The following is a 102821-nucleotide window of genomic DNA, read 5'->3' as shown; positions in this document are numbered from 1 at the left end:
GGGGGGGGGAATCACTTACCAGTTACAATCCAGGCAAAATAGACTTAAATTTGGAAAAAATAATTTAATTTGCTGACAAAATAGATTTGGAGAAAGAAAAAAGACAATTTAAACAACACCTTTCCACCAGTGCTTATCTCCCAGGCCCACATCACTTCTTCATTCCCAGCTCCACTACCTGCCCAACTCACACCCGCTTCATCTCTACCCTGTTCTTCTACTCACATTTTCCACCTGCTCCAGTGTGGGCCCTTCTCCACGGGCTGGAATCCTTCTGGAAAATTTTGCTGAGTGTGAGCTGGCTATAGGCTGCAGATCCTGTGAGGAGAACTGCTCCAGCACAGACTGTCCACAGACTCCTCCTGACAGAGGAGAACATATCCTAGTACGAGTCCTCTAGGAAACACAGCTCCTATCAGTAAAAATCTGCTCAAGCATGGCCAAAACTTCTATGAGGAAAAATGCAATACAGCACAGGCTCTCCAAAGCTACAGGGTCTGTGACAGGAAAACATGGCGCAGTGCAAATCTTCTCCACCACCACAGTTCCTGTCAGGAGAACTTGCTCCAAGACGGCTCTCCAGCACTGCACTTTCTGCCAGTAAAACTCTGCTCTAGTGTGCATTCTCCAAAACCTCAGTTCCTGTCAGGAAAACTGCTCCAGCACAGGCTTTCCACAGTTGCACTTTCTGTCAGAAAAACCACTCCAGTGCCGGCTCTTCCTAGCTGCAGCTCCAGCATAGAGTTCTCCATGCAGAAGTCTAATGCGACATTTTCTTCTCCACAAGCTACATGAAAACTCCTCTCCTTCTCCTCCTCCTCCTATAGCCTCTGCAAAACCTGTGAGAGCACCTTCCCCCCAGCCTCCTTCTCTGGGCACGTTATTCAGAACTCTGCCCCTCACTCACTTTTTAATCTGCTTTCCCTCCCACCCATGCAGCACTCTGCCCTTTGTTCTCACTGAGGTGCCAGCTGCTTTCACTGATTGCCCGCCCAGCTGGGATCCATTGGAACCACCTGGAACCATCTAGAACCATCTGGAACTGCGTGTGCAGCACTGCCTACAGCTGAAACCGAGCCATGGGAGCCCAAAGCAACCATTCAGCAAGCAGTCATTACAGGCATGCAGAGAATTGATTCTCTCCCAGAGCTTCTGGTACAAGAGCTCAGGTAGAGAAAATACCTCCGAGGCAGGCCAGCTTCAAAACAAGAATTAGGGGCTGGTTCTTTGTACAGAAACAGGCAAATCTGGAGCAGAGAGAATTTTGGGGCTCTGAGATCAGGAAAGTATGATCAGAGGAAATATCACAACCTTTTTCTGCTTGTGCTGCAGCAAAGCACCTGCCCAGCAGCCCCTGTGACAGCAGAGCTGGTCTGGACACACTGCTGACCTCAGCCAAACCAGCATTCTCAACCATTTCAATCACTAACAGATAGCACATGGCAGTGCTCCCAGGTGTACCAAAAGTCAGTGGAGCTGGTATTCTCCCAAAATCTGCACAACCTAGATCATGTTTTAGTGTTCTAACTGATTTTCTTTGTTTAACAGAAGACAGGGTAATTAAGACATTGAGTTTTCATGCATGCAGAGCTGATTTGAAAGGAGTAGCTACAACATTTTATTGCAAACTTCTGGATTGTAAAAACCTCTGGAATATTTTTTACAGATTAAGAACTAATACAGTTCAGTTCATAAATTAGCCAATCTCTTGGTATTTTCTGTGAAATTCTCTAACCAATACAAACTTGGTCAGTGAATCTCTAATAGGAATATTCAAGTATGAGTTGACTTTTATGTTCACTAAAATTCAAGGCTGTGCTGTAGCTGAATGTGTGCTTCCATGATCTTCCAGGACACAGGTGGTTTTCTGAATCCTTTGTGATATGGGAGCTATTAAAGAACAATTATTACTGTCCATACTGTTCCTATATAAATATTTACGCATTTGGCATAACTGATACATGTGCTTTTATAGTCCTCTCTCTCTCACACACACACACAAAAAAGAAAAAAAAAAAAAATATTATCATGTTTAGTTGGAGGCAAACCACAAATATGTGGAAGGGGGCACATTGCCTTCCCTTAACTTTTGGAAGTACAGTCTCAGAAAAAGGAAGAAAATCTTCGTAGATATTATTCCTTCCTTAGGAAATCAGGAAGCTGTAGAAGATCATCACTGTTTTAATAAGAAGGCTCTTTTGCAGATTTCCTTTTTTAAAGAATCTCTCTTTGTGCTGTTGTAGCTCACTACAGTTTTGTGAACTATGTACCTTAGCAACTTAGAGTTGAACACCAATATTCTTTGATAACAGGAGGAGCAACGCAGTCAGAACAAGTTATACTGTGAGGCACTTGCTGCTCTTGTATGATAAGCACTTGATGAAAATTTTCACACCCTACCTTCATCTATACAGGCTGCAAACATTTTTTAAAATAAATTGAAATAAGTTAATGAAAGAATATAAGAGTATAAGAGAACAAATGAGCCACATCCACTTTGTAACAAAAGACACGAATATAAGATCAAAATATGCGTATAAATAGATCATAGATGTACTTTGGGTGTTGATTCTGCAGTGTCCAAGTGGCCAAAAGCTTAATTACATTTCAAATACATCAATTTATGATTACAACAATCCAGAGGAAAAAAAAAAAGAGAGAATTAGGACATGTCAAAATCAAAGCCTAAAAAAAGAAAATGCTAAATCTGTTGCACACAATACCCTAAAACAACTCACTGAAACATCTCTAAGTAGGACAGCAACAGATCATTTCATTTCACTGCAGATTTTATAGCAAAAATTTGCAACTAATTGCTTATGATGCCTATTGCGTGTATCACCACACAGAAGAAGGCAGGTGAATAGATGTAACCTATTTCAGCAAAATCCAGAAAAAAGGACAGATACATTTACCTTTAAATAAGGTACATACTTCTCTACATACATAACCTCTACATACTCTGTGTTCTTCCTAGTCTGAATATTCCTTCATCTTCCTTGTTTATGTAGCCGTAACTTTAAAAAACTCCTTGCAAACAATATTATGGTAATATTCAGATGGTCATGTTACTATAAGCTCTACATGTACCAAAACCAAAAGAAATTCTTTAAAATACAAATGTCTTAACTTATATCAGACCTGATTGCTATGAAATCATCAATACACAGGTAGCAAGTAACTAATTATGAAGATTATGTCAGTATCAATGGCATTTTGAGTCAACATTTTAACAATGAGAGATCTGAGAATTTGCCAAAAAGCTTTATTCTCCCAATTTTTTAAAAAGGCTAATAAATCCATGAAGATCTATTATAAGGAACGGATGTATTTTGTATTGATTCTGAGAGCATACATGGAAGGAGAAAATATTAACAGTTACATGTAAAGTTACATCAACCTTGTTATTTCCTCTCCTCTGAAACAATCCACAGTCTCAGATTACAGGTGGCTCCACAAAATCATGGCATTTTCACTGTTTTGTACCATAAATTTTTCTCTCCTTAATTCTGACCTGGATTTAGTTGTAGTTTGTCTTTGATACTCTGTTGATATCTCAGAGCTGCTTCTGGTTACAGACATCATCTTCTACCCTCACATAAATTCAGAGTTTATGAAATAATCATTTTTGTGCATATCTAGTATTCCATTCTAGCTTCAAAGTAATGATCCAATTTCTCATGATTGGATGAGAAATATCCCTAATTTACTCACTGAGGAAACAGAATCAGACATAGCAATCACCATGCTTCATAATGCTAGGCTGCACTCCATATTCAGATGTATGATCTCATTGCGATGTTGTCTGATGAAGCACAGTATCATATCCTGGAAGATGTATGTTAGGGTATTCCAAAGGCAAGTCTGAAACCAGAGTGGCATTTCCTCCAGATGTTTCTCTTCAACAGTCCTCTTACAGCAACTGATTTATTTTGTTTCAGAAAGAAGGTGGCCTTGAGTTTGTTCCTATTTGAAACACAGCCGTTGTCACTGCTTGAAAGAACACCCTACAGTTGGTGAAAGATGTGCAACCAAACCTCCGTAATTTGGGAGCTGTATCCATAGTGCTCATATTTCCTGTGGAGCCAAAGGCTTTCAGGCTCAGCAGACCCGCAGACTCTATAGAACTAACTGTCCAGCTGTTGCTAATCATTTATCATGCCTATTTTTGTCACAAATACGAGTGAGAGAAAGAGGGGGGGAAAAACACCATAGGACACCTACACTCTCTTCAAGATATTCAGCTATTTGAATATTCTTGAATGGACATCTTTGGAAAGTTAAACTATTAAGGCAGTACTTGTAACAGGACAGTCTCACTGTATTGACATGTATTCAAAGGCTGATACAAATGGAATCTAAGCTTTAACCAAGTGATTTTGAGCTAATGATGATAAATACTGTATTAATTCTCTTCTGAGTATCTGTAATATAGAATTGATGCTTCCTGACAGCAAAACTAATATCTCCTTTAGTTAAATCACCAAAAATTATGCATTTAGGTTTTATTTTTTGCTCAGCAGAAGAAACAGATCATCATCTTAAAGCTTCTTTGCAGCTATCAAAATTCTTTTGAATTCTCTCCTTTTCCCACTGCACCCAGCCTTGTCAGTGAAGTCCCAGAACCTGCACTAGAAAGAAACATGTAGAAACTGGGAACTTGCAGTATCAAAAGGTGGTCGAGAATTATTGTTTCAGGGAGAGATCATTAGGCTGAAATAGGAATTAAGTGTAGTAAAGGGCTGAATAAAAAATGTTCATTTTGAATATAAGAATGAAAAAAACACCTTTATGTTGAAAATCTTCGAACAAACATATTTACTTCTCATGACAAAATAACTGTATCAAACCTAAAATGCTTCCTTAAAAGGTGGAAATAATGAAAATGCCACAACTGTGACGATCCACTCTTTTGCAATGGACGACACAGAGATGCCTCTTTATTTATAGTTGGCCCAGATCTGGGAACTCAACAATCTTAGACAGAATTTCTGAAGAAAAAAAAAAGAGGATATGCAATGAATTTGTCACACATACACATCTGTTTCTGATTATGATGATCCATTATTTGCTTCTGGTAGTCAGGATGCCATAGCCTCTACACATATCACACCATTAAATACTGAAAAGTTATTCTGGATAACTTGTATTTTACTTCACCAACTGCTCATGGGTAGAAAAAAAAAGGTCTCAAAAACATTCCCTGAAAAGTATGATCATGAGAACACTATTTATCAATTAAATGAAAAGCCGCTTCCTCTTTAACTGATTCTAAATGAAGCTGTATTAAGAGAACAAGAGCAAAATGATAAAAATTAAGACCTTTGCTAAATGAGTTGCTATTTGGTGCCTCAGACATCTGTGCTTAATTATACTTGTCAGTGGACAATGTATCCTTTTCATTCAAGCACACATATCTTACTGCAGGGGAAAAATGAAGTTTCTTGAAAAGAATCTTAGGGACAAGTGTAACAGTATATTCACCTTCTGTAACTTCTCAAGTGACTGCAAACGAACATTAGATTTTTTTGGTCCACTGCCATTGTAGAAAAAAAAAAAGGAAAAACAGAAAATATTTCTGGTCTGACCAAAACTCTAAATTGTCCTTGTTACAGGCTTAGAAATTTACAATTTGAAATAGCAATATTTAAGTACTTTGATAATTTCAAAATGACACTTCCAAATTTTTCTAGCTTGGAACAGCAGAACATCTTTGTTTCTAATTGAAAGTAGATCTGGTGACTCCTCCAAAAGCAGAAGCAGACATATACAAAATAAAGGACAACAAGGGCAGACACAACTGGAAGCAGGCATATTCGTGAAGACGTTTAAGAATGTGTGCTTTTCCCCGTACTTGCAACACAGTAAAAATGCTCATGTGATCAGTTACTCAAGTTCAGTCCATACAAGAAACTTAATTTAAGCCAAATGGCTCCCCCATTAGAGAATAAAAAGGGAGTAGTACAGGTTACACAGACGAAAGCTAATAACAGACATAGGTAGGCTCTTCCAACAGTGTTTCTCTTTCGCTTCTCACCAGCAGTGGGACGCGTTACACAAAAGCAATCTTGACAGAGTGATTAAAGATGCAATACATTTATCTTCTCCAATTGAACAGCTTAGGGGAAGGCAAAGTTGTGGGCTTTTTTTTCAGTGACTTCCTTTCATACTCCTTCCAAACGCAATAAAGTAACATAAAAATTTCCACAGTAGTTACTACCTCAATATTCTGCTCTTGTAGTCTGAAAGGCTTCTCAGTGCTTGAGTCCTCTTTGAACTCAGGAAATGAGCCATCTGAAAAAATGAAAACATCACATTTTCTAACGAAAGTTACTCACATGTTTGCAGAAATCTCCTACCGGAGGTTTCTTAGCTCTCAGAACACAGCCAAAAAACGTGTGGGATCCCTGGCTGATCAAGTGATGGCTGTGTGAAGTCTTATCTGCTGAATTCCTATGGCTCAGGCTTCAAAATGTTCCACAATAGCCACTCCGTGGAACAGCTTTCAATTATCAAAAAAGTACTCCAAATAAATCATCCTAGGGTTATAAAAGCCTGATGGAGGAAAGAGAAGAAATACCAGTGACTAATGCTGCACTAAACAGTATCTTCTGGAGAGACACAAGTGGCTGAGAAAGGTCGGTAACTAGTTAACATCCCAGCACCTTGTCACAAGCACTGCCTCTAGCATATGATTTCTGATAAGCTCTTATTTGTGCATATTCTTATTTTAAAATTACTTTCTTTTTACAGACTTCAGCATTAGCGCCTTAAAGCACTTCACTCAACTGTGTCTTTAAAAATCTGCATCATTATTTTGAGTTTAATAGATTATTATAGTCATAGCATAGCCCTGATTATCACAGAGCTTTGTGAAGACAAGGTTTACAAAGCTGAGAAAGTACACTTTGTAGACAAACTATTACAGCTAGAAAAAGAAGACTGGCTTTCAGGGATCAAGGTCTTCAGAACTGAAAACAAATTTCAAAATTAAATTCAAGATGAGGAAATCTGCAGACTTTAATAAGTATCAGATCATCTCAGAGAAAGATGGCTGGTACCTGCGGATTAGAAGGGATCTTGCTGAAGAGGAGAGATAAAATGGGTGATCTGTTAGAAGTTTAATTGTTGCAGCCTGTGGAACCTGGGAACCCAGAGAAAGAAGAGTTTCTAAGATCACATAATAGACATATTTTCCATTGAAATCTGTATTTTTACACCATCCAGTTGTGTTACAAACAGAATTCTCAAGCGTGCCTCCAAAAGGATGCCAGAGATCTCCCTCAGCATCCAGGGTGAAAAGCCCAGAAGCAGAGTGCCAGAAGTGTTGTCAAACGGTAGCCTCATTTCTGCTGCACAGTGTCTGAGCACATTCACTCTGTTGGGCAGTGGTTGCTTACCTTCACCCAGGCAGTTTTACAGTGGTATTTGCTGTTATCTTACCTCTGCCAAGTACGTGTGCAGTGACTCCAGATATTGACACTTCTGCTTACGAGTATTTGTTCTGCTTTACATCTGCAAATCATGCATACTTCTGTGTACTTACATTTGTCTAAATCTAACTGCTGATGCACATGGCAGGGGTGATATGGACTGTTCTGGTTATGCTTGCATTCTTCCCATTCTGCCTCAATAAACCTCTCCAGAAAAATCCAGTGTTCGTAACTACATTTGGAATACTGAAGCTTGAAGGAGCACATATGATTGAAATACAAACTTAGGTTACCTTGCTCACATGATACTGTATGCTGACATTTATGGCATCAGTAAATCAGGCTTACTCCCATATAACTTTTTAAGCTGGGCACCTCAGAGCACAGACAGAAGAACATTTGGGCTAAGATATCTGAACTCCAGCTCACTCAGTGCTGGGGAAATGGATTTCTGTTTCCATTTTAAGGAATTAGATGGGTAGACTTTAGTGTTTAGCTTTTCAAATTCTTGTCACTTACTGATACAGCCCCAAGAGCTGGGGAACTGGCCTAAACCACACTCCTGACACACCCAATACAACTGGCCAGTCACACAATATATGCACTGATCTAGATCTGGGGGTGTAGCTGGGTTATTTTTAACCCAGATCACTTTTCTCATCTGGTTCACTGCTCAGATGCATAACTGTAACAGAGACAGCAGCATGATTCAAGAATGAGCAGCAAAAGATGAAGAGAATCAGATGAAGTACACACATCTGCTATAAAACATTTGCCAAACTGTGGCCTAATTTACTTTCTCACGTAAGAAGCCATCCCAAGAGCTTCATTGAAATTGCCTTAGATGGTGAAGCAGCAACAAGCAGAAGAGCAAATCACCATGATATTTTGCTCTAGTGTTTAATCACAGAATACTGCAGGAGATATGCTGCTGAGATTGCATACTAGCGAGGTTATTTTGGGAAATGATTTATTTTCATTGTTTCAGGATAATTTCAGTATCCATATTTGTGAAGAAAATATAAATATGTATTTTCTCTCTAAATACAGGTACTTAGCTTCCAGTGTTGGTTCTATCTTTTCTGCAAAGTTGTTTGAATCCTTAAAACTCAAGTTTTCTCTCTATTACACCATTTTGTCAGTTTGGCTTTGAGATTTTGTGCTCTCCTTGCCATTCACCTGATTGGTGCTGAAAACTTCAGGTATTTCTCAGAATATTGGTTTCTGATACTCCAGCAGATTTACGTAATTCCATGGTCTTTATTGATGGATAATGACTGCATCCATTCTAATACAATCTAAAAAACAACAGATACATTTCTTCCTGACAAGGAAGGTGTAACACAGTTCTCATATGCTTCAAGTAAGCAGCTATTTATGTGCTAACAGCTGAAGCCCACAGCTTTAGGATCTACCTCTTGTCAGCTGGCATCTATGATGCCAGCTCCATACCTTCTATAGCAATCCAGGGACCACTAGACTGGAGGTTCTACAAAATCACTATAAATTTCAGCTGCATTTCTTTTTCCCCAGGCTCTCAAACATACAAGTCTCAAAAGATTAACTCATCTCTGAATTCTGCAAACAACTTGTGTACATTTATCCCTTGTCTGTGGAGGAGGTTGCAGTCTCCTTCTCTGGTGATATTCAAATGACAACCCACCTGGATGCTTTCCTGTGCAATCTACTGTAGGGTACCTGCTTTAGCAGGGGTTTGAACCAGATGATCTTCAGTGGTCCCTTCCAACCCCTGCAATTCTGCAACTCCTCCAAATGGTTAGAAACACAGCTGCAAGGAAACTGCCCATTTGCACTTACTTGATTCCAGCATCAACCATTTGCAAAATGATAGACACAAAATTGATCTTGACAGAGAGCAAAAGCACAGATATGCCTAGGCCATACAATTGCCAGTGAAAAGGAGGATGAGAAATTGCTCTTCCCTTTTCTGGCATTCAAGGGATAGAGCTTTTTGGTGATTTTTGTGACTAAGAAATTAACTCGAGAATTGTAATGATCTCTCAGAGAAAAGCCTGGAAGTCCCTGAAAACTGGCTAGGGGGTCAAGTAGTGGTGAAATGATGTTATGGTTTCCCACCAATTAATTTAGCATTTCGGATTTGAATCATGCTTGTTTTGTTGCTTTCAAAATGACAGTGAAAACTTGCCTGGTAGAAATGCAGATTCACAGCTGCTGTTGATTGTCGTAGCTCCTTTGATGTCAGCAGTTGGAAGGAAGATGAATAGCAGCTGAGGGCTGTTTAACTTCTTTACACGGAACAGTCACTGCCCCGCATCGGTATTTCCCAGGGAAGCCCTGTGATTGTTCTAGAGATCAGTAGTTTAAAAAAAGATAGAGAGCTGACTGACTGCCACACCTTGCAGTGCACTGATCACGTTCCAGGAGCTATGCACCTCAATGTGCTTAGGAAGATGAGATGTATTGATCCTGCACTGCCTCAGTGTCCCACTCTAGTAATTGCTCAGTACTGAGCAGAAGGATTACATTTTCTGCACCTCTATCAACTGAATGGGAATGAGAGGGTTTCTTTTTTTATTTCAAACAGCTTTATAATGCCACGTTCTGAATTTCCATTAGAGGATGGTACATCATCATTTCACACTTACTTCTAATGTGTAGAATATTCACCAGTTGAAATGAGAATGGATTTGTCTCCCAGCTCCAAGTAGTAATCTTTGCAACTTTGAATTTGGAAGAGTTAAGATCTTGTTCCTTTAACTCAAAATTGCATTGGGCTCTGCTCTGTTACCAGGCTGCTGCAGCAACAGGAAGCCCTGGTATTCAAAGGACTCTGAGGCAAGGTTTGCCGGCAGAAATAACAGCCTTGATTTCAACAATTCAACATGAGCTAAATTGAAACACACGCAGCCAAGCTTCTTGCTAAGATCAAGGAAGACTCGCTATCTTGCTATCTGATAAGCATCCTACTTCTTGTGCAATGCTTGGGTTTGTTAGTGTTGTTTTTTGTTTGTTTTTTTTTGCTCCTGTCCAGTCCAGCAGACTGGCTGATATCTTTGCAAGTAACTCACAGAAAGAACTGAACAGGAATGCAAAAAAAGTCATTTTAAAATGTGAATAAAGTGATGAGGATTGTCCTGATTTCATTCCCTTTAGGGACAAGTCATCAGCTGGGAGCGGTCTCATACAACACAGGCAGGAAGGGGCCCAGGACTGTCCCCTGCTTTGCAGACACCGGTTTGAGGGCTCAGACATCCCCTGCCATGAAAGGGTGGCCAGGAATGCCCCTTTGGAACGTCAGCTGAGGTGCAGCGAGTCTAACTGAACAGGTTCTAAGATTAATCTACTTTTAGAAGGAAAATGCAAATCTGACCACGCAGTTCCCCTGCAGCTTGGCTGGGATTTCCCTGCTGGGACTCCGTGGAGACGCGCTCAGGGGAGCCAGCCAATAGAATCCAGCCCGCCTCGGGCACGTCGAGGGCAGCGGGCAGGAATGCCGGCGGGCGTTTCGGGCAAGGCCCGGCTCTGCCGGACCCGCTGCCGCCACACCGCACCCAGACGGCTCACCCACGCCGCCCGCCGGGCAGGTGCGAGGGCTGACGGCCCTGCGGCGCGAGGTCCGACAGGCCGAACCCCCCCGGGGGAGCCCCGCAGACCGCGCCGCTCCGGCACCGCCGGGCGCGGACGGGGCGGGGAGAAACCCGACCTCGCGCCCGAGACGGCAGCGGGGCTGCTGCGGCGCGGCAGGAGGTGGAGCGGCAGAGCCGTCCCCTCCCGAGGGCACCCGGCGCCGCGCGCACCGCAGCTCCCCGCTCGTCCCGCCGGCAGCGGTCGCTGTGAGGGGCGCGGGCCGCCCCGTCCCGGGGCAGGGCACGGGACAGGGCAGGGCGGGGCCGTCTCTCTCCCCGAGCGGAGCGGGAAGGCGGGCGCCCGTCTGCCCGGTGCCGGCCGGAGCCATGCGGAGCTGCGGGCGGACCGCGCGCTGGGCCGCCCCACTACTGTTGTTGTGGCAGTGTCTGCCGACGGCGCGGACCTACAACGTGGACACCCAGCACCCGCTGCTCTTCCGCGGGGACAACGGCACGTTCTTCGGCTACTCGGTCCTCCTGATGGGCCATGGCGAGGAGCGCTGGTGAGTCTCGGACGGGTCGCCGCGCCGTCTCAGTGCCCCGTCGCGGCCGCCTCACGCCTCCCATCTGCCCGCAGGCTCGTGGCGGGCGCCCCGCAGGCCAGCTGGACCGCCAACAGCTCCGTGCTCAGCCCTGGGGCCGTCTTCCGCTGCCGGATCGAGAGCAATCCCCGCGGGAGGTGCGAGCAGCTCCAGCTCGGTGAGTCGGCGGCGGGATGACTGTTGAGCGTTGCGGGACGGGAGTGCTGCCGTCGGGCGCTGCGGGGCCGTTTTGCACAGCTGAGAAGGGGAGGCTTTTCTTCGTCTGGGAGCAACAGACCGCAGCAGAACTTGGCCGAGAGGTTCCCTCTCGCTCCGTCGTCTCGCATCTCTTAATGCTCTATTCGGCCGCTCCGGGGGGAGGTTCGGTGCTTTCTCGTGCTTCCCGCAGCAGGCTGGTGAGGCAGAGCGGTTGCACCGGCACGGGGCTCGGAACGCGGGCTGGGCCTTTTATAGAGCTGTTCCCGCAGCAGCCGCCCCGACACACGGTGCGGCACGGCCACCTGGCGCGGTGCTCATCCCTCTTCATGAACTGAGCTTCAAGGGACCAAAGCTACGCGTGACCGACTCCATTTTTCCATCTCCTGCGTTTAACCAAACTTCTGCCATCCTCGGGAGGTGTGACTGCACACCCAACTTCTAAGTGTGGGATGCTTGCTCAAAACGAGAGCGCTTCTCAACAGGTTGCCGTGTGCACATCTCAATTCCTTTTGCGCTCTGTTCGTGTGCGCACGGCATGTTTTGCTCTGTCTCTGTGCTGTGCCTATAAAGTCTCCTGGACGTTCTGGAGCCGTTAGAGCTGCCAACTTGCTGCCCAGTCAGGATAAGAAGCGCGGGAAAGTTTTCAAAACGTTTGAAAGCAGTGCAGGCGATAGCGTGCTGTGCCCTGCTGCGCGCTCAGCGTGGGGGCAGGATTCTGAGACAAAAATGTTAGAACAACGATTTCCCTGTGCTCAGAATGGACAGGTTTGACCTCGTTTGTTTGTTTGTTTGTTTTGCAACTGGCAGTGAAAGTTACCTTTTGTAACTAAGTTACAAATAGATATTATACAAGTATACAAGTGGCTGCTTGTAGAAAGAACAGCACATGAAGTTATACCGGCCCAAGTAGTTCGTTGGTGTTGGTTTGTTTTGATGTTGTTGTTGTTTTTATTTATTGGAGTAACTTTCTTCCAGCGTTAAATTTATACAATGTTTAAGAAATAGCTTTCTTCTCCAATTGCTTGTTTAAGAGGCTTGGGAAAGTCGAAGAAGTCAACCAGTGGGTGAAATAGCATATGCAGAAATGGTGTTGGGCCTCTATTCCTGGATTGGAAGCTAAAATAGCCTCTCACTGTGTAGGTGAGGAGGAGGGTCCTAAGGTTTCAGCTTCTTTGAAAGCTGCAATACCTCTGCAGCACTTCTCCATTCACTTGTCTAGCCAGTGTGGGGACAAGAGCTCTGTCTAACAAAGGAAATTCATGATCTTTTCCTCAGTAGCTTAGAAGATCCGAAACAAAGTGATGCAACAGGTGACCAGAAGTGTTTACATGGTACTAAAAGCTTAGGTTAACACTGCTTCTGTCCCTGGATTTAGAGACTGCGGGTTACACAGCAGTGTTTACTGTCTTGTCCTGAGCTTTTAAAAACAGTGATACCGCAAGAGTTTTGCAAAATGTTTATTTCCCTTAGTGCTAGATAGCATCTTTGTAGTACCAATGTTTGTCTACAGTATTTCTGAAGATAAATGCATCTTAAAAGGAAGAGTTCTGCAGTAAAACAAGAAGTGAGGTCAATAGAGCAGCCAAACCATGATGTGGTACATGGGATGTAAATGAAGTAGGGTAGGATCTGAACCTCATTAAGTCTCTGCCTTCCTGCTGAGCGGTCACAGAAATACACAAGGGAATTTGCAGTTGCAAAGCTAAACTTAATTATCTCTTGTCTAGCTCATTGAGGCTGTCGGCATCTTGGGGTCATAATGGTCTTTATCAGCACTGTATCTTTCAGTCAGTCAGTGACCTAGTTCTTCTGCTTCTTACCAGCAACAAGTTTGGGTTCTGAGTTTATAGAATAGGGTAGTTTTGTCTGAAAAAAAGTGCAAGGATATATTACATTCCTGGGACGGGCAGATGGCAAAACAGCCATTTCTTTTAATTATTTGAATTTGCATGTCTTTCCAACGAAGAGTCTTTGAGATGATATGAAATGTAGAGTTGATAACAGAAGTGGGGTTTTTGAACGTCAGAACCTTGTAATAAACAAAAGGATTTGGATATAAAAACTTTAAAACATATTGTTGCTATTTTTCACTAAAGTAGCCTTGAAACTGACTTAAGAAATTAACGAAGGATTTGTGGGCAATTTACGAAGCCCCTGATCACATAGAACTGCTGTTGTGTTTTTTGTGTCACATGTCCCTGTCTGATTGCTCAATAGAGAAAGAGTTGTGGGGAACAGTCTTTTGCTGCAGTCATCGCAGCATCCAAAAACAACACATCCAGAGAATTGTTGTATTGCTTATAGTGTTGCAAGGATATGGGCTGGTGCAAAAACCAAGAGGAACAATGAAATCTACTAGTAAATTTTTGCCTTCACAGCCCCTTGGTGGTACTTCTAAAACACTCTGCTGAAAAGAGGAGTAAAGTTGTGAGTCTTGTTTCTAGCTCTAGTACTTCTGTTACTGGTGTCAGACAGTCTAGACCACTGATTTATCCATATTTGGAGTATTTCTAGGTGATGGTTTATGTTAGATGTAGACACAGCTGGGAGCTGTAGGCACTAATACAAAATAGAATGCTCAAATATATTATCCAGAGCGCTGTCAGCCTGCTAGCGTGTTTCTGAATTTCAAGAACTTATTCGTGTCAGTCTGGGGCAACAGTAGACAACTGTAGAGGGACTCACTCTTCAGATCTTTAGATCTCTTATATTTTGGACTTGTAGAATGTTCTCAGTGAAACTGCTCTCAGATTTGAAACTGAGAGCTTTTTATTGAGTGAAAAAAAACAGGAGACTTTATACACATTGCCACCCAGTCTAAAAATAAAACGAAAGTTTCAACTACAATGCATACTGTAAAGTCAGTGCATGTTTTTTTGTTGTTTTTGTTTTTTAGAATCAGATCAGAAAGCACTACCCACAATGTCTTTCACCCTTCCTTTAAGTCCCAGCTGCAAATTAAGAAGAAATTGCCCTCTAGCTCCCCCAGCCGAACCATTATGTTGGAAAAGTAAGCAGCTAATAGCTTTCCCCAAATGGCAGACCTATGTTCAACCCTGATCTTAATGATGGTCCTTTTGATTGCTTGGCTTTTTGATCTCACTTGCACTGATCATCCCCTGCCAGTGGTCTACTTGGAAATGTATTCCAAGGAAGGCAGGACTGTCTGAGCGTAGGTCTGTTATGGGATCACAGAAACAGCTCTCAACTAACATCTGCTTCCAGGTGCAAGTGGTTTGAGGAGCGTTAGAGGGATAAGAGCTATCCAATCCTTGAAAAGAGAGAAGATTGCCTTGGGCAAATGAAAGGAAGCTGAGGCCCTGACATCTAGGAGAAGGGCATCAGGAGTCTTGGCCTTGCAGTAAATTGTTGTTATAATCAGATGGCATTAGAGGAGTTCTGGAAGGATAAAAAGGATTGTGGGAGCCTGTTGGGCACAGAGAGCACTGAAGCAAGTTACATAAAACTGGTTTCTCAAACGACATTGCAAACATCTGTATTAGAGTCCTTGAGGCCAGGACTAGAAATGGCTTTTTGAGTTCTGACCTTGTTTATGTGCAATTATGCTGTTTCTGTGGATATGTGCAGCAGGGATTATAGCAGAAGTGTATCTTCCAGCTGTGTAATGTACACAGACGGGGCAATTACTTATCTCTCAGTGACTTTATGACAACGCACACTCCTTTTCCCTGAGGCAGTCAAGCTGCCATGTCCTCCTGAGCTTATGTAGTGCAGCTCTGCTGCTTGCGCAGAATGCAGCTTTATCACCGGAGATGGCCTTTATAAGGTCCTACACTGAGCAGGGGCTCATCATTGTGTCTAGGATGTCAAATTCACCCTTCTCTTGCTCACAAAGGCCGATCGTTTTCAAGACGTTTGAATGTTTAACAATCAGAGAAAGAGAGGAGACATAAGGCAGCAGTAAGCAGAGGGCCAAAGGAAATCTGAATCAGTGCATGGTGGAGCCCAGGAAAAAGGAAACATAACCCAATGAGCAGCAGTGAATGGTGGTGCATTTTCTTGTTATGGACCTCTGACATACGTACAACAGTGAAGTACTGAGATGAGCAAAGCTTTTTCCTATCTCAGATGTTACTGTTATCTGGTCTTTCTTGACTTACTAATAAAAAGGTTCAGGAAACCTCGTGAGGTTAGAGTTACGGTACCAGCCCTCTCTTCTTGGTCCATTTCCTACAAACTCACATGCACAGTGAAAGAAATCCTAAGTAATTCTTTGCCAGAGGAGGACAGAAAGCATTGCTGGAAGGGAGTTGCCAGAAGTTTTTTTTCTGATTTAAAGGAGTATTAATTTCTACACATGGGAATGTGGTGGCTTTTATTCCTGCAGATGTTTCTCCTTATGTTTTACCATGTGACAAAGAATTACCTTGATACTATAAATCTGGTATTTTCTGTCCAAAACTCTGCTACACAAAACTTCCTAAGTACACAATCATTTAAAACAGTGGTATATAGCAAAACCCACAGTCATTCATGTATCTCCATGGATGGAGATGGACTAGATACACCCCTTTCTGTTTCCATACTTAATATGGGTGGTTGTGTTCTCCAAGAGCAGTTCAACAAATCCACTGAATTAGGGCTGCATGTTCACTCTAATGCAGTGGACAGTGATAGATCTCAGCCCTGGTGCCCACACAGGGGTGAGGGGTGGGATGTCCCCAGAACTGGTTCCTGCTCCTGAGAAGTGCCTGGGTTTCAGGAATCACAGCTCATCGCTACAATAGTGCGTCTGGGAGGGTCTTCAGAACTGTACAGAACAACTTGCTTAACTGGCATTATGTATTTCCTTATTTTATAAGCAGTTATCTTCATAAGCTGTGTCATTGTGATACATAGAAAAAATGCTGGTTCAGTGTATATTAATGTCAATTCTCCCAGGTGTGCAGTAGGTACCCTTATGAACGTAAAGCATGATTTATATAACTTAAAATACCTTTAAACGTGCAGCTTTTGCTTACAAGAGAACTGCTGCTTCCTAGGAGGAAGAGAGTATTTGCTGGCTTGGTAGTGCTGTAAGTTTTTGAATTATAGAATCCTTAGAGTTGGAAGGGACCTCTGAAGGCCATCTAGTCCAACTGCCCTGCAATAAACAGGGACACCACAGCTAGATGAGGTTGCCAAGGGCCTGATCCAGCCTCATCTTGAAAGTCTCCAGGGGCAGGGCATTAACCACAACAATAAGCAACCTGTGCTCACCACCCTCACTGTAGAAGACTCCAGGTGAGGCCTCACCAGTGCAGAGCAGAGGGGCAGGATCACTTTGCTTGCCCTGCTAGTCACACATCTTTTGATGCAGCTCAGGATACATTTGGATTTCTGAGCTGTGAGGGCACATTGCTGGCTCATGTCCAGCTTTCCATCCACTGGTACCCTCAGGTCTTTTTCAGCAGAGCTGTGCTCAGTCCTTTCATCCCTTCATCCTTTTTGGGAGAGTTTGAAGAAATTTCACTCTGTTCCTTAAGGTTTTTAAAAATCAACTCTCCTTAACAAAACCCTTACTGCTGAATAAATGCAACAAGGCGAGAAGTATGCAGTACGTGTAGACTCAGGGATTTCACATTCCCCATAGAGACTGCAGTTGTATACCCTCTACCTGACAGCCATTTAAAGTAGAGATAATTTTAAGATCTGCTACTGACTGATACATAGATAAGAAGGATGCTGAAGAAATCCTTGCAAAGAATGTTTCTAAAACTGACCCTAATATAGTCTCAGACTCCGGAAGACTGAATTCCAGAACAGCAAATCCTCATTTACTCTATAAGCTCACTCTTAGATGTTTAAAAACAAAACCAAAATGTGGAGAGGGAGCAAAAGGAACACTTCTGTGCTGGATTTCCTTGATTTCTCATGCTGGCTTCACTTTCAGTTGTTGAGTATCAGTTGAAAATCTTTGGGCTCAGTTAGGTTAGTAACATGAACTTACTACTTAAGGTTTATTTCATAGTGATATGATGTAAGCCATGAAAGAGATGCTACCTTAAAAAAATGAAATCTTCATCAGACTGAGTGTAACATCGCTTTCTGTTACAGTTTCTGTAGTTATGGAGAAGCCATTTGTCACCTCCACACTCATCATGTTCAGAAACAGCATGCTCCCCTTGGTTGCATAGGTTCCTGCCTTTGTTCACAAACATGAAACTTGTATGTGGCCTTTACAAAATGGAGACAGGTGTCAGCTACCAAAGTTTCCCCATAAGGTTCTGTTGGGCACCACGTAGCCCTTCAGCTTGTCCTCATGCTCAGCACTGGTTTTTGTGTCCTAGGCAATCCTAGCGGGGAGCGCTGTGGGAAGACTTGTTTGGAAGAACGAGATCATCAGTGGCTGGGAGTCAGCTTATCAAGGCAGCCCAGAGAAAATGGATCTTTTGTTGTATGTATTCACTGCTGCAGCTGCAAGTCTGCTTGTCAGAGTGCCTTCATAATTCCTGTGCTTCTGTGTCAAACATCACATGTTTTTTATCCATAGGCTTGTGGACATAGGTGGAAAAATATCTTTTACATAAAAAATGAACACAAACTCCCATATGGTATCTGTTTTGCTGTCTCTTCTGATTTTCGAACTGAGCTGAGCAGAAGAATATGCCCATGTTATATAGGTAAGCATAATGCTTGAGTCCTTTCTAGGGAAGGATGAGATGCAAAATTCAGTGGTACAAAGCTGTGAAAAGCCTCTGCTGCTCTGGGCAGGATATCTGCAGCCAAAGGCTTGAAGGCAGAGCGCTGATGTTATGAATGATGTAACTTTGCTAGCAGGATGTTTGCCACCTCTAAGAAAAACTGCATTCAAAAGGCGAAACACATATTTGCTGGTTGGGCTGGATAGCTGGCCAAAAATAGGCCAGTGGAGGACCTCCTCAGTTCAATTGCTCTGTCAATTGTTTGCTGTGCTCAGCAGTACCACCTTGCAGGGAATCAACAGTAGCACCTGATTGATATAGCCTCTGGTTTCCCAGCATGGCCACATGTCCAGCTGTTGTGCATCCCTGTTCCTAAACCGCCTCCTGCCAAGGCCACTGCTCAAGATGTTGGGCAGTCCTTTTTCAGAGGACTGCAGTGACAGAATACGAATTGAGACCTGAAACTTTGAAACAAGACCATCCTGCTTTCCTTTCCATCCAGAAGGGCAGTCTGTGACCCTGTCCCTTGCCAATGCGAGGGAGAGCTGACAGTCTAGCCACAGAAGGAAGTCAAGCTTTTTTCTTCTGGGGCTTTTAGGTGAACAAACCTAGGGATGAAACAAAGGGATCCTGATAGGAGGCAGTTAGCAAGGAGGAGGAGGAAAACAGGGCTGTGAGATTTGGACGTAAAACAACTGCTAAATAGGTACCAGTATTTCTAAGGTATCTGTAATAAGTCCTTCAAAGCCTTAATGGAGTAACGTCTGTCAAGACACATAAGCCTGTCAGTCAGATTGCCTGGATTACAGGCAGAGTGGAAAAGAGTTGTATCCATTGGTGTTGCTCAATTCATACTATTTCATGGAATACTCTCATGGAATAACATAAAGAGAAAATTGGAGTCTTTAAAGTCACAAGATCTCAATGACAGTTGTGACCAAGAGATACTTAGTGCTTTGGGTTTGTTGCATCGGCCTATTGACACTGAAGGTCATGCCAGGGAATCCACTATTTTTAGTTTTATTATGGAACTGAAGGCTGATGATTCACTGTTTTGTTTTAAGCTTCTCTCAGGTGCTCGGACCTGGTAATAAGTTCTGAAACTGCGTGCTCTCATCCTCTTTTGTGTTTCTTTTCTGTATGCAGACCATGTGCGAAAGTTTGGAGAGAATCATGGGTCATGCCAGGCTGGAATGTCTAGCTTTTACATGGGGGTTTGTATTGAAGACACCAAATGTCCCGTGTGTGTGTGTGTGTGTGTATACACACAAGTGTATAAATATAAAATATATAGATATTATATAATATATAATTAAAATATAATAATAGTGTAATTAAGGTCAGTAACACTTGCATGACAATTCCCAAACTAACCAAGAATACTTTTAATTTAAAATCACTTTTAATCTGCAATTAAAAATTACTATTCATGGAAAAAGAACATGAATGTAACAAAGTATGGAGTCTTATGGTTCTCTTGCTATTAGTTTGTTTCATGTAACATTAACACTCATAAGCCTTATCTTCTTGCTTTGCAGAGTAATTTTCTGTATTATACAATCAACATTTTAAGACTCTGATTTATTTTTTTTTAAAGTAAAAGTGAAACTATGCAGTTTGATGTTCATACTAAAATGTTCTCAGATCAATGTTTGTAATAACCATATTTTGAAAAGGGATGAAAAATGTTGTCTATAATCTGGTGGTAATTTCTTGGTGCTGAGACATACGCATCTCCAGTGGCACTTCTCTGGATCGACAGAAGATCTAAAGGAAAGTGCTTGATTTGTTTTGCTAATTTTGTGAATGTTTAAACCTGAATAATATAGCTATGTTTTATTTTTCTTTTAGGACTTAATTATAATGGGAGCCCCTGGATCATATTATTGGACTGGTTCTGTTTTTGTATACAATACAACTGCAAATACAATCCATACTTACACAGATTCAAATAACCAAGTGAAATTTGGCAGTTATCTAGGTACTTCAAATCTTTAATACTTTATAAATATATTAATCAAATGCTTAGCTAAATAGTTGTTGTCTTGAAGTCAGTGCACAGTGTTTCTCAGCATTTGCTTTGTCAATCCCAGGAGTGACAGTTCTAAAGATGTGTTCTAATTTTGTTAAATATTATTTAATTGTAAGGTATTCTTTCTTGTATTTTTTTATTGAAGTTTTTTAGATGTTGAAGTCAATATAATATCTATCATTAAAAATGGAGAAAATGAATCAGTTTTGTGGTTTTTTTTCTTCCCACACACACTAATGTAATGTAATGCCACAGTAGGAATCTGGGCACTCTGACTATTACAGTTTCTTCTGATGTTTTTTTTGTTCTAAAGTTCATTACAATTATCAATGTTAGACTTCAGTAATACCATTTTATATATATATATATATATATATATATATATATTAAAATGGTTAGAGGATGCAAATTAAGATTCATCTAATTAAGTTTAATTTTTTGGTTCAATAAGCATGAACTAGGTGTTGACCTTTAAATGAGAAATTGTATTTTTCATATCTCTTACCTTAAAGTATGAAAATAAATGCTGGCTTTAAGAACATGAATTCCCAGCAGCTGTCTTCAAAGATTTAAAGCCCATTCTTATCTGATCCAAGATGATTTTTCCATTTTCTCTGAAAGCTGTGAAAATCAACAAAAATTCAGTAAATGCAAGAGTAGCAAAATATGTTAACTGTCTTCCCTGTTTCAAATTAGCCATAATGCATTCTGGAAGGAATAACAGTGACTGGTGTAGCTACAGCTTGTGGCATCACAATTCTGTGGCTGGATGTCTGCACCAAAATGTGGTCTTATTTGTCAAGAGCTGTCTCCACACAGACAAATACATTGTTATGTAGATTCAATTACAAAAGCTGATGCAATGTTTTCTTATTATGTAATCAAGCATTTGGTCTGATTTATTGCTATGTGGACATACACAGTAACCTGTGTGTTTGTGTGTGTGCATATAAAAACACGCACACACAAACATAAAGATGTGCACAGGCATAAGTACCCCCACATTTAATTTCTCTGCAGTCCAGTTACAACAATAGTTAGAGTGACAATTGAATAAAGTGCTTCCATGTTGCACTGTGTGCACATGTGATAGTTTGCATTGCGTTATGGACTCACTGAGCAGAATACGCAGTAACAGAAGATGTTTGCCATTTATTTTACAGACTTTTAAAGTTTGGCAGATAATTGAATCGCTGGGAAGAAATGTGTTTCTGACACTCATTTCTACTTGCTGGAGCTTACTGTTTGCATGGACGTTTTGCTTATACTTTTTCTTTCTGTTTTCAGTGCTAACTTGCATGAGGTCTGAATGTCAGACTTGTAATAATTTGTAGTGTTGACAGCTTTCATACGTCACGCTCCCATTTTTTAGTTTGTATAGCATTGACAGTATTGAACAGTGCATTTCTGTTTTGCAGGGTACTCTGTTGGAGCTGGACATTTTCTGGCATCATCTAGCACAGAAGTAATTGGAGGGGCTCCCCAACAGGAGCAGACTGGTAAAGTAAGAGATTGCTTATATTGTTGGTTTGATCAATACTCCACCACTCGCCACCCATTTATTTCCCAGATTAGATTAACAGAATAAAGGCAAGTGTCAGGTAATACGATTTCTCCTAGGGAGAAAAGTTAAAGAAGGAAGGAGGTAAGACAGTCTACATAATACCGCTGTGAACTGCAATGTTAAAGGTACAGATAGGAGACAGCAAGTAGCAAGCCTTGTGATACTGCATGTTGCCTAGATGATTCTCTAGCACATGCTGTAAAGAAAACAGAAGATAGTATTTCAGATTACTGTTTGCTGAGCTTCACTTTTGTTTTCTTCTCATTTTAGGCATACATTTTTAGCATCGACAAGCAACTGAATATTCTGTTTGAACTAAGAGGTAAAAAGGTATGTCTTTTATGCTGCTTTTCTGCACCTTAGAATTTCTACCATTAAAAAACTGAAGTGACAGGATTTCTTGTTTGCACACAGCTTGGTTCTTACTTTGGGGCTGCAGTTTGTGCTGTAGACCTGAATTCAGATGGTCTCTCAGACTTGCTAGTTGGTGCTCCCATGGAAAGTACCATCAGAGAAGAAGGAAGAGTTTATGTCTACATCAATTCAGGTTCTGTAAGTATTTTCTCTTCAAAATACATTGTACCTCAGTTGTTCTCATATAATAAGCTGAAAGATTTCTTTTCCCATATCATACAGGATATAGGAAGAACAACTTTAGAAGCATGGTGACGATCTCAACAGGACTCTGAACCCACAGAGGCTAGCTATGTAGACTTTAATGCACACAGTTTTCTCAGAGTAGTAAGCTCTTGCACTCTGATGCAAACCTTCTGCTGTTTACAGGTGTTTGCTATAGGAACTTGCTGTTCTCACTTTTAAAGAACAGCTGTATTATTTCTTCTCATTCTTATGCTAAATATTGTCAGATATCTTTGATAATGATGGCTTCTGCAGCAAGGAGCTGAGTAAGATTTTACACTGCTCCAAGCAGTTTTATTATTCTGAGGAGTTTCCCCTGGAAGAGCCTCTGTTAATGTGCCTTTGGTAATATTTTCCTTCAGGAGGCAGAGATGATAGAACTCGACATAGTGCTCAGTGGGAGTGACTCATATGCAGCCAGATTTGGGGAGTCCATAGTCAATCTAGGAGACATTGATAATGATGGTTTTGAAGGTAAGTATGAAAATCAATTAAAAACAAACAAACAAACAAAAAATACTTTGGTTTGAATTCTCACTGAGCAGTGGCCTGTCACCATAAATGGGAGCATTATGAAAGGTTGAGAAGATTTTGTCCTTTGTCCTCTGTTCTTGGTCCTCTCCTGTAACCTACAAGACTTGAAATGGTAATTTACCTCTTACCTGGCCTAAAGCAGTCCTTTTCCTACTTTAGCTACTGTTCCTATAACTCTTGCTAAATTCCAGTTCTTCTGTTTTGCGTTATATTCACAAATTTACACAGAAGTTTCAAGTTTTGCCACGGAATATTTGCAAACTGCAAAGCAAAACAATAGTCAAGCATAGGGCCGGGGAACAGAGAAGTAAAAATCAATGTAATAGCAGTATAACAAAGCAGATATATGACACTGAATGTAATGTAAAATGGGCATCATAAAACTGCAGGGGGACTTGAAGCAAGTAGATTAGCTTTTGAAGGAAGCTAAACATTGGAAAGAGTAAGTGGAGATGATATTGAGAGTGACAATAGGAAAATAAATTTTCTTGTAAGAAAAACAGCTGGAAGCAAAATATAAAGAGGAATTGGGTGCTAGAAACCATTTATCTATAGTAAGTAACGGAAAAGCACAGCAGACCCAAGATCTTCAGTGATGTAAGCTTTTTGTATCAGCCCCGTGAAGATAATGGCATGCACGTTGGTGTAGAATCTGACCCCCCCCTGCAAGAACATATGTTTAGCTTTAATTAGACAGCACAACTTGGCTGTCCTATTTTCATCTCACAAGTGGAGAGATGTATTTTGTGTGTTTTAGTCAGCCAAGTATGGATTCAGTCAATGTGGATTCAATCAGAGAGCTGTTCAGCTAAACCCAGGCATCAGATTTTTGCTTTTCTTGTGATGTTGGTTTGGTGATCCATATGTTATTTGTGATTTACAGATAGTTCTATTTCTTTGTGAATGAAATTTCATCATTATTGATTTGCATGGGTGAGTTTTAAGGTGCTGTAATTAATTCCCCCCTGTTTTTTTGGTGAATGTCCTCTGGCTATTTGAACCCTGGAGCTTTTTGTTGATGTTTTGGTAGGGACTATTAAGGGTTGGTTTGTTTGCTTGTTGACAAACCATTTAGGGATTAAATCAAGTATGTTTAAAATATACTCCTTTGTACAGACAAGGACTGCCTTCATTTCCTTGTTAAATGCCCGTTCATTCCTCTTATCAGCTGTTAAAGACATATCACAGTAAAATACATTGTTTATTTTAGTTAATACGACTACTACTTGTGCTTCAGTCGTTTAGTCCACTTGGGAATAGCAGAGTGCAGGAAAATCGTAATAGTTTCAAGAACACAGGCAGTTGTTTTTTCAAGGCCACATTTTAGCTACTCTCCACAATAACCTCTTAAGGGTCAAATTCAGAATTGATAAGAACAGACTTTGCGTTGCACAAAATTAATGGCTGATTAGCTCTTATTTTCCAGAAAGGCAGTACTTCAGGCAGTCATGTTACTGAGCTTGTCTGTATTGTTTCCAATTCCCTTTATCTTTAGTGCTTGCTTTTGAATTCAGTCAAATAAATGTGCTGTGATACAGTGTGCATTGTGGTTTGGATTTCATTAACTGCATTTTGTACACACTTCTTAATCAACTGTTTATTGTTATAATTGTTTTTTTCTACAGATGTAGCAATTGGGGCTCCACAAGAAGATGATCTAAAAGGAGCTATTTATATATACAACGGCAGGGAAGATGGAATAACTCCATCATTTTCACAGGTATGATTTTTCAATGAAAAATCAATCAATCCATGAAAAAAACCTTAAGTTTAGATTCAAGAGGTTTTTCTCGTAATTTAACATTCAGTACTTTAAAAGACTCCAGAAATTTTTACACAGACTGTGATTTATAGTCATGATATAACCTTTTCAAAAAAATAAAAATGTTTTAGAGGCCTCAGGTTTGTGGATATATCATTTACAGCACTGGAAGAATATCACTTTTAGAGGTAAAATTCCACAGGTAGATGGATGACTGCTTTCAGCAGCAGGGTGGTTGTGCTATCTACTTGCATTGGATATTGTAACACTAAAGTTACTTTCCAGAAATAATTTTCTCTTCTTTTTCCCCCTTAGAGAATACAAGGACAGCAAGTCAGTGCTTCTTTAAGCATGTTTGGACAGTCAATAGCAAGCGGTATTGATGCAGATAACAATGGTTATCAAGGTGATTTAAACAGTTGTGACTGTTTTTCATTTTAAAAGAGTACAAATTCATAGGCAACAACTTCACTGCTACTTGTTACTCTTAACAGAAGAAAATCTGTTATTAAGATGACATGATCTAGCATTTTGGGAAGAAAAGAAGTAAAGCTGAAGACTCATTTTTTATGGTCATCTAACGGTTATTGAAGATGTAAAAGAAAAATATAATAGCAAGATCATAGCACCCAAGAGAAAGAAAAATATAGTTTTTACTTTTTACTGTAATCATTTCATTAGCTAATGTCACAGTGAGATAGTTTGGGTACTGGAAGCACATCTGTTGGCCAGTCTAGTGTGCTACCCTAAAAATCAATCTGGTCTTCACGTAGTCTGGATCTTGCTAGTAGTCAGTGAGCTCAGCAACACTAAGTCTGTGTGCATGGCATATATTAACCTGACTCAGGATTCATGGCTTTGGATTAGGACTGTTATGGACACAGAAGTGCTAATTTTGTGTAAAAACTCTTTGCTTTATGTATAGTGTTATAATGTTCTGCCCCTATACAGGTAGACATTAAGTCAGGTCTTTATTATGTTAAAACATAAAGTTCCCATGAAGTGTATGTTGTAGGCTCTGCTTATGTAAGCAGCTGTATGTTTTTCCTTATTACATTAGTAGTTTTCTGTTAAATTGAAATAAATTATATTTGTTCTAGCTCTACCAAATTCTATGTATAATTTTAGACATGGTTCATACGTAGTAATATAATTGAATTGTTTTGTATATGTGTATGCATACCATAGCAAAATCACAGTTTTGGGTTTAAAAGAAGGCACATGACTCCTGTTCAGCTGAATTGTATTTCTGTGTCAGCTGCTTAAACTTGGAATAGAAATCAGATCATCCCATTACAAATATCTGCAAGTCCAGCAAATGGCCAGGGGACAAGTATTTGAGCAATCATCTTCTGTACAGAGAAGCATGCCATATGCATGCCTTCTAACAAATAAAGGACAAGTCATTTTTAAATGTTGCCAAAAGATGAGTATGCTACATAATATTTGTACCTGAGAAGTAATTCCTGTTGACAATTCAAGCTTGTTGATCAATTTTTTTCATACAGATATAGCAGTTGGTGCATTTCTGTCTGACTCTGCTGTGGTGCTGAGGTGAGGTTACTACATTTTAGTGCTTTTAAAGACCGTGCAGTGTAACTGTACTTTGTAAAATGCAATTAAAAAAAAATTACTAGCAGATTGTAACCTCACAGTGTTTTTCTTGGTGTCCTCAACTTCAGTCATTTGGCTCCAGAATGCTATACACCTGAATCACTTAAATAAACTCTTTGATGAGAAAGAAAAAACTCTTCTGAAATTTCTTAAGGCAACAAAGACTTTTGCATACAGTTACTTAGATACTTTAAAATGCAGATAACTTAAAAATGATAATACTAAAACAGAAAAATAACTGCTAGAGATTCCGTGAGATTCTGCAGAGATATTGTAAGTTATTCCTGAAGCATTTTGTGAATACTGACTCTTCTGTATTCTTAGAACAAAACCAGTGATAATTGTTGAAGCTTCCTTAAAACACCTGAAGTCAATAAATCGTACTAATTTGAACTGCATGGAAAATGACCAGCCTGCCATCTGTATGAATCTAGAGATATGCTTTACCTACACAGGACGAGAGGTACCTGGTTATATTGGTAAGCTATTTCCTATTTATGTATTCATTTGAAATGGACACTTTTGCAAAATAATGCTATTGGTATTTAATGAGTAATGGTGTTCACTGATCTGAGTTCAGGATGAAATGAAAAACTATTTAAAAAAAAATGGATACCTCTTTTAGCTCCTGCAATGTCCAACCATTACTTTTGTAAAAAAATTCTGAGTAATGGCACATCCTTACTAGGACAATTTGAGCTGTGTGCCTTGTAACAGGTAGTGATGTCAAAAAGGTGAGGAGGCATCATGGTGATGATGAAGGTGGAATTGCAAATTGCTTACTGCATCTACAGTGTAACCTAAGAACGTAGTGATAACTGGTAACTAATTGTTAGCTACCTCACTGGTTTGTGGCAACACTGAACCTTTCCTCTGGGGTTGCGTATAACCATTTCACAATATTTTCAGAGATTTTGCATTAGCACTGAAAATGGTACCATGGACATGCTATTTCTAGTAGCTAAATTAGCTTATATAATAGTGGTGTGATTAAAATTCCAGCTTGTAGCTTTGAACTGCATTGTAGTGATTTTGTTTCAGACAGTCATTTTAATACATCATTTTAATATGTTTGTGAGTGAGATAGTAGGCCACAATGATTTACAAAAAATAGAGTTCTGTGAACACCTTACTTATATTGTTACATATGCTCTAAGATACAGTCACAGAATCATAGAGTCATAGAATGGCTTGGGGTGGAAGGAACCTTATGATCACCTAGTTCTTACCCTCTGTCATGGCAGGGCTACCCCCAACCAGTTCAGCAGGGCCCCATCCAATCTGCCCTTGAATGCCTCCAAGGATGGGGCACCACAGCTTTTCTGGGCAGCTGTGCCAGCACCTCACTACCCTCTGAGTAAAGAATTTTGTCCTAACACCTAACCTACATCTTCCCTCTTTCAGTTTAGAGCCTTATCCTACTCCTGTCAGACCGTGTAAGAAGTTGGTCTCCCTCATGGTATATGAAGTCAAATTACTTAAAACTTCTGTATAAAAATATATATTAAACTTTAGAAAAACATTCCAGAAAACGCATGCAATGGTAAACTTTAAGTTCCAAGTTCCTATCTTTTAAAATTCATATTTATTATATGTGATGGGCAGTCAGACTGGACTACTGTTGCTACATTTGAATGTAAGACTTACCAACTTAGAATGTTTAAGTGGAGCATTTTATGAGTGTATTTAAGGGAGTGAGTAAAAAATGTGATTTTATCATAAATTCGTGGAAATAATGAATTCATTACATTGAAGTTTTTATAACTTTTGTGTTCCTTATTTTTTATTTTGCAGAAATGTTTTATAATCTGAGTGTTGATGTGAAGAGAAAAGTGGATACACAAGCAAGATTTTATTTTTCTGCCAATGGAACATCTGACACAACCTCTGGAAGTATAAAAATTTATAGAAAAAAAAATGTCTGCAAACGTCATCCAGCATTTATGAGGGTAATGTAATTTTCAATATGTATTGCTCTGTAAATTCATTGTTTTCTTTTGAAAGCACACCTGCTGAAAAATAATTTGTTTTGTTTGCAGTGGCATCACATAATTTCTGAAGTAAAATATTTGTGTTCATAACTTCCACAATTGATACCTTTTAGTTCTGTTGGTTATTCAGCTTTCTATACACAGGCCAGGGGGCCTGCTATCTCATCTGTCAGAGAAAATGTGCATAATAATCATCATCACATTAACAAAGTAGGAAATGAGCATTTTTCAACTTTTTTTTTCACCCTTTTATGGATGATGGACTTAGGCCAGTTTGTAGCAACTAAGTGGGTATGGTGTGACATATGTTTTCCATGGGAATAGGAAGAGCACTCGTGGGAATTCCATGAATAACTTCAGAGCTAAATGATGTGAAAAACATGCACTGTGCCTACAGACTGATCTGTATCTCCCTACTCCTCTGCTCACAAAAGTGAATCCTGTACAAATCTATGCTGTGCTGGGAATCTCAATGTCTATCTTGGACTGGATTAGTGTCATGAATGTGGTTTCCATTCTGTCTATAAAGTTGTAGGGACAACTTTGCTGTGGAAGGAAACTACTGGTAGAATTGCTTGAGAGGAGTAGCCACAAAGACAGCAGTGCTGGCACAGTAGTGGGCAGTTGGCAGGAGGTTCTGACTTAGAAATGAGTTAGTACAAATGTAGTCAGTAAGACTCTAACACCAATAGTAGCCTCTAAGTCCCTTAGAGAAATGTAGTACTCATGCTTGGTATATCCCTCTGAATGATGAATGAAGGACCATCCTAAAAGTAAGAGCTGCAGTCCAGACAAAGACAATGTTTTTAAGGCCATTCTGCGAATAAGAAAAAAAATACAGTGATTCAATCTATCAAACATCTTAGAAGCTAGCCCTCTCCAGCAAAAATTTGGAGAGCACTCAAGAAGCATTTGAAGTCCTAAGGTACAATCAAACAATAAAATCTACTGGATAAAGAGGAATCACAATTTACTAAACACAGGAAAAATTAAAAATTATCTCCTGTAAGGCATTACCTAAAAAGGAAAGTAATTCTTTATAGTAATATTAAGGACAGGGTATATTTAGATGTAAGGAGAAAAAGGGTAAATAAAATAATGACCTAGCTCGCCTGGCCTTTTCTTTAAAATCCTTGAGGTAGCAATTTCATGACCTTTTAGAACAAACATCTGTTAGCATGACTGATGCAGTTGATCCTGCACAGAGGCTGGGAAATCGAGATAATCTTCCACAGCTATGAAAACCCTACATGTATTTTTGACTCTCTCTCTTATACTCCTGTTTTGTTGATGACATCGTTGGACGCTAATTCTTCACGATAAAGCTTTGAGTGGAATGGAAAGCTGGTGTTACCTCCTGGAAAATTGCCTAGATGCATCTCAACTGGTAGTTGCACCTAAATGAATGTTTCTTAAAGGAGCAGTGCAAATTGCCCACATTCTTAGAAGGGTTGTATAGACTGAGAGAGGACTGACTGACAGCTGGCCTTGTACAGATTGCTGTACCAGCATCAGCATGTATTTGTGTAGGAAGAAAGATATGATTAGGCTTATCAGCTCCCATAATCTATCATTAACATCTTTTGCTCCATACAGCTCAATTTTTTTCCAATTTTTAATTAATAGCATTAAAGCATCACCATCCACCCACTGAGGTTTCTGTAAGAAAACTTGTGTGACGCTCCTAAAATTAAGTGTAAACATCTGTCAAGCACAGTTCTTACAAGAGACCATGTACATTTTATGTATTTTAAGTAGAGAGTAATTAATAGCCAATTAGTATACTAAATAATATAAAGCAGATGCAGAGAAGACCCTGTGGAAAATTATGAATTAGATTTCATGTGATTTGGTGAAAGCAAGCTTGCAGCTAAGAATTAAAGTGGTGGACATGTGAAAAGACAATCAGTGTCTATCTCTTATTGTTAGGGAATAATTTAGTCAGGTTTGCTCTTGTTAGTTCTCAGTGCTTCAAGCTGTTCAGATTTCAAAGGTAGACACTCTGAGCTCTGATCTCCAAATTCTTGCACAGTTGAGGTTTCATATGAAAACAGTGTACTTTATTGAGGAGTTTAATCTCCTTAATATGGAATTGGAAATACAAAGGCAGAAAAATAAAATGTCACTGTGAACAGATTTAGTGGTACTGGAGGAGAACTTCTCATTTAATATGGAAATCTCCATTGGTCTGTTTGACATTATCCCACTATTCAACTTTTTTGCTTTGAGTCTACTTTTACCTGCTTTTGTAATTCAGTAGAATAAGGCAGTATTGTTGATGGATCACTATTCAATTAGACTTCTTCTAATAAAAGAATGTATTCTGAAATGCCTGATGCTACCAATGAGTGTATTATGGTTTTCTGCATTTTTGATTAACTCTTTCATTGATGAAGACAGATGGAAAAATATTTAAATCATATGGCATAGGAAATTATTTTACATGTGAAAAAAACAATAAGTGATCCTGTTTTACTTGGTTCTAAGGCTCCTCATAATTTCTAAAACATACGCATACGTGTCTATATGATTAACTTATTAGGTTTCCAATTTTCATAGAAAGATGTAAGGGATATCTTGACTCCTGTACATGTTGAAGCAAGCTATCATCTGGGGCAACATATACTACAGAAAAGAGATACTCAAGACTTTTCTCCACTCCAACCTGTTCTTCAGAGGAGGAAAGAAAAAGATATTATAAAAAGCAAGGTTAGTGTGTGATGTCTTCTTTCAAATGCAGTACATAAACATTCACATTTTAATCTTCAATGAAAAGAAGCTTCAAAATTTTGACACACTTTGTTTTAGGAGTCACAGAATTAGAGACAGGAAGTTGCTGAATCTAGTGACAAATGATCTAACTGTGCTCTGTGGCGTACTGATAATCCAGGCACAGGCACAAGCAACTCTCAGTATCTCTGGTCTCATCAGACCTGCAGTTTGATAAGTAAAGTTTGTGTAGTAGAGCTTCTCTTGCAAGAATTACTGTTGTATCATGGAAGAGACTTCAGAGACTTTAGTTCTGGATCCTCTAAAATGCTCTGCCCTTTTAATGTACTACTTTTAAAATCAGCTGAATATGAACCACTGGTTTAATGGTAAGATGTTAAGCATGAGTGTGGAATGCCTCTCTGTAGCTGTTGGTGCACGGAATGTGTTTGTAAAATAGCAAATCATAACCTATTCTAGGACCAAGGGCCATTAGCCAATTCTATATGCATGGTAACAATGTGATACGTTCCTTTTTAAATGCCTTTTTTTCCTGTTTCTTTGGTTTTGTTTTTGGTCTTTTATAGTTTGTTTTTGCAAGAATTTGCTCCCAAGAAAATTGCTCTGCTGACTTGAGAGTTTCTGGAAAAGTTGCTTTTCCAAAGTAAGTATAGATTAGATTTTATCTAAATTGTTCTTTGTTCTCTTGAATGTAATTTAAATGAATTTGCAAAATTAGTCTATGAACTCCCTAAAAAATATATAGGAAAGAAAACTGAGTTTAGTTGAAGAATATTAAAATCATAAATCTTCCAGGAAATGTAACAGAAATGTACCTAATTGAAGAACTATTCTTGCATAATTAGAAGACTTTACAGCTCATAAAGTAGCATCAGTCTGACAAAAGTTTACACTTGTATTCATGCTTCATACTAAGAAAAAGAGCAGATAAATTGACAATCTCAGTTACTTCTGCAGTTTTTACGAAGATGCTGTACTTGCACTGTACAAGAAAGATTGAGTTTTCTACTAAGGCCTTTCAATTACAATGAGTGGTTCCTTCTCTTCCTTTGCCTAAGAATATCACCATCTTCAGTTTTATACTGCTGAGATGGTTGAGTATTCTGCAAGGTTTAGCTTCTTTTTCTGTTTATGAATTAGCTTACAGTTTCAAAAAATAATTTTGCTTGGTGATTTATTTGTTTTTATTTACAGCCTGGTTTTCTTTGAGATCTCCTTTAATGTTTCAGTTTTTCTTATTCCTTCCAATTAGATATCATAAATCTTTAGATATCATTTAAATCTTGTAATTATGCAATATCATTAATGCACTTTCAGAGTATTTAAATAAAATTACTATCTTGAAGAATCTCTGTAACACCAAGCCATTCTTCGAGATATATATTCACTGTCGTCTTTAGAAAGTTTGAAACTGTATCCTCATTTGCATTCAACATAGATATTTGTGGTTAGATTTTAAGTTTAATTTTATCTTCACAACCTTTTTTTTAATTCAGTATTATTACACTGTGATGTAATAAAGTGAGCTGATTCTATGCAAAAATGAAAAAACAGTACCTGTTGTGAGTCTGAGGTTGTTAGTATTTTGTGTGAGAGTTGGATTCTCTTGTGTAGTTTATCACTTTTAAAGTTTAAAGTTAATTGTGCTTTAATCAAGATACAAGGTTTCTCTCACAGAACATCCTCAAATGACACATAACAATGACAGGTAACACATAATGCTGATTAATCACACATGGGTGATCCTGAGCACAAGCTCTTTCATCTTCATAGATTTCAGAATAAGATTACTGTATTTTTTCCTACTCTGACATGTAGCCTATAGCATGAGTCTAAAGCCCTTTATTTTCTTAAGCTTTCAAGTTTTTTTGTTTAAGTGATCATAAACTTTTCAGAAGGAAATTATTGTGCAGCATTTATTTGTGATGCTACCAATGCGATTTTCTGAGTGCCTCAAAGATCTAAGAAAGGAAAACAGATTACAATGTACCTGCTTAGCATTAGGTACCGGTAGCAGCTTTTCAGTGTAAATAAATAGGCTAAATATCTTGATAAAGTGTGAAGTATCACCTTAAATTGCATTGTGCCCCTGGTATCTCGATTAAAAACTAGTTAGCTGTGAAGCATTTATTTATTTTGTCTAGACAGAACACATTCATTATCCTCGAACAGCAGAGCAAACACTTTCAGTCTTAAAAGAATGAATTCAAATAGGGATATTGATGTAATGCTTTACTCACTTGCCTAAGTCTTCTACACTATCACTTATTGTTTAAATTGCTCAGATTTTGGCCTGCTCTGTAAATTTCTAGTCCACATCATGCATTCTTTAATGAAGAATGAAATATGATTACCAGGGAAAAGCTCTGGTTCAGCTTTGTTGTTGTCCCAGATGTGCACCTGGTGCTTTTGTGTATTTCTGTGTTAAGCTGGGAGGCATCTTTGTGACAGTGTGTTGTTAATGAGCTTGGCTTTAATGCATATAAGAGGACTGAATGGTAAGCATATAACGAGTAAAATAATTTTAAAATTTAACCTAAATTTAATCAAGCTACTGAAATGTTAACATTGTGTTTCTCTAATTCGCTTTTGTCTTGGAACCTATCTGCTTATGCAGTGCTTTTACCTTCTGTTGCTTGTCTAAGTGCCAGCTTCTTTCCCAAAGGTGTTCAGTGACTAATGCTTTGGTTTCAAGCCAGAATATCTGATAAATGTCTATTTCTAGGCAACGCTTCTACAAGTCTTAATTAAACTTTAATGTCAAGCTGAAGTTTACTTTTAGACATTCACAGGATGTCTGTACTTGTAACGTGATTATAGAACATCACATAGATCATAAGATAGGCATGATCACCTACCTTCCTTGTGACCTTGTCACATTGAGCAGATTTTGAAGTAGCACCTGAAAATAATGCAGTTGGAGCACATTGCTATTCTCTTCTTTAAGAAAAAGCCCTGTCCTGTAAAAGCCAAGGTAACACCTTTCACATTAATAGCCTCAGGCTTTCAAAGGCCCAGTAATGAGCTGACTGTCATCTAACTGTTTTTTTTGTATCTTCAGGTAAGAGGACTGAGAGAACACCTTAATGATTTCCACCTCAGCCTTTTTCAGAACCACATGAAATTAACTAAAAGGAGCAGGAGAAAAAATGTTTTTGCATATAAACTATATAGGCAATTATTTTTCACTGGTACTATGATTATTTTATAGGCCTCATGATAAGAAAATGTACCTTGTTGTTGGAAGTACAAAGACGTTGTTGTTGAACGTTTCTCTGCACAATGCTGGAGATGATGCATATGAAACTGTCCTCCACATTCAGTTCCCTAAAGGCCTTTATTTCATCCGAGTTCCGGACTTGGTAAGGTCAAGAAAATCTGCCAAACAGTAATCCTTTGATATTCTTATTTCTCAGCCAGACGTTTTCCAAATATGGTGATGAATTGTTGAGCTTCTTCAGATACTGAAAATTAACTCCTTGCACACACATTCAGAAAGCTGGCAAAACTACATCTGAAGTTCTTAGATTTCAACTTTTCTAAACCACAGAATAGGTGTGATTTATTCAATATAGATTGCTTTGAAATCATTTCAATGAGATGTGGTAACAATAACAAGAAAAGATTGGTTTCTAAATATATTTCTGTATGTTATTGCAACTTTTGGTCTGATCATGTTTCCAGTGATCACAAAAAACTCTTAAATTGGATCTTTTCCAGTCATGAATAAATCACAGACCTAATTGTTTTATTTTTCTGGTCTCTTAAAATAACATCCCACAGATCCCACAGTGCTCTGTGTAGAATGACCACTTAAACACCTCAGTTTCTCTGATGACAAACAGAACTTAAGTATTGTGATGCATTAATCAATATAAGGATATGTGAAAGAAATCATGAATAGTACGATTATTCTGTATATTTTTGAATAGTGTTATTATTGCGTGTATTTCATCATTAGAAAACAATTTAAGTCTGTGCATGCAATTTGAAGTGTCTGAAAGTAACAGTTTTATTTTAATCATTAGTAATTTTCCTTAATTTTAGGAAGAAAAACAGATACACTGTGAAGTATTAGACAAAGATATTCATGCAGTGAAACTTGAATGCAGTATTGGTTATTTGTATGTAGATCAAAACTCAAAGGTAAGCTATGCCTAAAGTTTCTGCTTCAAAAATACTCTTAATATGTTAACAGGATTCTCAGAAAAAAAAAAATGTTCTGCAAAATCTTTCACTCATTTCAAACTACTGCTTCTTGTAACATTGATATCTGCTTGAATATTCTCTGAATAAATTCATTAAGGGACAACATTCTTTTCATTATATATCACTTGATGGTGGTTGGCTTCCTAGACAAATAAGTTGACTAAGGCTATGAAGAATTTTTTTAGACTAGAAGACTGGAAGATGGAAAAAAAGTATTTACTTAGGCCTTAACTTTTTTTTTTTAGAAAAAGCAAGAAAATCCAGATGAACTTAATAAAATATTTTTATTAAAACTGTGTTAAGATATACTGGCATTTATAAAAGGATTTTGGGTGTTGTTTTTTTTTTTTTTTGTTCTTCAGCTGGATTTCAGTTTCCCTTTGGATGCAAGCTCTTTCACAAGAGCAGACGACGACCTCAACATCATCATTAATGTTAGCTGGTAAAGTCTAATAAAAATTGCTCACTTAAAATTATTCCTAGCTGTTCAAAACATAACTGATAAAACTGAAAAGACTTACTGAAGCACAATGCAAGAAAGCACATCCACTGCTAACTCTTTAGAAAAATTGAAGTTACAAAAAAAAGAAAACCACAAAAAACAGCTGTTTAAGCAATAAGCAGGTTTATGCCATTATAAATCTCTTCTTTTTTAGTGTCTGATGTGCTGTTAACAATAGAATGTTGGAGCTCTTAAGAAGCTGAAAGATGATTAGTATTTGTTTATAGAAATAATGTATAGCATATGATAATGCATTCTACACTAATTTTTCACTCATGGTTTTTATAGCAAAAATGAAGATGAGAACGTGTTACTGGATAACATGGTAACTGTAGCTGTACCTCTGAAGTATGAGATAGATTTAAATGCTCATGGGTAAGTCAGCTCTTGCTATCCCTGCATATCTATAAGACTGTTGTCTAATATCTGTTCTGAGTTCACAAAGCTTTTAAGCACAAGTGTAAGGTAGCTGAAAAATCCTGGAGCTGAGATGGTACAGCTACCCTGGAGTCTGCCCCATACCCTTCTACGCTTCTGTTTCTACTGCTATGAGATGAGATCAATATCTATGGTGCTTTGAGCTTGTCTCTTAAGAAATACCAGTTAATTAAGAACTAGAATATTTTTTATAGATTTATTTCTTTAATAAGAAGCGTAGTGCTACTGTTCCATTTTCTTTAAACAGAGTTCCTTGGAAATCTGAAGAACTGGGCAGGAAGTTTACTTCAGTTTCTACAAAAAATTTGAAATACATTGTGAATGAAGCACTGGAATTCTGAGACTTTAAAATGTGTGGTTTCTCACTTGTGTGAAAAACCCCACTGAAGGACATAATCATGCACACAAAGTCATGAAAGAATCTTGAAAACCTGCACAAATGGGGTTTTATACACTGAATGTGATAAATGAATGCTAATCTAAGAACAAAAATAGATATTCTATCAATTATTCCAGTAACAGATGGCATCAGTTACTAACTCTAACACAGTGAGTTTTGCAGCTGTATTTTACTTGACTATCCAATTAAATGTCTCAGGAAGAAAACAAAGATATATCAGATTTTTATAGCAACTTTCTCCTTATGCCTTCTTTTCTTAATCCTCTGGAAAAAATAGTCTGGAGTTCTGAAAATGCAGTCAATTTTTGAAAACTTAAGATGCAGATGAAGATAACAGAACTGAAAGCCCACTGTTAAGGAAATAAAAGGTGCTTCAGGTGGATGCTGAAGAGAAGAACCATCATTTCTCACACCATTGTTCATTCTGTTCTGTTGATGCTTTTTCAGTGTGAAACTAGATTGTGATATTGTGTATGCCTCAGACTCCTTGGTTTACAGGGACCACGCTCTGGGTTTGTTGTGGCACATTCACAGAAAATAGTTTTTGGTGAGCTTTTGTGACCTTTTCTGATTTATCTGCCTTGAGTAGAAATAGTAAAATGGTAGATTTCTACTTAGTGTTCCTGGCTTTACCTAACTAAAAGCTTGAGTTATTCCCTTATTTTTTTTTTTTTTTTTTTTTTGCATCAGCTCTGTAAGACATCTCAGAGAAAAAAGTTATGCTAATGGTATATATCAAATCCATTAACTTCTAAACTGTTGTAGATTTGTAACACCAGCTTCATTTGTTTATGGAACAAATGAGAATGAAGCATCAGTTACATGTATGGAGGAGAATATCAACTTCACTTTCCACGTAAGTGCTTTTCTTTGTTACTCTATTATCCTTGGTTTGAAGAGTAATGTTTAGATTATCAGTGTATATTAAAACCAACTTGCATGGTCAGTAAGTTTTTTACAAGTACAAGCAAAAAGCAATTTTTAAGCATTAGGTGATGGAAAGTGGTTGTTAATCTCTCTTAGAACACTTTTTTTTGCACCTGGGAAATCTTCCACTGAATGATCAAACAAGATGATATTTACAGACACAAGATTGAAAGTGGTAGAGCAGTTCTGACTTTCCATTTCTGCTATTAAGAAATAGTTATTAAAAAATTCTCTTATGCAAATGAAACTAGGAGCTACTTACAAGAGAATCAGTAGGTATCAAGATTTGTCTCCAATGGACTAAAAATCAGGAAACAGACATAAGTCTCTTTTTCCTGGAGAGCAGTATGTATAACCTCGGGGCAGTCATCACAGATAGGCACCACTTACTCACTGGGTTCAGGGAAACAAAGTATTCTGTAATCCTGTAGAATGAATTAAGCAACCTTTATAAACGTTAAAGCTCCTAGCAGAATCCAGTTTCATTTTCATGACAGCATAACAGTGTAGGACCTATCCTGTTCTGTGAAGTTCATGTATTCATATACATGTATTTGTTACTTGAATAGCTACCTTGAATCAGAGCTTTAAACATAACATTCCTCCCCACAAGGTTATCAATGCAGGACCAAGCATGGCTCCAAATATAAACTTAGAGTTAATGATACCTAATGCTTTTCCACCCCATGACTTCAAATTATTCAACGTTATGGATATCAAGGTAAGCACACATTATTTAATATTTTACTATATCTCTGTGAATTCAGTGAATACCAGAAGCGTCACAGGACTTAGGTACTAAGCATGCATTCCATTTTTATTCCTGTCTTTCAATCCTACCTAATACCTTAGTTCTTAGTAGAGTGCCACTGAATTCAGTTAATCCATCTGTGCGAAGCCTGATCTTTGGCATGCATTTATATTTTGTTTGGGTTTTTTTTTCTCCTCAATTCACTCCTGCTATTAAGCAGCAAAGTGTGTTTCTTTTTTAATTTGAAAAAAAAAAAAAAAAAAAAAAAAAAAGAATTTCTGCATTGAACTGCTTGAAGACTTTAGTCCATCCATCAGCCTTAGTTATTTCATATCAAAACAGAAAGTTTGTTGTTATGCAGAACATACAGTACACATTCCTTCCTTTGTAAAACATTAATATTCATTAATATTCATCAGTTGAAAATTATCAGCTAAAATAGGGTAAAACAGATGCCTCGTGTCTACCATGTCTTTATATATGCCTACAGTTATTGACTTAAATGAGCACAGAGTAACTCCAAGACCCTTTCTGGCTTATTATATTTTCTTCTCCAAGTGTTCTGTATAATTCACCATAACAGGGAAGTGCAGAAGTATGTTAACTATAGTGAAGCAGGTTGGATAGGGCTAGGATGATCTTCAGCTCCATATATTCAATAAATCTAAAATTAAATGCTATCTTTTTCTGAGCTTCTTGCTTTTTAAGAACTCTGTCTTCCATCAATTATTTGATACTCAAAATCAAGCAGTGATATTTTTATTTCCAGACAACAGTTGGAGAATGCTCCTACAATGAATATCCCAGAAACTGTAATGCAGTAGAAAAAACTGAAAACATATTGAGGGATGTTGTCACTTTCTTTTCAAAGCCTGCTAGAAGACGAATGGTAAGATCTACCTTTTAGCATCGCTAGGAAATGAATAAGTCTTAAGATGGTGGTATATATCTTAAATAATGAGGTTTCCAGTGCAGGCTTCCAAGGATTGGTGCTGGGACCTGTAATACGTTCAACATAGTTGTGATTTAGTGAAAGAGGTGAGAACTGAGGGGAGAAGGTTGATTAACATCATTTCAATGTTGGTATGAATGATAATCACCTACAACAAACTGCAGAGGCATTATTTAACTGAATGAGTGGGCAAACTGAACAGCAGATGAAATTTGATGACAAACTAAGAATTATGCATACAGGAAAAAGTACTTACATGAAGTATGCAAATAAATGTTCACTACCTTTTTCAACAGCAAAAAACTCACCAAAGGCAAGCAGTATTTATGGTGGAACTTCTTACTGGGGGATGTTCTGAATGCTAAAAATATAAGTGAGTTCCAAGAGAGGTTATAGAAGTTAATGGGACTGAAAGTCATTGAATATTACTGAATAAACAGAAAATCATTTCTGGCTCAGGAAGCTCACTACTAAATATAGTTGGAAGACTGAGGACATCACATGTGCCTGGCCTGTTCAGCCTTATCCCTGTTGGAGTTCAGATACTTGACTGTGTAGTCCAAACCAGAATGAATGTTCTAGTGTTACATTTTGAAGGGTTTGTTATCACTGAAATCTCAGTGTCCTAGAGCTTGATAATAAAGTATAGCTTTAATACTCTCTTTTAAAAGAAACTTGACCTATTTAAATATTTTTATGTCAGGTTTTAAGCAAGCACATTACAAGAATATCAAAGACTTCTCAAGAGTAACCCTGTGCTGAAGTATCAAAAATATATTTCTTTCAAATGAGGACTTAGGCATTGAGGTCTTGGACAAAAAATACAATCATGTGAAGGCTTGCTTTTCTTCTTCTTCAGAATTGAGGGAAATAGCGCAAGCTATAGCTGAATAGTTTTATATTTCTGATGCCAGGTATCATAAAGCCATTGCCATATCTCATTTCTGAAATAACTGTAAAGCCATCCATACAACCAACTCGCTACAATTGTTATTTTTCTCTAAAAAAAAACAATCTTCTAAGAAAAATGACCTGTTGCATTCTATAAAAATTAGGTTGTTGCCTTGTACTGTTCCTTCATCACCAATGATGAACAATTCATGGGTTGAAAATGAGAGGTGTCAGCTGAAAGCTACAACCCCTGTCCTTTCAAGAACAAACATGGAGCTTTTGTTTTACTCATTTCCTGAGTGTCTCTAACATTAAGGATATACAGAGGATAAACTCAAGCTTTTATCTTTCCCTCCCCTCTACAGTACTGTATGAAAAATGACAGCCTTTGCTTACAAATACATTGCAAGCTTGGAAACATGGAAAATGGAAAAGAAGCAACCATTCAGTTGCACCTGGAAGCTACTCCTTCGCTTTTAGAAATGGTAAGACATGAATTTTTCATACTTGAGAGGCATATTTCAAGGCTTACTTGTATTATTCTCTCCATCTAATTTCTAGATATTAATATTAGAACCTAACAAAAATAGATACTACATATTCTCAGTTTTCAGTTCTAGGTTTCAAGGTGATATATGAAAATGCAAACCACTTAAACTAAAACACATCTTTATCACTTTAATTATTAGTATATAATACTTTGCCTACTCTGGCTGGGTTATGTGGAATTTAATTCCAACTCGTAATTGTGCTTTTCTAAGAAAAGCAGCATGGATTTAATGTTGAGTAAAACCCAACCGGGCTTCATTCCAGGTTCTGGTACTAATTTATTTTGTGATTAGAAAAAGGCATAAAAATGCCATGTGTGTTTGTGTGAGATTCTGTTTTTGTGAGCAGCTGTGTTACCATTTTTGTTGGTTAAGAATTAACACGTTGAATTAAAAAAATATATATATACATGGGATTTTATGTTGCTGTTTAAAATCAGGATGATGCATCTACACTGAAGTTCGAAGTAAGAGCGACAGCCTCACCAGAAAAAAATGCAAAAGTTATTGAACTACAGAAGGACAAGCAAGTTGCATATGTAAGAATTCTCTTATTGAATTTATGATAAAATAGTTAAACTAGGAAAGAAAAAGCATCCTATATAGATGCATGCACAAACACTGAAGACAATCATTATGTAAGAATTAATTCATTTTTCCAGTTATTAGCATCTTTTGGGGAAAAAAATAACATTAAACTTATTTTCCACCTTTCAGGTCTATTTGGAAGGAGTGCACCACCAAAAGCCAAAATACCATGTCACTGTATTAATTATTGGAATAGGCTTAATAGCTGGTATTACTTTGTTTTTGCTTCTTTCACTTCTATTATGGAAGGTAGGTTTTCAATTTCATTGTTCTCAAATTAGGAATTCACAGTTTTGGAGGATCTTTGGATTCACTATTCCGGCTTAACAAATAAAATAATAATTTATTATCTGTCCTTTCTAAAGAAACAGAACTCCTAATATAGTGTGTTTTCAAAAATACTTATCCATTTTCATTCGTTTTATCTTATACATATTCTACATTTTGCATTATTCAATACTATAAACCCCTTCCCAATTTTTTTGTGCCATCTAATGATTTATGTAATTAATTTAATTTAAATTGAATTGTTTTTGTTTTTTAATTTAACACCACTTGACACATGATCAGTAATTACCTATAATATAGTTGCTTGTCAGAGTAAAATGATGTAAACTACTACATAAATGCTAAAATATCATGTGCACAATGAACTAAGAAAACAGTGAAAGAAAAGCTGCTCTACCATGCAGTTAAGATATTGTTAGCTACCTTTACCTGCATGCAGACTTTCTCTATCATTTTTCCCGGGAAGTGTACAAATGAAACAGATTAAACTGCAATGTCTTATTACCATTTCACATTTTTTAAAAACACTGAATTCTGTGGACAGTTCGGTCTGCTTGTTCTTACTCCTTGCGTCAGGAGAGCATTAAAAAGCAGCTCCTTCTTTTAATTGATGACTACCATTTGATTAATTAGTATGACAAAACAATGACAAATACAATCTGTTAATAAGCACTATATATAGATATTTTATTTTAGTTACACTGCTTAGATTTGATGACATACGTGATTTTGGAATCTGTTCATGTATTTCAGATTGGCTTCTTCAAAAGGCAATACAAACCAGTTCCTCAGGACATGAATAGAAGAGACAGCTGGAGTTTTACAAGTGGCAACAAAGAAGACTAGGAGGACAAATAAAACTGGTTTTGAAATGAAGAATTTAAGGTTTGGGTTAATTCACAGGAGAAACACCAGTGAAACTAAAAGTGGTCATGAGTTCAATTGCTCTTACAAAACAACCCTTTATTTCCTAGATCTGTATTGACATCTACATCTTAATGTTCAGTTATTTTTATAATGTGAAAATGGTAAAACTATTTCTGTTTATAAAAGTCTTACAATTATATTTGAAATACCATCTTGGTTTCAAACAGACAGCAGAACACTAAAGATAAAGAGAATAACAGTTACTTACTGGAATGAAGATGTCTCAGAATGTAAAGTGTGACCAATCCTGGAAAATAAGATCTCAAACATTAACGTGAGTTGTTTTATGCATTTTCAAATTTCAGCAATCTTTTGATTAGACATTCGAGAAGAAATCCTCCCTCATCCTGGTTTGGCAGTTTTACAAGGGTACATTAGCTTAAATCAACAGAAGGACCATAACTAGAATGCACAGACATAGAAAACAGCTCTCGGAAGCTCTCTTGGGCTTCTAAAGGAAACCTCAAAAAGCCTTGGCTTCACAGACACAGCTCTACAGTATCGGAGATACTTAGTCAGGCAAGCCAGAGCCAGGAAAGCCAAAGGTAGATTTACAACAGGGAATTCTGTGTGGTAGCCTGGACTTGTAGCACAGAATCCTCTGTCAGCTGTAGAAAGAGTAATGTATAGGAGATCATAAGTTGTAGCCATCTGTAACATGGTACTTGCAAAAATGACAGAATTAGTTGTTTTGTCCTTTCCTCAAATACCAGTGCCATGATGTTTTGGATTTCTGCAGTAAAATATTTCTATATGATGGGGGTTTTTAAAGTAAAATATTTATTTTTATTTATTTGAAGATTTTTTTAAATAATACTTAGCATAGTAGCCTTTAGTACTATTATTCTTCCAGTAACTGAAAAAGACAGACTTCACATGATGAGAAAACAGAGATACAAATGTACCCCACTGCACTAAAAGCCAACTGTACTGGGCCAAATTTTATCTTTAGATTGTTCATCTAAATGTATGTAAGAAGCCATTTGGAGAGTTAATATGGGTTCTTGTGAAGTTGTTAGTTAATGATCATCTAAATTGGCATCTTCAGAAGCAACTGAGTAGAAAGGCAAATGACTGAATAGAAATATGGTTTAAACCACTGATGTGCTACTACAGGAAGTTTCTTCAGCTAGATAAGTTTACACTGCCACCTAGCTTTGGTGAAATAAATAGTACAGTCCAGGAGGAAAAAAAACACCTTGACTGCTCCCCAGTACAACCACAGAATCTACGAAGTCATCAATAACTAAATTTATTGTAACAGCAATATGTAATAAGGCCATTCTTGCCCTGACTTTGATGTCTTTCTGAACTGTAAGGAGAAACAAGTTTAATACATACAAACACTTTGAAGCTGCACCATCATATGACATTTAGTTCAAAAACGATACGTAGTGTCTTCAGCAAACACTTTGCAAATGGGTTATATTTGGTGCCAGAAAATCCACACTGTCCACAGATTAATAAGGCACTGGGGACCATTTTGTAATTTCCGCTCGCTTAATTTGATGCCAAAGTTGTGGATCCCTCTAAAGTAACTTTTGTCTCAAAAATCGTAGGTAGTGTAAGGACAAATGAATGTGTATGTATTTATATATATGTATATCAAAAAGCGTGTGAGGAATGTGAAGAATGAAATACTTTCTTGCAAGTCTACGAAACATATAAAATGTTCATCTTCCAAATGGCTTTAGTGATTTTTTGCACTTTAACCAAAATGGCTTTGAACAGAAATTGGTTTGAGATTACAGCATATAAATATACCTCAAATGCTGGAAAAAGCATTAAAATTCTTTTTAGTACAAACAATGCAAAGAAGTGAAACTAAAGCATTTTATTTATCTTTGAGTTAGTTTACATAAGTCAGTAAATGTGATAATGTTGCCTTGGAATGCTTTCTATTCAGATTTTGTAATGAACATGTAAATGTTGGTTTCCTGTTCTTAAGATATGAAGCAAAAGTCAATTCGTTGTTAGAAACAAGGTTGACAAAAATAAATGTACACTGTCTTAATGGTGGCAAAATTATAAAGAATCACTTGATTTTACTTTACTAAAGAGAACTCCAACAAGTTGAGCATGAATGCTGTTTCTTTTGTAAGTTCTTTTGTGAATTTTCAGTTATGTAATAAAAACAGTTAAATCTACTCCACGTAGCTGGAATATTCTTCTCATACACCTTCAGGAAGCTTAGTTTAAATTGTCATAAACATTAAAATATTTGGTGCAATACAGTAGCAAATACAGCAACATAATAGACTACTCACTGTGACTCAGAAAAGCCATCAGCTGAAATGAGAGGATCCCACTGAACATAGGAAAATCCTTTTCCCCACGAAGATAGCCCAGAAGGGGAGCTCAGAGAGGTGGTGCATCTCCTTCCTCAGATGGCTTGAGATCATTTTGAATAGTCGGGAGAAACCAGTGTTGACCTTGTAGCTGGCCAATCTCCTGTGCAGCTACTTGACCTTGTAGCTGGACAGGAGATTGGGCAGGGGCCCTGTCAGTGCCCCGTTCAGTCTGAAGGATGCTGTGATCCTGCTCTGCCATCATTGCCCCAGTGCCAAGCATAACTGTAGCTGCAATGGTCCTATAATGATTACATCTGAAAGAGGCATTTATACTGTCTATGAATTTGGCTTCTACTACTGGCCACGTTTGTCCACAGAAGCTGCATGAGGTTTCCAACAAGTAACAGCTTGTTCTGAGAACACAAGTAGCCATCTACAATACTTGTGTACCTTATTTACCACCAGTAAGAATTTTTCACGAGACTTAGAATGGAGTAAAATATACAGCTCATGCAAGTCTTGAAAATACAGATCCGATCCCATATAAGGGGATTTAATGAAACCTTAAACGACTGGATTTCACAGTATACTGAACTACTTACAGAACAAAGACTTGGAGCAAACCTGTGCCAGCCATGAAACAACGCTGCTTTCACACCATTGTGCATCCACCTGTTTCATAACAATTCACAGACAAGAGAACAGAACCACATGCTTAGCACTGCAGACAAACCCACCAGGCTGCTACTTTTCATCATCTTTCTGGAAACTGGCTCTTCCTTTGAGAATCTGCTCTAAATTTGCATTCATCTCAAATAATGTAGAAAATATGTAAGAAGACACCTAAAAAAAAATAAACACTTACTTATAAAAATATTTATGCCTTTTAAGATAGTTACCAAAATTTGAGTCAATGAGAAAAGGTTATTTATCACAACTTTATTCTCAGCAACAGCAAAAACTAGAGTTAATATTGTTAGCTCTACATTACATTAAATACTTCAATTTTTTTTTTTATTTTGTACAATGAGTAGTCTTTAAAATACCTTTCAACAAAAATTACACGTCACCATGTTCTTTTTTACTACTGTTTGACTAGAAACCCATTTGAAAACAAACATTAAGGAAACATTGTAAGTGATACCTAGAACTGGAAATACCTGATCTACGCTTTGCCACTACTCTTCAGTGTGAGGACTATCTTATCTCCACTCACTAGTTCTGTTTGAACTGAGTAACCCGACAAAATGGTAACAACAGCCAACTCAAAAATACTTCATATTAGATATACTGCAGAAGCCTGAATAATTTTAAAGAAAACAAAAGACTTTCCATCTATAATGACAGATTATTTCAGAACCCAAAATTTATTAAAGTAATCCATTTAATCATTTTTTTGATTTTTTTTTGTTAAGCCTAATGAAGTTTTTTCACAGTAAAATATAACAATAAAAATATATAATTTGATAAAAATTTTAAACTAGAAATGTAATAAACATCCTTCCTTTTACAACTGAGTTCAATAAGTGCAAGAATGGGACATAGAAAGAAGAGCATACAGGTGTGACAGGGACTTATAAAGAACATTCAGTGTATCCCTTCTATATGCAATTGCACGTTGCTTTGGAACTCTCCAGATCATCGGTGTTCACTCCATAGAGATTAATAAGTCGAGGATGCACCCTGCGAAGTGAGGAAGTCAAACTATCAATTCCATCAAGTCCTGCAATCCATGCCTTTTTTTAAACAAATATACATAAAGTGCTATATGGAATAAAATAATGTGAATTACATTGTGACATCTCCTACAAGGTCATCTCTAATCTCTACAAGCATATTATTTTCTCAGTCATCCTATAATGAAATCAGTCTTCTATAGCTCAGACTATGTTACTCTGACTCTGTACACACTGCAGAAAAAAACAAGCCATCTCACATTTATTTCTACTGCTAATCCTCTAATTTCTGTATTAATTAATATTCTTTCTTCAATCCTACATATGGACACTAATCTCAATTACTACCAAGTTTCCCACAATTGAATGGCTAAGTTTTTATTAAGGTTACAAACAAGGCTTTCCACGCGTACCCAAATAAGTCCTCCCAGGCTTACTGAACTTCAAATTTAACTGCCCTCTTCTAACAAACAGAAGAGTAAAGTAAAATGGGCTGAAAGGGCAGAAGAGGAGCTGGAAGGTCATAGGGACCATGAACCTTTCCAGAGATGTGCACAAGGCAGTGTGGCAGAGACCCTGCACAACAGGATACAAAAATATTAAAGTATTTACACTCTCTTTTGGTGTATTTGCATATATACACTTAAGATTGCAGTGCTAGTCTTCTACAGGGATATTGTCCATAAACATAATACTCAGCCTTACCGAACATGAACTTCTGATGCTTCTACTAAGTCCCCATCTATATTCCAAGGGTAATTTTCTTCTGCAGCAGTGTTTTCTTCAGCATCAAGCCCACTTTCAATTCTTGGTTGCACTTTTACTTCTTGAACTGTGTATGTCTCAACAAAGGGAAAACTGAACTAAATCAAACACAGGCACATGTTAAACAAAGATGAAAGCTATAGGTGATACTTTGCAACAAACTGGATTACATGAAATTAAAAAGCTTGGGGATGTTTTTGCCTCTTAATTGTATGAGAGCCCTTAACTCTAAATGTGAACACATATAGAACGTATTGTATATTCCAACTAGCATTCATAGATTACCTGCTATTTCTTATCCTAAATAGTGCCTCAGTGAAAAAAAAGAAAAAAGAATAATACACATTATTCCACTCGCATTCCTATATCAGACTTGCTCAATTTACAGATGAGGTGGTATATTTTTCGCATGCCAAAATGGCATATGCTCTCTGAATACATTAAAGTCCATGGAATTTTTTTCCTATCATTTGTTTGGCACTGCCAGTGATCCTGTTCTCAAGTCTCAAGTGAGGCTCTACCATCTAACTGTAATTTTTAACTATAAAGACAGAGAAAAGCAAAGCCTTCTTCCTCCAAGGGCGTAACTATGACATAATTGGAAAACACAAACTGTTTCCTAAAAGCATCTGTTAGTGCTGTCACACGGTACTGCCACCACCTCCATGACAAACTCTGTCTGCTCAATGATTATCTAATCCAAGCCTGGACCTACCTGTAAAGTGAGTTCACATAACCCTGAAATGTTTGAATGACTACCACGATGTTTAGGCTACATATGGGGTATTTAAAATGACATTTATGTTTAGATGCTTCATTTTTTCTTAAAAAAATAAAAAAAAAAAAAAAAAAAGAATATGATCACAGTTTTTATGTACAGTTCTATAAATATTCATAAATGGTTGAAATATATATCTGCTAAACTCAATGGTGATAATCTGATGCTGTCGGTGTAAGGTTCAGCAATCTGCAGACGTTATGGACTTCACCTATTTCTTACAGAGATGCATCACGTCCCCAAGTCTTGATCTCTTACACAAGATTTAAATACAGCATGCATTTTTCTATTGTGCTTTATTCCCATAAATCGATGGTAAATCAAAAATACAATTTAAACCACAACAGATGGGTTGAAATAGGCTAATCGGTATTAGTCTAGTGATTTAAGAAAAAAAAAAAAATCAGATAAAAAGGGGGCTAATGTATTCTGACAGGAAGCTAAGTCTCCTTATGAGGATGTTAACATTAACTCTTCCAGCATGTCTACCTTCACTATTTACTGTTCCTTTTATAATCACCGGAATGAAATTAACAGTACCTGATTTTTTACACTGGCATATCTTTTCAGGTGTTTTATAAACTCAGTTCGGGAGGTATTCCGTACAACAATCAGAGCCATGCTTCCATTATTTAACCTGAAAAGCAGACAGACTTAGTTCCCTGAAGTAAACACATTACTGGAAGTTTAACAGGCTTATAGGTGCAAGAGCACACTAATAGAATAGTTATAATTTAAATATATACTTTCAAACAAAACAAAATGAAACCCCCACATCTTTATAGATCAATTAAAATGATGCATTTGAAGTTACTTGGCATCTCTGTAACTAAAACATACACAAAAGAAATTTTACTTCTTCATCAATAGCTATAATTTATTAAATGCTATGCATATTTAAATGAAAATGCTTTTCTACTTAACAGCAAAATTCTTAAACATCACAAATTTGTTTTACAAATTTGTTTCTCTCCAACAAAATATGATGATTACCAGAAATCCTGTGATTAACCGCTCCCATGACATGTGAAGCACATACCACTCAGTGCAGTTAGACTCATTCAGCTCCACCATTCACACTTCAGCTGCCTTAATGAACATCCTCATCTTAACCATGCTGCTAGTCAAACCCTCTTAGAAATTCTCAGCAGAGTTCTATACTCCACATGTTTCACGTAGAATGAATAACTTCAAAACTGAAGGGAATCTTGTACAAAAGTGTACACTGGAGGTAAATCAAGAAGAGATCTTATAGTGCAGATAATTATTGGTGCTAGGTACTTACTTGCAGTGATATTCAGCACTTCTAAATTTGGATCAGACAATGAGCTGGTACTACTTCACAGGCTCCTTAATGCAACTGCCTCCTGTCACAGAAACTAGCTGCCTGAATCTCATTTCAACCATTCCTAAGTCTCATTCAAGTCATGGAGAGAAACCAACTTTCAAAAAGTGTCTCTGGTAAAAACGCCAATCACTGCTGAGACTGTATTTTATATTATATTCAGAAGATACATTTATTCATTCACTAGGAGCAATTAAGAAATAGGTTAAGGTCATTTCAAAACAATACTTTCCAGCGCCCCACCACATAACTCCCCACCCAGAGCTTCCTGGCTGTTTAACAACTATAATTGGAACATTCTCAGACTACAATAAAGCACAACCTAGAAAGATAACTTTTATACAGCCATGGAACAAGTCAGATGGCATAGCGTTATTTTACTGATTTAGAAAATAATTTTTTTTAGTAAAATTGAAACAATTGCCTCCTTATCATGTTTTTGCTAGAAAAGACGTAGCAGGTTACTGGAGAATGCATTTCACATTAGAGCATTTCTGAGATGATTAAGAATTCTCTTTAATTCTTTTGCAAGTCCAATCTGCAGTGAAGCATGACACACTGCAGATTTAGGCTAGTATAAAGAGAGTTGCAATAGTCAAAGCATTCATTCATCTTCAAATGTCTTCACACAGCAAAAAAAAAAAAAAATAAAAATAAAAAAATCATGAGAAAAAACAGATCAGAGTGAAGAAACCTAGATGTACTTAGCTGACACTACCATAATGGATTCTGCATCTCAAGCGAACAGTGCAACATTTGTTTCACAGGTTGAAAAGCTTTACAGTCAAGATATTATTGACTATGAGAAATGGAACAACTGTTTGAAACATTTACACTTCTCACCCTGCCGGATAACTTAATTTCTATGATAATATTCAACAAAGAAAAAAAATGGTATACAAAATAGGGGGATCCACTAAGCAACTCTGCTGAAGGAGAAACAGGTTCATTCAAACCTGTATAATTGCACGGAATTGTCTTAAAATTCTGTATCACTGAGGAGCAGGTGTCATAACAGATGGAAAAAGAAAGCAAAGCTAAAAAAGACTATTCAGTTCTTGTCAGAAGGTTTCTGCTAACTGAAATATAACAGTAAATGCTGAACAGAGATAGTTTTCCAGGGAGGGGAAAGCAGCACAGCACTACCTTAAAGAATATGCACCTCAGCAGGACTCCCCAAACTAAGAAAAATTCTCCACAATATCTTTATCAAACACAAATATTTTTAAGTCATTTTCAGTAAGGCAAATCCTAACAGATCAGCAAGTAATTTGGAAGATAAATATCTAACAAGTCTTAAGGCATATTCATTTTCACTAAAGATAATTAAAACAGGCTCATTCCATAATTTTTATGAGCAGTAATGTATAAGGACTAATATATAACGTACAAGAAAAGTTTATGAATTCTTATTTGAGAAATTGTGTTGAATTTCACATACAACTGTGAAGCTCCTACTTGCTATTATTCCGCTTTTAATTGTTAGCCTAATACATTAGCTACAAAGATTTATCACCTGATAGCTGTTTGAGCACCACAAAATATGCTGTCAACAATGAGTCAAGGCAAACTGAATAAGTGTCAACAACCAGATTACATGCACATTTGTTTTCAAAAGCCCTAAATATAAAACTGCATTTCCTAAATTTGGCAAAAAAATAAGGCAAAATACAAGTATGAATTTCAGTTCTTGACAGAAGGACTTCATTGCTCCTGACTGTAAAGCAGAAGACAAATGGTTTACTTTTTCAAGCATAAAGGTGCCAAAATTTAAGAACGAAGTTTCTACATATAGCCAAAACCTATGACAGACAACTGCTCGATGACTACTACTTAAGTTGGACTTGCCAACTAATTTAATCACAGCAATTATCTACTCATTATTCTAGTTAGACTACTTGACCTTATTTGCTTGATCCTAAAACTGATTACAATTCCTGGGATTATCAAGTCTGCTGCAGTCCGCACTCCCTCCCCTGCTCCATAGTCTAGACTACCTAAACACAGCCTTGTATCCTGGGAAAAGCCAAGGTCTTAAGGTAAGATGTCAGAATTTATAGATGTGACTAATTCTTTAAACCTCCACTGACCTCGTATTAGGTGCCAAGCCTCTTGGTGCCATTGAACACAGACAAGGGATTGCCATAATGCTCACGTTCAGGAAGTCACCCTGAATTTTGTGCCACTGATCCTTGCTACCTAAATATAACAGAGTAATTCATATTACTCCAGTTTAACCACTCACAGTTCATTTTTAATGAATCATAAAAGCTAAGGCTCACCTTTTTTTTTGTTTTTTCCTTTTTTCTTTCTAGAAGGGTGAAAAAACACGTAGGGAAAATAATTTAAAATAAATTTAGCACATATAAATATTTCTTTAGAAAAAAAATCAATGTGTCACTGGACGACAGAAATAATGGAATTGAACAACACAAGAATATTAAGAGAAAGTCTGCTTTCTAATAAACCCTCTGTAGTCTCAGAGACAGAAGGACTATTTTACAAACCGTGCAAGTTCACAGTTCTCAAAAAAAATCTTTCTCTTTAAAAATTTTATTTTATCTGATGATTAAATTTGAACGAAATACAGAATTTGCACAATTTTCTCTTCGACAATATATAATTTTTTTTTTTTTTTTAATACATTTGAGTTTGACTCAGTTTTACTTACCTGTCATTCTCATAAGAGTCTTCCTGTGGAATTTGTAGAGGTAGAAATGATAATTCACATTTCTCTGTCCTGGAAAAGTATTTATATATAGTGTAATATTTACTGTAATCCAATTTTCTGACTGCTAGACAAACTTTTATTCAAATTAAAATGATTTTAAGGAAATGCTGAATATAACAAATTTAGCAACCAAAAGATAAGACAGCTAAACTACTGTTGTCTATATTTTACTGCATTCATTATTGCATGTTCCTCAAGAAAATGAGAAATAGTAGAAAAATGTAACAACTTATGGCATACTTGAGATCTGCCAGTGTTTTGATAAAAGCAAAGTTCTTTCGCTGATTGGAGGGCATCCAACGGTTCTTTTCAGCCAAAGCTAGAGTCCTTGCACCAAAACCAAACATAGCCGAGAACCCAAAACGCAAAAGCCTGCTTGGAGTACTGAAAGTACAGGCATCTACTGGTTGAATATGACCTAAAAAATCAAAGACAAAGGTCAGAAATAACAAACAACAAACCAAACATAACTTACTATTTCATTTTCACCTGATTTTAACTGAGTGAAAGATCTGCAGAATATTCTCTCCTTAGGAAGTCGAGTTTTACTAATGAAAATTAGAATCAACTCAGATATAATCAAGACTGTAGAAGTACTCATTTCAGAGAACAATGTTCAGGAAACTTCAAAATGTCAAAATTTTTTATGGCAAAAATCCAACCAACTCGTCAGGCAGGACATATTGTGACTTTCAATTACTATACAAAGAAAATTACAGTTGCTACATAAATACATTTATGTCTATATTTAAGAGTTCCTGAAATATAGTATCCAGTGCAATAATTACACACAGTGCATCATTACAAGCAATTGGTGAAATGGTCACAAATGTTTTTACAGTTACAGAACAAAGACATCTAATTTTGTTCAATATAGAGTATATACACTTTTTTTTTTTCTATGAATGAATCTGTTGTTTCCATTATGTTCACAGTCTCTGGAAAAGACAGTTTCAGATTTTGTATATAAACTGTAAGCTTTACTATCCAGGAAAAGGAATATTCCACTGCTGACTGTAAGGTCTAGAAAACACACATTCAGGATGAAGCTTCCTTATCCATTATTCTCTTTTTGAAAAATTATATATGTATTTTTATATATGTATCCTAAAAAAACCTTACTTTAGGAGAAACATTGACCTTATTCAGTTAAGCATTTGCTACTTCCTAAGTCCTGGAAATATGGCTTACACAGGCAAGCTAGTTGTTCCTCTTAGCATAATCAGATTTTCACACATAAAACCCCATTTGTTGTGCAGATCAGACTGAATGGCAAGAAATGAAATTCTTCTACAAATAAAGCTTTCTTATGGAAACTGTTGTGTGTGTTCTGGTTTTTTTGTTTGTTTGTTTTTTTAAGGAATGTTCAGCCAGTACATAACACACAGAGTAACACAGTTCACACTACACAGTCCAGAAAAGGTTACTCTTTGCAATAAAGAACATCAGCAAGAGGAAATGAATGCCAGAATTGTTACAGATTGTTATAATTACCTTTACTATTAAGCTACATGCAAAGAACATTCCATACTCTATAAACCAGGTCAGAATCATTTGGGCATAAAAGTCTTACAGTATAGGTTACAGTGCTACAGCATAACACTAGGTATTTATTAAACAATTGGCTATGGCAAATCCCTAAACGCTGCTTCACTATTTAAAAACAGACACTGTGCCTGTAAGTATTTACCCATTACAATGTGCAGCGTTGCAGTCACCACATGTTTGATGCCATAGAGAGTGTAGGCCAAAATGTTAGTAGTACCTGCAAAAGTAAACACAAACTATCGTAAATAAGATAGAAGATAGCAAGAAGTATATATTTATGGCATGTATATAAAAATTTCAGAAAAGGAAATTGAGATGGTTAATACATTTTCAAAGCCCCCTACACAAATTATTCCATCTCGGTAAAAGCAAAATGCTAAGTAGCACAAATTATAAGCATACAAAATTCCATAGATCTACAAAATTCTATCTGTATATTCACTGATAAGTGACATAAAATCCAAAAGCAAATATTGCCTTCTTTGTTGCTGCTATTAACCTAACTCCCTTTACAAATATATATATTTTTTTTAATACATAAGTCCAATACTGGGAAAACATACCAGCAGGTAGATTATCAAGTAGGATTCATGTGGGGAATGCTGTTTTGTTTTATTTGCTTGTTTTTAAGTTGGAAAAACAATACAATGTCAGGCCATTGAAAACATCAAGTTTCCCAGGCAAAATTCTACAATATCTAGTCAGAATGCTACTTTTTCCCTTGCAGACTATATCTGAGAAGTAACAGCAGATATTGTTGATTACAGCATGTTAATTTTATGTATAAGAAGAACATCAATGACTGAAAAACAGCTTTTCTTAGCCGAGTAGCAGGGCCACAGGATTCCATTCTGCACAGCTAGAACTCCAGGGCTGCGCAGAGAGAATATTGAGCTTCTTTATAGCACTGAGTAAGGCATGAGTAATTCAAGAACAGATTAATTCAAATTACAAAAATTGTAAATGAACAATTTAGAACCTAACATCCCATAAAGGAATAAGTTCACTTACTCAAATTTTCAAATCATTTTCTTGTTGCTTGAATTATTTAATATGCTACAGCAGCAATAGACAACTCTGGTTGATAAATTTGCCTTCTATTTTATGGATGCATTTAAATTTCTCTGTCAACAGTGGGGGTGGGGGGGAGAGAAACGAGGAAAGGGAAGAAATCATCATATTTCAAATAAGAGGCACTCAATATCTCAATAAGCACTTTAAAAGCATCATATACCAGACTGAAAAATTATGCTCATCTCAAAATTTTGCCATCTTTGATGTCACTTTAGTGGTAGAAATCATACTAAATATGGAAAGATTGATGTACATAGTTGCATAGCTCTAAAGGCATCTTGTCATTCTTATTCAGTAATACATGCTTTTTTTTTTCCCCCAATAATTCCCCTAAACAAGAATGTTAAGAGAAAAAAAAAAAAAAAAGAAAACCAGGTGTATTTTATCACAGTATCTCACAGAGAACCTGTTACCTCCTTAGGTCACCTCAGTCTCTGGAAGCAACCAGAGTGCTCAGAGCCTCATGGAAAGCCTTCAGAATGTCAGAGAGAGAACTCTGAGTAAGGGCCTCAGGGCTCCTGTTATGTGAAGGAAATGAGGGAGGTACATATATCAACATAACAGACACAACATTTTTTGAAGTTTACATCCTCAGTCACAGTGGAAGAAATCTGACCATGTGCAGTTTTATTCTTTGAATAATTCAAACAGAAATGAAATTTAATTCAGATATTTCTCAGAGTTTAGAGGTGACTATAACACCAGTTTATTTTTCCTTTTCCTAAAGAGTGTATTTAAATATGCCCATGAAACTGGGATTACAAAGCACTTTGAGAGAAGAAATCAACAAATTCAATCTTAACTTTCTTTTTTTTTTTTTCCCCCAAAGAATTTTTCTCTACATACAGTACCAGAAAGTGTATTTTATTATGTATACTACAGCGCCAGCAATTTATCTCCAACAGTTTATATCCAGCAACTCAACAAAAAGCTATTTGAACTTCTCTTTCTGTACAAAAGCAAACACAAAATTGTAGCTCGAGACGCTGTTTAATATTCAAATCAGCAACTTTTATCACTTCAATGAACATAAAATATAGTTCCATACAGAAAACTTTGGGATAAAATAAAAAAAAAGGTTTGCCCTAAAAAGTTACTCTTCAGAGAACAGTACAAGTCTCTGCTTACAGTATTTCGTGTTTGATTATTTCTGACATTTAACTCTAGATTCAACTATTTTTGTTTAGTCAGTGAAGCTCAAGTAGGAGCTCAAAGCATTCAGAGATACCTCCTTGGATCAGGTTTTTGTTTTTGAAACTCTAAGTGACTTTTATAGGAATCTTTTTTTGAGGAGAAAGAAAGAAAAAAAAAAGAACGTGCTATGTAATTGGGATGAAAACAAAGGAAATCACCCACAAGCAGTATATTTTTACAAGTAATGCAAAGTTATTCTGATAAATATTGCTTTTCTATGTCATTGAAGATCAAGCTAACAGAAGAGCACAGGGTAGAATGAACTCCAAAAGATTGGGCTTGGTACCTCTTAAACTGGAATTCCTCCTTTAAGTAAGAGTGATTCATCAATACAGATGGCAACAAGATAACAAATGGCCAGGGCTGAAATCAATACCAATTTTCATGCTGACTTTAATAAGAGTTAAATCTCATTCCTACTAAACAGGATAGCACAAATAATTGCATTCTTGTCTTAAATCTGTGAAACTCATTAAAATCTGCAGAAGTAAACAAAACAAAACCCCACCTCTCCCGGCTACTGAGAAAGTAAGCTCTGCCTGTGTTCAGAAATGTAAGTACTGCATGCAAGCAAGCCCTTCCACGAGCTGCAGATCCAGAATATGCGTAGTTATACAGCAGGGAATGTCACCACCTATTCCAGAAAACATTCTTAACACGCACCTAGCAGCATTTTGACCCTAGCAATAATTGAATTAAGCATCCCTTTATCTAGGTCCTGTACAAAGAGGATGATGCAAAGAAAGATTACACCAACAGAGATAAAACAATCAAAGTTATCATACAAATAAAATTGTTAGGATTAAAACTTCGCTGACTTAAATGGTGATTCAATAATAATGGCTTTAATGCCTGTACAATCAATGAATATACAGATAGTATAGTATACCCAGGAGTTTGTCTGATGTAATTATGATACTAGAGTAAGGAAAAGAAAACACCATATCCTGGGCTCGCACAATAAACTCTAGTCAAGTAGCTCTCCAGAAGAGATCCTTCCCCACTGGTAGTCAGTTCTTAAATGGGCCTAGCCTGGCTCCACCCCTTCCTGCAGCACAGGTGAATTGCCCTCACCTGTGCTCCCGTGGTTGACTCAGTGCTTGCCTCAGGTGATTAATCAGAGGTTCAGGCCGTGATACACCAGCCCCATACAATGCCATGATTCATCTTTTTAAGTCAACCTTAAACCTTTCTTAACTCTATGTAAGTTTGGAATATTACTTACCATCAACAAAGTGGTTTCCAAGAACACTATTGTACTACACTCAAGAGACTAATAACCTCCTTTGACGCTCATATATGGCCTTGCTCTCCCCAAAGATTACAGCAGGCACATTTTAGGTCTCACTCCAACTACTCAGTCCATTGTAAATCAGCATAAAAGTTTTCGACCATACAACTCCAGCATCTTTGTCAGACACTTTTTTTTTTTTTTTTTTAACAGAAACCAAAATAGATTTTATTATTCCAGAACTATAACCCTGTTCTAAATATTCACCCTGTTTCCTGACATTACCAACAACTTCCCACAATCTTAATCCTACAAAATGCACAAAAGCATCATGGTAAGGATTAAGTATCTGCAGGTCACGTAAAAAATGACTGATGGAGGTACCAAACAGAAACTGTAGGGAAAAAATTGTCCTTGGAAGTGCAAGCACTTCTGCAGTACAATTAACTTAATTAACCAGACAACATGAATATTCATAAGGCTGTTAATGTCTCCCCCATCCAAACAGATAAATGTGATGTAATGACTTCCTAGTCAAGCATAGCTAAAATTCTGATGAAAACTGCACCAACATTTTGGTTCTTTGCCTGAAATATCACAGAAATTAACAGTCCCTCAGTAATATTTTATTTTACAAATTAATTGGAAACCATGAATTTATTTAAATGAACCACTTAGGACCAAGAGGCTCGCAGCCATTGGATACAGATTGACTCCTGCTCATCACAACAGGATCACTTTCCATGTCCTCCTGCTCCCTCTGCAGCCCCTCAGCTGCAGTTCCCATAGCAACAAGCTCTTGCTGGTGGCTGGTGGCACCACCACAGGCCGCCCTACATCACCCCTCCGGCTGGGACCACAGGAAGGCAGCCTGGGAGCTACTGCCATGGTGCTCTGCTAAAAGTATGCTCTCGTAAGATCTGTCTGCCCAGAAGGGAAGCAGTTTCAAAAGCAGCTTCTCCCCATCAGGTGGATTGGAACTTCAAAATGCTGCTCTATCTACTGACAACACACCAAACCCAGATCTCAATCTCATCTGCCTTCAAAGAGTGCAATCCCACAGAATCATAGAATGGCATAAGACTTCCAGGGGCATCCACGGCTTTTCTGGGCAGCCTGTGCCAGTGCCTCATGCCTCCTGAGTAATGATATTCTTCCTAACATCTAACCTAAATATTTCCTCTTTTAAAGCCATTCCCCTTTGTCCTATCACTATCAGATTGTGTAAAAAATTGGTCTCCTTTCTGATTATAAGTCTCCCTCAAGTACTGGATGTCCACAATGAGGTCTTTCTAGAACCTTATCTTCTCCATGCTAAACAAGCCCAACTCCCCCAGCCTTTCTACATAGGAAAGCTGCTCTAGTCCCTTGATCATCTTCACTGCCCTTCTTTGGCACCACAGTATTTTTCTATTCTTGCTTAGCCAGAAAATCCTAATAATTGGTTCAATGAAATTACAGGTGGAAAGACCATTGAAGTACATCTTTACGTGCCCAAGTATTACACTGACCTATTTCCTGACTACTTTTTGAAATACAAACACTATTGAAATAAATGAAGATACTCAGGAAACCAATATGAAGTTTCTCACACTTTCACTATAAATTGATCCCAGTCTCTTTTAAGGAAGCCTACAGCAGTCTGTGTAGCAAGCAATAGAACACTCTCTCAAGTTCTCATACCCTTTCATGACATTCTTCTGCTGACAAACTGAAGAGAGGAAGCACTGGCACTGAGGCGCAGTGACTTCTTGCTCACAGCCAGACAGCGTGGAGAGAGACACCGGAGAGATTCCACCCTGCCACCACCTATACACACACAGTCTTAACTGACAAGCGATGGTCAAAGCATGTAAAACTTGCTTTCTGAGTTTACAAATTACTTACTCCTTTCTTTGTAGAAAGCTGAAAAAAACAATGTGCTGTTCTCTTGGCTGAAGGTGTTTTTTCCTATTGGTTAAAATCATCTGAAAAATTACAGCAAGCATTCACATTGGCAGTCACACCTGAGGGTACTGTCCATGCAAAAATGCCCCCCTTCTTTCTAAGGGGCATAAGCCACACAAATGTAAAATAAGCTCTGCATGCAGTTCTGCCTCATCCAAGTTACACTAAGAAGGGCAAGAGAAAAACACAGGAAGAAGGAGAAAAAAAAAAAAAAAAAAAAAAAAAAGCACAAGAATTATGTACAAGTTAAGGTAGGAACGAGAGCATTATTCAAAACAGATGCATGTATTTTCAGATCTGTGGAAGTGAAGGAAGATAAAGCAGTTTTCTGTACACAGTATTTTTATTTTTTAATATCATTTGCAACATATATTCCTGATACACCATTTAAAAAATGGATCGTAAGCATGAATACAACTGGGAATCTGCCAAAAAAATTGGAGAGAGAAGAAAAAACCACCACGGCCTGAATTAAGGACATTCTAGAAAACAAAGTTTGCATTTGATTGCATTTCTTTTGGCAAATAAGTGCAAAACGGGATTTTTGCATGGATCATCTGAAGATAATTTTAGTTTTCTGCCTCCAGAGCTGCTTCCTTTAGGCAAAGAGCTCATCTGTGCCATTACTATAAATTATCATAATGATTTAAAATCTAGTCATTTGTAATCAATCTAAATCACACATATAGGTCATTTATTCAATAACTCCCTTAAGTAACTGAAGCTTTAGCATCAAAAACTGCCTTTAGTAGCCAAACCTATAAAACGTGCCAAAGGGACCTAGAACAAATCACTGACAAAACATAACAGTGTTGTTTAGTCTCACCTGCTGGTATCACTCCAAGAGGGACTGGTGCTCTGACAGGCGCCGATATGAAGTCTGTGCTCTTTCCAGCATCTATCTGGGCTTTAAGTAGCAGACCATGAGCAACTTCACTGACAAATCCATCTCCACCAACACAAACTACTCTATTAAAAAACAAAAACATTTCACAGTTCAAAATAAACCATTCCACAATTGAGCAAACCAGCAGAAGGCAGCTAAAATACCACATCAATGCAATGGTACTTCAAGCAGCTGAAATCCACTCTTTCTTTAGGAACAGTCAAAGCCTTACTGTCAGGTCAGTGCATATCAGCTAACAAGATATAAGCATCCTTTTTTCTGCTTCCCTCTGAGTAGGAATAACTATACTTAACTTCTAACTTACATCTCCTCTTATAGCACCAGAGCCACAAAACCAAGCAGGGGAGGACTCCAGCATACGTCCAAGTACTTCAGAGGAAAAGCTCTCCAAATCTTTCAATATTGACCACCATAAGCATTCCACTGGTTTTTAATTGCCATTACCATAACAACTAACCAAATATTAAACTGAAAATACTTGAAAACACACTATGCAGACAGTGGAGGGATTTAGGAAGGTATAAAATCCTCATACCAGCAATCCTTTGCATGAAGGTACTTAATCACTGCTTCTGGAGCATGTAATTAAACTCCCACCTGCTGTGGCTATAGAGAAGAATGTATTTGTCTATAAAAGCTCTCTAAAAGCTCTATAAAAGTTACAGCAAGTGTCCATCGTTGATGCCATTTTCGGTTCTATTTATTTATTTTAGGCAAATATGAACACGATTCTCCAAATAAGCATGTTTGGAAGTTGAAGGTTTTTAAGGTACACATTCTACAGAACAACAAATAGTAATCTTACACTCAATATGTTTACAATATAGATAAGTCAGGTTTATTGTAGAAGGTGCTTATTTAAACCATTTTATCATATATTCATGCGAATGCAGTTGTGAAACTGTGCCCAAAAATTCAGCCAGATAAAAATGGTGTTCTCTTTAAAAAATATATTCATGATATCACTAAGTGCTTAAATTAAATCATCCATCTCTTTAGTCATTATTTTCTTTCTACTGCTTAATTTCTAAATTGGCAGGAATATTTCTCCCTCTGAGCTAAACAATTCTCATATGCACACACACAAAAAAAAAAACCAAAAAAAAAACAGGAAAAAAGAGGAAAATAGAAACATTTGGATTCTGTAATCTTACTGTGTGTAATCAGGAGTCAGATTTTTACTTCATTCTTTATTTAGTTTGACAGAATCATGGAATCCGTAGAGTTGGAAAGGATCTTCAAAGACCATCCAGTCCAACTCCCCTGCAATGAACAGGGACATACATACACAGCTCAATCAGGTTGCTCAGAGCCTGAGCCAGTCTGGCCTTGAAAGTCTCCAGGGATGGAGACACCCACCACATCTCTGGGCAACCTGTGCCAGTACCAAGGCTTGAAAATCTCTGCCACAGGTGGAAAAAAAAAAAAAAAAAAAAAAAAAAAAGTGATCTTTGGAGTGTGATAAACCTAGAGAGACTTAAATGCAGATTCTAAATATTAGCACTACTGAAAAAAGACAAATATTCTGATTTGGGATCTGTATTGTTGTTATAAACAAAGGATCAAAAAAAAAAAAAAAAACCTGAAAGCCAGAAAGAAATGTAGCTAACTTTATTTTTTTAGTTCTTGTTAGTTCTCAACAGTTTCCCTTTTGGCCAGAAACAGAGATGGTATTAGGCACCAGGGATTTCAGATCTAATCAGCAAGAACCTGTTATGCATAAGGAGTGAAAAGCCTTGAGCAAACAGATTTGACTAAGACCACGAAGAAGGCCTCTTAGAGGAAAAAAACATCTGTCTAACCATCAGACACAAGTTTATCAGTCATCTGTTCCCTGAAGTCTGACCAACTCTAGCTACTCTAAATGAAATCCAGTCATGTAGGCTTCTGACTGGGGAAGAAATACTTGGATATACCTTTCACATTTGTTACTGCATAAACAAGAGAATGCAGCTCAGAGGCAGTTTGCATCTGAGATGCACGCGCTCTCTAACCATGGCTTGGCCTCCAGACAGGTAAAAAGCACACAGCCAACTTCGATAATTTATGGTGTGGGTAAGAAAAACAGAAGAGGATACAAAAAGAGGTGAAGTCACACATAAGATACTTGACATACAGCCATGATGTTGCAGAACAGCATGGGAGCCAGAGAAATCAGGGAAAATAAATGAAATAGAACACAGTCGAGGCCAGCTCTGACAAAGAATTAAAGCACTGCAGAATTGCTTACAAAAAGCACCCAAGATACAAATATGCTGGACTAACACCCTGCTGGAGGTGGAAAGCTTCCAAATTACTTCATGTACCGTTTAACATGTAAGGAATCATAAGCCTTTTTGAGACAAATTCAAGATCATAAATTGCGCTTCATTATACTGCTTGCTTACTTTAATAAATAAAACAACATCGTGTCTTTGAGGTACAGAAATGCTGTTCTTCTGTTTTGTAGACAGGCAACCAAGAGAAATGTAGCTGACTTAAATAAAACTGAACTGGAAGTGAAGGCAAAACTGGAGAGACTGGAGTCCACCAAATAACAAGCAATGCTGCTCAATAACTAACTGGGTAAAACTTAAAGTAAACAGCAAACAGACATCACATTAGGTGGCTGCCAGAATTGCTAAAAGGGTGGAAAGAATTACCTTTACCATTAATCCTCCCTAAAACCAAACTATTACCATTTAGAAAGGACAGGGATCTGTTCAAATCAGGCATCGCTGCATTGCATTATTTTTTTTTCCAGCTTTTTCTGTTTTATTTCCTTTTGTACCTAAGGCTACTAGAAAGCCTTACAGAAGCACTCCAGTGACGTCACCCAATGTTCAAAGACAACAGTTTAAGAAAGCTTTATGTTTATTTATCATTATGTATGAATTAAAATACACGCCTGTTGACAGTTAAGTAATAAAAAATGAAGCATCTAAAGAGAATTGATTTTCTTAGTCTGAACATATATCATAAACAGAGTAACTCATAAAATACCTCTTGGCAGACTTTGGGTGGAATACAAATAAAAACTAGTGTTACAAGGTTTATTAATGTTCACAGCTACTTACCCATCAAATGCTTGGAGTTCACATTCTTTAAGTATTGACAGAGCATGTCCTTCATATTCAGTTACTGTGGAAAACAACATTACTCAATTTTCAGAAGATTGGATAAATTGATTTTTTTTCCACTTCTAGCATAAGAAACACACATTAATTAGTTCAGAATATATTTTTTATCATTAAATACATTACAGTTATGAGAAGGTAAGTTGTGCAATTACACTAGCTAAAGGGCAAGACATCAAAACTCAGCTGGCATCAGGCACATGGCTATTCAACACATTTAAATTCAGAGAATTAGAGAAGATGTTTGTTGCATCAAAATGGAACTTGTAGCATTGGTACAGTTGGTAACCTTCAGGAAAATGTAAGCATGTCATCAGTTAAGACTGAATTATTTCCATATCAATCACCTTTAATTGCCTTTGTATGCAAATTGCTAAATGAAAAATATCAGGAGTTACACACAGAAATATGAAATTAAGCCAAATACCAGTGACAGCAGAATATAACACACAGAGGAAGGTGGCACAAGTATGCACCAGAGTTCATAGCCTCTGGAGGAAATGAATCTGTCAGTCTACATTGATGTCTCTGTGTTTGCTGATACCCTGTATTGTACCGTAAATGCCAGTGAAGACAGGATAAACTGGCATACTACAGATGGCACGAAGCATCATAACTACATTTAGCATTTTCTAGGCCAGCTTTGCCAGAAGAGACAGCCCAGCTGCACCCACCCATCAAAGATTTTTGCTGACTGACATGACACTTGCAGATGGATTTTTTGTGTAAGAATGTGCATCATTATATGCAAAATTACATTAATCTTTTATGCTTGTCTGTCCCTGGTGCTAGCATAGTTCAAAGCTTTTCTCCAGTGTTTCTAAATACTGTTAAAATTATTAGTCTTGGTGTCTAAAACAATCATCCTGTATCTGTACATGTTATAGCATACTATTTCTGCAGACTACTCAAATGCTGCATAAAAATGTTGAAAACACTCCTCTGTCTATGCACAGTGTGTGTGTATACAGTGAGTATAACTCATTCTTTAAAAACCAATAATAATAATAATTTTTAAAAAGTGGTAAAATCTCCACACTATGCACTAAAAACTGTCTACCAGCACACAACTTTCAAGTTTAAAAACAAAAACAAATGGGCACTTCATTCTATTATTGACGGTGAAAAATAAGCCCTGGCAGAGTTGATTGTATAGGAATTAAAAACACTGAACAGCAACACCAAGAGCCAACTACAGAAATATGAGATGGGATGAAGAGTTCTGTCTTTCAGCACTTCACTGTCCAAATTTGTTCTTGCTGCTTTGTGGATGTTGTTCTAAGTAACCTTTCAGTCTTACATTATCTATGTACTGCAAATCACTCAAACTTACATTAACATTTTCCTACAATAAATTTTAGACTTTAAATCAGTGTAGGCATAAAGACTAAGAGTAAAAACTATCTTCAGTATGAAAATTGTACAGAAGCCTTCAATTCATAGCACTCTAAGTGTGTAACTATTGCCCCCCAAGTTGCTTTTTTGTTTGTTTGCTTTTTTATTTTTTAAAGAAGACGGCACCAGTGAACCAGACAACTTTCACTCATCCCCCTTTTCCATTTGTTTTCTTCTTTCCTTTGCTTCTTTTTCCTTAATACTTTGTTCTTAATTATTTAATTCTTTACCAGCATTTAAGACACTAATGCAGTTTTCTCCTTTTGCCTGTAGGAGGAGTGTTAGGCAGCTAATAAGCACTTTAGCACTTGGTTATTGCCAAAATAGCCCTATTTTAAAAGATAAGCAATTTCACATTTATTTGGCTAAAAACAGCAGTTTTCCTTTTTCAGAATTTAAATAAAAATAATCAAAATAAATTTCCAACTGTTTCTATTCAATTAGGAAAAATGCTTTTAAAATCAGAAAGAACGATATTCACAGCTTATATTAAATTATGTGAATTAATCTATAAAACTTGACTCAAATTTGGCTTATTAGTTCAGCTTTAGAATTTCAGCCAAAAATGTAATTTCATACAAGTTAATGATAATGCTGCCTTCAGCAGAGTTTAACAAATGAGGTTACCTTCACAATAAAAATAAATAATAACCAGTAGTATGGAAAAAGTCCAAAAGATAATTTTATTTCAATAATTGCTTAAAATGAAGTAATACCTAATTTAACAATATGACATGGTCACCTCTTATCGCTATGGAGTTGTAACAGAAAATTCTATTTCACAGTTTAGTTGATTTTCTTTTAAAATGTGGGCTAAATAACTTAAAAACATGTAAATAAAGATTATAAAGTCAGCAAGATACATCTCATGCGAACACTTATCACATTATTGTATTATTATATTATTTTATTAGTATACTTAAGTCAGATTTGTTCTGAGTGCTTTTTGGCCTGTAACCTGAGCTGGCTGTGATTTCACAAAACGTTTAGGCAACGACTGCAGGTTAAGTAGTGCCTTTCAGCTGGAACCGATCATTTTGCAAACTAATTACAACAATCACAAGAAAAAAAGGCTTTTTGGGATTAAAATACCTCGCACGGATATGAAATCGTAAGTAAAGAACAGCAATGTATTAGAGGGAGTTATAATGCTATGAATATAATATTATTTGCATTGAATAATACCATTTCTCTGTAAACTTGGATGTCAGGGGGGACCAAATCTGATGTAGCAAAAGTTTCGGTCACTTCGCGGAAGGGAGCAGAAGCAACGAGATCATTACAATTTTAGTGCTTTAAGAAAATCTGTCCAGTTCCTTGCAGGAAGCCAATGAAATAGAATAGCCAAAGGGCAAATTCAGTGAAAGACATAAGGACATAAAGCATAACCCTGGCAGAATTTGGAGCTTTAAATCCAAACCTGATATTAGAGACCCACTGTCCAGTGTCAAGCAGAAGGCAGTATCACTATAACATTAAACTTTTACCTTTGTGTTCTCCAGACAGCCAGCTGTGCCTGGTGAGAACTGCCCTTGTCATGCCAGAACTTCATCACTTAATGTCCCAGGTCATCCCTCAAACTCAGTCAGAACCCAGAGATAATGTGCTCTTCCCATTAGCCTCTCTTGTGTGATGTCCAACTAGTAGATGTTCTCAGAAGAGAGGTAATATTTAAGGGCATGTTTATCAGAACGCTGAAGGAAATATTATCAAATGCATACAAGACTGTCAGACATTAAATGCTTGCTTCCTTTTATTCAACATTTGGCCTAGAATTATGAAAGCGATATTATTGGTATTGATGACTAGAGGGGAAAAACTGTTCAATGAAGAATAAAAATGCTAAAACACTTCTGATGACAAAATAGATTGCATTGTATTAACTAGAATTCCAAATGCACTATTTGCAGACAGAACCAGAAAGGGTTCAAACTGTCCTGCAAGCTTAGGTAGTAGCTTCACAGAAGATTAAACTATGCTTCTGAGACAGCTTACCTGTGACATCAGTTTTTATATCAGCAAGTTTAAAAAGAGGTGACACTTGTTCATAATAAATATGAGTGGCTTCTCTTTTGTGGCTGCTTGGATTAACAAATACTTTCAAGGATTTTGGCCTATTTTGAAACCCTAAAAAGAAAACACGAAACATTTATCATCACACACCATCCAGCTATTGCTACAGCTTAAATAAATTTTTAATACTAGAACAAATACAGTACTTCAATACAATAATTATAGCATTAAAAAAGTCTCCATTTCTTTTGAATATGTGCTATTTGTCTCAAAATTACAGTACTGATTACTTTTTAATGTAAAGTTAATAACAGTGGAAATGATTTACAATTGTCGAAACATTGTAGAATGAGAAGGAAAAAAATATATAAGACATAGCTTAGTTAAACCTCGATACAGGAGCAGAATGTGTGCAGAAGTTATAGGATCAGGTAACAAAAAGAAGTATCAAAATATTTTCTTTTTGGAATTCCATGTGAAACACTGCCAGCAGGCATATGACAATAAGATCTGGCAAAACTGGCAGCACAATTCAATACTGTTGTTTTCTGGGACTGCAAATCAAACAGCGCATCTTGAAAGGCAAGAAGAAATGTCAAGCAATAGATAATCTGGTAAAATTCATCCAGAAATCTAAGAATTGTGTGGTTTTTTTTTGTTTTGTTTTGTTTTTAAGTTACATTTAGGTCTTCAAGTTAACTCTGAACAGAAAATGCTGAAAAACACTACTTTGCCAACACTCAATCCTGCACATTGAGCCAATGAAATGTCTTTGAGAAGTAACTTTATTACCTGAAAAAGTGCTTTTTTGCTGAATTGTAAATAATTCATATTCAATAAGTAATAAAAAAAGCAGTAACACCATTTTTTCAAGTCTTTTCTGTGATACCAAAAGTTGCCCTGATTCAGTTGATTTGTTACTAAAAGCAAGTGGTGGCATCCAGTATGCTGTTTTTTGGTCATTACTTGAAATAAATGAGTTGAAAAATTTTGTGTTCAATTAATTCACTCAAATTCTCAATTTCCATTTAGCATCAGGTTAAATTATCACTTTCTCAGCCAAATAAAAGCTAGAAGATCTGATAAGTATGCTGCTTTCAACATTCAGGAGGAACATCAGCAGTAGTGCTCGATGTCAAAAGGAACCAAAACTGAAAAAAAAACAAATTTTCTGCTGCATAAAGAGTATTACTTTATTTTTTTTACAGTCATATGAACCTTAAAATCACTGGCTGGGATTTCCTGAAGCTGTTTCCCTCTTATTCTACTGAATAGGAACAATTCCTCTGAGAAATTATAGATGAATACTGTTTTAGAGTCAAAGGGAAAGTATTCTGTAAGGCCAAAATATAATGACTATAAAATTCCTATAGATTTCTTTGACTCATCTAAACACATCAAGGAATGCACAGATGAAAATGAACACTTTTACTAGCACAAGCCAGATAATCTTCGAAGATTTCTTAAAGATACTGAAGGATGCCTACCAGGGCAGTTTAGTCTTGATGCATCCCTAATGCCTGGTGAATACCCTGGATGTCTTCAGTCAGAGGCCTTAGCACCTTCACAAAGAACCACGTTCTTGGGAGGCACGTCATGTCGTGTATGAAATAAAACAGCCCTTAAGCAGAGACAGGTTCCCCCTTCGTGCCAACTTACATAGTAAGTTAAACACTTTCAACTCTAAGCATTTGTTGACACTACTCACTGGTGTTTTGACTTGAAGTCACTGGCCTGCTTTATTTCTTTCTATCCAAGAAATATAAAAACCCACAATAAAGAAAATGGTAAAGCAAGAAATTGTCAAGCTTACTAGTAACAGGAACTTCCCTCTCTTTCTCTCTCTCTACTAGCAAAAGACACACAGATAATTTAGAAGCAAGGCAACAAACTTTTTTCTCCTACAAACAATATGCTGATGAGCTTTCTGTCATGCACCACAATTGACAGCTTAGAAAAATCCTGAGGGAAAAAAAAAACACAAACTTTAAATGCCTGCTTATGGGTTCTTATAAAAATCACTTTGAGAATATGGAGCAGTATCTAAATTTACTGTACCACCAAAAAAGTAGAGAAATGCTGCACCAAAAGAGTAGAGAAAAGGGAAATGAGTAAATAAGGTGTATTCCAAAGGCTCTTGATGGTAGACCAATTCTTTTCTCATTCCTTTTTCGTTTCACAAATGACATTTGAGAACAGAGATGGTACAGTATCATACATGAATGGCTGATCAGGACAAAAATTATTAGCTATCATTCCCAGTGTGTAACAGACATGTTATAAATCAAGTAACTGGGCTTAATAAAAGAAAATCCAATAACAGTCAAAGATGAAATTTTCACACAATCATGGAGTGAAACTTCTTTAAAAAAAGGAGTTTAAATAATTATCATCTTTTAATTTTCTTTAAACAACATTGTGAATGAATTGATCTTATTTACTACAGCCTGCAACTGCTTTCAGTCTGTCAGCCTTTTGGTGCTGTCCTAACTGGTGTTCTGTTATTGTTTTCTGTAGCTGCTCCATTTGAAATGAACCAGCAGCCTAAAGCAGGAAGGCCAACTGTTCCTCCAGTACTAACAAATGTGCTAATATGCACTAGTTTAAACTTGATCTATCAAGTGAATCAGTGAACCATGAAGGGTGGTAGGTCAATCAGGGTGCTCTGAAAACAAAGGCTCGGAGGGCAGCAGAGACGCTATGCTCAGACATACATCTGTGCTGCTTTCCATTCCTACTTTTATGGAAATGGGTTTATGTTACAAAAGTTAAGGGTCTGGAATCATGTCGTTATTACATGCATTTATAAATACTTTATACACCAGTAAGAGTATTATACATGAGGAAAATTAATAATATGAAACAGATTTGTTATTGTAACTATGGAGATACCACTGTTAATATTAACTAAGCAAAGTTAATGTTTAACATTAATGGTTTAATTAAAGCTTCATGCATGAAGTTTCAGCCTTGTATATCAAATCCCAGTGTGAAAGAGATGCTACAGAATAGTACATAAAAATGAAATGCACTTCATGCATTTTTTGCTACTTCAACACTTATTTTTAACAGTATTTACTATCTTACACTAATTTACAGAGCTTTTAAGTGAAACTTTTTCAAACTAACTGCTAGTGAGAATAAGTCTCATCGCAGTTGAAAAAAAATCAAAAAAGGAAAATGAGTAAGCATTGCTAATTATCCATTTTCTCCCATTTCCAGTGCCATCTTAACCCTTTAAGTAGCTCTGAGCATTTGCATGTGGAGAGGATTCGAAATTAATCAGTGAATCCCGCTTACACAGCATGCCTGCAGCACACACTCAAAAGCCCAGTACAAGAAGATGTGAAGAGGAAATCTCTGCGAGTCAGCGTACAACAGGTCTGACATAAGACCAGCACCACACGAGGAATGGTCTAAGCAGCCATTTGGGACTTTCCAGGAGCCTAAGCTCCATAGGTGTGTGCTTTGATTTGACAGCAGTCATTTCACATCAATTTAACAAATATGCAAAACAGATCATAGTTGTTTTTTTTTTTTTAATGCTGTATCACTGAGCAAGCTCTTAATATCCCGCAGGAGAAACAGCACTGTTATATATAAAATCAGTATTTATTTAAAAGTGAGAAGATGGTAGCACGTGCTTTTTACCTTTGCACACATGCGCAGCAAGATGTAACAGACACTGAACCTGCACTGAAAACAACTACAGAGTGTGCGTGCTCACCTACAGGATGACAGACATCGTGAAAGAACAGAGACTAGACAGACTTTAAATTGAAGTTCTTAGAAGAGAAATTGAGAGCAGACAAGATTACTCATTATAAAGAGCACGAGAGAAGTAAACATACAAGAAACATTCACATCAAATATGTAGTAAAAAGGAAATTGTGTACATTGTATTTTAAAAAAGACAAAACAAATAAAAAAGATTTCACTAGAACAGGCTTCCACTTAAAAACTAATCCCTGATATACTTGCAACTGCTGTTGGTTAATAAATGAACAACACTTTAAAATCCAAAAAAGAGTAAGATAAACATGTAGAAATGTATTTTGTTTCAGCTGCTGGAGACATACCCTTCAGTGATGTTTAACCATGTGACAAATACATATTTACTGACAGCCATATTCATTCAGCATACAGACATAATGTTGACAAACCACCTCCTTTAATTTGCTCTGGCCTCAAAGAAGAAAAAAATCATCCAAGAATGTAAGTCAATAGTTAATGAAAACTTTTTTCCAATATGAAACATAACAACAACAAAAAAATGTTACTTTGGAAGGGTATAATTTTATTTTTTTCCTGCAGTCTATAAATAAACAAAAAAGAGCCAATTTGAGCTCATTAGTGAAGATGTCCTAAGATGTCCTCAGCATTATTACAAAAATAAGCTATGGAAAAAAATAGGAAAACTTATCACCATTTCTAGCAGAGATATATTAATGTACCTTTTGCAATTTTAATTACCAAACAATCAGCAGAACTTAACCACACTGTATACTTTTAGTCCTGAACTGTATCCTACTGGAGCCTTCCAGCCAATGTTTGGTGTATTTTTAATCAAAATAATTTTTTTCCTGAATTACATTATTAGTTTATTATTATATTATCACCATTGTTTGAATGACTGATGTTTCTGCCACTTTGAGTGTAGAAATGATACTGTCAATTTGCTGATTTTCTGCATAGAGATACAGTTTAAATACTTACTCAGTCTTCAATAACCAATACTATATAAACTTCTACTACAACTACAGAATTTGCAACAATAAACACTTCAGTAAATGTTGCAGGGGTTGTGTTTGGTTATTTCCCCCATACACACACTGAGTCCTAATTATTCCTGAAGCAAAAAGAAAGGAGAAAATGCACTGATTAAACATCAAGCAAAATCTGTACAAGGTTTAACTTCTGGAGAAAGACCAAAGCTGAAGGAAGAGCCAGAGACAGCAACACTGCACAGAACGCTTTTTTCAGGTTCAGGTGGCTTCCAATTACAAAGCTATGAAACAGAGGCTGCACCTCGAAGTCAAGGCAACCTGAGCAAGAGATACTGCTGCTTTTTTTTCTGGGAACATATGGTATCACTGCTCCTGATGGATGGAGGGTAATCTGGGAACAAAACAGACATTTGCTTCTTATGCAAATGTCTTCGCTTTTATGGGTAGCTGGAGATCTGCAAGAATCTTGGCACTTCTGCCGATTTCAATATTTAGTGATAAAGCCTTTCAAAAGGAGCAAAGGAAAGTATGTTTTTATACACAATTTTGTTTGGAAAATCCAAAGCATGTTGTAAGCAAACAGTACGCACACCTAAAGCATGTTATTTTACTTTCTCTGATATCTGTTTTTGGCAAAGTAACTTTAATAGAAGTACACTATAATTCAGCATTGGCAGTGCCACAACAAACGTTAACAGAGATTTGAATGCTCTAATCTGCCTCAGTATTAACAATTCAGCTGGAGTTTTTTAACAGCCTATTATAAGATCGGTTGTTTTTCTTCCATAATTAAGAAATTCATTTGCTGTGGTCAGTAAACAGAAACATTTTGAAGATTAACCAGGGTTTGGTTTGTATTTTTCTGTTTTGTTTTAATTACAAGTGCACTATACTACATGTCTTTCCAAAACTGAAGGTCTTAAATTACAGTGAAAGGGTTTGACTTGTTTTTTTGTTTTGTGCTGTTTCCACCACACACATACCCTCTAAACAGTGAATGTTTCTTTAACTTGAATCAGTTTCCATGAAAAACACAACTATCAGGGGTTAACAAAGCATCCCAAAAACGTTATTAGCCCAGGCAAAACCAGAAAGATAGTTCTAAAATAAAGAATTGCCTCTTGTCAGTAGCCAGAGTCAATACACTTTGTACAAAATTATACAACAAGGGTCCTACCGAGCCCTAAGAGCACTTCCACCTGTGAATTTATGAAGGAGAAAAGCCTGTCCTGTTAGCCTCTAAGAATCTGCACATCTCAAGTGGAAGCTCTTAAACAAGCTCTGGGCAGCCTCTGAAGAGTCCAGAATACAATCAGCTACTCGCTTGCAGTGCTTGAATACTTCTAAGTAATAACATCAGATGCAAAAGCAGCATCTTTTTCTACAGATGCATTAGTCATCATCACTTTCTTAATCTGGGCACTTCACTACATAGAATGTCAGTAGTAAACATTTTCCAACAATATTCATATGTTTGCGTTTTAATTTCCACAGACAAAACAGTTTCTCTAAGCTTCATTAAACCTAGTGCTTTACTGGTAGAAACAAGTGTGAAGTAATATTAACTCAGATTAAGTGCTTACCGTTCAAAATTTCCTTTAGACATCTAAACCATGAATGACAATGGTCTTCACTGAAGTTATTCAAGTGGATAGCACAGTCTGTTAGTTTATTTTCTTCTTTATGCAAGCATTTAAAAACAGTGATACCCAACAAAGTACCACCTTTCTTCTGTCCAACAAAACGGCGACGCTTCACTTTCACTGAAAATACATCCTTCATTTCAATAATCTCCTCTTTCACCTGTAAAGCTGTACTGGAATCACCTGAAGGGAAGGGAAAAAAAAAACGTTATGAGTTGAATAGGAGTAAATATCTTTAAAAAAGCATATAACAGCAACAACAACAACAACAAAAAACTTATGGCTTCAGCACTAGCTTCAAGTTTTCACAGAATAATGGAATTATTTGAGTCAGAAAAGACCCTTGTAGGTCTTCAGGTCATCTACATCTATAGAGGGAACAGGATGCTCAGAGTGCTATACAGTCTGACCTAAACGTTTCCAGGAATGGGGCATTCACCATCTCTCTGAGCAACCTGTTTCTGTTCTTCATCACCCTCAGTGTAAAACACTTTCATTCTTATATTCAATCTAAATTTCCCCTCTTTCAGTATGAAACTATTTTCTCTTGCCCTATCACAATAAACCCCGATAAAGAGTCCATCCCTTTCTTTCTTGTAGCCCCCCTTTAGACACTGAAAGGCAACTTTCAGATCTCCCTAGAATTTTGTCTTCTCCAGGCTACTACATCTGCTTGTGCCTGTATTGAAATTTAGTGCATGTCACATGCATCAATTGCTGGTCTTAGTTTGGTCTTGTATTTTTCAAACTCTCTATTACTTAGGTTAGATATTCTGCTATACAAATACCATAACTTCAAAGAGTCTTTTGATATTGAAAGCACTAACTAAAATTCTAGACTCTAAAAAAAAAAAAAAAAAAAAGTTATGATCTCCCCCCTCCCTGCATTTGTCCTGCATTTGTTGCTTGTTGTAGCTGTTGTTACGTCCACAGGGCTAATTCTTCATTCTCCTTTGAATCAGAACTATCGGAGATCAAAAATTCTCTATGACACAAGCTGAATTCATAAACATAGCTGATTAATTATGTTTTTTTCCCCATTAATACAAATGCTATTCTTGGGGTTTAAACCAGAGCAAGATCAGAAAACAGTTGAGTAAAACCAGAAAAATAAACCAAAAGAACATCACCAACTTGTCTTCTGAATTGTATTCATAACTTGAAAAGGAAAGACAAGTAGAAGAAAGTCTCGAAAACTCCTGCAACAGTTCAAGGCTCTTAGCCCCAAGAAGAGTTTCTTCAGGCTGGAACTGAGAATTCTGTAGCTGTCATACACACTGCCATTCAATTACAATAGTTGCAAATGCCTTTCTGAGTGCTATTAAACAAGCTACTCTGGTACACACTTTTCCTGCTCCCTTAAGCTACAAAACATTTGAATCCTCAGAATCAACCTAATTCAAGTACACGACACAATTTGAAAGAAAAAAAAAAAAAAAAAAAGGCATAATTCCTGTAGGAGATGGATATTCTGGACTGGAAAAGAAAAGACCCTCTACTATCTACATAACTACAGCAGATGCAACGTGCTATAGACCAACAAAGAAAGGTCGCCTTGTAGCCCAAGGCAAGAGTAACTAGAAACCAGAGTTTCCCAAATCTTTTCCAAACGTTGCAGCAGCTCAAACGGTTTATTAGTGGAAAAGCTACAGGGCATAGTGTGTGATGAATGCCATGCACTGAGAGAAAGCTCAGGGTAAGGTGCAAAACCCTGCCGTGGTACTCTTGCTGGAGACATGAGCAGTATGAAACTGCAAAATCAGGTGCTGCCTCCCTCAGTACACCACACTGAGCTGAGCGCCTCAGCAAGTCCACCTTTTTTGAGCAGGAAAAGTCTGTGTAACCACCTGCGAGGCTCGATCCAGCATTTGTCAGCACCACCGACAGCGACCACATTTCCATCGGAGCCCCAGGGCAGCGTCCAACACGTCCAAAGGGTGAGCTGACAGCACAAAGGAACCTTCACACCTACATTGCACCACATCTGACATCTCGGTTTTTACCAACTTTACATTGCTCCTCTAAAACATTTGGGAGTAAATAGCCTTTGAAGACCTTAAATGAAGTACTTCTTAGAGAAATCCTGAATTCCTTACTTTGAACAACACATATGTTTAGGTTTTGTTTAATATGCATATTTAGTATCTGTCTTAACTTTTAAAATAGCATTTTCAAGAGGGGTCTGCTCTTTTTCCAGAAAGACTTGTGCTTTCAGGCACAAATTCCAATGAAAATTCCAGCACACACTCAACAATTTAGGAAATTTCATAAACAAGGACACACAGAATATAATGACAACTGTCCTGCAGCAGCAACGAGGCCACAGCATTTATTCACTCAGAACAGTATAAATATTTCACTTTTTTTTTTTTAATATCTTAAGTCAAATAACATTTTCAATTAACTATTAGCTTTGCTGAGATATCAGAAATTCTGTTATGCTAATGTTATACATACAAATAATAACTGGATTACAAAGTCTAGTCTATTTGCCCCGCACAGAACACGTAAAATAAGCATCTGCTAAAATACTTTCTGCTATGAGTTCCCATAAAGTAACAATCATAAGTCAGTAAGTCTCATCTTGTCTTCTCATGCTATTTCAGCCAGGTCTCAAAGCTTCCTCTCCCTCTGTATTTGTCAGTCTTGTGTTGCTGAGTTGGACATTAAAGCTTTAGATAACCAAATAAAGCACTCATAATAGACAGCACTGCACTTCCAAAAACAGTATTTGACTCCAGCTGTTTTACTGTAACATAACTTTCAAAGACAGCTTAGAGAAGTATATAAACTATAGGAACACTGAAACATACGAAAGCATAATCCTCAAATTTTAAGTTGCAGAGAAAATACCAAACAAGCTAGTAGGATCAGGGCAGCCAATTTTTACTGAGATTGGAAAGAACTCTGCATACAAGGCCTTAGGAACATCTTACAATATTTTTAATCTTCTATTTTTACTGAAAATAAGACAATTTCTAATATAGTAAAATCCTATAAAACAACTCAGGTGAAAATTTAAGTCAAGCTGTATTTATAAAATATCTCTAATGTGTAATAACAAGAAAAATTACTTTAAAAATAAAGTTTGTATTGGATTAGACTTTTTAAACTTCACCAAATCAGTTTGTTAGTATCATGTTGGTTACCGGTAGCTTTTTCAGGACATCAACTGTCCTCTCACATTACTTAGAAAGATATTGGGTACCATCTGTTCTTGCAAAAGATTTAAGTATACATCTATTAGATATCATGCTATTTATTTAATTCAGTACCCACTTCCCATTGTTGTATCTTCTGAAAAAAAAAGTCAATTTAATTACAAGGAATAAAGATAATCTCTTCTACCGGGCTGCCCTGTCATCATGAGAGCTGAGAAGGAACCTGTACAAAGTAGGTTACAGGCGTTAGGAAGACTAAAACTAGCAGTACTTAACATTTAACAAAGAACTAACAAAAACAGAGTATATGGTACTTAAAAAAAAAAAAAAAATTACTATAAGCCAAGAGCTTGTCTAAATCAATCTCAGCACATCTGTCTGATGTAGAGCGTAAACAGGATTAGAGTTGGATTTATCTGCTTGACGCTAATTGTACTCACAGTTTCTGCACATGTCCACTTTTTTTTTTTTTTTTTTTTCCCCAAATACAGCATGAAAAGAAAGCCTGCCTGATACACGAATTTCTAGGAAGTTTTATGCCTCTATTTATCCTATCACTGATTTAAAAAAAAAAATGAGACTATCCTACATTCTTCCTGTTTACAATTATCTAATCTCCTATTTAATAAAAAAGATGTCTAAATACACCATAATAAGCTAAATCAAAGGGTGAGATATTGATGCACTCAAATACAGTTTATTTGCAAATTGTAAATATTTTAATTCATTCAGAGAGTGAAATTAAGCTTTAAAAAAAATTCTCACATTTACAGCAAACTTGATCAAGAAAGGAAGTTTGACAGAAAATAGAACAGCTTGCAAAGTGCATTATTAAGACATAAACACTTCAACAGTCAAATGTTTATTGAACTGTTATCTTACAGTAGAGGCCCAACATCTAGAAGAGGTGAGTAGATCTGAGGACCTAATTCCTATAACAGATATCTGGAGTATATTAAAAAGAGAAATACACACGTGAGGTGGGTGTATGGTTCAAGTACAAGATTCGGAAATAAGGAAAAACGGGTTGTGCTTCCTTGTTCATTAATTCTTCCTAAGACCTTTAGAAAGCCATTTCCCTGCCTAACTATATTTTATAGATAAACTTATTGAAAATTTTGTCCCGTGGTGCTTTGAAAATTTGCCTCATTAATAGTTCATTGCTATATCTGAGCACAGTATAAAAACAAAATATTTAATTAGAAATAAAAACCATCAAGAATATACCAAAGAAAATTCAGCAAACAACAGTAGTTACCACAGATCTTACACAGCATGAACACTATTTTCAAAATGACCATTCCAGATATACAATAAGATATAATGGAAAAGGAAATAGATTTCATTTTTAATTCAAAGTATCTGGACAACGTGTTTACAAATTCAGGCTTAGCAGTATTTACTTAGATATAATGTTAAATAATGTCTAACGAATACATACAGGAAAGCAACTACTAACTTAAGCCTATTTTTCCCCTTAGAATGTGCAGTGAAGTGGCACGCCACTGCTTCATGAAACCACTCCAGAGTTTTCAACTGCAATATTGATTAAGAAGGATCAGTAACGAAGACTACAATGGTGCAAGTATGATCATCCTTGCCAAAAACGCTGAGAAGTGCCATATAGTTCATGTCAGACTACTCAGTATTAGTTAAACACTCCAAGCATAAGACAGAAAAGCTTTTTTCAGAACATCTGAATATTCAAGTGCTTTCTATTTCAGAAAGACAGATCATGCATCTCCTTGAGAAAAAAGTTGATGCGATGCCTCTTACTTTCTCCCATAAACAAAGAAAGAAAACTTTACTTCTTGGCCAGAATAGTGATCAATGAACTGGAGAAACGGTGAGAGAAGGCCCAGGCTTCAAAGGAGTTTCTGTTGTTTTGTTCTGTTTTTCCTTTGAAGACCACCTTTACACTACTGCCCTCCTTTTAAATGATGTTATAAAAGACATATAACTCAACCAAGGCTCTACTCCAGAAAAATGTTTTCCAGGCTGTTTGTAATGATCTCCCAGGGAATGGTGAGAAGTCCAGGAAATACTACAAAGTACAGAAGAGATGCATCTCTGTTCCTCCAGAGCCAGAAAATAAAAGCAGGGTGCAAACACTACCATCATATTTTCATGCCACTATTTACTGGCAGCAACAGCTGTAATCCTTCAGGGCAGAAAATTGAGCTTAAAAGCATCTGACAGGAATATAACCAATTTTCATTTTCCTTTACAGGGTGAAGTGATGTATTTTGCCAAGCCAATGCTACACCTTGCTGCTTATCTCTCTTCCAATACAGGCAACTACCACATCCATGTAGTCCAGTCCTTCCCTTTGTGTTGTGTCTGGCACTTGGCAAAATCAAGGTGAATTAATTCAGTTCTCTGAAGTAGCACAGACTGTAGACTTTATTTTATTTTTTTGCTGGCTTAGTCTTCTCACAAGGTGGTTAATACAGTCAGTCAAACACAAGTCCTACAAAACCAGGGATGGTTTAGGGTGGTAAGGAAATACACAGAGGAAAAGAAAGAGGAACTGGAACTGCCTCCTGCCGTCAGCAGAAAGAACAGCTTGACCAAGGTGCTATGCATGTTCACTTCAAATTGTTAACTCCTCAAAGATCATGCAAGGACAGATGAATAAGAGTCTGCAAGAACTAGGAAAGATGCACAGTGGTTTCCCAAAATTTTTTAGAATTCTATTTACATATTTTTAAATATATATATATATATACACACATATATCTAACTCGTAGAATAAAGCTCCACTTTATAAGCCTGTAATAGCACATTAATTAAGTTAGTTTTGTTGGATAAGAAATTATGAACTAATTTAGTATAGCAGCAAAAGGCACCATGACAATTATTCACTATTACTGCTTAGTGAAGCCATCTGAAAGAAGGAAAAACATCTGAAATGAGGGTAACTAGTGGGTTCACTCACTTCTTTAAAGGTGTTTACTTAGACGTCCAGGAGTACATTCCTATGCATCAAGTAGAGTACAAGCATAACAGTCCTATAAATAAAAAGATTATAATGGAATATTATTTTTATAAGGAACTAGCATAGTCAAATCAAATGTGTTTCAGTGTCTACCTGTAAGAGTCCCTCCATGCTATTACAGTGCAATCAGTTTAATATGAAACAGTCCAAGCAGAGGCCAGAATCCCAACCTCCTTTTCTTGACTCAAAGTTTTACTGGTTACTTGCTTTTTCTGGCCTTTCATCCTCCCCTCTTCTCTCTCTCTCTCCACACTCCAAATTTCTCTTTTCACAAGACTGATTGACAAATGGTTGATTCCAATCCCTATTTCTCCACCACATCTTTTTAAACACTAATTTTTTTTTTAATTATTATTTATTTTTATTTTTAGACACCCTCATCAAGCCTAGTGGACTTTCCTGCATTGTCACAGCTACTATCGGAGTTGTTTTTTCAGGAGACATCCTTGGTATCCTGTACTGGAAGCACACTCAAGGACCTAAAATGTAGGTAACTTTCATTATGCCTTTAATAGAACAGCAATAAGCAAATATCTAATAAAACAAACAAAATAATGTGAAACTGCCTAACTCTAGTTTAGCCAAGACAAGAGTCAAAATACAAAGTTTGAAAGTAGCAGAGGGAACACAGAGACTAAATCAAACAACGGTTTAATTAATCTCAGACCATAAGGCCAGAGTTCAGTTCAGCTCAGAGGACGCCTTTGCTGGATCTGTCTTCCTTTTAGAGATGAGCCAGGCCTGGGAACACTCTCTCTAAGCCTTATCAGGCCTCAGGAGTGACAAAGAATGTAGCAACCCGGGTTGAATTAAAGCTCTTCACAGAAAACCCTCATGGAAGAAGAGTTTCTCCAACAGAGAACTTGAAGGAGATGAAAAATAACCCCAAAGGAGAAGATCTGCTAGGTTGGCCAAAAAGAAGGAAGGCAGAGAGAGATCCCAAACCTAATGCACTTCAGAGGAAGTATGAATGTCTTTGCTTTTTTAATAGTTACATTTTCTCATTAACATCACATTAAGAAAGAGGTCACTGAAAATAAATTTAATACAGAAAGCTCAAATATGGCTCAAGTACGGCTCAAATACTGCCTAATTTCATAATGTGATTGGAAAAACAGCCACTTTTTTTTTTTTTTTTTTTTTTTTTTTTTTAAAAAAAGTGCCTGAACCTTCAGGAGCTTTTCTGTAAAAAGGAGTTATGGCAAACATCCACGCAACAACAGTGGAACAAACATTGGCTGTTTTCACCCTTTTGTAAAGCCTTGGCAGACACAGCCATCAGACCAACAGCACCACTATCATATGAAGGAATTAGTTTAAAAAGTGTGACCTGTGAAATAAAAGAGTGGGATCTAACAATGATGTGATTTGATACAATGGGTTAGCAGAGTTGAAAAGTACTAGAGAAACCTCTACGAGGAAACAGGAGCTCCATTTTGCACTCCTTTGAAGAATCTCACACACACCAGTTTGTATCTACTGATTTATGTCACAATCAAGACAACTGACTCTGTCATTTCAGAAAGTAATGGGGAAAAATAAAAACTGCCTCTTACATCCACATGACATCACCACCAAGTCTGATCAATTACAAGTTAATAATCAGTTCTACTTGGACTCTTATCACCAAGGATTTACTTCAGTCTCAAATACAGATTTACAGAACATCAAATACTGATAAATATCAGTGTCCTGTGTTCAGGAATACCAACATGCCTCAAACATTTGAATTTTGGTTTTTTTTCTGGAAAGATTTTCAAAGACAACATTTTCCTCTCGGAGAAAAAAAAAAAAAAAAAAAAAAGAATTGATGCATTCCATTCTAAAGAGAGCAATTATCTTCCATAAGCTACTGATATTTCATGCATATTGACATTCACGCATTTAGGTATTGAAGCACAGCTATCAGCTACTAGTTAAACTTCATCCATGAACTTCTCATCGACTAACTGTTACCTGTTTGGTTTCAAACTCATCTCTCCTATGTTTCTAGGAGCTTTCTTCATAAACTCAGCCAACGTTTGTGCCTGCCTGACCTTCCCATGCTTGCCCAAGGGTAGGACATGGCAGGGTAGGACATGGTAGGACCACTAGAATCCTCTGACAAGAACAAAAGCTTTCCCTCACCACCAGTACATTTCAGCTCACTTGCCACACAGGAATAGGAAGAATGTAAGACTACACCACTTTGCCTGCAGAAATGAATGAATCCATTTTGTTCGTGTACACCACACTAAATAGACTTAAAAGAAAAACAGGAAAAAAGAGAATTTTATTAGATTATCTTTATAATAAACATCTTCCCTTGCTTTTAATGAAAATGTTCATATTTCTCTAGCAAACTTTGCAAAATATTTTTGGCGTATTAAAAATATATATTTTATACAACATGGCATGAATGTAACAACAAATAATTGCTCAGAACACATTGTAACATTTAAGGTATAGTCAGCTATCCAGTCTACAATTGAGACTTTCACACAAAGAAAAAAGCTGCTAGAGTATTGCGTTGTGAAAGCTTTCTGGTATTACTTTCATAGTTAGTATAGGGAATTGGTTACACTTACAGTGATGCATAATCCTGTGACTGAGAAAATTATGTTCTCAGACTTTCATCAATTCTGTTTGTGGCTTAACTCTATGGCAAAGCTCTCACGAAAGATTTGATACCAATATGATGTGACACAAGTGAACCAAACCTTAATTTCACTCACAGTAAGAAATCACAGGATTAAGTAACACTGTGCAGTCTTTTAGAAAAGTTTATCGCTTCCAGATGGATGCAAGTTTCCTTTCAGCTCTGATTGTATCTTCTGTACACAGGGTGCCAATTTTGCTATAAATATAGACAAAATGCAGTTATAAAGATAAATTATTAAAATATTGACATAAACAGGCTTATACAATACCACCCCTTTCCACAAAGTAAGGACACACACATTAAAGTTAGTACTTATCACAAATGTTCAATATTAAAACATGTATGCCCATTTCAGAAATTACAGTCCATATCTGAACAAGCACAAATTTACAAGGTATCCATAAAATGACTTCTAATTTAAACTGCTTGCTCTTTGCCCCATGTTGTGTAGTGCCATGTGTTTCTCTGCATGGTGCACGCAACGAAGATGTCCACCTGTGCCCATGTATCTGTGCTGCAAGCTAAGTATATGCTTATTCCATTTAGCAGCAAAACTGTTGAATATACTGCAGTACACTTCTGTTGAAATTAAAAGTAAAACTGTAAATAACAAATTCATTTAAGGTAATTAGATTTCAAACTACATCACAAGATACTGAAACATAGATCAACGGCTCTGCAGCAAAATTATTTAATAAAAATAACTGTGGAGAATATCTGATCAGCACATATAATGCTACATTCAAAAATAATATGAAAGTTACTTTGTTACTTTTAATTCCTTCCAAGACTAAAGCTTCACATCTTTGCAAGTACTAAAAAAAAAAAAAAAAAAAAAAAAAAAGGGACTCTTAGTGCTTTGTTTTCTTTGTTTTTAAGCAGATTCCCTGATAGCTCCATTTGCTCCTCCTAACACCAGTATTGTAACTGTAGCAACATACCACGTTTATATATTAACTCCTTATTGCCATCACTGAAGGCAACTGGTAGCTAAGCATGTGAGCTTAGAGACATTTCCATGGTCTTCTGAAGATACTTGGGGAGACAAGAAACAATCACACAAAGAATCACAGACACAGCTGGGACAATGAAGAAAAATGAAAAATACCAAGAAGTACCAGGATCAAAGAAAAAAGGCTACTGAACAACGTGTCAAAACACCCAACTTCAGATGAGATTTCACTGTTACAGAGATGCACCTCAGATGACAAAAATACTCCTTACACTTCAGAATTTTTTGTTCTACCAAAACGTTAAACGATAGCAGTACATCAACTGCTCACAAATCTAAAGGGATCATCATTGTGAGAGTCAAATGCAGACCCTGGCAATTTTACTCATAGCATACCTATCCCACCAGACTCATATTCAGGGTAGTCATACAGCAGCTAACAAATGCAACTTCAAACTGGATTCAGCAGCAGCAGCTTAAGTTATTTTCACATTGCTTCAGAAATCAGTCAACTGGCTACCTCCATCATTAAAGCTATTCTACAGCCTTTGCAACACCCTGAGATTAAGATAATTCAAGTAACCATATTTTTTACAAGATCTTATGCTATGTATTACAATAAACGTATCTCACATCTGTCCTCTTTTCAAAGCCAAGTGAAGGGTATCTTAGAGTCATTAAAGCTCTTTCTACAGAAAGCCATCAAAACTGTTTCAAAACTCATTCAGCAGGTTCAGCCTAAGAAGCATACCAAGGGAAGAACAACACGTCTATAGTTGGAAAAATTAACACTGAACAACAAATCAGAGAAAAAATGATCCAGAAAAATTTTAAACATCACTTATCTCCATCTTTTACAATTGACCAAGTGGTCATTAATAAAGACAGAAAAAAACTTTGCAGTCCAAAATGGTGGACACAGAACAAAAGACTACATAATAGACACAAGTACCTTGCAAATGGAAGGCTAGGCAAACACTGAAGTTCAATTTCTACCAAGAAAACTTGCCTAGCAGTGCAAATACAGGTAAAGTTACAGGCTAGTAATGTTACATAAAATGGCATTTAAGTATAAATTAGTTGCTTTCTGGTACATAAGACCAGCAACATCAGCTCAGACCAAGAGTCCATCTGTCCCAGTATCCTGTGTCAAACCACAGCCATAAGCAGATGCTAAGAGAAGAAAAGGAATAAAGCAAGCATTTATTCTATTTTCCCCTAATGCTTTTCCACAGCCCACCTGTCTTCAGTTGGGATAGACTGAACTGACTGGTGTCTCGGTATGTAACAGCCCTCAAATGAGGCCTTCAGTCTCCATATGAATCCACAAAATCTTTTAGCATAAATAATATCCCTGCAATAGGTTTCACAGTTCTGTTACCATTGTATCCTTTTGTTTTGAGCCTGGTCCTTCTTATTGGGTACACCTTACTTATTATGTTTAAAGATAGAAAGCTACGGCCATCTGTTCCTTCCTTGCCCCATCACAATCATCTCTCTTTCAGATTATAGAGTAATAATCCTTAACATAACAATCTTTACAACTGTTTAAGTGATAGGTGACATTTTCCACTGAATAAACTTAGGATTGCACACACTAAGAATGGCCTAGTGACAGCTCCTGATCTTGATCCCAAGCTGATGACATTCAAAGACCAACACATTATACCACAGTTAATTGTATTGACTCTTGGTTCGCTGTCACGTCTGTAAAACAGGCATATCTCTGAAATTGCACTGTAGGACAGAATCAACATCTAAATGCTTTTCCATTTCTACTTTAACAGTCCCCAAACATACAAATTTGATGCCTCTTCTTTTCTATGTTTATCCCATACTAACTTTTCCCTCTTCTATCCTGTTTCCCTACCACGTTGTTGGTACCAAAGCCATTATGATGTTTTCAAGCAGCCTTCATTCTACTTAATAGAAAACAAACAGTAGAAGTAAAATCAACCAACCAAAAAAAAAACAGAGAAACATTTTTAAAGACAAGTTTCTTTCTACTGCAGGTTTCATTAGTCTGCTCCTACACACAAACTAATACTGTTCATCTGTTAGACTTGCAAATGTAACGAGCAGTATCTGCTTTAAGCAAGATAAACCAGCGTAAATGTATAAATCATCCTCAACTCGGAATTGATTTTCTGTGTATATGTTCCACAAGCATTCTTACAAAGCACATAAGACCTAAGGACAAAACTTCAAAAGCACCATCTGCTTGTTTCCAAATGCAAGAGCAAATAAATGTATTTTTGTTTCATTTTTATTTGTACTGCAGTAAAACAAATCAAAAACCAAACAAACAGAAGAAAGAGAAAAACCAATACAAATTTATCAGGTACTCTTTACCTTTGTTTATTAATATTTTCTAGAACATTCGTAGTTGTTAGTCTTCCTCCATCACAGAAGATCTACAAACAAAAAAAGGAGCTGGAGATCTTCCCAGCCTTGTTTAAGGAGCATGTCACGGAAAACTGATGATCAATCATTACATTCCATGTGAAATACTCATAACCCTTCTATTTCATCTAATAAAAATAATACCAAGTTAAAAACAGACATCTATTTTAAATGTTTTCCTGATTATCATAATATGTCACACATTTGGGCTTACCCTGGAACATACTAACAACAGAAATTGCTGCACAGTGCAACGAATCTGTTCAAAGTTTGAAGTCCACGTGAGTGACCATTGTCTTCAGCCATCTATGTGTCAGAGCTGTGATAAGACTGATTCCTGTCTGTGTGGTGCAACCAGGGGGAGGTGATTAGACAAGACAGAACAGGCTCTGAGGAAGCCCAGTCCCACTCAGCCCTGGCTGTTCGTGGCACCGCTCAGCAGGCTGGGACATCCCAGCAGGCCCAGTGACAGCACTGGGCCAGAGAGAGGACCCACGCAGGAGCCATCTATAAAACACTCAACAGCTAACCAAGCAAATTTGCTTTTTGCACATAAAACAACAGACAATTAACTGGAATTTTTTCCTATTTACTTTTAGTAATTTACAAGAACTGTCAGCTAAGTTAAATGAAATTAGCTTTTCCTTAAAAGCCATTTTCCTACATTACTTTGAGAATGTTTCACTTATTCCATTTATGCTATACTAAACAATACAGAAAAATATAAATGCAAGGACAATTTTTGAACATCTTTCAAATCAGGGGTTTTAATGTAGTAATGAATTTTTATTTAATTGGAATTTAGCCTTTCCAATTAAGTATCTGCAAAAGAACACTGTATTTAGTCATCAGTATTTACCACTGTTACCCTTTGCACGATCATTTGTATGTGAAATCTTGTTTTTCCAAGACTGCCTGCACCATGTAAAGATCTGTTTCCAGGATACGTATAATTGTGCAGCACATAACATCTGTTGCTTTGCATTTTCTGAGCTTTGCAAAGCATACTTTCCTACACTCACTTGAGTGTATGAACTGACAGAAGAGATATATGGTCACAGTGCAAACAAACTGACAGCTACGGCAACTATTCTGTGCTGAAAAGCATCTCAGTAACTCCCATCTTGCACAGCCTGAGTAGGCAGAAGCCAGGAAAATCAGTTTAGTACTGAATTTTGCCCACGAACTGACCACTTGCTTAGAACTGCTACACACAGGGAAGTAGCAGACACAAGTTAGATGAGAGAATTGCATGGTAACCCAAGTTACTGTGCTCCTTTAGTCAGATTTAGTACCTCCTGACCTCTACAAAGAAATGAGAGGTCATACCGAGGAAGATGCACCAGATAGATCTCACACACAAGAAGTGTTTTCCAGCAGATCCCTTTACAGAAAGGCTACCACACAGCATAGATCATAGGAAAATTCTGACCTACCATTTTCTAAACACCTTTTCTCTCCTCCCCCCCCCCCCCCTTTTTTTTTTGTTTGTTTGGTTGGTTAAAAAACAAAAACATATTTCTCTGTGTCTGGCAAACCTGGCAGACCCTTCTAACATAGGAAAAACAAATGATGGACCTGGAAAGCAATCTTCTATACTTCTACATTATCTTGGATCATTTGATCTATTATGGCCTTTGAGTACCAATTCTACCAAGAGTGGAAAGAAAAAAAAAAAAAAGAAACAAAATATTCTACAAACTCCGGTTTGCAACAGTGTTGCAAAACTTCCAGATTAAGAATGGCTTGATGTACATTCTTGGTTTTGCAACTGAAGGGCTTAATCTCTAATGCTCATAATACAGCATTCAGTGTTTGGCATTCACAGTACGCCCTACACTGAAAGATTTGTCAACATTCAGCTAGAATAACAAACAGAAAACAAGAAAAAAAAATACAAGCACCTACCCATGAAAAAATAAAATAAGGATTTTCTTCAGTCTTAAAAAGAAGCATACCAGGAAAGTCTGGGGTGGGAATCAAAACAGACACCCACTCTCAATCTCCAAATAAACATTCAGAAACACTCCCACGTATAAGCAGGATAAAGACAGAATTGCAGATCTGTACTTCTGATAAGTGTGGTCCTCTCCAAGCACCGCACTCATTCCCAGAAGATAAACCTAGCCAACACTGTCCTACACCATGACACTCCCAAAAACTAAACAACGGGGAATTTGGACACTGTGTGAAACACAACTTATCGATTCTTCTCTAAATAAGAACAAGAACTACTGGCAATTCTAGCACCACAAGATGTTCAGGTCTGTAGAGAACTTGTTTCTTTACCACGCTTAGGTTTCTTGGGTTTTGTTGATCACCCCACAAGGACATACAGTAGGAAAACAGCCATTTTAAGAAGTTACGTGTTCTTATCAGTAGGAGCAATGCATTTTTATTCTACACACTTTGAAAGTAGGAAAACACAATAGGCTTTTAGTTTCAAGCAAAAAAAGATACAACTGCGTTTTAAATACATTTAACTTTTTTCCTCTAGAAGCTTTGCCATTAAAAAATATGAAGTAAATTACTTTCACCTTCATAATCACCTTCAGAATTAATACACTGCTGGATAAAAAGGTATAAGATGACATTTCATGTCAATACACAAAGCAAAAAGAAATAAGAAGCACAGTTATTCTTTCAAAATACTGTCTCACATGTTTAAACATGCACTTAAGGTTTAAAACCATGAAAAGTATTACGTGAAAGCAAATACTATCTCAATACAAATATACATCACATGTTGGATGCAAAATAATCTGCCACTTTTCCAAATAACACAAGCTCAGCACGCTGGTTTTTCCTGCAGAGGGCCACAGTCAGACAGTTTGATAATAAAAGCTGAAGTCCCACAAAAACATTTTCTGTTCTCCAACAGAGAGCACAAATTGAAATCACCGGCGCTTTCAACTCTTTATTATAGTCTACATAAAACTCAGCTCCCCAGCTACTTCCATGTGTGAAAGCTCATTACACAGCATGGCTACTCACCCAAGAGGAAGAACTTCCAACAGCCTAACAAACCCTTTTGGTTGCATCTACATGGTCATGACTTCACTGCCAGCTGCAGTTGCACGCCATAGCTTGCAACATCACACAGTCAGCTCACTTGCAGACATGATCCTTAACTGGAACCACTGTCCAGAGGATAAGCTGTGCTTCATTCAATGGGGAAAGGATTCCTAAAGCACAAGAGAGGAGTTCTAAAACCACTTCCCTGGTGAAATAGTTTGAGAGACACTGTCCTAAACTGACCAACTGACCAAACTTATTTCAAGCCAACCGTAAATTTTGATAATAATAATAACAACAATAATGAAATGGTATTTTAAACAGTTGATCTATCAACTTTACAGTTATGTGCAACTCTATAACATGTCAGAATATATTGAAATCCAATTAACTCAAAAACCAGACAGTTAATGACTGTGATACAGAAATCAATTCAGAAAAAGATCTTAGTATAATGCAATCCTATAGGAGGCTCAGTAGCAAATGATGAGAAGGTCGAATTTTGAAAGGAAACAGCAGATACCACCACAAAACTAGCAGATGTTCCTAAAGGATCATCTGTACAAAAACACAAGCATATGTGAGAGAAATCCAACACTATCGTGAAATCAGTTGCTGTCTAACATAATAGCAGTTCCTTATGGCAATATGGTGCTACATGTATCAGATATTCAACACATTATGGCTTTTTGTCTGCACATACTGTTACAACAGAAGTCATAAGAACTAAGACCACTGATTTCCTTGGAAGGCAAACATAAACTCCATGATCTACTAGTATTAAGGTACACAGACAAGCCAATTCTTTAGGTTTGTGTTCTCAGGTATTCAGTCACTTAGGCTTCTTCATTCATGGTCTGAGAAGGATACAAATATTTTTAGAGTACTACCTGCACTGACATAAAAATTTACCTCTAAGAACAGTGCTTAATACAATTGGATACAACTAAATGAAACAGCAAAGAGACACTTTGTATCCCATACCAATTTGTTTGTGCGTTTTTGGTATAAAATCAACAACCACTACTCATTACCTGCTATTCTTGTTAAATACATGTAACAAATATGTATATGTAGCAAATAAATGCAATTAAATATATATATAGTATAAAAAAAGTCTACAATGAACGGAAAATTGTTTTCCTAAGTTTTATGTATTTTGACTCCAACAAGGGCAGACAACAGACTTCTTTCTATTTCTGTTTTGTCACTGTAAAATGCAGACAGAAATGTCTTCATCTTTCTTGTCAAAATACGAAATAAGAGAATGCAACAGAGCATCACATTCTGAGTTCTAGCCCATCTGTCACCACAAGCAGTCACAACCCCCGGGGCCAGGTGCCACGGATTTACGGCAGCACAAGACCTCACCAGGCAGCAGGATCCCCAGCGCTGCCCCACGCAGGTGCAGCCCCACCTTGCACACACCGGGGAGAGAAACAGCTGTAGGCAAAGCAGCCTTGGGGCCCAAGTGGACACGCTGTTTAAAAATAAAATAAAATAAAATAAAATGAATGAATAAAATAGAGAAAGAAAAAGTTTAAGGCATCTTTTCCAAAGTTCTGTAGCTTCTTGTAGCTTACAGAGCACTGCTTCTAAATGTAAGGGACTGAAATAGCAGCCACAACCACAGGTCAAACTTGAGTGCCTTTATCAGAGATAACTGATAACAAGAGAGTGAGCGTCACGTGAAAATCAAGATATGCCAGCAACACCTGACAATGGAAATGATGTAAAGGAGTGTAGCAGAAGGATACAAACTGGGGGACGATATAGTAAAACAATAACCATTAAAAGATTACAGCAGCACCTAGAATATGAACAAGGCAGACAAAATAGTGCTTCTCAAAGGCTGAAGCACAAGGCAATTCTGAAACTGGGGTATGAGAAAATTTGGTGGCATACTATTCTCAATAGCTCTAAAAGAACTGTAATTACCATTGAAGAAGGGATGCTTGTACACACTAGTGCAATAGGGTATCAAAGATTGATAAATATATGAACTTCATTTTTTTCAACACGTGCTTTTAAATTCTTTCCATCATGGGCTGCAGCCACTGCCCTTCAATGGCCAGGCAGGCAGGGCCAATAGAGAAAGCCAAACTCTGCCTTACCTCCAGAAAGTGCATGGCAAAGCTGCATTATTGCTTAGCACAGCAGGAGAGTGAAAACATTGACCTCACCACCTTTAGGGAAGTCTAAAACTTGCCATTTTGTTGGCTACAAGAACTTAAAGGTAACAAAGTACACAGTATCAAAAACAAATACTTTTAGATTAAAATGTAAACACCATGAAGAAGAGTTATTTGTGTAACAGATAGATAGCTGCAGAATTCTATTATTTCAAACTCAAGTTACACTGGAGTGCAAGTCGCCAACGTATGTTTTAACGCGCATGTAAGCTCACACACATGAAGATAGTTTGCAAGACTTCGCATAGAAAGCTATTTCCTGGGCAAGGATTTTACTACCCTCTCTTTTTGAATACAGAGAAATAAAATACATTAAAAAGCCACTGCTGGATGCTGTGTGCGTGTTGATCCCTTTTGACAGATGCGAGGAGGTGCACAAACACATGAATAGGAGAAAACACGAAAAAACTTCATGCAATGGAAGGAGTTCTGCACACAGCTAGCTATGAACTCTCCCACACCGACCTGCCACTGAAAGGAAAAAGACGCACAGAATCAAGACAAGATGTCTACAAGTCCCCTGAAATAAATTATCTTTAAAATAAATTCATTTATTTTATTCTTTTTTTTTCCCCAAAAAATTGTAAATTAACAAATTCCTTCATGCAGCATTCACCCAAGAGATGTATTTTATGGACTTCTCAGAAAAAGAAAAAAACAATTAAGTCTCTTACACATTTACAAACCATGGGATCACTTAAGACTGTATGATTTCTTCCTTCAATTCACATCTTAGAGCCATATATTCATACAGTACATATACATCAATTGCACTTGTATTGTTTTTGTATCTCTTCCTCAGAAGTACTTTTCCTATTTGGACAATACATAAAACACTTGGAGAAATTATGTTCTCCCCACATCAGACACGGAATCAAAAGCTCCCCAATGTGACCCAAAGCTCACTTCAGTGCTTCACAGCCAGTTCCCACTTCCATTATTCCTCACTGACCAACAGACTGACAGATGTCTTACTTTAGAGATCCCAAACAGACTATTGGTATCCATTTCACCCACATCTGTTCCTAAATAGCCTTGGCAGCAGGCCACCCTCCACTCGGAATTAATTTTAAGTCCTTTATTGCTGATTCTTTCCCTGTTTCAATACATCAGTGATTTTTTCCTTATTGCTGAACTTAGGTAGAACGTTTATAATTTCAGATTTTAATGAACAACAAGATGATACTATGCATACTTAGCCTACACACTGATCTTTTTTACTTCACTATAAAAGCATACTGTCGATAATATGTTAACCTCAATATTACTCCACAGCACTTTCTTGCCAGTCAATTAATTTAGAACATTTTGTTCTACTATTTATATTTTAAAAACAAGGTTTTATCTGACAGGATTATTACTCAAATACTCAGCCCATGCTTACCTGCTGTCAGTCTGAGAGAATGAGTTCATACACTCTTCAGTCAAGTGCACTAAGCACACAGCAAACTACACTTACAGAAAGGTTTTCACAGTTAGCAAAACCCTCTGGGTTTCTCATGCCAGCAAATACAGAGTCTGTGCTGGGCTTGTTCTAGTTCTTATCTGATAGGAATCTGCTGAAAAACTGAAATTTTCAGTTTGTAAATTCTATGGCAATCTTCAAAAAGATGCTGAAGGCTGTAAGGAAATATCAGTCGAAGACAAACAAACAATTCAACCCAAACAACCCATGTTTTATTGGAAGAACAAAGTAAAGGAGAATGAATTGACATTATATAAACAGAAACTGTTCTAAAATACAAATAATTCCCACATTCACCGCTGCTAATCCCCTGTATTTTGCTAGCTCTTAAACTTCAGTCACAAAAAAAAAAAAATTCATTCTGAGCATCTCTTCTGGAAGGATTCTCCATCATTCAGTTATGTTTATTATTTTCTGAAAACTCCTAAAAATCACGTAACATTCACATCTGCATTTCAGACAACCTTCTCTTGTGTGGCATTTTAAGCAGCATCCAGAAGGAGAAGCTCTTACAGTCTGGTGCTAGATTGTTAATGTAGAAAGGGAAGACAATTTCAGTGAATGTTACAGCAAAGGAAAGCCATATGGAAAGAAACTGGAGTAAAAACTAGTAATTAGTGACTGTGAACTGTGCTTTCATCACATCACCTGACACATTCTTAAAGCAAGCAACCTGACCCGTGTCAGGGCAGCAGGTTGCACAGGCTGAGCTCAGCATCCTGAGCTCAAATTGCAGCCTTGGGGCAGGGGGCTGAGCCCCACTTTGCTCTGCCTGCCTGACTCCAGCCTCAGACCCACACTCATTTGCATCGTTCTTGTCCAAAGCTCTGTTAGTGCAGAGGGTACAGGAAACTCACAGCAGACCATCACTTGGTAAGACAAAACCCCTCTGGAGACAGACGCTGCAGAAGGTAAAGGAGGAATAGAGCTTGGTAACCACACACTGACCAAGAGCTCCACAGAAACAGTTCAGTGGTGCAGAACTCTGCTTACATTAGGGTGTAGGTGACTGAGCCCAGCCAGAGCAGAGACTGTGTATTAGGGACCTGAAACTGCCACTTTGAACTGACAGAGCCAAGGCTGAGCAATGTGCCTGACAACAAGAGCTACAGAGCTGCAGGTTACAAGCAAGGACATCAGCAAGGCAGGAGCAATTTGGGGAACTACTGAGGGAGGAAGGGAAAAGAGGAATTAGTGGCTACCTGTACCCTTCGGATATGTCTGCCACAAAAAGACTTTTTCCTAAAAGAGGAAGAGTTAGTACATGCAGGACCAAGCAAGAGACACTTTGCATCAGGCTCAGGCCACCTAACAAAGTGAGTTTCTTTGTTTGAGTCAGCATTAAATGACATTATGAAGCTTTTGGTTTGGAGAAAATATGCTTAAACAAAATCCCAGGGAAAAAAAAAACATTCTGAGCAAGCTGTTCAGATAGTCCTCAACTATCTCCTATGCCTGTTCACAGCTTGGCCCAAGTACTCACTGCTTTTGCACTGTACAAGATAACCACAAGAAGCTCCTGCAGCCCCAGTGCACATCCCACCACCAGTATCCCTATGGGACGGAAGAGAGTCAGAGAGAACAAGCATCCAAATTACAAATCCTTATTTGACCTCTGCAATTACAGAAGTAAAGCCATCCTGACCTCCAGTGCCCAAGCTGAAAGGAAAACCAGAACAGCCTTTCTCTGTATCCGTCCCTGCAAGAACAGCAAGCCCAGAACAAAAACCCTCAGCTCTCACGCTGCTCACCTGCCTACACCAGCAGGCACATGCAGAGCCAGCCCAAAAGAAGGCATCACAGGGATGCTGCTGAGTGCTCTTCAGGTAGACCACTGAGTTCCCATCACAGCATGACCAAAAGGGACTCAGGAACAACCTGACAGTTTTCCTTTTAAGATGTTTTCATTCTCAAAGAAAGCCCATGACAATGCTGGAACTGACTTTAAATACAGTGCACTTTAATACCTTGCACACAGAACTAAATAATTCATAACTGACGCTTCAGACCACATATACAGACACCTACAGATAACCCCAGCCAGGGAGGAGGAGTAGCCTCAGTGCTGCATTACCGAGACTCCCACCCCAGCTGTGTAAAGCAGGGCCATGCTAACACCTGCACAGGTGTCAGCAGAACTGCTGCTCTGCTGAACAGCAGGTATTGAAGTGTGAGCATAATGCTGCCATGAGCCAGCGCACCACACTGGTTTGGCTGGAGCAGCTCTGATGTCCCTGCAAGGTTACATCGAGCAGAGCACAACTTCAGATTCAGGCTGAGAGTGCTTTCCTCTGCAGCAAGTTCCTTCCAAAGCAATACCACAACGAACACGGTGTGTGCACCTAGACAGGCCACCTGTGCTGTAATAGCACCCAGCTGCGTGATCAGAGAACCGCAGCTCTGGAGAACAGCCCTGACCCGTCCTTCCCTTAGCACCACGAGGTCACCTCAGTTCACAGGCACTTGGAATAGTGCACGTGACGTTCTGAAAGTGAGCTTAAGCTCCCCGAGTTTTTAGGAGGAAAAGAAAAAAAAAAGATTACTTGGATAAATTAAAGGAGCATGCCTTTTCTGCATGATTTTTCACTTGACTCCATAGGCAGCCCATCTCGCAGCACGCTGCTGCATGGAAGAGCGGCGGGCTGGCCCCACCCACCAGTACAGCCCGAGCAGGTGCCACTGCCTTACAACACACCTCAGAGCTCGCACTTTCTGCACGCAGTACGGCCCCTTCCGAAGGAGCAGCTCGGCACACAGCCCCTCGTAGCGCCGCCAGCAGCCGCTCCGCTCGCCACAAGCGGCAGCCCGATACCGGGACCCCACCTGCCTGCCCGCAGCCCGGCCCGTCCCACCTGCGGGGCTCTCGGGCACGATGGGACTCCAATGCAGCCGTCGGGCGCTCAGAACCACGTCGCAGCTCCTCTTGCCGATCTCGAAGATGCCCCTGAGGAGCGGCTCCTCCTCTCCCGCCGGGGGTACGGCCGCCAGCGGGGCCACTCTGCGCCGCCGCTCCTCGGGCCGGTCCCGGCTGCGCGGGAGGAAGGGGCCCGCGGCGCCCGGCATGGCGGCACCGCCGCCCCTCAGCGCTCCCGCCGCGTCCTGGCGGCTGCCAGGGCAGCGCCCGCTCCGCCTCGCGGGCGGGGCCGCGGCCGCCGAGGGAGGGAGATTGGGCGGGAGAAGGGAAGCGCGCGCGGCTCGCGCGGGGCGCTTAGGCGCGCTGCTTGCGCTCGTGGAGAGGCCCGCTGAGGGCGGTCGCATCAGCACTCCTGAGGCGGCCCCAGCCTGGCAGGTGCTGCTGAGCCTGCAAGCGCTTAACGCGAAGGATAAACGGCGAGGGCTTTTTTAGTTCTGAGTTGTATAACTTCGTGCTGCCTTATTAACGCACGGATACCATTAAACGAGCAGGTCAGTAATCTTGTTACCAAGACATAGGGCTAGAGATGTAATGCTATGTAGCAGAAAGAAATAAAGCAGTAAAAAAAAAAAAAAACAACACTGCCCTTTTTGAGTGACGTAAGCTGCAGTTCTTGCGATTGTGTGTCAGAATATCCAAGTCTCTGTGTGCTTGGGTCTTTAGAAGAGAGTTGCTGGCAGAAATAGGCCAACTTCTCTGCAATCAAATGGGCTGGAAGTCTGTGAGGTAACTGTGAGGTAACTCATGAGTTTGTGACTGTAAAGCTGCCTTCCTTAGTAGCTCCATAAACACCCGTATCAAGTACTGATTACACAGCCAAAAGGAACATTTAAAGACATTCAATCTCAGTGCAAGGTCGTCTTGATAGTTATGTATTCCCGTTATGTTGAGTATGCTCTGAATATTTGCCAAGTGCACAACCTGTAAGTGCTGTTGAATTAGATGTTGATTTAGCTTTAATCGAGAAGCAGCTCTGGCAAATCTGCCCTTCTGAGCCACAATCACGTGAAGCTCCAGGTTGCTTAAAGCCGTTAGCATCAATAGTCTTATTCTGACTATGTGTCAGTATTTTCGTCCCTTAGATCTCCTCTGTTGGAATGTAAACACCTTGATTACAGAGTAATCAAATAAGATGCAGATAATTTGAAATATGTACAGAATACGAAAGTTGCATGCAAAATATATCTTCTCATCTAAAGATAACCGTGAGAAGGCAGGAAAAGTTACAAGCTTAAAAAGAAAGATCTTGTCCATTTACCTTTCTGATACAGCAGTAGATTGAACAATTAAACTTTATCTAGTTTTGGGCATCAGAGCTTTTGAACATGTTTTCATTCATTTCGTTCTAAAGGAAAGGTAAATCTTTAATAAGAGAACAATTTAAAATGAATGATTTAATCTCTTGAGACAGTATATGCTTTATAATCCCCTACTATCATATACTAGACTATCCCATCCACATATCTATGTATTTTCACTAGATTATTCCTCACAAGATTAAGAAAAGGATGTGTTAACAACTTCCATAGAAATGTAAAATATTTTTAGTGAAAGACTGCTACAGTTCCCTGACTTGCAATATTCTTCAATTAATGTCATTGAGAGTTCCAATACTCCATGTAATGATAATAAAAGACTATTAAATTGGTTAGATATTAGTTGCTAGCAGATTAAAACAAAATAGTAGAATTAAGGGAGTTGCATGTTTCGTCTATGGTTTTCATCTCTGTCTAGAAGTCTATGCATTCTTTGTATGCTACCAAAATCCCCTATCACCACAGCCCATTAAGTTTGAGGCAGACTTTCCCCTGGGAAGAAGAAATACAATTTGATGCAAGTCTACTTAGTTTTGTTTGTTTTGGTGCTTTTGTTGTTGTTGTTTTTTATATGTATATATACCACAAGTTTTCAGATGGTTACTTTGAATTGGGAAAAAATGCCAAAGAATCATAGTCCAGCCTGATTTTTTTAACTATCTTGTATATCGCAAGCCATATTTTCATATTTAGAGCTTCCTTGTCATTTCTTTTAAGAAGGTCTCTGTGTATTGATAATCCCATTAAAGGGCATCTAGAAGGACAGCGTTGTGTTACCCTTTATAAGTATTTGAACATCTTTGGAATAAAAGTATTTAGTGTTTTCTGCACAGGGTAATTTGAATTTAATGTACATCCTTTGGATCCAGGGAGAAGAACCTTGTGCACCAGAGCACAAGTACACCTTGTTCTTCAGCAGTGCTGTATAAGACATACCTGTTGTGTGTGTTTTTTTCCCCACTGATAATTACAGGCAAGATATGTATTTTTATAATACAGCAGGTGTAACATACCATAGAGCTGAATTCACAAAAGTGTTTCATTCAGTATTTTAGTTTGAAAACAAGTTTACTCTATTTTACCTTAGAGCCTGTAGAGCTGCCTTGGTAAGTGTCTTATTACTATTCATTTTTGTGATGAAGGCTCTTGTAAGAGTAGTAAAGGGCAAAAGGAGGAAAGCCCTGCATGAAGGGAAAACATGCCACTGTCAGGGCAACAGCCAGTTCCCCCCCTGAGAGGACTCCAGGTGAGCACAGCAGGTCCCTCCCAGACCACACATGGTACCTGGTGAAGCAGTCCAGGGCAGGTGCCAGCATCAGCCAGGAGGCTTAGCCACCAGGAAACCTGCAGCAAAAAAAACAGGGCTGAGGCTACACCACTGGTCTGGCTCCTCTCCTGTCAGAGTTGTAGCTATTAGAACCAGCATCACACAGCTTCTCTGGAGTAGGGGAAGAAGGACTCAAGGCTGAGCTTAAATAGAGCTCTGGGCCCTTGGGCAGGTTGCAGGTGGGGCTGATCTGGGCTGTTAATGCTCCTCAGTGCCCTTAGCACTCTGGCAGCCAGAAACATGAAGGAGAGCATCAAGGGGCAGGGAGGGCAGGCTGCCCACAGAGGAACTGACAGTGAGTACCAGATAGATAGGCCCCATGTCCCTCAGAGCAAAGCCACCTGTAGGCACGCTTGGCCAAGGCTCCAGGTAGCTGGACCAGTCTGTGCAAAGAGCTAGGCCCAGTCTATCACTGGAAATAGAATCAGCAGGTCAGGGCTAGTGACAGCAGCTGTGGTCATCAGCAGTCTGGCAGGCACTAGGGAGTCCGTGGTGACAGAGCAGTCCCCAAATGAAGCTAGACTGTTTGTCAGGCTGCAAAGATCCTGCCTGGGGTTTCTCAGAGCTGTATCTCTCAGCAGACCAGAGGAGACCCTGCATGTCTGTGTGCTGTGCTGGCCTCGGAGCCAGGCAGCTGAACTAAATGAAGGGAACATCCTCGGCCCTGACAAGAAGTAGCAGGGAACAAACAGCTTCTCCTCAGCTGACAGCATTCCTCACCAGACAAAGGAAGCCATCTCTGACTGTGCAGGTGCTAAGAAGCAGTGGGAGTCTCAAAAATCTCTTCCAGGAAAACTTAATGAAGAAATAGGCTTTACAGCTCTCTGCAAGGAGCAGTGAGGGAGGGAAGCACAGCTAGTAATTACTGGAGGAGAGTAACAAGGTAAAGCAAGCTGTTAGAAAATTAATCCTTTCCCTCAAGGGAAGGAGTAGAAAAATGCAGTGAGGTGAATAGGTGAGAGATTAGAAGGCCAGGTCTTGATTCATGGATAATATGATGCTGGATTTGGGGTATGGATATTAAGACAAGAGGAGAGGATGCTGTGAAGAAGGCACTCTTTGCTCACTCTGGAGGATTGGCCTGGACGTTCCTGGAAGTTCTGTTTCACCAGCTGGATGAACAAATCTCTAGATTTTCTTTTGGATAAACATGAATTAAGAAGTTGGCAGCATCTCCTTGGTTTGTGTTTTTCTGTCTACTGTGTTCATGCAATAAAGGCTGGATGTGTAGTCAGTTATACTTTGGGTTTTCATTCCCAAATATTAGCTCTCATAACTGTTTCTTCTTCTTGCATTCCTCCTATAGAAAAAAAAAAAACCTATTAGAACTGTCAATATTAATTAATCTCTGTTGTTTCTCCTTGACTTCAAACAAGAAATACTAAGCAGAATGCCGTTCTATGAATAAGGTCAAAAATTAAATATTTTGCAGAAAAAAAAAAATAGTAGCAATAGTCTGTAGAAGAGAGTATTGCTATTATTATATATGTCTGAATGCCTGAAAAGGAGAAAGAAAACACCCAAAAGGAAAAGGAGAAAAATATAAAATAAACATGAAGATAAAGAAGAGCAGATAAGGAAAACAAAGCCTGAAGTTGTAGAAGTGACCAAGTAGGCTTAGCAGAGATGACCGCAAAGAGAAAAACATGAAGGACTGAAAAGGTTGAAGAAATAGGAATGGAGTATGAAGCTTGCGTCATTCCAAGAGCACTGGGAGCTGAAATCAATCTTAACAAAAATTATAACATAATCATGATTTTAAAAGAGAAAAAAAGGAAAGAAAAAGGTCATAGAAAATGTGGTAGTGGAAGGAAATATAATAGAATGAGTTCACCAGAAGGCATTTCATTCTTTCTTTCTATTAAGGTCAATATGCTCTTTTTAAGAAAATGAGGTTCTAATGTAAATCTTTTATTCTATCATCAACAAAATGCTGGCAAATACCATAGACAGTCATTTTTTCTATTGCACGCAAAATGCAATAACTGCAAACCACACTACTACAATCTAGGAAACTGAAAGCCAGGGCTGAAAGTCTATGTTTTACATACCCTGTAGGCAACCTAAATACTTGAGAGAACACTTTGAGAGCATTGTCAGTTTTAATTTTGTATTGCATAGCTTCTGACAGTTTGTTAAATACATGTATGAATTATTTAAAAAACACTTATGTACATATTTAAGGAACAGTCTATTTGTAGATCTTCATCTCTCTGCTTCAATACATAGTCACATGCTGTTTTTCAAGACTTTACATAATAAGGGATTTAGAGCTAAGGAATGAGTGCAGAGCATTTCTAATTTCTAAAATAACTACCATAAAATCTGCCTTGGTGAATAAAAGCGAAGATCAATTTCTGCATATTTTCCCTGCTACTTTACCAAGCAGGCTTTGATTTCTGTGATTTCTTCCTGAACAGTAATGAATGAGAAATGAAAGATTAATTATTTTAAATAATATATATATAAACAAGGGAAGGAGCATTTAGCTCTGTAATTTCAAAAACTATTTGATGAGGTTCTTTGCACAGAATACTGTATTGTTAGTAACCTTTTATTTCTATGAGAGGGATGTGTTATATTTTAATATGTCAAAAGCCACCGTTCAGGTCATGATGAATCCAACTTTGATCAGTTACAATGCTGAAATAAGTGCAGTAATTTTTATTGTTACAGATGATAGAAAAGGCTTGGTTTACTTGCTCTCAAAACCTAGTTTAGAATAATTTGTATTAATACCTATTACCTGTTCTTTTTGATATTACTTCATTAACATTCTGAACAGTAACTCCTGGAGAAATTAATACTCTGATTTTCTCTGGTGTTTCAGGGCCTTTGGCTCTCTCCAGAGCTTCAACTCTTCTCCACTCCTGGAGCCCTCCTGAAAGCACTGGCCCAGAGCTGATGACGTTCGGCCCCATCTTTTATTCAAGGTAGGCAAAACCCGAGGTTTCTGCCTCTTGGGCACTTTGTGGACGTGAGTTCTTATGGCTGGAGCCTCAGCCACGTCACAGATGGTGGTGGGTCAGAACCTCCAGGTCCGAACCTTTTGCTACAAAAACCAAGCAGGGCAGATGTGCCAGTTGGACTGTTGTTGCTCATGCACTGTTCTCGCAAAGATTGCACTGGTGTCTTCTCGAGCATACACTCACAGCAGAATGATTTCTGCCATCAGAGAAATATGGTGTAAAGGAGGAGGGAAAGACCACTGGTCCCAAAGAGCAATAAAAATAGCATTCTAGGCCTCTGTTGGATTACCCAGTGTGTGTGGGGATGACTCAACCCCTCGGTTTCCTTCGCATGAGGAAGTTAGATAATCCCACTATAGCCTTAGTTAATTAGCGATACGTTCACAGGAGAGGGACGGTATGAGTAATTCTTTCCTTTGAAAGAGACCTTGATAGACCTTCCCAAGGGAGTCACAAGCAGACATCTCTGGACTTAGCCTTATACTAACAATAAAAAAAACTAAATATCATGGAGATAGCAGGAGCAGCACTGAAGGAAAAAAAAAAACAACAACAACCAAACAACTCTAGTATACTATAGGTTAAAAAAAAACCCTAAACTAATGGTAATAGCAGAACTCACAAGTGATTTTCAAAATGGAGCCTCTAGTTACCAAAATGCCTAATTAATTTCCTTATTAAATTGCTCATAACATTAAAATGTTATTAAGGATAGCAGTAGCAAATACCCAAGAAAGCCTAGGTGGGTCTTTTAAGTAAATTGCATTGGCTAGAGGAGTTGGATTTAGTTATTAATTGGGGAAAAAAGAAAAAGGTAATTGAATAGGTTCCTTGTGGTTTGGAAATGCCTTCCAAATATTCATTAAACATTTAAGCGACTAAATTTGCAGAATATGTTCCTGACATTGGCACTGGTTCTGCAGTATTTCTCTCATCAGATGGAAGTACTGTGTGTTATGCAGAGTGCATTCATGCATAAACAATATCATTTTCATAAATTAAAACCTCCCCTGCAGAAGGAACATCTGTGCCTGCCTTTGAATAAAAGATGGTGGCATGCAAGTTGCCCCTTGACTGGAAGAATCCTCGTCTTGGCGAAGAAGGCACGTAACCAAATGGCAAACAAACCCGGGTCGGTCCTCGGGCGCCGTCTGAGCATAGGCGCTCGTTCCCGTTACGGGGCTCGCTACAGCCCTGCATTGCCCAGGAGGGGCTGACGGGGGAGCAGCACCCCGCCGCCCCCCCGCTGCTCTGGCCGGGCCGTGCCCGAGAGACCCGCGCGTTTTCTGCGGGCTCCGAGCGAGGGCAGCGGCTGCCGTCGGGCGCCGACTTGTTGCTGACTGCGGCCGCTCGCTGCGGGTCGCACCTCCGGGTCCGCGCGTCCCGGAGCCCCGTCCTCCCGCTACCTGGCAGCCCCGCTGCGAGCACCCGGCCCGGCCCCGTCCCGGCCCCGCGCTGCAAGCAAGAAGCCGCGTCCTCGGTTTGTTCTTGTTAGTGGTGGCTTTTTTTTTTTTTTTTTTTTTTTAAAGTCCAATTTTATTCTACAAATAATAAGTGTCGCACCTTCCATGAGCTATCCGAGTAAAACAATAATCCCATAGGAATTACTTACACTAAGAAAAAATAAAATCACATTGAAGGAGAAATGCAACATTCGACCAAATGTTCAATACTAGGTTGTTGCAAAAGGATGGACATTTCCTAAAATCCCAGTGTGCATTACACCATAATATACAGGTTTACAAACAAAATTACAGTACAGATTTGATTCCAGTTGAACCAGCGTTACATTTCAAACAGCACTTATTCTGGACTGCATTGTACATGCAATAGCTATTGTTCTAATTACGGATTAAATGGTTTGAATCTGTTTCAAGCTACCGTACTAATCGACTACAATAGGTATATAGCCCGACTCCAACGACCTGCTCAGCTTTAGGTTCCGAGTGATGAGACGAGCGAATGACAACCACGGATCGTGTGAACATGTCTAAAATCATGCAGTTACAGCGTCCGGAAACACCGAGAGCTTCAAGTTCTCTGCAGGAAAAAAAAAAACCAAAAACCAAAAAACAAAAAAAACACCACGGGATGCCAGGGGGCTCAAAGACTAAAAAGAAACAGTGCAAATTGTATGTGATAGTCAAGCAGCTTTTGATTTAAGAAGGGTGTTGGCATTTGCTTATAATATTTATATACAAGTTTGTGCAAGTCACGTGTTGAACTGATACGTTTTAATAGAAAATAAGTCTCTCGTTCTTCTGTCTTCTCAAGAGCTGGGGGTCTGGTTCTGATCGTAAGGGGGAAAGGAAAAAGAAATGGAAAAAAAGACAAAAAAAAAAAAAAAAAAAAAAAAAAAAAAAAAAAAAAAAAAA

The 102821-nt window shown here is 37.8% G+C and overlaps 2 protein-coding genes across 3 annotated transcripts; one reads left to right on the top strand and one right to left on the bottom strand.

The window, feature by feature from the left end:
- The first annotated feature begins 11365 nt into the window (after nucleotides 1-11365).
- On the top strand, nucleotides 11366-44859 carry ITGA4 (integrin subunit alpha 4). The gene is made up of 28 exons (XM_042822385.1): nucleotides 11366-11544; nucleotides 11619-11740; nucleotides 18072-18178; nucleotides 18275-18404; nucleotides 19572-19639; nucleotides 20277-20406; nucleotides 21876-21961; nucleotides 22292-22351; nucleotides 22436-22573; nucleotides 23023-23134; nucleotides 24820-24914; nucleotides 25272-25362; nucleotides 26465-26510; nucleotides 26895-27049; nucleotides 28365-28519; nucleotides 31121-31270; nucleotides 31858-31934; nucleotides 34503-34653; nucleotides 35339-35437; nucleotides 35863-35942; nucleotides 36291-36377; nucleotides 37606-37696; nucleotides 38381-38488; nucleotides 39288-39407; nucleotides 40727-40846; nucleotides 41350-41448; nucleotides 41627-41746; nucleotides 42539-44859. The coding sequence occupies exons 1-28, from the start codon at nucleotides 11369-11371 to the stop codon at nucleotides 42629-42631; spliced, it is 3066 nt and encodes a 1021-aa protein (XP_042678319.1). The 5' UTR covers nucleotides 11366-11368; the 3' UTR covers nucleotides 42632-44859.
- A 1585-nt stretch (nucleotides 44860-46444) lies between these two features.
- CERKL (ceramide kinase like) lies at nucleotides 46445-94983 on the bottom strand. 2 transcript variants are annotated; one of them, XM_042822393.1, is made up of 13 exons: nucleotides 94773-94983; nucleotides 73034-73276; nucleotides 66706-66837; nucleotides 63256-63319; nucleotides 60119-60261; nucleotides 53989-54063; nucleotides 52539-52716; nucleotides 52239-52307; nucleotides 51850-51878; nucleotides 51658-51766; nucleotides 48763-48859; nucleotides 47385-47542; nucleotides 46445-46686 (listed from the first exon to the last, which is right to left on the bottom strand). In XM_042822393.1, the coding sequence occupies exons 1-13, from the start codon at nucleotides 94981-94983 to the stop codon at nucleotides 46605-46607; spliced, it is 1590 nt and encodes a 529-aa protein (XP_042678327.1). In that variant the 3' UTR covers nucleotides 46445-46604. The 2 variants fall into 2 exon arrangements, with proteins under 2 accessions (XP_042678327.1, XP_042678328.1); XM_042822394.1 differs by having other exon boundaries at nucleotides 94744-94787.
- Between the last annotated feature and the right edge of the window lie 7838 nt (nucleotides 94984-102821).

Source organism: Centrocercus urophasianus, unplaced genomic scaffold, assembly GCF_019232065.1.
Source record: "Centrocercus urophasianus isolate 14NV4802_14NV808 unplaced genomic scaffold, USGS_Curo_1.0 seq_20, whole genome shotgun sequence".
NCBI classification, from domain to species: Eukaryota; Metazoa; Chordata; class Aves; order Galliformes; family Phasianidae; genus Centrocercus; species Centrocercus urophasianus.
Note: the sequence above shows the minus strand (reverse complement) of the source record. Positions and strands in the feature narration are given on the sequence as shown.

Bases quoted from the DNA above. Each gene is read 5' to 3' on its own strand.
- ITGA4 (XM_042822385.1), top strand. From the start codon at position 11,369: ATGCGGAGCTGCGGGCGGACCGCGCGCTGGGCCGCCCCACTACTGTTG. The intron at 22,574-23,022 runs GTAAGTATTTTC...ATTTTCCTTCAG, and splicing joins TCTACATCAATTCAGGTTCT to GAGGCAGAGATGATAGAACT. The intron at 38,489-39,287 runs GTAAGCACACAT...TTTTATTTCCAG, and splicing joins TCAACGTTATGGATATCAAG to ACAACAGTTGGAGAATGCTC.
- CERKL (XM_042822393.1), bottom strand. From the start codon at position 94,983: ATGCCGGGCGCCGCGGGCCCCTTCCTCCCGCGCAGCCGGGACCGGCCC. The intron at 73,277-94,772 runs GTGGGACGGGCC...CCTTCCCTTCAG, and splicing joins CGTGCCCGAGAGCCCCGCAG to GTGATTCCAGTACAGCTTTA. The intron at 46,687-47,384 runs GTAAGGCTGAGT...CTCACTTCGCAG, and splicing joins GCATCAGAAGTTCATGTTCG to GGTGCATCCTCGACTTATTA.